This window comes from Semicossyphus pulcher, unplaced genomic scaffold, assembly GCF_022749685.1.
Source record: "Semicossyphus pulcher isolate SPU_LCO1_2020_fin unplaced genomic scaffold, fSemPul1.0.p SCAF_12, whole genome shotgun sequence".
In the NCBI taxonomy this organism is placed as follows: domain Eukaryota; kingdom Metazoa; phylum Chordata; class Actinopteri; order Labriformes; family Labridae; genus Semicossyphus; species Semicossyphus pulcher.
The window spans coordinates 23,008,071-23,151,057 of record NW_027211626.1 but is presented as its reverse complement, the minus strand read 5'-3'; the positions used below and the strand labels follow the sequence as shown (position 1 = coordinate 23,151,057).

Genomic DNA, 142,987 nt, shown 5'->3' with positions numbered 1-142,987 from the left:
GGAGCACATACTGGCATTGTTGGTTGCCGAAAATGAATTGCATCAGTCTCTGGAAGGTGCTGGGTTTGTTGCAGAGTCCGAAGGGCATGCGATTACACTCAAAGCTGTTTTGTGTCAGTCTGCCTCAGAAACTGGTACCTGGTTGTGACCACTGGCTGAATCCATGGTGGAGAACCAGTGGGCATTTGTCAAGGCATCCAGGGATTCCTCGATGCGAGGAAGAGGAAAGGTGTCTTTTCTGGTCTTATTTCTTTTCTGGTTATTTAACTGCCTGTAGTCAACACACATGCGGAGACTGCCATCTTTCCTCCTGACAAGCACAGTGGGGGAGGTGTAGGGGCTGCAGCTCCCCCTGATGACCTGATCCTCAAGCAGTTGATGGATATGCTCTTTCACCACCTTCTAGCCTGTACCGCTGCCTCACAGGAACATCACCCAAGAGAGGGATGTCGTGGGCTCTCAGGTTAGTGCAGCCCAAGTCCCTGTCATGAGCAGAAAAGATGGAGGAGTACTTCAGGATAAGAGGAGAAGAGACCTCACCTTACCCTGCTCTTCAGCAGGCAAAGTAGACAAGTCCGTCGCCTGTATCTGATCTGGGACCGAATCAGAAATGGACTGAGGCCACCATGGCCATGACAGGTGGCACCTCGGTGACTCCTGCCAGCAGATTGACACTCTAACCCCATACAAGTTGCCAACAACAGTATGGGGGTAGAGCAACACATTGGTCGCACCTACATTCACAACCAGCCTGTAGGCCGTGCCCCCTTCCACCCGAACCAATGCAGGAGAGGGGAGCAGTCAAGCAGGAAGGCCAAAGTCCAAGGGCTCGAAAAGCACCATGGCACCTGAGTACTGCTCTGAGCAGGTGGCTGCGAAAACCTTCGTCGTGCCACCAGGGAGTAGACACAGGGGTAGACACAATGGACCCAGTGTACTAAGCAAGGGACCTTAATTTCACCCATGTCATGTCCAAATGTGGTCAAGACCACATGAGCTTAGAAGCTTCCTCCAAATCACCTGACACATCTCCTGAGCCATTGACTGCGCTGTGGCTCTGCAGCTCGGCGGGCAATACTTTTCCAAAGACGGAGCTGGATGAAGCTGCTTGCTAGACTGCAGGGTGAAAGTGGGCAAAGAAGGCTGGGGGTGGGGAACACGTCGGAGTGTAAGTGGCTGCCAGAGCCAGTTGCGAGGTCACGAGTCCGGTTAAAGCTGTGTGCCCTGGGACATGTAAAAACAGGACATCATTGTTACACGCCAGGGCTTTACTGACACGGTGAAATATTCAAATATAGTGTACAATCGATACCACTCCTGATGTCTAGGTGAGACGTCCATGTGAAATTGACCCTATCTGCAGCGGCATATAGCCTAGCTTCCGTGCCGGTGTTGCACCGAAAACTGTGACCATCAAAATCTGTGACAAGGGGCCGCTGTTGCATATTTTCTGCATGTGTGTTGCTGAAAACTAGCACAAAGAAGAGCGAATACGTAAACAGCGGAAATCCACTATAAATACAGTCTATGCGGAAATCATAGAAATGTAAGGAGTGCATGTAAAGGCTGTTTTTCAGAAAGAGGCAAAGTTGGTGGATCATAACAACCATCCCATACATGGTATGTCAGTAGAAAGTTAGTAACATAAACACTTTAAAACATGTTTTTAAATACTGTTCTGTTTCTATCAGTATAGCGTTTAACTAAGCTATATTAACTATAAAAATGTTGAAAAATGTGTTTAGCTGTGCCAGCATGTATGAGTGACATTTGCAATATCTACATTAACTTGTTTTTAACTGCAACCTGGACTAGCATGAACCGTTTCAATGACATTTTACAGATTTAACTGTAAGGAAACATGACAATAAACACTAATTGATGAACCAGCACATTGGATAGGCTATCAGAAAACACCAGGTGGTGCTTTATCATCTTCTCAGTAATTTGTACAAATGTATTAGTTTGTGGGGTCAGAAGAAAAGCAGCAGTACAGAGGTCACCAATTCTGACGACTGTCGTCAGAAAGTGTGACCCTACTGTAATTCAATAATAAATTAGGCAAATGCCAAACAAAGTGGTTTCAGGTGCTGTATCATCTTCTCTCAGTAATTTGTACAAATGTATTAGTTTGTGGGGTCAGAAGAAAAGCAGCAACACAGAGGTCACCATTTCTGACGGCTGTCGTCAGAAACCAACTCAGTGGTAAAGGTAAATCAAGAAGCAGAACTGTTAACCTTTAGAGAGCAGAGCCTAGATGGGTTTTGGAGTTCAAGCAGATTGTCGCCTGCAAAAGTAGACCTATAGGTCAGCACAGATTTGTCAGAAAACACTGCAGACATCTGATTTTCAACCTTTTAGTCACTTAAAGAGGTAGCAAACGCTTGAGGTAAACAACTTTTCACCCTTTGTCATAAACACTATTATCCAAATACAAATGCATAATCCTTCTCAAGTAGTCAGAAGCTAGAGGGCGTCAAACAGCGTACCCAGGGGTATAAACGACTAAGGTATAGCTCCTACAAAGTGTTTTAAAAGGTTGTGTTCATGAGAGCACCAAGAGCATAAAAACATAAGTGACAAAAGACATAAACAACGTTACAGGACAGCACATAAATAAATTCCTTTGAGGAACTTTGGTTTGTGTTGATTTTGGCGCCCCCTGTGTACAAAGCTGTACCTCTTATCTCTTTGCTGTACATGCTTAAGTGGTGTTTTTAACAAAAAATCTCATCCTGCTTTCTTTATCATATGTATCAGTCACTTTAAAATGTAAACAAAGGAAGCTTGCCAACGGGGAACCAGGGGCAGGTGTCGGCCGGACTGCCGATGGAGAACCACGAACTAGGGTCAGCCAGACCACCAACAGGGAACCAGATCCAGGTGCAGGTGTCAGCCGGACTGCCGACGGAGAACCAGGAGCAGGTGTCGGCCGGACCACCGACGGAGAACCAGGATGGGAATCCTCCAGGTGGGCCAGAGGGGGTGTCGGCCGGAACGCCGACGGGGAACCAGGATGGGGGTCCTCCAGCTGGGCCAGAGGGGCCATCTGGACCCGGGGAGCAGGAGTCGGCAGGGGAGCCAACTGGACCCGGGGAGCAGGAGTCGGCAGGGGAGCCAACTGGACCCGGGGAGCAGGAGTCGGCAGGGGAGCCAACTGGACCCGGGGAGCAGGAGTCGGCAGGGGAGCCGTCTGGACCCGGGGAGCAGGAGTCGGCAGGGGAGCCGTCTGGACCCGGGGAGCAGGAGTCGGCCTCGGAGCCGTCTGGACCTGGGGAGCAGGAGTCGGCCTCGGAGCCAACCGGAACACAGGAGCAGGAGTCGGCAGGGCCTCCGACCGGAACACAGGGGCAGGAGTTGGGGATCTAGGCAGTGGAGGCTCTGGGGCTCTGGCCAGGGGAGAGGAGCAAAACAATCAAAATTTTCAAAGTCTGCTGGGCTTAGATATAAGGTTTAATTAAATAAAAGGCAAAATTGGACAAACAAAATCTAAACTCCAACAAAAGACAAAAAAGGAAAATCAAAAGACACAGCAAAAAAAACTTACAAACAAAACCAGGAAACAGGTAATCCAAGGGAACACAAGGAGCCACGAGGAAAATCAGGGGAAGCACGAAGATAATCCAAAGTCGACACGAGGGACAATATCACAGATGGAAGGTCAAAGACGACTCAACTCCACAGGATGGACGACAATGAACTGGCACAGAAGGGTAGGAACACAGAGACTAAATACACACAGGGTAATCAGGGACAGGTGAGATTAATTAACACAGGTGAACACAATGAGGGCAGGGCACACAATCTGAAAAGCGGGAAACAGAACAAAGAAGGGAAGTAAAACAAGACATGACATACAAGGGGCAAGAAGTACAAAATAAAACAGGAAACACTAGGAACCAAACTCAGGACTGAGAGGACTACAAAGTAAAACAGGAAATTCTCTAAATGAAATGCACAACTAAACCAGACTAATACAAAGACAGGAACACAATATACAAACTAAACAACAAGAACTCATGACAACAAGAGACAAAGTGACTAAAGAAAACCGGAAATAATATCAAAACACCGAAATACAAAACATCATAAACTAGATTGACTTATAACACCCCCAGGTCTGACCATAACTCCACCCACTGCACCATTTTGAAAAATGCTCAAAGTGGAAAAGGGGCTGAGAGGGGGGTGGGTTAGTCCGGCAGCGAGAGAAATGGAGAACGACACAGAGGCACAAGGCACACTTCTCCCCTTGAAACAACTTATTTACATCTTTTTTTGTCAAATATCAAGAATGTATTTTTTCCGTACATCATATCTAAAGATACTTTACATAGAAACAATGTCACATTTTGTCTTTTGTTCCCTTTTCTGTTACTATAAGTTTTCTAGCTTCTGTAGTTGACCTTATATTGCTTGTACTTTATGCTAGTTGGTTTAGCTTTATTTATTATTATTAAAATCAATGTTAACACTGTAATTCAGATTTATGCTTTACATTAATGCACACTGGACTTATGTACTGTCTGCTTACATCACACACTGTTTTTATTTTTATACTTTTTGCACTCACCATCATCTTGCACATACCTACACATCTGTATAGCTCTTTCATTCACTTACTGTACTTTGTAGTGTATCGTTTTTTAATATTTTAAGTTCCCCAACAGTAGGAGTACTGCTGCTCCAAGCTACCTACCTTTTTCTTTTTTAATTCTACCTCTGTCTTCATTGTTCTGCACCAAAACACCAAGTTAAATTTCTTGTATGTGTAAACATACTTGGCAATAAACCTTATTCTGAAAACAGTGTCATAATATTAATATGAAAATAAAATCCTCTTTGTAATTAATAAAAGAAATAAGATTCAAAAATAAAGATGAAAAGTAAGTACATGAAATTTATAAAATAATGAAATAAACCCACTGATGATTTAAACGTAGAAATACGTAGACTGCATCATACCAAGTAAACTTTATTTTAAAGAAGCGCAGCAGTGCAGATGTGCAAAGTTTAATAGCATGTTGAGAGTTTTTCTACATTGTTTGGATGCATTGTGCCCAATTGTCAAACATAAAGTCTAATTTTGCAATAAAATAAGAAAAAAATATTAAGTGCATTTGTTTGTATCCCACTATTCATACATGTTTCCCACCTTACATATGCACACGTGCATGTTCCACTCTATGTGCTTCCATTTTTTGGCAAATACCAGGTTACTAACCTGACAAACCTGCACAGACAGACTCCTAAATTCATCAGTTAAGCAAACAACCAAACTTTATTTAAACACCGCTTCTAGAAAATTCAAAGCAATGCGAAAAAGTGCAAAGGCTCTGACTGCAGATGTTTTTTAAGGCTAGCTCTCCGAATCTTAAATCCGATGTTCACTATTATTATTTTATTATTCACTTTTATCATTTATCATTTTGGTGGTTTAAAGGATTTTAAGTGTAAAGACACAAATATACCTACATTTCAGAGGTCCAGGGTTTAAATCCCCCCATATGCCAAATACATCTAATACATTTCTAATACAGGGCTTTAACTTTAACTAAGTAAATGATCTGAATACTTCATCCAGCACAGTTTGTAGTAGTAGTTGTGATTAAAGTTGTTTGAACTCTTCACTTATGTAATGTGCTGATCTTTGTAGACCGGCAGTTGTCTCTCCAGAACAGCAGAGGGCGCTGACGTTTCTTTTCTAAAACAGACCAAGAACAAGAACATACTGTATGTATGGCACGATGACGTATAGAACCTAAAGGCCTCTATTTGAACTGAGACATTGTTCTTCAGAAACACAGAATCTATTTTATTAAACATTTACTATCAGGAACAAAACAGTATGGCATACAGTCATCTTTAAACAGAAGAGGCAAGACTAAATGTTTTTTCCACAGTTGTCACTTTTGCACCTTTTTTGCACCATGTGATGGGAGGACAGACTTATTTTTTACAGATCATAAAGAAAGTCCACTTTTAGTGCACTAGGGATGTTTAAATACCTTTGATGCTATTGTGAGGTAACATAGATGCAAAAAAAAAAGTTATTATTAACAATATGATTATTATTATGTTTTTGTTAGCAGTATGTTAAATCAGTGATATCCAACCCGTGGGTCAATGTAGGAAACAAGAAAAAGTCTGCATCACACAACTGACTTTTCTGAAATCTGTCCTCCTTCCTACAAAATATTGGAAAGATTTGCCTTTTAAAATTATTTATGTAAAACAATTTCAAAAAATAATGAAGGAAAAAACGATTACAACAGGGGCAAACAGTAGGCATTAGTTCTTTATAGGACTTACATTACATTGTCACATCACTGTGCTCATCCGCAATTTAATTCTTGTTTATCACAATGTTTGAACTATGCTGATGCTACAGAATCTAGTATGTAACATTCAGCAGAACAAAGACTGAAGAGGAGAGAAGATACTGCAGGAGAACAATCAATGTCCCTCCTTCTCAGAGCACTGAGTCAGAGGTGAACACAGAGACATGAAAAACATGTTTTTATCATTCAGTGTGATTTTCTCTTCCTCATTGTCTCTGGTATCCATCCAGGATAAACATCCATAAATCCGTTTGGACAATCGTCATGTTTTACAATTTGACATCACAACAGCACATCTTTATGAGTTTTAAATGTCTTTGTTGCCATGTTAGTTCCTGAAAAGGCCTGAATGCTGGTGTTGGCACGTTCCATCTATTCTATCACTGTGTGGTCGTCCAAACAGGACAAAAGTGTCTGCAAGAGAGTGAACGAAAAGATGTGAAAAGTCTGCTCTGCACCATCATTGAAAAGAGGCGGTTTTTACCCTGACCAGATTTGACTCGTGTTACAGTTCTAACAGACCCTCACACTTTGTTACTTTCTTATGTTTATGATTTCATTGTGAAATTGATCTTAGTGAATAGGAGCGCTGAGGGGCTTTAGGACCATGGGGAGTAAATATGTTCTGCTATTCACCATGAAAACATGTTGTAACACACGTATGCACGCGCACGCACGCTCTCTCGCACACGCGCACACACCTCCTCTGTATTCCGCGCACATGCCTCTTCCTCTGTGTATAAAGCCTCACAGTCAGTAAACTTAAGCAGCTGATGCTCTGTCTCGCTTTCTCTCTCTCTCCCTCTCTCTCTCCACCACCTCCTCCTCCTCCCCCTTCATCTCTTCTCTGCAGGACAACCATCCCCCGACCAGACGGACACCTGCCTTACTGCCTTCCTCTCTTCTCTCCCGGAGCACCACACCGGGACTCTCTCGACTCTGTACGCGGCTCAGAGCGCACGGAGGTGCGGCTGGAGGACGGAGGAGGGGTCGGTGTGAAGCCTTGGACGTATTGATTGAACGGACGGATGGATGGATTCTGGGTCTCATGTCTCACCTTGGGAGGTGAGTATGAGCGCGCGTGCGTGTATGCCCGTGGGTATGTTTTTTGTCGTCTCGTGATTACACGACATGTTTAGCATCACTAGGATGACGTCAGAGCCGATGACACTGTCGGTATTCAGGTTTACAGCTTGATGAGATTTTACCACATTTATGCGTAAATAAGCGTGTGAGTATTTGTGCACGTGTGTGCATGTGTGTGTGTGTATGTGTGCATATGGGTTGGGGGGATTTCCTGGGGGCTTTGAAGCTCAGCTTTATTATTGATGTACATGGATTATTCTAACTGAACTAAAGGTCGATTTAGACATTCAACACAAAAGCAGAATATGATTAGAGATCATAACTGTATGCATACGATTTCACCGTTTATTCATGTCCTGATAAATTACAGCTGCCAACTACATTAATGATAACTGATTATTATCAAAACATCATAAATCACACTTTCACTATTACCCATGTAGAGTCATTATATTGTCATGATTACTAACGTGTTATAAAGCATGCGTGATAGTACTCAGAGTTACTCACTGTTTACTACCAGGTCGTACAGAAAGGTGAAGTCACTGTGAAAATACTCTAGTAAAAGTAACAGTATGGTTGCTGTGTAGTTGTCAGGACATCCAATGATGTTGAAAACTTGAAACATGATGATGTCACAGGTTTACTCAGTTTATAACAAGTGAGCATAATGTAAATGTATTCAGGTGGTTCGTACCTGCAGAAGGAAAATGTCCAGTGTTTTTACTTTGATTTAGTTTAGTTTATTATATTTATTTGTATCAGGATCCACCATAAAATACATTTATCTCAAGCAGGGAAAAGATGCTCTGAGCCACATTTAGCTTACTGCTAGTTTCCACCCGTAGTCTCTGCTGAGGTGATCAGAAGAGATACAACACACAGTGATATCATCTATACTATAACAACTGGTTGTTAACTACACAGGTACATGCACACACATACACACACACACACACACACACACACACACACAATTAAAAAAAAATGGTCATCAAAATGTCTAATAATGAAATAATGTTGAAGGCACTGATTACATTCAATGTGTAAATGTGTAAATCTTTATTGGCTGTTAGATTGACGTTAATATTTCCATGCTTTACTGTTTTAAAGCAGAATATACAAAGATGGAGCCTCAGTTAGAGATGTTACATTGAAACTCCACTTTTCCCATTCTGAAACATGCAGTTATGTTTGAGTGTTTTACACATGCTGCTGTTCCTATGAGCTGTGTCTCATAACATCTCCTGGGAGGAAGAAAAGGAGGCATTTACAAGCGCAGTAACTTTCAGGATCCTCATGAAACATTTGTGACAGATGTGCAGGACATGGCATGCGGCTGGAACTTATTGTTTCCACCAAAATGTTTCTGTTGTTTAGTGTCACCTTTGTGAAACCACATTATAAAGGACGTGATGACTCAAACTTGCTGCTATTGTTACGTAAACCTGCTCCTCTTCTTCATCTATTGTTTGGTGTTTGTGGTGGAGTTGAGGTCAGACATAAATGCTCTTTATACAGAGGCAGAAATAGAATTAGTCAGAACTGTTGCAATGTCAAGGTACCAAAAAATGTGGTTTGCATCAGATTTTCCCTTCTTTAATCTTCAGCCTTAACATAAATTAAAGACAGACAAAGCAAACGCATGGTCTAAATGCAATATAACAACAGAAACCCGAATAATGTCAAAGAAAAGCAAGACAGAATACAGGAAACAGAGTACAGCTCTAATACAAATACATGTTTCCTCTCAGACACACACAAAAAATCTATTCAAATATTTCAATAAAAAATGAAATAATACTAATACAAACTGACCATGAAGATTTCTATTTCTTTCTCTGAGGAGCCACCTAATTGAAATATATGGTAATTCTGGGGGCACACTTCGCAGTTTAACCACACGTCCACAATTGGCTCAATTTCTTACGGTTGTAACTCTTGATTTTCCTCGCTGACGGTCGCTTTCTTTATTAGACTGTTTGCCTTCATCTGAGCGTCAATTTTTTTTTCTTTGGATTTTCACTTTTTTGAAGTTGTATCTGTAGTCATCGATCTTTTCTTTGTTTGCACAGCCATAGTAGATTACTGTTTACACTTACCTCGTTCGGCGATAGATTGTGACTTAAAAAATATTTATTTACATGAAAATCGAACTTATTTTACATATTTTCTGGGAGATGTTTTGGAAGGAAAACGTCCTGCAGGGTTAAGGGCTCTCACTACACTTAAAACATGTTTAATGTCACCTTTTTGAACAGAAGACTCAGAGCTTTCTGTTGCTTAATACTCTTATATTATATTTTATTTATATATATATATTTTTTGTTTTAATATGTTTGCCTGAATATAATGACAATGAGCTTTTAAAAACCAGCCTTAAGTCAGCATTCCTTGAGTTTAGGGATTTGGTTTGTTCATTGTTTACTCTCTATTGAAATATTTATCATTATGTCTGGATCTGCTTTAACGATCTGTCTCTCTCTCTCTCTCTCTCTCATTCACACACACACACACACACACACACATACACATACACACACACACACATTCACTGAAGCGTCTAATTGAATCCAGGATGCTGCTCAGCAGGTGAATTATCTCACATACGCTGACACACATGACACAAGTCATATTTGCAAACACACATTTATGTGTCTGTAACATAGACTGTATATAAAGATGGATGACGTATCTCGACCATCTCATTGAATTTATTTCAAACCAAAATGCTGCAATCTTGCGCCGGTGGCGTCTTTTGGAGCATGAGACGGCACAGTAGAGATCAGAGGATGGAGACAAACACTTGGACGTAAATCAGCATGATTACTATAACTATAATGACAGAAACCATGTGAAAAAAATTTATTTGACGTGTATTTTGATTTTATAGTTTGACTCATGTCCCGTCTGTTAACATGGAGAAGGTGGGCTTTGTGAACTATACTGCAGCCAGTCAGCAGGGGGCGCTCAAGATGTTTTGGCTTCACTTTTAGGGAGCTGTCATGTCAGCCATCTTAGTATACAGTCTGTGGTCTGTTAGTGTCTGATGGTGCATTCAGGGAGGCTCTGACATCAAGGACTTGCTGCTGAATGGAAACCGAGGAGAGGAGCACATCTGTGAGGAGCTGTTGCTCGTTCTCTCAGTTTTACTCTTTTTTTGTTTGTGTTTCTCAGGGAGAGTTCAGCCTGCAATGCGTGACCCCTGACCTCTGACCTCTCTGAGAGCCTTGAGGAGGGATGGAAGCAGGAGAAGAGGATAGCCGAGGAAAAGAGGCTGAAACCTCCTCCAAACTGGGGAGGTCCTCGCCCAGAGATGGAGGAAGCAGAGAAGGAGGAGCTGGAGAAGGGGATGGGGGAGACCCATGCACGCAAAATGGCCTCATCAACACACACAGGCTGGGGGCGGATCCTCGGGATGCATTGCTGTTGATGTACTCAGCTCCTCAGTACCAGGGTCATGTAGTGGTGAACACCCCCCCTCAGCAGGAGAGGAGCAGTATAGGAGGAGGTCCTCCTCAGCTCCTCAACCCAAGTGCTCTCCTCCACCAACAGGCGTTTTCTGACCCACACCTCAGGCCAGCCCCCAGCCTCTTCCTTTGCCCAGAGAGCGTCCTGCGGGCATGGGGGGAGGTTGGGGGAGGCGACTGCTGTGAGACAACCTTCATAGAGGGGCTCCACCCTGATGCCTCCTCTGTGGCTGCCGCCTCCTCCACAAAGGAGGCGCTGCTGTTTGCTGACGGGAAGTTTCTGGACTTTTCTGGAGAAGATGCAAAGATTCACACACTTTCGTACGACATTGATGACGATGACGAGTTCCAGGAGCTTGAGGTGAGGAGGCTTTACGTGTCATCATTAGAACATATAACACGGACAAGAACACGTCTTACTTCTTTAAATAAAAGGATATCATTTTTACCAGCTGTTTAAGAGAGCGCCTTCTGCAGGTGCAACGATGAATATGCCCAGCTGTAGTTCCTTTAACGTCCACTAGATGATGTGATCAAACTCTAAAATGAAGAGGAAAAAACATCTCTCTTCAAACACAGAGAAGATTAGAAACTTTGGGACCCCCCAACAACCATCCTCCCCTCTATTATCTATCATCATTTGTCTTTCCTCCTCAAACCTGATGTCGACATGCTTCATCAATGAGGATAGACAAGGAACAGAATGCAAGAGGAGAAAGAAGTAAATAGGATGAGAGAGAGGAATAGGAGGACAGAGGGGGAGTGGTGGAGCTGGAAGACGTTATGAGATCAGGGAGTGCAGGACAATGTTCCCTGGACCCTTGGGTAAAGATTGAGGGGCTAATTCTATGCTAGCATGCCCTGAAAGCTAACTGGATATCAAACCTTGTGAACCTTGTAAAATCTTGATGTTAGCCTAGCTTAGCACAATGGCAGGAAGCACTGGTAGCCTAGCTCAATCCACCCTCCAAATCCCCCAAGCTGTTTGATCTTTAGAATGAAAAGTATTTTTTATGACACATAGGAAGGTTTTAAATATATAGTCTGTTGTCTTCCTGATAGTGTTTTGTCTGTTAGCAATTTGACCCTCTTTCAGAGGAAGCGTATCTTATAATCCATCTAATTGAGCGCTCTGACATCCCTCCATCCATCCGGTCGTGAGTCATTGAGTTTCCAGCAGAATGAGATTAGCGAGCTGCAGCATTTGGCCGCCTAACAGCCAATCGCTTTAGAGACGATTAGCTGGAAATGCTGTGATTTTGTCCAGCTTTAATCTACTCTGTCCCTCTAATACCAGAGAGAGAGGGGGATTACTGCAGGAGTGTGCAAACCTACTTATACTTGCATACTAGTGATAGTTGATCAGTGCGCAGGTGAAATATGCATGGTTTACCATTCAAGAAAATCCATTAAAGTCAGTTTTTGTAAGAAGAGCTTTGGAGCTGATGAACCACAAACTAGCAGAAACACATCGATCTGCACATAATATTTCCGGTTGAGGAGTTACTCAGGTATGAGTGATTTGAAGGCGCCAACAGACTGTCATAACAACAAGTTCACTTTATTTCACACAGTGCAAGTTGGCCTGATGCAGTCCTGTTTGCTTTCTGTGTCATATAAGATTTCAATCGTTTCTAATGGTGCGATAAAAGCCTTGTCAATTGTAGCACCATCAACATGAATCTCATGGTTTAAATATGGCGAAACAAAGACGAAATGACAAGTTAAGGCAGTTAAGTGAGGTTGACCCTCAGTGAAAACTACAGAAACGGGTCAAAAAAGGACAATAACCCAATTTGTAACCTGGCATTAAACCACAGAAGAAGTCTTGGTCAGGGTCTGCAGTGAGGTTGTCTGTTTCTAAAGCAAATACCTTTCATCTGGACTGGACGCATAACAGAATTCATCTAAATACCCAGAAACAAAAAGGCAAACAAAGGATCACATGAAGTCCACTTTATAATAGTTTAAGGAGTGAATATACGACCAGAACCAGAAGCTACATGTTAGACATACAACTCATAAAGACAATAGAGAGGAAATGATTATTAATTACGTTTTACTATCAGAACAACTGTAAATACCCCAAAAGAACGTTTAAAGAGGGAGTATTATGCTGTTTCACATTTTAAGACATTAAATTACACACACACACACACACACACACACACACACATATATATATATATATATAATGTTAAAATGTTGGATGTCCAAACTAAACATGGGTGAAGTTTTAAATCTGTAAAGTATGTCGGAGTAATCTCCAGGCTTCTCAGTTCAGTCTGCAGGCTGCTGTGAAAGCCAGGTTTTACACAGTTTTTTCTACACACTGAGCTTTTTTGACATCACAAAGTGCAGCCTCAGCAGGCTTCAGAGAGCTGGCCAATCAGAAGAAAGTGGGCTTGTAGGGGTGGGGTTTCTTAAAGGGACAGAGCTAACTGAGTCGTTTCAGGCAGAGGCCCTGCACAGAGCACATTTGTGAGAAAAATTATTATTTTTTAAAACTGTAAATTATGCTAAGCTACTCCCCAGGTATGACAGAGTGAAATATGAAGCTTGAAATTAACATAATACCCCCCTTTTAACATTGGATTCATAAACTCACCTGTGTGTATGTTTCAGAGTGATTACTCCAGTGAATCAGAGAGTGAAGACGCCTTCCTGTTGATGCCTCCGAGAGATCACCTGGGCCTCAGTGTCTTCTCCATGCTCTGCTGCTTCTGGCCGCTCGGCATTGCTGCCTTCTACCTTTCGCACGAGGTAGGAACATACCCGCTCACCTGAGCTGACGCTGAGCTGTTGTGGTTTAAGTTGGTGTGTTCAGGAATGCTCAGAAATCAGAGATTTGGAAGTCAACTGCTGAACAGCAACAACTGTGATGGAAGAAATGGCATTAATTTACAGACATCTTACAGCAGTTGTAGAAGCAGAAGCAATAGCAGAATTACTAACAGCAGTGCCGCTTGATTGGTAGAGGTTGTATTTGTACTAACAGGAATAGTAGCAGCTGTACTGCAGCACGAGCAGCAGCAGTTACAGTAGCAGTATTAATTCAAGGGTAATAGATTAATAGTAGTTGTTGTAGCAAGAGTATCAGCACCAGAATTGGTATGGTTGTTAACGAAGGTGCTTTACAAGCATTAGCAGTGACGAAACTAGTGTCAGTGCTACAGTATTATCAGCATACTGGTACTTGTACTGGTCCAGGCTGCAGTAATAGCAGTAATACAAGAAGTAGTTGCTGCTGATGTAGTGTGTGTATCAGCTGATGTAATGTGAGTGTAGCTTATGTAGTGTGTGACAATAGATCTAGTGTGTGTATGAATGTTAATGTGTGTTCTGTTGAGACTGCAGATCATCCGTTCTAGTGCTGCAGTTTCTTCCTCTTCTCTCTCCGTCTGTGGAACACTGACACAAAGCTGCTCCTACACACAGACACAATGCTCCTTATATAACCAATCTGCAGTCAGCCTGAGGAGGACAAACCACTCCATCTATCTGTCTGTCTTTGTGTCCGTCTGTCCATCTGCATACAGTTAGTCTACATTTCACTGTAAGATTTCGGGTGAAGATAACAGTTGTGTCTTCGCTGTCAATTCAACATAAAGAAGAAGAGCCATTAAATGCCAAAGAAGAAGAAAGGAAAAGCTTAGTGAACTATTTTGCCTATCAACCATTCAAATGACCTCAGACGTGTAACACTCTCTAATGGTTGGAGATTTGGGAAAAATTACAGATAAAATATTGCTTGTGTCAATTTAAAGGCTTTGTGTGGTAGGAAGCTAAGACACCTGTGTGTCGTTTACATAGCGTGAACTCAGAAGAATTCTTATAATGCTAAATTTTAAATGATGTAATTGAATGTATGTTAACAGGACTGATCAGCCTGAGAGGTTTTTAGGAAACACTTGTCTTGTTGTTGTGTGGTGGCAGCTGATCTGATGCTCGTGTCATGAATGTGGTTTCTATAGCACCTCGCACCTATATACAGTTCATAAAGATACAAGACTGGTTGCCAATGGCAACACTTCCCACACTGGAATCCATCACTGAACAACAGAAAGCTCTGCAGCAGGAGCAGGAGCAGGAGCAGGAGGAGGAGGAGGAGGGAGGAAGAGGAAGCGCAAGGGGAGGAGGGAGTGTGTAATAAAACAATAGAGGAGTTGAGTCATGTTAAAGGAACAGTTCTGCATCCGTCATCCAATCATCATCTCCCCTTTATGTCTTTAGATATTTCAAATTTTAAATATTATAATACAAGCTGCAAAGACAGAAAGCCTCAGAGTTTTGTTTGTTTTTTACTTTTAGGGCCCTATGTACATGGCGGACAGCGCACAGTCGCATGGCGCTAAGTGATTCAGGGCGTGTACGACCCACTTTTGCTAGTTACATGGCACACAATCTGGCCACAAACCGAGGCACAAGGCACAAAGAGGTTGGTTTAAGTCCTTGGATTATTCATAGGTGTGTTTTCAGAATAACATGAATCAAACCAGTGTTTCAGCTCTCATTCCCTTTAAGAGCCCGGTGCACCTGCAGGCAGGCGTGTTGCTATTTACACGGCGGATTTCAGTCCTTCTTCTTATATAAACCGGACTCGGGCCGGCATATTTAACTTTCCTTCCTAAATGTCCTTCCACTGTGCCCCTGTGCCCTGTGCAGAACACACACAGGTCACTGTACAATATACAGTCTGTCGAAGCGTGGATTGATGTTAAACCCACTGAAGCAATCCCAGTGGCGGTTCTCGCTCATATGGTGCCTGGGCGAAACCCCCCCTTCAGCGCCCCCCGCCTGCCAGAAAGCAAAGGTCGGGAACATCACGATGTCTAACTTGCGTTACGATTATATACCATCCATTCTGAACATCTGTCAAATCAAATAAAGAAAATCCATTTAGGCTAAATAGTTTTACAACAATGCTTATTATTAACTTTCACATGGAACTGGAGGAGAAGAGTCTAGTTAGCAACTTAGGGCCTTGTTGTGATGGGAGAATCAGGCGCCTTTCATTGGCAGAGAATAGTGGGCGGGAGGGAGTGTACACCTGGATGAGGGAGTTCAGGTAGGCAGGAACCGTTTTTGTTGCTGTTTTGTAAGCGAGCAACAGGGTTTAGAATTTGATGCGGATTTGACTTTACTGTCAAGATACACATCTGTAAAGATACTTTACTGACAGGACACTTAACTGTCAAGATACTTTACTTTCAGGAACATTTACAGTCATGGTACTTTACTGAGGAAACTCTAGTCGGCGTCCGTAGTGGTCCTAACATACAAATCCATCACTCGACCAGGATGTTAAGGGAAAAGACGAAGTAAAGAAAAATGTACAGCATCTGTATTTTAAAGAAACGTCACTGATAGAATACTGTCAGGCCAGTTTACTCTCAGAACTTGTCTGTCCTGACAGTAAACTGTTCTGGTGGTAGACAGAAACAATCTGTTTGTTGTTAAGCTGGTGTGGATAATCTGAATGAGTGCAGCCCCAACAAATGCACACACGCACGCACGCACACACACACATACACGCATAAACACACTTACATACACACACTCTGAGCTCTTTACATAACTCTCTGGCTCCACACACTCTGCCCAGACCTACAAGGACGTTTTTCATTATGCAGCAGATACTGTGGGAGTGCCTCATTGTCCTCGGCTGGACCAAGCACAAGAGGCCCCACCCCGCTTGCTCTGGTTGACTGACGTCAGCGATGTGACATCTGATTGGCCTGAAAGTGTAATTCAATCTTACTGGAAGTGAAGCAGTGATTACAGTGAGCTGTTTCCTGCCAAGAAGCTTATTAACTGATGTTTACAAAGTCAATTGAGCGTTATTCCATAGCAGGCTTACACTCACCTGTAAAAGCTCTGTTAGAGACGTCAGTACATTACATTTTTAGTCTCTGTTAACAAACAGAACAAAATCATTTATTATCCGTAAGGACAGTAAAACCTTTAATAACAGCCTCTTTAAAATTTCAGTGACTTTGAACCCACCAGCAGCCAATCACAGCAGAGCAGAAGGCTAACGAGACAAACGCAAATGAGAGTCTTGATGGAACTAATCTCAGCAGTGTCTACAAAAGTCATTGTAGGAACTAGTTTTTCATCATCACTGCACTGGAAAGAAACAGATCAGCAACACCAGGTCCTGGCTCCCCCTGAGGTCTGAAACTAAACAGGATGTTTTGCTTTTGATTGAATCAGCTTTGTTAAAAACTCATTACAGAGCAGAGTGGCTGATGGTCTTCCTCTGCTTCAGAAGCTTGTGTCTTCTCCTGTTCGAACTTCCTGACGCCTCCACCATCAAAGAGACACAAAGTGTCTTTTAGGATTTCTATGTGCAGCAGATTAACTATTGTCACATGTCGATTCTTCCCTCTCAGTTTAACTCCCACTTTTCATTTCATTCAGAAAACTCCTGATTAGGGTTAGTTGTGTATTATAGCAGGAAACATAGCTCTGAACTTGTTTGTCATCCAGGTTATGACCTCATCACTCCCGTAGGAGGCTGGAGGGGGATGCTGGTTTGGTGGCTGGGGTGACAGGCACAATGCTAATGCAGGGCAGCAGTGGCATTAGTCCCTTTTACACAGCCTATTCAAGACAGGACTGTTATGCCTTGACATCTGTGTAAAGATATGGAGGTGGTATGGTGGGGCCAAGTCTACCAGTTACTTCCTCCTCTGCCGGCTCAGAGGCTAGAGGCGTAGCAGATGTGAAACAGCGTCTGTGTAAATGACGTGCTGTTAAAATTACACTCTGGGACGGCAATATTACATCGTTGTGTGGTTCAGTGTCAACGTAAAGGCAGAGCTTGGTTTCTATGCTTTTGCAGCATCTCTGTGTAAAAAGGGTTTTTTAAAGGGAGGGATAAAAAATGTTGGAGTTTAAAAAGCACCAAATTAGGAGGATGCTTTTGGCAGAGGATTGTAGAAAATGAGACCTAGCTCACAGGGGGTGCCACATTTGTCATTGGAGTTCACACTGATGTGAGTAACAGACCCTGTTCTTTAAATCCCGGCTCATATCTTATCATGCAAAAATAATCCAGTATTGGTATCCAGATATTTTTTTACCTGGACTTATCATCACTGTTAAAGTCTAACACTGAACTACTGAGATACGTTGATCCAGGAGCGACTGGATGACGCAATTACCTGTAGCAGATAATGTACTTGAGTTGTAACAGATAGCAGCCAGACCAGATTGCGGAAAAATGTGTTTGTTTATTTATCCATTGGTAAGGGTCCATAGCAGATATAATCTAATAAACAGTGACAAAGCCCTCGTCAAAACCCGTACGCCCTTCCAGGATGACACACCTAACCCACAGTGCTCTTCCTTACCATTTATGCCTGTCGCTGTGGCGACACCCTCGCAAAAAATTACAACAACACTCCAATTTGACTCTTATACTCACCAAGGCTCTGATCTTATTTTCTTATTTTTGGTTTTCACTGATATTCTGAGCTCCTGTGAAGCTAACTTCCTCCTTTCCTTGTTTCCTTTTCCACTTCCTCCCCCTCTCTTTCCACCTACTCCCCCTCACAGACCAATAAGGCGGTGTCTAAAGGAGACTTCCACCTGGCCAGCTCAAGTTCGAGGCGGGCTCTCTTCCTGGCTGTGCTGTCAATCACTATCGGGACAGGTATCTATGTGGGCGTGGCTGTGGCGCTCATCGCCTACCTCTCCAAGAACCACCACTGGTAACCTTGTGGACGGGAAAATGACTCATCAGAAACCGGGAATGTTTTGGGATGTTTATCTTCACCTGGAAACTCAGGTGTGGGTTTCCTCCTCAGGTCGGCCCACGGCAATGAGCAGCAGGAAGCCTTCCTATTTGCAGAAGAGGTTCAACCAAAACACGGCAAGAGGTTCGTGCTGTTACACGATGACGTCACCGGTCTGAATCAACCTCGACGGGTCGACTGTTTGTCAGGTGACGCTGGGGTTTTTGTTGGAGAAACCTTTAAACCAATCAGAACGCAGGATGTTTGCGAGGATCGGTTTTTGAGAAGATGAGATGCTGGAGGAAAGATGATCAGCAGCTTGTTGTTCTGTCTCTGATGTGATCCAGTTTGTTTTAAAGAACATTTCCAGTTTGTTTTTATGTTTTTCACTGAAATCAGGTAATTAAGTAAAAACTTAGTTCAAAAATGTTTTATTAAGTTTATCCTGATTTGAACTTATAACAGCTAAACCTTTGATCCTCTATTGCACACACAAAAGTCTTTACAAAACAAACAATTTACACAGTTACATACATAAAGTGCTCATAAAGTGCTACACTAATAGAACTGAAAAAGCATCTACATGAATTGAAAAAACAGTGAACATGACATAAAACCATCACACAGGAAGTGAACTTTAACACAAAGGGAATCAGATGTACTGGATCACTGATTATAGATCATTAAGACTGGATCTCTGATATCAGATTGCTGCTGCTGGATCACTGATTCTGGATTAATTGGATCACTGATATTAGATCATGACACTTGATCACCGACACTGGATCACTGATACTGGATCACTGGGACTAAATCACTGATACCAGATCACTCATGCTGGACTAATGTGTCCATGTTTGTGTTTCAGGAAACGAAGACTGAACTGCTTGTTTTTTGACTTTTCTGTCTCTGATAAAATTGAAACTGTTCTTCTGGGTCTTTCTCTCTGTGGATTATTTTTTTCTGCTCCAGTTTCTGTGTTCCTGTGCTGGTTTTTTATCATAAAGACACAGCTGATCAAAACAAATCTGCATTACAATCAGACCAGCCTCAGAAAATCATAATTTCACTACAGACATCTGTTAACTCGACTTACCATCATCTTTCTTCCTGACAGACATGAGTTTTGTTGCATTTTCATCAATATACAGAGAGATAATCAATCCCTTTAAGCCACAGAAACTATCTCCATAATTTTTCCAACTTGGTCAGGGCTGTAAATCCAAACTGCATCTGTTTGCAGGTATTACTGAGAGCTGCAGGTCTGCACAATCACCACTATCAGACCCTGATCAAACAGCACTTAATAAACCCCACCACCACTAACCCACCTGCCTGGTACTACAAGGTGATTAAAAAAAACCCTAACAACAGCCCACAAGAGGTCAGGTGATTAGGTGATGTTTGATCGGGGTCTGACATAGCTTCATGTTTACAGGAAGTTCTTAAAAGGCTCTTGTCTCTCTCACCAAGTGCAGTCAGGTTTCCTTAAATCAGCCTGATGCTAAGCTAACAGTCACTTAGCTGTTATGCATCAGATGGCAAACAGGGATGATCCAAGTAGAACTTTGTGTCCATCTGAGCAGCCAATCAGGTTCTCTCTGCCTCCAGACCAACCAATGTCTTTTTTTAAAAGACCTTCAGATGGAAAGCTGAGGGGGAGGCAAAGATAATGAAGGATGTGAGTTTGAATTAAAAATCACACTCCGTCTCCAACATTCACTTTGAGGATGGGATGATTATCTCTTATCTAAATGCAGAATGAGGGCCTGTGTCCACTTTTTGCGCTGGCACACAACCTCAATTTCAGAGCGCTTCTCACCTGCGTATACTGTTGCTAGGTTACGAAAATTGTCTGCCGGCACTTCCTCTTCCCTTTGTAGTGACCGTTAAATATTTTAGAAATGACTCTGTGTGTTTAATATTTGCTTTAATTCAAGGAAATGTTACAATGAAAACATAGGGACAATGGTAAGGAATCGTGTCCTTATTGACTTTGGTTGGTCTGTGAGGAAGAAGTGGCATTGATGAGCGCGGCAGTGTTCCAAAAGTTTTCAACTGAGAGCACTGCAAGCGCAGCAACAAAAAACAACTGACGCCAAGGGTGTTTTTGAACTGAGGACTCTGAGCACTGAAAACACTGAACTGCATTGGTTTTGCACAGAAAATAGGCGCTGCCAACACAAAAAAAACCCATTAGTGGACACAGGCCCTAAAGGGCCATAAATCCACTTAAAAAGGAAGAATCTCTACTCGTCTTTTTAGGTGCAATTTGAAAATCCACTTAAGAAACAGGCACATGGAAACACGTGTTAATGACAAGATGCTAGCTAACAGACTTTAAACCCCGGTCGGAAGAATCAGTTATAAAGAATCTTTAATCATCCACACATTTTGGTCTGTATTAAAAATGTACTGAGTGGCTACTGAATGTAATAAGCTTACGCTTACAGTGTCAATTTACTTCTACACAATATTTTTTCCTAACAGAAACATGACCAAAACTAAATAAAAAGTCCACTTACAAGTGAGTATTATGATGAAATATTTTTTTAACAGATTGAAAACTTCACATGTGAAAAATGGAGATATTACTGATTAGATTATATTTGATGACCTGCAGAGTCACACTAACTCTTGTAAGTCTCTGTCAGTATCCTCCGCACACTAAAATTGTATTTCTTGTTCATAAGTTGTTTTAGCTTCTCGGCCTGGTGCTACACACTGTTAATCAGAAGCACAGATGTTTTACTGCTGGGTGCAGCAGAAAGAAGCTCTGCTACTTTCAAAACATTCACAGTTCACATTATCTGGTTTAAATTCATAAATATTTTTATTACCACAGAAAGATTCAATCATCACTAAAGCTTGTCATAGAAGACAATCGATAAAAACAAACATTCAAGAAAAGGTCAGTATCAGTAGCTGCAGATAACCATTTAGCGGCACAGTGAATTGAATTGTATTTTCCCCAGTCCAAAGTTAGCTAGTTTTAACAATAGTTGGCTAACTTTAAAATAAACAGGAACCAAACCACCTCTGCATGCATGCCTTTTTATCACAAGAGGTGTTTGAATGCAGCTTTTTCGGCACAAGTAATTAAATCATTCTAGATACAAACTACTTGTAGGCAACTTTCGAGAAACAAGGACATTCGATTTTTTTTACTGCGGTCGTGATTTAAAAATGTTGATAAATTAACATTACTATTACTAAATTAACACTACTACTACTTTGATATGAAGCTTCAGTAAGTAAGCCCTTACAAAAGATGGAGACAGCTTTAACTCCCAAAATCCTTCGTAAGAAAATTAGATTCGATTAGATTTAAAGTTTTTTGCGAGCCAAAATAAAATGACTTTCTTAATCTTTTATATAATTTTAGTCAAAAGACTAAGGGCATTCTATATAAATCCTATATAAGCAAATGGAAAATAAAACATTTACTTCTGAGGGGAAGAAAATTGGCATCTTCAATTCCCTGCCCACATTCAGCATGATAATATTATTATATTTGTATTTAGCCTCAGCAGGTCATGGTGAATCGCCTGCGTCTGTGCATGTGTTACTGTGCCTTAAAACGTAATCTCGCACCGTGTTGTTGAATGTGATTGGTTGGTCTGGAGAAGTTGGACCCTCTTTGGTGTGTTGGACGACACAGTTTGACTGACAAAAGGAAAATCAAACCTTTTAATAAATCTGTGCTATGATCGGTTCTGAAGTGAAAGATCACTCTTTATCTCATTCGTGGCAGCTTATAAATGCTGGGCTAAAGGGCTGCAACCATCATGATTCATGTAGTTCTATTGATTCACTCTGCAGACACACCTGCTGGGCTGTGATGTCACACACACCTGCACATTCACTGAATGTTTTGAGGCCCCTGGTAAACGGGAATGTGATCCATGATGTGTATCAGTGGAGAATTCCTTTAATCTAACTCAAACTTTTAGAAACCCTTTTAATTCCTGTCTGGAAGCAGAACCAGAGGTCATATGGCTCAAAAAGATGTGTATACATAAATATTTCTGTCTTATTGGTGTAATCTGTGTGCATTGATTGCAGCATTGGTTGCAGTGACACACAGCTGGAGAGACAGATTGCTGTAATTCACGGCCAAAATTACACTCATTCACATTTGCACATCGAGACCTACAACTTTTATGTTTAGATTCAGTGTGACTTCCACTTTATGAGGATATCATTATCTCTGATGTCCATCCGGAATAAATGTAATTGATAATTCAACCTGGAAATCAGAGAAAAAAAGAGGCTTCAAAAACAGGAGCTACTAACAGCCGATTCAGCACATTGTTAATGGAGACAGTTTGACATGGCAATCCCGAAAGGATCATAAGAAGCGTAGTTACTTACAGCATCATGATCCCCCTGGTAAAAACAACACAAAGAAGAATAAAATAGTGACAAAACTAAGCATGAGTTTGGGTTGATTTTCTCTGAGATTGGGGCCACAGTGTCGGTTTGTTTTGTGGTATGTGCATCTGGTATTCAGAATAAAATCAATAACGTATCAATAGCGTGTCACATCGCAACAACCCCATGTTTTTTTTAACTGTAAAAGCAGCTATATAAAAGCACAGACTGACAGACTGAAGTGTCAGAAAAGAAGAAATACTCCACTTATTTTGTACTTAATATACTTAAAACAATCAAGTCAAACCGCTGCACAATTAAGCTTTGATTGAATGAACACAGGTTTACTGTTAAAAATTAAATAACATTAAAGTAAATTAAATATCATTAATGGTTCAATTTCCAGGATATTCATCAGTGCCTTCATTCTGTGGGTATTACAAAATGGCATGAATTCTAAACCATGCTTTTATTCTGAAGTTCAGATGTCACTTATTTGTAGTCTTGGTGTTCCATTAATGTAACTTGTGCTATGAATTTTTCTACGGTGTGACCTCTGGCGTCTCTTTCTCCTCTCTGTGTGTCTCGTACATAAACTGGTCCAGGATGTGTTGAGCCTCGCTTAGCACAAAGACTGGAAGCAGGGGAAAAGCCTGTAAGCCCAGCTCCATCAAAAGAGAACACAAAAAAACAAACAAACTCTGAAGTCAGACAACAACACCCATACACTTCCTGCCTGGCTACAGAACAAACAGAGCTGCTCTGTCAATGGTTGTTTCTCTAATTCTTTTTTAACAACCTCTGGACTTCAAGTGCTTGCTAATGAAAATTAAATGGCGTATTTCCACTTAAAAGTTTGTGTTTGTGTCTAAATTTCAGTTTGGCTTTGGATCCTGGTGTTTGAATGTTTGTAGCCATGTTTGCATTTTGGCTCACTGGATATTAATATGGATCTGTTGGTCAGCCATTTTGGTTAAGGCTAAAAAATATCTCAATAACAGTTTGGTGCATTGGCCTTAAATGTCAAAGATATTCATTAAAATCGAATGTATGTTAAGTGGCTTTTATTGCTAAATGAGTAAACACAGTAGAGATTATGTCAATGGCCCACTGATGAAAACCCTTGTGTTTGTAGGATTATGAACTGACACTGGTGACAAACGTGGGTAAAGTTTGGGACGACGAATAAGGCGCAGAGGTTGTATGGGCAAGATCTCATCAGTAAACTATCTTTATACAAATCATATTTAAGAGTGGTGACTGGTTTTGGACTTCTCCTTTGGGCTTATCTCTACAAGTTTAGGTTGCAGACTGTTGTGAGTAACAGGGAGGCTTTCCCGTTAGGGTTTGGGAGTCAAAGTGAGGTGGTAAAGAGTAGCAATGAAAATCCCAGAAAATCTCAGAAAATAAATCGATCTGTGAATGGGAGTGAGGATTCTCAAGACATGAGAAAGGTGGTTTTATGTTTGTCATCAAGTTTAAAGACAAGAGTGAGGAGGCTTTAAACCTCCTCGAACTGTCAGAGGAGCTACAAAATAAAGGGGAAATGTCCTAAATGTAAGAATGATGCTGAATGTAAACGTATATAACTATACATGAGTTACATACGTGAGTCCTGAGATAACAGAGAGTGTCATAATGAATAATCTAAAGGGAGCTGAGATTGAAGGAGCACACGGGTTCAAAGAGCCTGGTACTGCTGTGTTATTAACATTTAAACAGGATACTATGCCAACAAGAGTTAGTCTGGGATATATGTCTGCCTTACTGCGGTACTTGAGACGTGTCGTTTTAAAATAAACAATGTTTCGCTGCAGAGTTATTGATCCAAGAAAGCCGAATCTGTGAATATATATCCAACTTTACTCAACTGGACAGACGTGGGGGAACAATGAGGAAATAGAAATATGGGCTGACACCAGCATCTCCTGACAGCCACCTATCTGTCATTTACAGTATTGATAAACTATGTCAGCATCCAGGGGTCGTCCTGCCTTTGAAGTCAGATCTGCACGGCCAAAGTACCTGGGCAAAGGTGTGTTATAATATAACAATGAGTACATTCTAGACCTGCTTATTATGTAATGTGTGCTGACATTACTTTGATGGTGATTTGGTGCTACAAAATGATTGATTGATTGATTGAACTTCTTAGAACAATAAACTTTTGTCTTTGACAGAAGATACTGATCCTTTCTATTTTTAACATGGCAGCAAAAAAGATTATTCACTCTAACATATAAATAATCCTGGAATTCAAAATAGTGCAAAAAAAAAATTATATTGCGCAGCATTATAATGATGATGTCATTATATGGACACTACCATCACACTCTGACAACTTCCAGTCCCTTGTAATCGTCCTCCCTAAGAATTAAAAATGTTAGCTGGTACCTGAATTTTGCAAATGCAATTTGTATACTCTGTAGACAAAATTAAGTAATTAAAAGGTCAAACAGCATTTTGACTAGATTTCACGTGATTATTCACTAGTTAAAACAAATTGTAAATATTTTTTTTGGAAACAGATCCTCCTAAATCTGCCACACTGGCCTTTTCAACTGTACAATAAAAAAAAAAAAACAGCAGTCACCAGGGAAATTTGATGTCATGCATTACTTCAGAACACTTTTAGCATCCCGATGGAACATCCCATTCCTGTAGAGTAAACGCCCACATACACACATAATGTGTTTACAGCAGTCAGGAGGCATGATTCATCATTTCATCTTCAGGATCCACTTGAGCTTCCCGTCTTGAGCTGCAGTCTGTGAAGGTAAGACAGAGTTTAACAAGGTTTAGACTTTAGGATTTACTGTGTGAAGTAGAGCTAAAAATCATTAATTTATTCAATATAATCTAGTAATAATCGATCAAAGCAGAAGAAGTGAGTCAGTGAGACAAAGACAAGGGAACAGACTGAACACCATTATCTCATTGTTACTTCGTTTATTATCCAATTGAGACTAGATGGCTTATAATTATGTGAAAAATGGCAATTAGATCAACAACTACAACAATAAATAGACAATGAAACAGAAATGAAGCATAGATAACAAATGAAATTTAAATTACAAACACCTCTATCTAAATATATTCAGTTTATTATTATAAAACATCTTCAGGGAGATGATGCAGTGTCAGCTGTAATGTCGGCGTTGTGCCCCATATGATCATTATCTCTGGCTGCACCGGAGTGTCCTGGATCAGAGTGTACATGGGCTTCTCTTTCTACATGTTTAAAATCTTTTCAAAGACTAAAGTATATATTTTGTTCAGGCTTGTCAATCAACCCCTTTGAGAGTGATCAATTAATATGATTATGATCAATAATTGTTATTCTGTTACTTTGAAGGGACTCAGATAGAAACTAATGTGGTCCGACGTAGAGCTGAAATTAAAGAGGAACAGATGAGAGTCCAGTGAGAAGAGTAAAATTACATTTGTTAAGACATGTAGACAGAGTTATAAACTGTGGGAACAGAATAATGGTTCATTATATATAATTCTTTATTCCTTAAATTGTGAAGTCTTATTTCTATTGACCAAGGGTCTCCAACCCTACTCCTGGACAGCTACCTTCCTGCATGTTTCAGGTTTCTCCGTACTCTAACACACCTCATTCGAATGTTTTGCTCATTATTAATCCCCTGAGACGCTTGGTTGATAATGAGCAGATCATTCAAATTCAAACAGTTCCTTAACAGCATTGTCCGAATTTCAATTAAGGATGATTATCTTATCTTATCGTATCTTGTCTTATCTGTCTTATAGTCTCTTCATACAGAGAACCAAGTTTAAAATGTAATGGAAGGTTCTCCCTGAGTATCAAGTATCTCCCTACACAGTTATTAATTATATATGGGGAACCTGTACGACACTTCCCAAGGCGACCAAAGTGACTGAGCAGCTCCTAAAATACTTCCATAGACCCTGGAATTCAAACGAGATATTATAATTGAAAATGAAAATAGCGTTACAAGGACTGGCATTATTTAGGGACATAAGTCTATAGTCGTAAGTTTTTTTTCTTTTGGGATTTATTGTCTACCTCTTATTTTTCAGGTCTTTGATTCTGAACCTGTTCCAGTCGAGAGACATGGCAAACAAGAGCTCAACAGGTAATACATTGGTTTTAGCACTAACCTGTCTCCTACATTGCAGTATTATTTCACTTCAACTCACCTTATTTTCGGTGATGCAATTTTATTATTTGTTAAAACAATTATGGACAGGATCTCTAGTTGCTGGGGTAGGAGAATGTCCTGTTTGGTAACCTCAGAATTACATCTTTACTTTTGCAGAAGATGCAATTCTGTTTGCTTTATCAACTGTGACCTCCAGCAGGCACTGAGGTGGTTTGCAGCCAACTGTCGTGATGAGGTGTAGTTAGTGATTGATGATAAAGGGAGAGTAAGGTGAAAAGGTGGATTGGGACGACGTTAAACAGGTTGTTTGTGATTGGTTGGATCTTATTCAGAAGCCAAAACTTTCAATTTACCATCCGTCCTTAACCTGTGGCTATGGGCTTTGGGGAGTGACTGATAAAGTGAGATCGCAGATACGAGAGGATGAAATAAGGTTCCTCTGTTGGATGTCTGGGCTCAGCCTTAGAGATAGGGTAAGGAGCTCAGACGTCCAGAGGATGCACAGAGTAGAGCCCCTGCTCATTGGCATCAAGAGAAGCCAGCGGAGGCTGTTTTTATATGTTAGGAGGAGATCCTTGGGAGGAGGACTTTTCCATCTTCAGTGTGGACATCCAGAACAACTATAAACAAAAACAGCTCTTTTGGAGCATAGCCCAACTCTCACATTTTGGATGGATTATAGGAACAGACAAGGTTAATGTCAGACTGGTGTTCACGAGAAATTCACAAAAATACACTGCATAGTATTAGAAACTGTATGATCTACAGTGCAGCCATTAATCATCCAAATTTCACAGTTTGCTTCTCAGTCCAACCACATCAACATGTCCTCGGCATATCTTTTCGTCTATCCCCCACACCCCCTATTTTTCTACAAGAACTTTAACTTCTCCCTCATACTCTCTTATCACAAAAGGGAGCTTGAGTTATGCTATAAATGAGGATCAGTCCAGACTTTAGCAACATGAGGAACCTAAACACACAACAAACACAAAGCTCTGACCATGGGATCCTCGTTAACATTGACGAGTTAGGGTTAAATGAAAATTTAAATTCTATAGAAGTGCAGGAACAGCAGACTGATGATGGCTTAGGGCTGTGATTGGTTGGATCAATGTTGGTCCAGGATCCCCAAAGAAGGATGTTGAATAAGGAACGCATCTCATATCTGTCTTAACTGATTATAATTATAGTTCTAAACATCAGCCATTGTAAGAATCAAGCAGGCGTTCCTTATTGCTTCTAAATCTTACTCAAAACTCACAATTTTCGGCTTGTAGCTTCCTCGCTCTAGCAGCAAGGGCTGGCTCAGTTGTAGTAGCTGTAGCTTGCCACGCAATTGACGTAGCAACTGTAAGCTGCCTGTGGAAGTAATAGTTAATAATACTAGTAACTACCAGAACTAATAATAGAACTAATTATTGTGCGGAAGCGACCAACAGTTCCGCAGCGAGCTACCGCTACCACAATTGAGCTTTCCCTCTCTCAGCTAATGTGCATAGTCTAGATCATGTGATAACCTGTTACACCTGCCTGCAACTTCCTTTTGTCACACTAAATATGTTTGTTTGTTTGTTTGTCTGCAGGTTCTGATGAGTGCAGGATTGTTATGATTGGGAAGACAGGGGCAGGGAAGAGTTCAGCAGGAAACACCATCTTAGGCAAAGAAGCTTTTGAGTCTGAACTTTCAGCAACTTCTGTGACATCAACATGCAAGAAGCAAAGAGGAGAGGTTGGAGGCCAAAAGGTTGCTGTCATCGACACTCCAGGGCTGTTTGACACCAATCTATCCAATGATCAAGTTCTAAGCAAAGTCACAAAATGCATCCGTTTGTCAGCTCCTGGTCCTCATGCCTTCCTGGTGATTATTCAGCTGGGCAGATTCACAGAAGAGGAGAGAGAAACAGTGAAAATGATTCAAACCACTTTTGGGGAAGATGCGGCTGAGTACACAATGGTATTGTTCACTTATGGAGACAAGCTAAAGAAAAAAAAAATTGCAGATTTTATTTCAGAAAGTGAAGACCTGCAAGACATCACTGAGAAATGTCATGACCGTTACCACGTCTTCAACAACGAGAAGGATGACCCATCGCAAGTCACTGAGCTTCTAGAGAAGATAAACAAGATGATCACAGAAAACGGAGGGTCGCACTACACCACAGAAATGTTCCAGAGAGCAGAAGAGGAAGTAGAGAAGGAGAAACAACGTCTCCTGAAAGAGTCTGAGGCTCAGAGGAACAAGGAGCTGGAGGAGCTGAAAGCCGAATATTCTGGGGAGATGTTGGAGATTCAAAAAGAAATGATGAAATTGAGATTTGAGGCTGAAGCAAGAGCTCAGGCTGAACAAAGGCAGCCTTTACATATGCCCTATCCAATTCCTGCCTGTGTAATTAGTTGAAAAGCAGTAGTAATACTTAACAACAGCTCAACAAAAAGAGCTAAAAAAATATGCATGATTAATAAATGCACACTTGACTCCCTACAGTGTAAGTTTCAGGTAATGAAGTAGATGATGAATTATAGAATGACATCCAATTTGGAATTTATAATATGCATGAAATCATTAGAAATCTGCAATATAAGTTTGAATTATTAACCTGTAAGAAAGGAGGATGGAAAAAATACACAGACACAATAAAAATGGAGTGTTTTATAGATAATATACATAACTGATGAAAAAAAAATGTCCGTAATTATAAAATGAAGTACAATCTAAAAGATCTGCATTGATTGATTAATAAAAGGCTCATATTCATAAACAGTATTCTCAAATAAAAATGGGAAGTTAACGAAAAGTATGCATGGTTAAAAAATATGAATCACTCACAGTATGCTAGCATAACTAAAACATGCGCTTGAAGTATTGTATGGAATATTAAAATGAACATAGAAAATACACACAAATAATCAAAAATATATATGAATTAACTAAACACATGCTTGTATTTATAATCTGCCTGTTAATAAAGCGCATGCGCAAGTTAAACTGAAAAAAACCCTCAAAGATGAGTCAGCACTGATTATCAAAAATATACACAATCTATCAAAATATATCCGAATTTATCTATATGTATCTAAATGTATGTGTATGTATCTGGCTTTCAATATAAAAGCATGTTTAAGTAATTAAATAAAGGGAAACAGTGTGTAATGAGCAAAATTGATCTGTTGTTGTGTCTTGTTGCCATGGTGATGGAGACTTGTGAAGGTCAGCAGTCGTCTGGCTGATGAGAAGCTGAACAAACATCCTGCTGCTCTGCTAAAAGCAGTTTGAATATTCAAACAGCTTTTATCAAAGATCTTTATAAGGACAACCTGTGACCCGACAGATCAGCTCCTGAGGGGTTTCCATTCAGGACTACAGCACCTAGAATCCCCTGCGGGAGGTGCAGAGACAAGCTTTCAGGGAAGGGATTAGGAGAAAGTTGTATAAAATAAGTAATTTGGGGCAAAGAACAGGATACTCTTCAGCAAATATTGTTTGAGTTTGCAGGTGTCTGCAGAAAAAGCATGTATCTATGCTCTCTGTTTTGCTGTGACACTGATGAGATTTGTTCTCATCGTCTGGCTGTCTTGAGATCAAGTTTCCCCTAAGAGCTCATTAAAGTTTCATTTAATGTGAGATATTGACGTCAGCTTTATATGAGCACAGCTGCAGTTTGAAAAGGAGACCACAATAGGAAATACATGGTGGGGCTAAGAGAAAATCAGAGTAACAAAGAAGTCAGTTGGACTCATCTTCTGAGGAACATCGACGTCTGTTAAGCATTTAAAGAAACAATCTCAAACATTTTCCATTCTCTTTGTTCTAATAGTTGTAATTGCTGGTGTGATTATGGACATCAGCCTCAGTGACTGACACACTATAGGAGAGATATGAGAGGGCTGAGTCCAGAATTGCATATTACAATTCTTAATTCTTTTAAGCTCTTCCGCCAGTATCAAGTCACTTCCTGAGAAGAGTGTCTAGTGAACAAACTATGGAATCATTTCAGAAATGTATTAAGCCTAGCAATGTAAAAGCACACTCACACTGAAATTGAATTGTTAAATTGAAGCATTGTTAGGCCAGAAGGCCAAGAAAACTGCCTGCCTCACCCAGTGCCTCTTCACTGCCGTTGTAAGATCGCTGAGCACACTAAACAGGTTACACACATATATTATATACATCAGCTAAACTATGGAAAGCCAGGGGGGCATATATTAAAAGTGTTTGCAAGTGTTTTATTGGCGACATACAGAGAGACAGTAACATGCTCTCATTGCATGGCAGAGCACAGTTTGTGAGGGATTGCGCAATCCAAGGTGAGGCTCAGCTTGCTGCTGCCTCACTGTGCGTCTCTTCCCCGTATTTGAACGGAAATGTGGCCTCTCCTGACCGCACGTCACTGGTAAGCTACGACCTCATTGTCAACAGAACGAGTTGTCCTCCGGGCTGTCCAACTTAGGTTGGCGTTTATGCACAAACGGCTGTTAGACGAGTGCGCAGGGACCGTCTGCAAATTGCAATGCCGAAAAAAGACACTACAAAAATATTTAATAACTTCACCCTGGTTACGTGTAGTGTCAACAAAATGACTTCACACCTAAATCATGTCATTTTGTTTCTACTACAGCAATGATTTGGGGGAAATTTAGCTTTTATGTATTAGGGTTGTTTTTATAATATTACTTTATAACACTCAGTTTGAGAAATTGTGCTTTTATACAATTTTTAGGATTTTTTTAAAGAATAAAATACACAATAACTTCATTATAAACCATTGTAGTGTCTCCAAACTGTCTTCATACATAAATGGTCACCTCATGGCTGCCTCATGGCCTATGCCTTAAAACCAATCCAATGGTCATCTCATGGCTGCCTCATGGCCTACGCCTTAAAACCAATCATATCAATGATGCCTATGCTGATTAAGTCACTAGCCAATCAGCAGCATCTTTCAATTAAATTGCAAAACCACTGTGAGGGAAAGATGTGCCTCCTGTCCAGCTCCATGATTGGACAAGTACGCTTTTTATTTTCTAATTTCTTTTCATTCTAATATTTTTTATAGATGAACTGTGCTTGTATATTTGTTTCTTTAATTACAAATTTGGGGTATTTACTTGTGACCAAAAATCAGACTTTAATTGTTTTTTATTACTTTTTATTTTTGTGGTTGTTGTAATGATGTATTTATTGACTGGTACTGCAAAAAGTCAAATTATTTTCTTCACTGCCGAAATTGTTTACCATATTAATTTATCATAATGAAAGGTTTTAGCTTTACGTTAACTCTTTCTGTAGGTTAGAGGCATTTAACTGAACACAATGGTGAGAGTCAAAAAAGGGAAAAGAGCTACGAGGAAAGACTTATGGGCAATGGCTGGTGGAATAGCAGCCCTGGTCAAAACAATAAAAACTCTAAACATTTTAAACAAGGAGAAAGGTTCTTCCTCAGAAATCTGGTCTGAAGTCTCTTTAGTCGTATTTGGTCAAGACAATCTGAAAAACCGTCATTGGCTGCGGGTCATGTGGTCCAGAAATTGAAAAGGAGTGAGGGATTTGATTATTTCAGAAGAGGAAAAGACTTTAGAGACGAATGAAACGGATGAAATGGATGATAGAAACAAGGCAAAAGACGTGAATAAGAGAATGCCACTGCAGAGTACAAATCAAGAAGAGGAAGAAGTCGCTGATGAAGTGTCACAAAACACTGAAGTAGAAGACAGAGAAGAGGGGGTGCCATTACACAGTAAAGAGGAAGAAGAGGAAGAAGTCCCTGATGAAGAGTCACAAAACACTGAAGTAGAAGACAGAGAAGAGGGGTTGCCATTATTAACTAGAAGCCAACATAAACAGGGGATGAAGTCAATCAAAGAACAGTGGAGAAAGTTGCCAGTGGTATCAAAGAAGTTCACGATTACAGTTAAAAGAAAGAAATGGCAAAAAATTGTCCGCAAAATTCCACAAAACTGAGGACACCATGGACCAACGTGTTGTACAATAGTTTCCGAAAGAAAAATCCCTGTTGTACCCTTGCCTTTAGTCAGCATATAAAACCTCCTCACACCCGGAAAATTAATAGTCCATATTTAAACATCAGTGCAGTTTGTACTTTTCCTTCCTGCAGTGCAAAATACATTTTTAAAATGAAAAGGAAACCAGTGGGAGATGCCCTGGTTAAAATATATGTGCTGCAAAGAGAACAAATTAAGCACAAAACAAGTGAAAGAAAATTCCGACCGGCAGCATTTACAAGAAGAGGGAGAATCGCAAGGGAGTGAGCCAACTCTTCTACAGAAATCTCAAAAAAACACCTGCTGCTGAACTGGTTTCAGGAAACATAACCCGAAGTCTTAATAAAAATGTCCTTAAAGTGATTAGGTTGGAGTTTAAAAAAAGCAAAAGACTTCATGATGATGTTTTCATGGAGATGTACCTCACGCAAAACATCATGAAGGAATGTGACTTTAAATTTCATGATGCCTGGGTACATACAGCATTTTCAAGTTGACCCCTTTGGTGTACATATGTATACAGAAACAGGAATGAGCATACTTGTTCAACACCTGAGGAAGAAGACCCCGCTGACCTTGCACCTAGATGCTACAGGTAATGTTGCATCCAAAGGTCCCCGGTCAGACCAAAAGGATCCTCTACTACTCACTCACTCTTCCTGGAGGTGGTCAGAATGCACCTCCCCTTCCAGTCTGTGAAATGCTGACTAATGAACACTCAATATCACCAATCACGTTCTGGCTCATGCAGTTCCTTCGAAAACTGTCACAATGTACCAAGTTACGCGTTCATCAAATTAAAACAGACTACAGCTGGGCACTAATACAAAGTGTCCTTCTGTCATTTAACAAGGAGAACATCGTCAGCTACTTGGACAGGGCTTTTGCCATCTGTTCAAAACTCATGACATGGAGGGAAATCAAAATGTTTTCAGTGCTACACATATACTCTGTGCTCAAGGCTGTTGCCCAGTCCATTGGAAGAAGAACACATGACAAAGGTTTGAAAGTCTTTGCAACATTTGCATTTGCCAGATTGCAAAACACTACTTCACTAACCACAGCACTCAAAATCTTCCGGTCATTGTGCACTGACAGCGATACTGTCTTGCAAAATCTGAAGGTCATACAGGACTTAATAAAGAAAAGCAAAACACCTGACATGAATGAGGCAGAAAAGCTAGATGACAGCCCCTTAGCACGGGAGGAAGATGACGAAGAAAGAAAGATGCCCACACAATTCCCTTCTCCCATCACTTATACATTTAAGAAGGTCTTGGAGGAGGTACAGAGTGAGCTCAATAAAATGGATGTCAACACCAAACAAGATACTGAAAATGCATATTACTGCCCAGGCATTATTGATGTCCTTTTTGAGAGCTACCTGGGCAGTTTTCCCCTTTGGAAAAGATATGCATCAGACAAGGAAGAAGAAAACTTTGGCCCAAGCAAAACAAGGGACACAAACTGCCGTGTGGAGAGATGGTTTGGAATAGTCAAACATTCGATCCTGAAAAAGCAGAAGCGACTGAGACGAGGGACCTTTGTTAGAAAGATGTATAGCTCTCTACAGGGAAGATATAGAGAACACATCATGTCTCATAACTTTTGGGGGGAGGGATGGGCAAAGAGAGACGGGGGAAAAAAACGCACTGGCACCTCCAAATATTTCTCTCCTCCCACAACTATTCCCATTCCAAAGAGAAATAAGTCTGCTCAGAACACTGGCAAAGTGTCCAAGAGTCCAAGCCTGCAAGGGTCCAAGGGTCTAAGCCTGCAGGGGTTCAAGGGTCTAAGCCTGCAGGGGTTCAAGGGTCCAAGCCTGCAAGGGTCCAAGGGTCCAAGCCTGCAGGGGTTCAAGGGTCTAAGCCTGCAGGGGTTCAAGGGTCCAAGCCTGCAAGGGTCCAAGGGTCCAAGCTTACAGGAGTCAAAGGGTCCAAGCCTGCAGGGGTCCGAGGGTCCAAGCCTGGAAGGGTCCAAGGGTCCAAGCCTGCAGGGGTTTAAGGGTCCAAGCCTGCAAGGGTCCAAGGGTCCAAGCTTGCAGGAGTCAAAGGGTCCAAGCCTGCAGGGGTCCGAGGGTCCAAGCCTAAAACAGAGTTATTTTTTTGCTGATCAATAACAGATTAAAGATGTCATTGTAATCTTACAGCCTGAATTAAAGTTAGCAATTTCGGGGGGTTAAGGAAGCATTAAGTGATTTTAAGCATCAGTGAGGCTCTCTCCTCCCACAACTGTTCCCGTTCCAAAGAGAAATAAGTCTGCTCAGAACACTGGCAAAGTGTCCAAGAGTCCAAGCCTGCAAGCGTCCAAGGGTCTAAGCCTGCAGGAGTCAAAGGGTCCAAGCCTGCAGGGTCCAAGGGTCCAAGCTTGCAGGAGTCAAAGGGTCCAAGCCTGCAGGGGTTCAAGGGTCCAAGCCTGCAGGGGTCCAAGGGTCCAAGCTTGCAGGAGTCAAAGGGTCTAAGCCTGCAGGGGTTCAAGGGTCCAAGCCTGCAAGGGTCCAAGGGTCTAAGCCTGCAGGGGTTCAAGGGTCTAAGCCTGCAGGGGTTCAAGGGTCCAAGCCTGCAAGGGTCCAAGGGTCCAAGCCTGCAGGGGTTCAAGGGTCTAAGCCTGCAGGGGTTCAAGGGTCCAAGCCTGCAAGGGTCCAAGGGTCCAAGCTTACAGGAGTCAAAGGGTCCAAGCCTGCAGGGGTCCGAGGGTCCAAGCCTGGAAGGGTCCAAGGGTCCAAGCCTGCAGGGGTTTAAGGGTCCAAGCCTGCAAGGGTCCAAGGGTCCAAGCTTGCAGGAGTCAAAGGGTCCAAGCCTGCAGGGGTCCGAGGGTCCAAGCCTAAAACAGAGTTATTTTTTTGCTGATCAATAACAGATTAAAGATGTCATTGTAATCTTACAGCCTGAATTAAAGTTAGCAATTTCGGGGGGTTAAGGAAGCATTAAGTGATTTTAAGCATCAGTGAGGCTCTCTCCTCCCACAACTGTTCCCGTTCCAAAGAGAAATAAGTCTGCTCAGAACACTGGCAAAGTGTCCAAGAGTCCAAGCCTGCAAGCGTCCAAGGGTCTAAGCCTGCAGGAGTCAAAGGGTCCAAGCCTGCAGGGTCCAAGGGTCCAAGCTTGCAGGAGTCAAAGGGTCCAAGCCTGCAGGGGTTCAAGGGTCCAAGCCTGCAGGGGTCCAAGGGTCCAAGCTTGCAGGAGTCAAAGGGTCTAAGCCTGCAGGGGTTCAAGGGTCCAAGCCTGCAAGGGTCCAAGGGTCTAAGCCTGCAGGGGTTCAAGGGTCTAAGCCTGCAGGGGTTCAAGGGTCCAAGCCTGCAAGGGTCCAAGGGTCCAAGCCTGCAGGGGTTCAAGGGTCCAAGCCTGCAAGGGTCCAAGGGTCCAAGCCTGCAGGGGTTCAAGGGTCTAAGCCTGCAAGGGTCCAAGGGTCCAAGCTTACAGGAGTCAAAGGGTCCAAGCCTGCAGGGGTCCGAGGGTCCAAGCCTGCAAGGGTCCAAGGGTCCAAGCCTGCAGGGGTTTAAGGGTCCAAGCCTGCAAGGGTCCAAGGGTCCAAGCTTGCAGGAGTCAAAGGGTCCAAGCCTGCAGGGGTCCGAGGGTCCAAGCCTAAAACAGAGTTATTTTTTTGCTGATCAATAACAGATTAAAGATATCATTGTAATCTTACAGCCTGAATTAAAGTTAGCAATTTCGGGGGGTTAAGGAAGCATTAAGTCATTTTAAGCATCAGTGAGGCACTGATATTCACAACCAAAGTTTGTTCAACCCAGGACACCGCTGTGCTTTAGTTCATCTTTAAATGCACACAAAATCCCAAAACACAACAATTTATTGAGTTGAGAAATATTTAAGCATTCTGTACTAGTAGAATAGAATTTTGAAGCCAGAGTATTGACAATTTTGAAACCAAATGATTTTACGTGAAGTAATTTAATTTCTCATATCCTTATAGGTTGATTCCCTTTGGACCAGCAAACCGACTGAAGTTGTTGTGGCTGTTGTAAGAAATGCTGAACAAAAGCTGCATTTCACCATGCGGCACAGAGAATTCCAGAGTTTGAGGCCTGATGAACTCTTGATAGGGGAGGTAAGTAACTGCTGTACTAGATTGATTATTTCAAATTAATGTCATATGTTGATGCAACAAGCTTACTTCTGATAAACTAGTCTTAGCTAAAGTTTTGCAATTATCAACCATTCAATATTTTGACAGCTAATGGATGTAATATAGCTTAACCTTACTTTCTTAATTACCTGACAATTGTATATGAATAATTATCTCTATATCGTCTCCAAAAGGTAATATAGAAGGTTACATAAGAGTCATCCTCAATTCTGAGGATCCTGCTGGCCGACTACACCACCTCAATCACTACAGCATGGGTGCAATTTTATGCGGCACAAGAGAGCAAATGGCCATGCAAGGGTTAAAAGGGGTGAGTACAACTCGGTCTGTAGCGTTTGATATATAAACCTAAATGGTTTGAATTAGGTGTGCAGATATCCTTCTGTGTTTATTGTCCTTGATGTGATACTGAAAATGTTCTTTAATCCATACATATGAAATAGCAACAGCCCCTATTTCAGTGTAGGTTCAATTCTGTATTCTGTGTAAATAAAATGTTTGTTTTTCCTAAGCAAAAAAACTATTATGTTTCCATTTAAACACATTTCTTAGGTTACATTTGATGACTATGATGGCATCATTGGACTTGTCAACATACAAAATGTGCACTGGAAGTTTGTAGTGAGTATACAGCTACTTACATTATTGAAGAATGCCTTCACAACATTTATGTTTGGCTCATGGTATGTTTTTTGTTATCTACCTTAAAATTGCTATAAAGATTAATATGTACATACAATCTAGTAAATACAACTAAACATCAATTACTATATAATTCACGAGTCAATATAAGTTAATATATTATCTAATTATAATAAATCAGCTATAAATCTGATTGAGACTTTTACCTAATGTAGTTTTAGAGTACAAGTTGACCAAATAATAGAGAAAAACTAATTTGGTTCTGATTGATTTTAGGCTCCTTATTTTAAATGTCTTGGGAAAGTTAAGCTGTTCATTTTCTCAATACTTTAGAATATCATACTTTTTAATGGTTTGCTTACTTTGCTTCACTCACATTAAAGTATACAGTTTTTTTGTACAGTAAATGTACTTTAAAAGCTGTACCAATATCTTAACTGTGGTTTTGAAGTCTTATATGAATACTTCACGACATATTTGAAGATGGTTATGGTTTAATGATATGTGACTTTTTTAACAGTATCTCCATGCCCTTTCAAACCACATTTTTGTGGTTGATCCTCTGCAAGGGTCAAATGAAGTTGAGGACTCCAGAAAGGCTGGCTACAGATTTGGGTAAAATTAAAGAGCTGATAAGAAATAAATAGGTTTCGCAAACGTTTACAAAAGGGAAAGAGTAAACATTAAGTTTAATCAAAATTTATTTTGCTCAACTCCTGTAGACAGTATTTCAAGATGTGCCGGAATAGACTCGGAAAGGAGGACTGGGTTAAGATCAAGTGGCAGCCTGGCAACATAACCCACAACTTCCAGAAAGATAGCACCAATTGTGGGGTCTTTGTCATGCAGGTGTGTTTATGCAAAATGTTATTTCTGATTATTAAAACAACCGTTTGTTTTACTGTGAAGGATCAAACACAGTAGATGTATTGTTTTTCCATCCATACAGTTGACCAAGATTACCATAATGGATTTTCCAAACATACCACCGACATTTCTCATTGAATCATAAAAACAATCTCTTCAAAGACTCAGAAGAGTCATGGCTGAAGAAATTCTTAAAGGATCAGGTATTAATAGACTTATATAATTAATTAATAGACTTATTATTATGTTGGACCCTCCATGCCAAATCAACAGTTTCCCCCCACTATCTCAACTAGTTCCACAACTTAACTGAAGCTGTATATATATATATATATATACATATATATATACATATGTAAACACACACACACACGTATACATAGGCCCATACATATATATTTTTTTTATTTATATTTTTTCCAGTTTCAACGGATGACTTCTGTTCCTTCTGTGGAAATGTGGACCTGCCCAAAACTGCTGTTGCTGCTGCTGTTGTTGTAAATCATCAATTGATAATCTGATGAATGGAAAACTTGTAGATGATCTTGAGTAAAATACCATTAAAATTAAAATTACAAATCAAATACTGTATACTGTTATGCATTACAGGTTTCCTTAAGTTAAAATGTACTTAAAATGATTTATGTATTTATCTCCATGTAGATTCAGTGTGAAACCTGTCGAATACGGTTCCACACAGATTGCCTTGGAATGACACCAGCACAAATACCAAACAAAGATACCCCTTGGTTTTGTGTGTTGTGCAACAACCCTAGCTCTGTTATGTTTAAGCTGTTTACTTTCTCACAATTTATTAAAATGTTTATTTCTTAAGACCTTTGCTTTGAGTGACTCCATTTTAAATTAACAGATTTTCATTTGAATTTTCTTCCTTTTGTCTTTAAGTTTGTTGAAAATGTTAAAAGGGAACTTGTTTGGCTGTTCATAATGTACACTGAACAAAAATATAATTGCAACAATTTTGTTTTTGCTCCTATTTTTCATGAGCTGAACTCAAAGATCTAAGACTTTTTTCTATGTACACAAAAGGCCTATTTCTCTCAAATATTGTTCACAAATTTGTCTAAATCTGTGAGCACTTCTCCTTTGCTGAGATAATCCATCCACCTCACAGGTGTAGCATATCAAGATGCTGATTAGACAGCATGATTATTGCACAGGTGTGCCTTAAGCTGGCCACAATAAACATAATTTATGACATGACATGATTTAGGTGTGAAGTCATTTTGTTGACACTACACGTAACCAGGGTGGAGTTATTGAATATTTTTGTAGTGTCCTTTTTCGGCATTGCAATTTGCAGACGGTCCCTGCGCACTCGTCTAACAGCCGTTTGAGCATAAACGCCAACCGAAGTTAGACAGCTCGGAGGACAGCTCGTTCTGTTGACAATGAGGTTGTAGCTTACTGTCTGCCTTACTGCGGTACTTAAGACGTGTCGTTTTAAAATAAACAATGTTTCGCTGCAGAGTTATTGATCCAAGAAAGCCGAATTTGTGAATATATTTCCAACTTTACTCAACTTGTCTGTCCTCTACTCATCTCGCTGCGTGTCTCTGCATATCAGCACCCGTACACATTCAATGCACCGTTTTATGGTTTGTTGACTGTATTTGGTCCTACTTTAAGTCCGTTTACGTTCTCACCAGAGTCAAACCGGACCGTGGTTCGTTTGGAAACGGACCGAGACCCGTCTTTTCTAGCGGACCATGGTTCAGTTATTTGGTCCGCACCAGAGTTTCATTCCCTCGTTCACATCACCTAAACGAACCGCACCGAGGGGACAAACGCTCCAGGACTCGGTTCAATCGGACTAAACAAGGCTGGCGTGAACCTGCCCTGAAGCTCAGTGAACTTAATTACAGTCTCTGAGATACAGGAAGTGATTAAAATGACAGGAACTGAACAGACAGGTCCTGCAGTTGCTGAGTGTGAAGAAACAAATATGACTGTCTGTTCCTGATCTGATCTGTGGTCAGAGTGTCGCCACCTCACAGGAAACAGACAAGTGCTTACAGAGACGCAAACAGAGAGCACGATGGGTCCGAAGATGTTGCTGCTCCTCTCTCTGCTTGGTGTTTTTGGTAAAAAAAAGTCTTCAACCCTTCTTGTTTCCTTCATGACTTTAATATTGTTTCAAATGTTTTAATGTTGTGAATGTTGAAAAGTTCTGATTCTGAAGTAATTTTTAGCTACAATGCAGTTTGTGTTATAGTCAGATTCCTGCAGCTCATTTTCCAGCTCATGTTATTGATTATCTTCCTTCTTTCCATCTTTACTCAATATAAAAATTGTTTGGATTTAAAGCTCTGAATACAAAATGCAGTAGGAAGACACCTCAAGTTCAGATTGTCTTTGAACGCAGCAGCAGTGAGATTACCAAGGAAGAGTCTCTTAGAAACTGAGAAACATGTTTGAGACGCACTTATTTTTTGATCACTGTGTAAGCATATTTTTTTTTAAATCAATCAATGTTCTTAAAACTAGATTCAGACTTGAGATTTTGTGAAAGTTAAGCACATTCAAAACTGAATCCAGGAAATAGTCTGTTACACACTGATATCCTACGTAGAACTGCAAACTGTCATTTAGACTCATCAGTTTTCTACAGTGTGAACAAACCAGATGAAACAAATTAATCTGTGAGGTTTAGAGGAGCTGGTAGGGGGATTTTGTTTCATTTGATCAGAGCCAGGCTAGCTGTTTCCACCTGTTTCCAGTCTTTGTGCTAAGCTAAGCTAATACTCTGCTTGCCGTAGCTTCATATTTTCAGACATGAGAAAAGCTCTGCATGCTGATTGGCTGCTGCCCTCAGGTTGACCTGCTTTGGCTCACCAAACCCCTTTTTTTTCATACACAGGAAGGAGTGAGTTCTGTGGAAGAAAACAGTTTGAGCTTTGCTGCTCTTTCTGTGCATGGATTAATTCCTATATTCACACAACAATAATTGTTTCACATTTTCCTTTGACAATTTTCTGGCAATTCATTTTCAAGACCAGCTCCCGTCATGTTTTAGTAATAATAATAATAATAATAATAATAATACATTTTATTTATATAGCGCTTTAAAAGGTACTCAAAGCACTTTACATAAAAGAAAGAACAGAAGCAACAATAGCAAATACATTAAAAACATTAAGAACATATACTATGCACAAATAACAGGTCATTGGTTAAAAGCAGATTTAAATAGGTGGGTTTTGAGTGCAGTTTTAAAGGAAGGAAGAGAGGGAGAGGTTCTGAGGTGTTGGGGGAGAGAGTTCCAGAGGGCGGGGGCAGTTGTGGAAAAGGCTCTGTCCCCCCAGGTCCGGTATTTGGTTCGGGTGAGAGGGGTGAGGAGGTTGGCATCGGTCGATCTTAGGTTGCGGGTGGGGGTGTATTGGAGAAGGAGGTCGGTGAGGTAGGAGGGGGCAAGATTGTGAAGGGCCTTGTAGGTGATAAGTAGGATTTTGAATTGTATACGAAATTTGATGGGAAGCCAGTGGAGGTGTTGTAGGACAGGGGTGATGTGGACTCTGGTGCGACAGTGGGTGAGCAGACGGCCGGCAGAGTTTTGGATGTACTGGAGTTTATTAAGGATTGTGGAGGATGTGCCATAAAGAATGCTATTGCAATAGTCCAGTCGTGAGGTGATGAAGCATGAATGAGTGTTTCAGCAGCTGAGAAGGTGAGGGAGGGGCGAAGACGGGCAATGTTTTTCAGATGGAAGAAGGCAGTTTTGGTGATGTAGTTGACGTGAGGTTCAAATGTGAGAGATTGGTCGAAGATGACACCAAGGTTGCGGATGTGGGAGGACGCAGGAACAGTGGAGCCATCAATACGAAGGGTGAAGTCGGGGCAGGATGAGATGAGTGATTTGGGACCGATAATGAGGATTTCTGATTTGTTGCTGTTGAGTTTGATAAAGTTTGCTTGCATCCAGGTTTTGATGTCTGTAAGGCAGTCTGTGATGGTGGAGTGAGTTGCAGCATTGATGGATTTGGTGGAGATGTAGAGCTGGGTGTCGTCGGCGTAACAGTGAAAGTGGAGTCCATGGCAGCGTATGATGTGACCAAGGGGGAGCATATACAGGATGAAGAGGAGGGGACCGAGCACTGAGCCTAAGGGGATGCCTTGAGAGAGAGGGACTGTTTTAGAGGTGGATTTGTTGATGCTGATAAACTGGTGGCGGTTGGAGAGGTATGATTTGAACCAGGAGAGGGCAGTTCCATTGATGCTGAGGGAGGATTCAAGGCGGGTGAGAAGAATGGAGTGATTAACGGTGTCGAAGGCTGCAGTAAGGTCGAGAAGGATAACTTTGAGAAGGGCAGTCTCTGTGCTGTGATGTGTTCTTAACGCCGGATTGAAATGGTTCATAGAGATGATTGGAGTCCAGGTGGGTTTTGAGTTGGGAGGCAACGGTGCGGTTCAAGTGTTTTGGACAGAAATGGGAGGTTGGAGATTGGGCGGTAATTGTTGGGAATGTCAGGATCAAGGCCAGGTTTTTTGAGGAGGGGTGTGACAGAGGCGAGTTTAAGGGCGGGGGCGACAGAGCCGGTAGACAGGAGTTGATTACAGAGAGGATGAGGGGGAGGAGAGCAGGAAGGCAGGCTTTGACCAAGGTGGTGGGGATGGGGTCCAGGTCGCAGGTGGAAGTCCTCATGGCTGATAGTGATTTGTGAAGTTCAAAGAGAGAGACCAGGGAGAATTGGGAGAGTGAGCGATCTGTAAGACGGGGAGTGGCAGAGTCAGGATCAGGATTAGGATCAGGATTAAGGGGGGGGGAGCTTGAAGTGGGGAGTTTGTTGTAGATTAAATCAATTTTTGTTTGGTAAAATGACATAAAGGAGTTGCATTTATCAGCTGTAAAGGAGTGGGTGGAGTTGTCCATGGGTTTGAGAAGTTTGTTGATTGTGGAGAATAATGTCTTGGGGTTAGCGGAGCCAGAATGGATGAGGGAAGAGTAGTAGGTGGAGCGGGCAGTGTTGAGGGCGTGTTTGTATTGTTGTATGGAGTCTTTGTATGCTAGGGTGTGTACAGTGAGGCCGGTTTTCTTGTGTTGTCGTTTCCGGGATTTCATCAGACGGAGTTCAGGGGTGTACCAGGGAGCAGTGTAAAATGCTCTGCTTGAAATAATAATTTGTGTCTGATATGTTATTTCGGTAAAATACATTTAATTACCTTGTAAAAATCTTCCTAAGACGTCTCCTCTTTCTCCCTCATTAAAAATAAACAAATCTGCATAGTCCCCGCCCACTATCAACTATGTTTCTCCTTTCATAAAATCTCTGCCATCGTTTAGTGACAACTTGTTGAAACTTATCTAGCTTGAAATTTAGTTATTATTAGTAGTAACATTAACGTTAGAAGTCAGTATTGAGTTTGTAAAAATTTGTGGTTGCCATAGGTTACACATAATGATATGCATAGCGTCATCCTATCCATTAATGTTATCGGCTCCTTAGGTTTGTGACGTCTCAAACCTGCCAATCTGAAAACGTGTTGTTCAGCCTGTCCTTGGTACACTGCAGTTTAAAAGCAGACAGGCCCAGCCATGGAGATGACTGCTTCTGTTGTCCCTGATATGTCTTGTAGCACATGAAGAACACAACATGGAGATGTTTACAAGGTTAAAAACTTGATTTTCACTGGAGGGGGTCTTTAAGTCTAGGTTTGTGGTGCCAGTCATGGGTCTCTTTGACTGTAAAACTGTAAAAGACATAATGGCCAGAAAAATTATCTTTAAAAATGGGCTAAATTTCAAAACTTAATTTGTGTAACAAATTTTAGCTTATAAAGTATCATTGGTAGAGTTGGAGAGTCTCTCAGTTGGAAGGTTGGGGTTCAATCCCTGACTGCTACAGTCACATGTCGAAGTGTCCTTGGGCAAGACACTGAACCCCAAATTGCTCCAGATTGCATAGATCCTGTTTGGCACTTAGGCCTTTGCCATCAGCGTGTGAATGGGTGAATGTGACATGTAGTGTAAAAGCGCTGTAAGCGGTCGGAAGACTAAAAAAGCGCTATATAGGTACAGCCATTTACCATCATAAGCACCTCAAATGTGTACTTAACAACAGTCCTTAAATAAATGCACTGAAGTTTGAAAGATAAACAAACAGCGGTCAAAGTTCATTTGAAGTGATTCTTGTCCTCCCCTTTTGCAGAGGTGATGTTGGCGGTGGGCTTACGTCATGGCCGCTCCATGCCTGGGTCTCCGTACAACATCAGCAGGATCGATCCCAGCCTCCAGCAGGTTGTCCTCAATGCCACCTACTCCTTTAACCACAAATCGAATGATGCCTTCCTCTACAAACCCTCCACCATCCACAAAGCACAGCGGCAGGTACGACACAGGGATAGCATCACTCTATGTGTGGGGTCAAAGGTCAACATATACTCTGTGGTGCTTGTCAACAGAGTCTGGAGTAATCTTTAATTACTTACCTGTAAATAAAATTGTATTTACTAATGTTGTCATTTAGGTCATTTGGTTCATTGCTAGAATGTAATATATGGAACATTTAAAAGGAAGAAAAACCCCGTAAAATGTACCAAACAGCAGGAATTTATAACTCAAAAATGGGGCTTTAGTTTATTTAAATGTTTAAGGGGAGGTCTGATTCTCTCCTGCACAGGTTTATATGAAATTAAGTTCTGAGTTAATGTTGGTTGTTGTTGTTAATGTGAGTGTCTTACGATTATTAATCTGAACCTGAAAAGTATCTCAAGATGTCAGGCATAAATAGTGTATTAGATAAAAATAAATAGTGAAAGTACACAAGTATAGTTACCTCGGTGATCCAGACTAAATGTACTTAGTTCCACTGCTGCCCGTCACATGTGTGTTTGTGTGTTTCAGGTCGTGAAGGGGATTCGTTACATCGTAGATTTTGAGATTTCCAGAACCGTCTGTCGCAAACGAGACAGCGACATCAACAACCTGTCCAACTGTGACTTTCAGCCTGAAGGTCGTCTTCACCAGGTGAGTACAGAGCAGGTGTGCACTGATGTTTATATGATTATAAATACACTGATCCTATTTAGACCTAATCCACCTCAGATGTGCTGATCTGACCAGCTGCTATCGACTCAAAAACATTTGACCCAGAAGACAAACAATAATCAGACACAGATGATGTTGCTTTTTAAAGGGATAGTAGTACATTAAAGGGATAATCCAGACATAACAGGAAGCTACATCCACATCTGGAATGAAATTTAGAATGATCAGACATGACAAAAAATAAACTCATTCCAGGTATCGGAACTAACTTCATAGTTAAAGGACTTTTATGAGAAAATTCACTTCCTGTGGTGTTTTTTTAAATTTTTTTCAGACGTTTCAGTGTCACCTGGAGGTTTGGGTGATCCCCTGGAATAAGAAGAGCACGACTCAGGTGTTTGTTTGCAAACCCTGAAACCACCAGCTCGCTCCAACATCCATCATCTGCATCCTCCACCATCTTCATCCTCCATCCTTCTTAATCTGTGTCCTCCATAGTCCATCATCTTCCACCTCCTTCATCTGCATCCTCCACCATCTTCATCCTTCTTCATCTGCATCCTCCACCATCTTCATCCTTTTCATCTGCATCCTCCACCATGTTCATCCTTCTTCATTTGCATCATCCACCTTTCTTCATCCTTCTTCATCTGCATCATCCACCTTTATTTATCTGCATCCTCCATCATCTTTTACCTCCAACCTTCTTCATTTGCATTCTCCATCGTCTGTATCCTCCACCATCTTTAACCTCCATCATCTGCATCCTCCACCATCTTTGTCCTGCAACATCCATCATCTTTAAACTCCATCATCCTCATCCTCCATCATGTTCTCCTGATGGGGTTTACTTGTTAAAGTTACATTCACCTGTGTGATCTGCTGCTCTACTCCTCTTCTTATCTGTAAAACTAAACTTTTCACATAAAATAAAATTGACCATCAACCACTGAATGTTGAAGTTTTTCTGCAATAATAAATTCCATACTCCAATGAAACATTCAGTGACCTGCAGTGGAGGATAAATCTTTAATGTCTGGTTATGTGGAGTGCAGACAAGGCCCCCTGCTGGTCAGGAGGAAGTAAAGCAGCTGGACTGTTACAACAAAAAGACAAAACTACATAAGCTTGAACTTGAATCAAAACTTGAATTCGTTACTATCCACAGAAATTGAATTTATAGTCTGTGATAAAAATACATAAAACAACTACACACCAGAGCATTTTAAGACTTGACTCCTTTTACTATGAAAAAGATACATTTCTGCTGAAATTTTGTGTTTTTTAAAGAAAGATTTAGTGTATTAACTGATTTCAATACATTACAATATTTGTGGGTAATTATGTTTGCATCTAAGGCGTAAAAGCCCCTTTAAAAACTCCATCTCATTGCTTAATTCTAAGATTATGTCTTTAAAACCCTCTAATGAACTTTAAGACCATAGTGTCTTTTTATCTATGAATTAACTAAACTTTAAATTCCAAAAAGGTGCTTGTGTTTGCAACTGTGGGCTCAGATTGTGGTTCTTACTGTCTGGCAACATAAAAGAAAAGATTTCAATGGAGATTTCTCTCAGAGTAAGATGCTTTTTAACCAGAAACAGCTGTTACGTGGCTCTCTTCTAAGCCACCAGACACCATGAACAAAAACAGTATTTTTGCCTCGTAGAACAAGGGAGCTGCTAATGTACGACCGCCTGGATTGGTTTGTTTGTGTGACTTTGTGTTGGAACTGAACTGATCATTTTAAACACCAGAGTAATGGAAGAAACTTTAAGTATAAATAAGTGATATTTTAACTGGTATCACAAAGACAAAATCCTTCACTGGAAGGACTCACTCAGATACACACAACACTGTATATTTAATTCTGTTTATATTTAAAGGAGGCTGAAAAGCTGCAAAACAGGTTCATTCAAATGAAGGAAAAGAGTTCACATAAAGAGTGCAATCTGTCACCACATACAGGGAAGAAAAAGCCAAACGTACAAATTAAAAACAATAAGGAAATAGTAACAACACTGCAGTTTCTATCACAGTAGCATTGTGCTTCAACTGATGTTGAAATGTCTGAAAACAGAAGCTCAGAGTACATTTTTTTAGTGCAAAAAACAGACAGAAACTTAATGTGGCACCTTGTTTAAAAAAAAAAAAATCAACATGCCCACACACAAAACTCAATCCAAAATCTATGTCTCTAAAAGTGCTGAAACGGCTGTAGACTAAAACTTTCAGGCCCCTTATCTCAACATTTATCTTATTATCACGAGATAATCCAAACTAAGTTAACTCATGACACCAGATGTGGATGGAAACAGAAACTGGTTCTCCTGGTTTGGACCACACAGGAAGTACAGAAGGTATTATCCTGGAATGGACATTAATACAGTCCTGATCACAAGAACTGATCAATAAATCCTGATTGCAAGAGAAACCAAAGGTGTCATTATTAGTAATTACATTAAACTCAAATTTCTTTTTTGCATTTCCCAAACTTGTTTTCTTTTTAATCACAGACCACGCTCTGATAGACTTCAGTGAGCTCTCATCAAAGTGTGAAATGGCAGCTGGTAGTGGTTAACAAGCGCTAATCCCGACAATACAAAGTTAGCACCTGAGGTAGTGAGATGTGCTGTGAGTCAACAACAACGGGCAAAAATAAAGAAGTAAAGTTAGCACAGAATCACTTCTGCTTGCACAAGTTATACAAAGGAATATACTGACTGAGCTACCTTGCTAGCTAGTGGGATTGACGGGGAATGCTACAATGAGCAAGCTAGCAGGCTAGTGATTGAACCAGCCTGCTGGTGGGCAAGTTAGTTAGCTTGAGCTAGGTTGCAAGCAGTTTTCAGATGCTTAAGCTAGTGTAGGGTATTGTTTGAAACCCTTCGATATTTTTTCTGATTAGTACCTCAGGTTCAGTACCGATAAAAAAAACAATACTTTGTTGACACCTCGCGCTGAAAACTGTTGTTTTGTTTTTTTAACACAAAACGTTTTTTTCATCACACAAAAGTTGTTAAATCTTTTCTGAACACAGTCAAATGAGAACTCAAATTGAGAGTAAAACTTCATATCAGGACTTAAATACAGAACTACCTGATCAAAGACACCAACAAGATTATTAATCTGCCTCGTCAACTGACAGAAAAAATTAAACAAATGAGGCGACGCCTGCGAGCTAGTTCAGGCAGACAACTCGAGCTGCACTGATGTAATAATTGGTATGCGTCACTTCCACAGTCGCCTGACAACACTTCCTCCCAATTGGCGGTCTATTTAAGCTGCAAGATTTCCGGTCTCTCCCTCTGCATTCGCCACCGCTGCCCTGCACCAGTACTGCGCTCCTACTTTCAGCCCCACCACCACCCCAGCATCCACCTGCAGGCTCCGAAAAGGGGGTTTAAGATATTATCTCATCACTCCTCAATTTCTGAATGTATAATTAATCTGCAAGAAGTGATGAGGTCGGAGCCTAGACGCCAAACACAAGCTTTGTTCTGCTGCTGCAATAAACATTTCAAACTACAACAACGTGAGTTGTCTGACTGAACTATTGTGATAATGAAGTTTCATGTTAGTCCTTTGTCAAGCAAAATACTAAACATTTGCTGGTTTCAGCCTCTGACTTGTGAGTATCTGCTTCTTTTCTTTGTCACATATATCTTGGTCAACTGAATATGAAGTCAATTTTCTTAGTGCTCTGATATTTCATAGATACAAGTTAATGAATACAGCCCTGGCCAACCTTATCATTTGATTTCAAGTCTCAGTACAGAGGTACAGAGGCCTTTAAAACAATATAACCATCTGAAACACATATAAACAAACATGAACACAATATCAGGCAATTCACAGCAACAGGCTCTCCTTGGATTTATCCTCTGGAGATGATTATCGTGTTAATCCATCAATTAGCTTAGCTTCACCCCCATCCAAATCTGACAGCCCTCCTGTGACAGTTTAGTATTTCACATCCTAGTTTCTCGTGACCTCACTGATGAAGACGAAGGCTGTGTCACTTTTTTTCAGACTTCACACAAAGTCACAAATGTCTGTCTGTATGATGGTCTGTCCATTAGTGTTTTTTTTTTAGACGTTGCTCAGGTCAAGTTTGGCGATGTACGGCGACCGGAAGGAGCCCAGGTACAGACTCCCATCATGCTCATGCACCTCGCTGATGTAGGCTGCCACCAGGCCGTTGGGGTCGTGGAAGCTCCGCGTGCAGATGCCACCATCATGGAGCTCCGCCACCAGGCTGTACCGAGGGACGAACTTCATTAACACATCCTGACTGAAGAGCTGGAGAGGGAAGAGAAGTAGACAGGAGGATAGGTAGGGTGTAGGAGGAAGGGAAGGAAATAGTTGGTACAGGAAGATAAAGGATGGAAAGAGTGAAAAATGGAAGTTATAAAAAAGGAATGCTAAGAAGAAATAAAATTGTCTATTACATTTCACAATCTTGGCTCTTATTGACACTTTCTTTTCTTTAAGTTTCCCTGAAAGTCCAGGACCACCTGCAAGCCAAGACCTTTTTTCTCGCTTTTTTTTAGTTGTACCTCAATCTCCAAACCCATTGGCTATGGGGATGCCTTTATATCCTCTGGGAAGACAACACATTCGTTTGGGATTAACAGTGTAGCCAGCGGTTAGCAATAAAGGACATCCTGCTTTGTTTACAGTCCTACTAGCAACAGGATAAGCGTGAATGTAGCTGGAGTTGAGATACGACGTCTAATAAAAGGATTGTTAGTAGGGATGCACGATATTATCGGCACGTTATCGGTATCGGCCGACACGCCGATATCCCCCGATATAATTAACCGATAAAATAATGGGCTGCTGTATACTTGATTAAATGCCCGACCTCGGCGCAATGTCCCCGGCTCGAAGAAGACCTGCGCGGTGCAGCGTGATGACGTCACGTGTGTCTACCTGCAGCACGAGAGAGTTAGAAGCCAAAATGTCCGTGGTGTGGAAGTTTTTCAAAGTGTCCGAAATAGATATCAAAACTGCTATTTGCAATGACTGCTCAGCTTCGGTGATGCGAGGAGGAGCCAAGGCAAAGTCTTTCAACACGACAAACTTGATTAACCATCTCAAGACCCGTCACCCCGACCGTTGTAACAAATGTGATAAGAGTATCACCATTATACTGTACGCTAATTCCACTTGCATTCAGATATCTGTTAATAGAGATTAATAAAAGGCTAAATCGTTGTCAGATGATCGTCAATGGGATATGAAAAGCTGATACTTAATTGGTTATTACAAATGCACTACTATCGAAAACAAGAGCATTTCTGATACTGAAAACTGGTCCCATACCAACAGATTGCATTTTTAAATATAGATTATTTTTTACCTTAAATATGAATTTCTTGATCCAGGGTCTCTGGGACAGGAAGTCCAGCATGGAGAAGCCCGGGTTTGGCCGCACTGCAGACATGGCCACCCAGTAACCTCCGGTTGAGCTTGCGCGGATGTTGTCAGGAAAACCAGGCAGGTTGTCAATGAATGTATCCATCCCGCCTTTGTTCAGACCGGCAACATGGACTCTGAAAGAGAAAGACACAGTTTATAACTTCTGATTACTGATCTGGTTTTGTTTCCTAAAACTGGCACAGCTTTTGCATTTGCATCCAGTAGACAAATGTAGTGATTTTAAAGACTAAATGAAGCTTTGCAGAGCAACATCTTCTTCTGAAAACAAATAAGTGGCAAAGGAAGAAGATTAAGCAGTCTTATTAGTAATACTTTAGTGTAAAAGTTCTCAGCTACAAATAAAAGTCATTCTGAAAGTGCTTATAATGTAGAATAGCCTTTTGCAGAATACTATGTTATATAAATGGATTATAATTATTGCTGCATTTGTGTGTTCATCACTTTAATGTTGCTCGTAAAGGCGGAGCTCATTTACATTATTCATGAATATGCCAGCCTCAAGTGGCCACTCAAGGTACTGCAGTTGTTGGCACTTCTGCTTCACATCTAAGGCCAAGAGGTTGCCGCTTGCACGTTTATGTTGGTCACAAAAATAAATGATCATTTGCTGAAGGTTAGAGGGTTTCTTCAAGCAGACTTAAAGTAGCAGAAGTTCGGTTTAACTCATATAAATGGAATACGAGCTTATACAATGGCTACACTAGCATGATGACTTGTTTGATATTAATAACGGTGACTTGAAGGTAACGTTATGACGTCCCCTCCCCTCATCCTTTTTTTCCTCGGTCTAATCAGGTTGGTTGGTCGATGATAATCCATCACAGAGACTGAGAACTTTAAACCCCTGTGGTGTTTATATATTATTTTTTACATTTCAGAGTTCTTTCAGTTCATCATTCAGATTTCAGAGTGAATTCAGCAGAGAAACAGCAGGAAGGATGAAAATAACCCGAGTCGCAACACTTCCCACTATAACCACCGACCTGACACACACACTCATACTCAACACACATTCACACACACACACCACATTATGTGGGTAAAAGAAGGCCGGCATGTTTGTTTCCATGGCAACAACAAGAGCCAACATCCCTGACATCCTCCTCCTCCTCCATCACAGAGTTATGTAACATCGGTCATATATCATCCCTAGAGAGAATCTGGGTCGACTCGTTCAAACAGGAGGTGAGCTGTGGAGTTATCGATATTACTTACTTACTGAAAGGAACTTCTCTAAATGCATTTTATTTATTTTTTGCTGTGTAGCACACATTTAATGGCGTCAAGAACTTTTTGGTGCACGAGTTATTTATTTCTACTGTGTAAGACTTCTTTTATTTAAGATGTTTTAGTATTTTTTTATTTCACTTAAATTTAATTTTATTCAGTTTTTTCTATATGACGGAACATTTCATTGTATTTCGATGCAGATGTACGTGTTGACAGTTGACATGTTCAGGTTCTGAACCAGGATAACATGTTTACTCCAAATCCCAGGAATATTTAATGCACTAATGTAAACACACATACAGATCTTATTATTCCTTTATGATATTTCTCTGGTTTAAAAGTGTCAGTTACACATTAACAAGATACACATGCTGCACATTGAGATAAAAACGTGTTTAACTCCAGGTCAGCATAATAGCAATATTCATTACTTTAATGTGGTGTTCACAGGATTCACAGAGAACATGCTTAAGCTTTGAAAAATTAGAATTAAAGATAAAAAACACTCTTTATTTTATGTCTTTCTTTCTGTTAACAGAAGACAAGAATGTCTAAACTTGGCCTGTTGAAATACAGTATGAGCTGCCAGAAGTAGAGGTTCAGGTCAGTCAGGTGTGTTACCTGCGTATCCGGGCCATTGTGGTCTCCGCCACCAGCACGGACTCCTCATCCGGCAGCAGCTGGATGCCGTTTGGAAATCGAAGGTTTTCCATTACCACCGTCAGCTCCCTGGTCTCTGTGTCGAACTCCAACACTCTGAAAACAGGAAACCCAACAACAGCTCTGTTATTACAACAGGAAAGGCGAGGAACTGGAGGGCTTTTATTGTGAAACTTCAACAGGAACGTTGGGTTTATTACCAGCAGAGTGACAGACAAACCAACAACATAAACATCAACAAACACGAAAATAAGAATCTGTGACTGAAGATTAGATTTAATGAGAGTGTTCATTTATTTCATAGAAGATCTCAAATGTATGTTTAAATAAAAGTCGAGCAAAAAAAAAAGACAGAGCTCAAATAAACTTTGGATTCTGAAGATTTTCAGCAAAAATAAATCAAAACATGTAAAAAGTTATTGGAACTTGATTGATTTTGTTTTATATTAAAAAATGTATCCTGGATTTCTTTTCATTACTGTTAAATTGAACAGGCATTATAAATCTTCCACATAAGATGAATCAAAGTTTAACACCAGATTTAAAAACAACTACAAACATAAAAACTCTGTACAACCCTTTTTGCTTTACACTGGCAAGGAGTTAATAGTAAAGAATAATTTTAGCGCACCGTCCATCAGCCGTGGCCTCCATGATAAGGTTCATGTAGTCTCTTCGCTGCCACCTGCTGCTGGAGTCTGTGAAGTACACTTTCTTCCCATCCTGCGTCACCGCCAGGTCATTGATGAACGACAGCTTCCTGCCAGCGACCTCCTCGCCCCCCCTCACCAACCTGGTCGCTTCACCTGCACAGAAAACCAACAAAAGAACACTGCAGTTTGGGCTGTGATGCAGCGAGTAGAGGATCTGACAGCAGATAATCACATGATGACTGTTGTAATAACTGTAAATAATGTGATTTAGAATTAGATGATATTGGGGTGCTGGTTTAGCTCAGTAGGTAGAGCAGACCCCATACAGAGGCAACAGTCCTCAACGCAGCGGCTGCAGGTTAGACCCCGCCCTCAGCCCTTTGCTGCATGTCATCCCCCACTCTCTCCCAATATGTCCTGTCTCTCTTCAGCTGTCCTATACATAAAGGCACAAAAATGCCCAAAAAGGAACTAATGGAAAGGACCTGAGTGAAGCAATTCGCTATAATTCCATGTAGTGAAAGCAAAGTACAAAGAACGCTCCCTAGCTAACTTGCTAGCTATGGTTTTTGCTAGCAAAATACTACCTGATTCGTTGGTTGTCTAGCTTAATAAATGACCTAATAACGTTTCTAACTTATTTACTATGAAAAATGATTTTGATGAAATGATGTCACTAACAGTAAAAAGGAAAGGTGTTTAATTTTAGTGGTGCGTCTCAAACACTTTCAGCCTTGTGTTTGTCACATCACTGTTTTGGCCGAGGACAGCGATGCTAACTTCTGCCTACATAGTGCTACTGAGCGTCCTTTGTACTGGTGGTAATTGCAGTTCACCTGACGTCCATAATTTTCTGAAAACTACACAAAAAACCTTTGATTCACTCTTTACCCTTTTTCTTTTTTCATTAATAATGTGAGATTTAAAATATTTGTTTGTATTGTTATTGTAACACATGTCACATGCTGAATAAACACAACATCCAAAGTCTGTCAGAACAAACTTGATAAGGTCTGTGGGAGCAGAGGAAGGAGTGACAAAGGGAGAACAGTAACACTGATACAGAGGATGTGGTTATGTGGTACTCTCTCTCACCTGTGGTGGGGTTGACCTCGAACAGACCCAGGTAAGCGTCGGCTACAAACAGAGTCCCGTTGGGTCCGATTCTGATCCCCAACGGCCTCCCACAGCTGGGCTCTTCCTCTCTGGACCCTGCACACACACACATCCGGAAAAATTGAATTATTTTCATGAGGTTTGGTTCAGACATTCGCGTGTCAAGATGAGTCCTAAAAAACGTCATTGCATCTCGTTCCACAGACAAACTTTATTCATTTAAAAGTACCTTGATTTTATAGAGATTAAAGTGAATCAAAACGTGACATCATTTTTATGGAAGTTATTTTAATTTGAGAAGTTATTATTTTCTTTCATTTTTCATCATGAAGTATTTTGTGTCTGATTTACTTATCGGGTTGCATGTTTTTATCAGAATAACCAGGACTATTTGCAACTGAAGATCTATTTGACTGATTTAATTAAAGATTTATAATGGTTTGTAATCTGTGAGGATTTAAGTAAAGCTTCATATATAAATAACACAGACAAACATTTTTAAATTGCACTAATATGGGAATCACGCAAGCATGATAGTTTATTTTGCTATAAGTGCCAGGCCACTGATCTGTTAATTAAAAGCAAGATTTATGAATTATTTTGTTTACAGGCCTCACTGCAACTGTGGGTGCGACCCCAACATAGTTCTGGGACTGACGGGTTTAAGATAATAATAAGCTCCTCTATCAGACATGAGGAGTGTTTTGTGTGTTTGGCTTCACTGGACCTGTTTGTCTTGTTCAGAGTGACATAAACATTCAAGTAAAAGTACACCAAATATTCAACACAGTACATGAGCAAATGTGCTATGTTACATTCAACTACAGCTGTTTAATACTAAGCTAACTGATAGCTAACATTAGCATGCTTATAAATGAGCCCTTTAGCCTCAGGGGTAAAAGAGGTTTCTGACCTGACTGTTGGTCTAAAAACTGTCTAATTAATATTTTAATGAAGATATTTACAAAAAGAAGACTTCAACTTGCATTTCAAAAAGCACCTAATATTACAAATCTTATAATTAAGCTCCACTGTACAACAGATTACTGTTGATACGCTTAGCTTTATCTAAACTCTCCCTCCCTCTGCGAACACAGACTTCAACAAGACTTCAGATACAAATAAAACCCAGTCAGACCAACATTTACAAAGGATCCACTGAACAAATGATTTGGCCTTCTAAACTTTGAAGGTTATACAGTACAGCATGTGATGATACATTGACTTCCTGTTTGCATAAGTGCTTGTTCCTGATTGGACAGCACTACAGGTGTTTCTTAGCAAAATATTAACACATTACTCAAACCTTTACTAGCTGGGACATTTGTTAAGTTGTAATGGTGCAACCATTACTGACTTCCTGTTTCACAATTAAACCTAGTCCTGCCGTTTAAACCTTCGCTGTTTCCTCTTTTAAAGTTCCATTTTTATTTTGTGTAAAACAAGGGAGAGAGTGTCCTAATCTGTTACTGTTTGTGGTTAACAAACTGTGCTTCAATGATGTCACATGTTTAATTTCTCAGCTCAGGTACATGTTTAATGTTGAAACAAGCAGAACCAGAGAGTCAGAGCAGGTTTCAACATGCCGTGCTTTAAACCGTCCCGTTGTTGTGTCACTCTGAAACTGACTGGATATTAAAACCCCAGAATGAAGCAATCACAGAAAAACTAACGAGAGGAAACATCCGAGTCTAAATGTGAGTATGTAAAAGGTCAGAGCCCGGCAGCATTACAGTCAATCTCCCAGTGTTCTTCACGTTTTTCATTAAAAAAAAAAAAATGTTTTTAGAAATAAAGCACCTTTATTCTTGAAAGATTACAACTGTATTTTCAATAAAACTAAACCTTATTGTTTTCTTACCACAGGGCTGCTTTCCCAGTCTCGCCACCGTGTGAATTCTTCGACCAATCACCTTCACAATCTTCCCATCAGCTGTTCCAGTAAACAAAACATCTGCAGAGTAAAGAGACAAACGTCTGTCAGCTCTCAGTTTTCCTCATTGCTGAGCTTGAAAAATATAAAACCTGCTTATCGGGTCGGTTGTGTGTGAAGCCAGAAAGATGAGAAAATTAAGATCAAGTGTTTTTCTCATTTCATGGAGACATTGTGTAAGTTTATAAGTCAGACTCTGAAAATTGGACTTTAAACGCAACATGAAACCATTTCACTAAACTGAAGAAATCAGATTTAACCTTCTGGCATGTTTGCCTGAACCACTGGCCAGACAAAAGCACTAAAGTCACCTACTTAAAACTCAACTTAACTAATCTAAAGTTAAAACTTAACTGAAGATAAAACTAAAGGTAAAACTAAACTAAAGATTAAATTCAACAAAATTTTGAACTAAACTTAAAACTTAAAGCTACCGTGAGGAACTTTCATTTTCTGTCGATCTTGGCAACCCATGTGTCGGTCAAAGCTGTACATCTTGTGTCTTTGAATTTTGCTTTGCTTTTCTGATCCTCCTCCTGTCTAACTGATCACTCACTGTGGGTATTTTCCACCACACTGTAAACAAAGGCTGTTTTGGCAGAGTGCAATAAATCACTTTATCTGACACAGATTCACTGCCAGCGCTGACAGGCAATTAAAAATATCGTAGAAACAGTCAATTTTCAGTGATGGTTTAATTTGCACCAAACTAAACTAAACTTTATACCAACCTCCGATATTTGTGATGGACTCTGGTCCGGTGATCTGGTCTTCAAACAGTCTCTTAGCCTCTCTGAGCTTCAGGTTCGGCTCCCAGCAGCCCCTCATCACCGGAGGCTCCTTCAGGCTGCAGGATACATTTGAAAAAGTCCATTATGTGACCAAGTATGAGCGCTAGAGATCCAAAGTAAAGTCAAAATATTGAGCATTAAAAGTACAAAACGTACATATGTATTTGCTTAATATGTGTGCTAATTATAACAACTTTCTTCTGGAAAAAGGAAATTGTATGTTTAGACTATGGATGCTTTTTTAGTGAAATTCTCTTTCAAATTAAAGTCTTTATTCTAAAACATTTCAATTTTTTTCTCAAAATTTTTTTTTTTCTCTATTTTTCTTAAAATAATTAGATTTAACTTAAAGAAATTAGTTAATTTTTGTTTCTAGAAATAATGCAACTTTATTCTTACAATGTTCCAACTTAATTAACAGAACTAAAACTTAAACAGAACTACTCAATCAAGTGTTTAAATGTTTTAACATACATGGAAATTCTTAAAGCTTATTTTTCTCAACCTGTCTGTTTTTTTAATTTAACATAGAACTAGTAGCACATTTCTACATTATTCCTGAAACATGTTTATTTGTGTTTGAAAACCTGAAAATCATCCTGTGATGATTTACCTTGTTTCAAGACCAAAATATCCACAAATTTGATTGTAAAATATATTTGTGTTCAAACGTTTTCGTGTCAGAGTTTTTGTGTCCCGCTGGGAAGTCTGCATCTGATGTTTCTTTCCATGAATTATTAACTAGGTGAAGTTGCAGAGTCAGCATATATTCAGATATCTGCTGCACAGTTCAAATATTCAGCAACACAAACTAAACCATGAACTCTGGCTTCCTCCCACAGACATGCTCGTTAGGGTTAATTGGTGACCCTAAATTGCCCATAGGTGTGAGTGTGAGCGTGAAAGGTTGTCTCTATGTGTCAGCCCTATGATTGACTGGCAATCAGTCCAGAGTGTACCCCACCTCTCGCCCAATGACAGTTGGGACAGGTACAGGTACAAGTGTTAGTTAGAATCAAAATCTTTCATTTCAAACTGGATTTAATTGAAACAGAAAGTGCTGGTGAAGTAAACTGAAGCAGACTGACTTGGCTGCTACAATTTAAACTTAAAATGTCTTTCTTTTATAACTCTTTAAACATCAAGGTGTTTTTAGATCAGATGGAAACTATAGAGAATTTACTTTGACTAAAATTTAAACACGGGAAATTTCCACTGTCTGCCATCCAGTCCTGCAGCGAGCAGACTGACTGGATTGACTCACCTGAATACTTCAGGATGGATGGGAGACTCCAGGATGAGGATAATGACCAGGAGAGGAAAAAGCACAAAGCCCCCCAGAGAGAGCAGAGTCACCTGGAAAACCTTTCCACTGTAGGTCCTGAGAGAGGAAACAATGACAGAGACATTTAAATTACACTTCAACTTGAGTTCTAATCATCGTGTTCTTTGGGCTTCCTCAGGGGTCTATCTTTGGTCCTCCTGTCTTTTCACTGTACGCTACGTTTGAACAAATCAGACAGGAATCCAATTACTTTACATATTATAACATGGAGCCCAAGAGATGTAAATGAAAAAAGTCTGAACATTAATAACTAATATCAATGTGAGAAATAGAAACTACTGAATTATCTGTGTAAGTTTATTGTTGCATCCCTAAATATATGATTAACACTGTTAAATGTCTCAGATGAACATTGACCCACAGAGGTGTTATAGGCCTATTTGTAACAGCTACCTTGAACCAGGAAAAAGGATTTAAAAATCTGTGAACACTACTGCACATATTCACTCGGTCCCATACCTCTGACATACATCAAGAAGCTTGAAACGTTTTTTTGCGTATGTGCTAGACGAGCAATTCATATGGACTGAATAGGCACCATCTTTGTCCAATATTACTATTAATAGAACATCCATGTTTTCAGGCCCACAAAGTATACCGCCCTCTGCAGACAGAGAGCTGAATCACAGAAGCCATCAATTTGAGTAAAAATATATCCATGTTTTGGGCTGGATTTTACATGGTAAAACGGATAGGAAGGTTATATGTGGATACAACATTTATGTCTTTAAAACTGCAGAACCAACATGTATTTCTAGCTTTCTAACCATTTTAAATACTTCAGTTTGATCGTTATTTACAGTCCATTGCTAAAAGGTATCATGTGTCTCAGATTTCTGTCTGACTGGCAACTATGGAATTTATATCGTAATCAATACAAGACATTAATGTACAATTTAGTACATTTAAGTCTGATCTGTAGCTTTGCAACCAAACTACAAATTCAATATTCAAAAAATGAGATGACAACTAATAAGATCTGGTTTTATATTTATGCTAAGCTAACTACCTTTAAGAGGAGTTTAGCTGTATTACTTAACATGCTAAGTGCATTTACGTTAAATCGTTTTGCCTACATTATTTAAGCACAAACATAACTCACACAGTATTTACATTGAAGGGGTGTGAATTACTTGTCTTGCAACTGTAAGTAAGTCACAAAGCTTCATCGGATTCATATTTTCAGTTCTATTGTGGTGATGATTTCTCAGTCATTCAGCTTCTGATCGATTAATCATTTTAGTAAGAGGTTTGGAGCAGCAAAATTAGCTCCTTCCTGCATTTATTTACAGTTGAGTATGTATGTCAAGCAAATCGCTTCCGGTTATTCAATCAATCCTCAATCAGCCGGAAACATCCAGCTGCTGCCTTTGAGCCCGGTGCTCACGGTGCCGTTGTGTTGTTTACGGAACCTTTACATCATGGAAATTGTTTGTGTTTCTTTGCAGGTGTCCATGCCGGGATAAGGTTCAGAACGCGGTCTTGGTTCTGTTTCTTACCCGGATGTTTTGTAACGATGCTCCGGCAGCTCGTCAGTGATGACCTGCGGTCTCTGCACCCGCCGGAACCGGAGCCCCTCCATTTCATCCGTGCAGGACTCCGACGGTTTACCTGGCTCGATTCACCTCTGATTAGTCTGTCACCTGCAACTGCAATGGCTAACTGTGTGTAGGTTGGGTGGGTACAGAGCATAGATTGAGGGACTGATCCCAGAGAGAGCCACTGACCGTCCTACCGGGTGTTGACAACGATCGACAGCTTCCGGTTTTTGGCTTCAAAATAAAAGATCCAGCGCCAAATGCGTAGTTATTTCCAGAAATACCAACAGAAACAACTAAATAAAATATAGACACCTAAAGGATAGTATAATAATTTGAAATTAGTTAGAAGAAAAAGATTAGGATTGTCTATCATTATTATTATTATTAATTTAACATTTTTTTCTCCGTAAATGAATAAATTTGCAAATTTGCTCCAAGTTATATGGGGACAGGATCAGAGTGTTAATGAACTCAGTGATTTGAACATTGGCATTTTATTTTTCTGTTTCAGTAACTAACATAAACCAATGAGGCCCTCTGACTGTACAAGAGGTCAGGATTTGCATCTAAACATGAATGGAGAGAGAGAGCATTTTAACATGAGAAATTCCATCCGAAGATTTTGACAGTTCCTAAAAAACATCCACACTCCTGCAAATGAAATGCTCAGATAATTATGAGTTCATTTTAAAATCAATCTCTTCCAGGATCATATGGACTGAGGGAACTACATATTCTGAATGATAAAAAAAACAATTAAGTGCTGAGTGGGGGTGAACCATTGAAGGACCATTTTATAATTATAAAAGACACTCCATGATTCCATGTGTCTTGTCAAGGATCCCACTGCAGCACCTAAAACAACATACAGAATTTCTAATTTTTAGTATTCTCTCTTCCACTTTTGAACCTTCAGATTCAGGAGAGTTTCAAAATAATAGTTTTAATTGATAGAGTTGTTCCAATGCACTCGAATGCAGCCTTAAATATAGTATCAGGTATCAGATTAGAAATCCTAATATAATAATCCCCCTTAAAAAACAAAACTGATTTTAAGTAAATCCTCAGGTGACAATAGCAAATATCAGTGTTAGACAAAGTGGGCCATGTCAGCAATCAGTGATCATGAGTGTCTCCCGATCAGCTAATACTGAAGTGTAGATATCTTAATCTTTATCGGGATGGGAAAAATTGTTCTGGCACATCTGTATTAAGTGTGTTTTTATTGGTTGCAGGTTTTAAGTTAGAACTCATAAACAGCACCCTCAGAGTGATGTTAATCCAAAAAACAAGTTAATTTGTGAACTATTGGGGTCTTCTCATCTTATTTTTGGTTATAAATTAAAGAAATAAAACAAACAAATGTATAGATTTTGTTACATTCCCCCAAATCCCAAAATACCCGCTGAGCTTTCAGGGTCATCAACACAATCTGGTCTTGTTAGGTTCTCAGACCCTCGACTGTCCCGCTTCAGGACATTTTGCGTTCCACATTTCTTGTTTCAGTGTCGTTTCTGACTGAAGTCTGTAAAGTGCAGCATTTATTCACCTGTGACACACTTGTGCTCTCTGAGGCTCCTCATAGAAGAGAAGCTCCTGCTGCAAGCGGAGCAGCTGAATGGTTTCTGTCCAGTATGAATCAGCTGGTGAGTCTTCAGGTTGTTGTTCTGACTGAATCTCTTCCCGCAGATGCTGCACTCAAATGGTTTCTCTCCGTTGTGGACACGTTTGTGTCGGATAAGGTTTTGTGACACACTGAAGCTCATCCCACAGACCTCGCAGATGAACGGCTTCTCTCCACTGTGTGTGCGCTCATGCAGCTTCATGCTGGCCTGCGTGGAGAAGGTTTTCTGACACTGAGCACAGCTGAACGGCTTCCCCTCAGAATGGCTGCGTCGGTGCATCTTCAGGTAGCTCAGCGAGCTGTAGCCACGGCCGCACACGTCGCAGGAGAATGCTTTGTTATTGCTGTGCAGCTGTAGGTGAGTCTTCAGGATCTGGGCACTGGTGAAGCTTTTCCCGCACTCATCGCAGGTGTGAGCTCTCTGACCGCTGTGGGCCAGCTGGTGCCGTTTAAGCGACGTAGATGAGGAGAAGTTTTTTCCGCACTCACTGCAGTTGTACGGTTTGATGCCAGTGTGGCTCTGCTCATGCACCAATAGAGCGCTGCGCTGTCTGAAGCCCTTCCCACAGGCATTGCAGATGAATGCCCACTCGCCACTGTGCATGCTGCGGTGTACCTTCAGGTGTGCAGCCTGTGTGAAGTTACTACCGCACACATCACAGCTGAAAGCCCGGCTGCCCGTATGGACGAGCTGGTGGCGTCGCAGGTTAGCTGACACGCTAAAGCTCTTCCCGCAGGTGTCACAATTAAAGGCCTTCTCTCCTGTGTGGACACGGAGGTGGACAGACAGGGCGCTCCTGCTGGAGAAACTGTTCCCACACTGCTCGCAGGTGTGCGGCCGCTCACCTGTATGCGTCCTTAGGTGAGCTCTGAGGCCACTCTGCTGGCTAAAGGTCTTCTTGCAGACGCTGCAGGTGAACGGTCTCAATCCCTTGTGGACTGTCAGCTGGTGGACGTGGACACTGCGACGCGAAGTGAATCCTTTCTCACATGTTGGACATTTGAATGGTTTGTCCTTCTGGTGGACTCTCTGGTGTGCAGACAGGTAGCTGTGTTTAGAGAACTGCTTCCCGCACTCGGCACACCTGCACTTCTCATCTGTTCTCTGACAGGTTAGTCTGTGCTCAGGGAGGCAGCACCTTGCAGCCAGCACCTCACCACAGGCTGAACACTTGAACGGCCTGCCGCGGCGCCGCCAGCTGGACACCTGGTGTGTCTTGAGGTGGCTGCGGGTCCCAAACACCTTCCCACAGTGAGAACACTTGTGGGGCCGCCGCTTGTTGTGAACAGTGAGCTGGTGGACTCTAACGCTGCTTCGGGCAGAGAATGCTTTCCCACAGGTGGGACAGGTGAAGGGCCGCTCTCGGCTGTGGACCCTCAGGTGAGCGCTCAGGTTGGTGCGTCTGGAGAAGCTGCTGCTGCAGACACTGCATGTGAAGGTCTGCCGGCTGTCCACCGCAGGAGTCTGCTCTGATGGACTGGTTTTACAATTTGGAGCGTGTGATTGGTGGCTCACCTCCACCCCAGTGTGTCCTTCAGATGCAGGGAGGGCAGAGTCCTGCTGAGGCTCTTCTGCAGAGAGACAAAGATCAGCACTGTGAGTGACTGGGTTAAACATGGACACCATGACACTCCTCCTGCTAACATGTTAGTTTATTAAAGGTCCTTACTGTCCTCCTCCTCCTCTCGCTTGTCTTTCGGTTCCTGGTTCTCATCTAGAAGCCTCCTCAGTTCCTGCAGCAGAGCCTGACAATGTCTCCTTATCACAGCCACCAGCTGCTCCTGCAGCACACATATATATAAATATGCTCAATGCATACTCGCATACTGAGGGGGAAAGAACAGAAGCTTAAGTCACATAAAACAAAGTACCGATATCTCCTCCCCTACAGCTGCAGTCTATGTGTTGTCTACTCTGCATCTGTGTTCATTCAACTAAAGCCGGATGTACTTTGTGCTGCTGTTGAACTGTACTCTTACATCACCAGGTGTTCCTGTAGTTTAGTCCACCCTTATTTATATAAATGGGGTGGCTAGATTAGACTTATTAATTATTAAATTAGGCTTATGTTAAGCTACATGTCCCTTTTTCAGCAATTAATTTATAAGGTCAGGATTCGGTACTGACCTGTATTATGTAATGTTGATTTCTCTGGGACACAGTTAGTGACAAAACCTGGAAAAACTTCTGTAAACCGATTTTCATTTATCGAAATCTTCCTAACTACATAAAATCAATTGACTGGGCTTATTAATTTGTTTTAGCTGTTGAAGAACTGCTGTTAACATATCTGTGATAAACAGAAATAATGAATAAAACGAATCACAATCAGATATGCAGCTGTGTTTGCGTGAATGACCTCAGTCTTTGAGTTTCCAGCAGGTTCCACTTTGAGTCTTTCACAGATTTCAGTCATCGCCGTCAACATGAACTCCTCCAAGATGGCCGTCACGTGCTTCTCCACAGAGGACGACATTTTATTTTATCTAAATAAAGTTTATCACGAAAAACTAAACTAAAATCTCAACTCATAAGACAGGATATGCGTGTATTGTTGTGACCCGGCGTCCATTGCTGGGTGGTTTGCGACACACATTGCTCATTAACGGCAGTTCTCACGACAAGCGTGTAAGGTAACGTCCGCCTTTCGCACCCAAAGACTATACTGGTCGCACCCTGCTGGCCGGAGGTCATAAGTGCAACAATAAATAAACTTATGGGTTAAATACTTATTTATACAGTCTATGGTTGAATCAAAAAAAAAAACATCATCCATTTCATGTAATTAAATTATTTTCTTATTTGAAATAAATTTAATATATCAAACATAATGTATTTGTAACTTTGAAATATATATAAGTATAATACTGTTGCGAAAAATACATTAAATCAGTGTTTTAGTATTTTTATCAGTATCCTTCAATTAAAGTTAATGGCATATTTGTTTTAAATCCAATTATTCAAAAAGTTGTATTTTCCTTATTTTATCAGGACAAAAACAGAGATAACAGTGTTCATGTTTATCAGTGAAAGTTTATTGCTTGTGTTTTATCAGATCAAACGTCAATCAGATGCAAACTATTAGTATTGTCATAGTATCATCAGTAAAATCTGTTCCATTTTATAAACATTTAAGTTTTAAATAACCCTTCTGAGACAAAGGCAGATATCAAACTTGATTAAGATCATTTGGGGCTTAGGTTTTTCCTTGATTCTAAAATACTGTCTTGAAATCAGATCTAAAATGATTAAATAATTAAATCTTATAGTTAAAGTCTTTCTTACTATAAATAAAAACTACTGACTGTACAGATGTTAAAGTTGACTCAGTGCAAACATGTGGGACTCTTCATTCATGTCCTCATGATATCTACCTGTGATTTCAGCTCACAAGTTAAATTGTTTCAATGCATTTTTACATCTTGGGAGGAAAAAAAACAGGGATTGTGGGTAACCTGAACATTTCTAGCTCTACGTGAGGAGTGATGATATCATCTGTACATGCATGGCCCCGCCCACTTCCTCCCAAGATTAAAACTGCTTTGAAAGGGCTCACATAGGAAGTTCCTCTTCCACGCCACTGCTCCTTCTTTTACTGTCCTCCTTTCTGCTTCCTGTACAGCTTGTAGGCCTCAATGATCTCACTGACAACAGATGGATCGTCCAGAGTCGACACATCGCCGAGGTCGCCAGTGGTCTCCATGGCAACCTTTCTGAGGATCCGCCTCATGATCTTCCCGGAGCGAGTCTTTGGCAGCCGCTTCACCACCTGACAGACAAACAGGTAAGAAACAACCTGGACAGGAGATGACCTCCTGAATGTGCTTAGTTACTTTCAACCTGCTGTTCATGCTGATGTGAAGTCACTGTTTCAGGCATGGGATTTTGTTTCCATGGAAACCAGAATGGGCAGGGGCTTACCAGGAAATGCTCTGGGATGGCGTATTTGGCGATCTTTGTGGCCACGAGTTCTCTGAGCTGCTGAAGGACGATGGGGGGGTCATCAGCAATCTGTTCCTTCAGAACCACAAAGGCAAACGGTACTACACACGCACACACACACACACACACACACACACACACACAAGTGTTAAGTAAATCTGTTTTAGTGGCTATAATCAAAATGGTTACTTCATTCGAGACAGAGAGAGAAAGAAAGAGAGGAAGAGAGAAAGAAAGAAACACAGAAGATATGAAAAAGAAACAAACAAAAAGAAAGAAAGAGGAAAGAAGGGGAAAAAGGAAGAAAGAAAGCAGGAAAGAAAGAAATAGCATAAGAAAGCAAAAAATGTATTTGTTAAGTTCTTCACATGAGGAAATCAGTTTGAACTGTTGCATTTGTTCTTCTTCATGTTGCTGAGAATCTGGAAGATTCATGTACAACTGTCATATAAGAATAAATAAGTATCTGAGCCTTTAGTTTGACTTGAAAAAGACCTCTAACTGACCAGCAGGGGGCAGCAGAGGGACACAAATCAAACTTGCATCCTTTTTAGCACCCAATCAAACAAACACACAGATATAACATTTGCTGCTGAGGCTGAACTACAGATACGTTTTTAACAGTAATTAATTAAAAACTACTAGCCAAAGTATAGTGATGATAAATATTTTTATATTTGTTTATTAATAACTTAAACGTCTTTGTTTTCCATATTGACATATATGACTGCTTTCTAGAGAACAACAACCAGCCACCTCTGGACCATTATTTTGAAAGTTCTGAAAGTTTCATTTTGTATTCCTTCTCCTGCTGACCTGCTGACTAAACACCTGACCACCATGATACATATAAACAGCCAAAGAGGATGATGGGAGTTCAGATGTGTCACCTGTGTTTTAATCCTTACCTTCCCCCTTGATGTCATGTGGGAATCCAATCACTGCTGTTTCTGGAACAGCTGGATGTTCATCCTGCAACACAAACATCTACATCAGTTCATGTTCAGCAGAAAAGATAAAGAAAAATCTTTTTTAAAATTTAAGATAAACGGTCGCACAGTTTTCTTTTGATCTCATCTCACACCTCATTTCATATGCCAGCTATCACTTCAGGTGTAGAGTGTCATCTATCTATTACCTGTAAGTTTCATAATTTGTCTGTCAAAATCATTTTATATACACTGTATTAACTGTGAGCCACATGTCGGTTCAATTATTCTGGCTTACTCCAGCAGTATTTACCCAAAACAAACTGATTTTTGCTGTGATGTTATTGCAATAAATGGAGAGAATTGATAACGAAATAATACCACCATGGTAAATGGACTGTACTTATATAGCGCTTTGCTAGTCTTTGCGACCACTCAAAGCTGCTTTTACACTACATATCACATTCACCCATTCACACACACATTCACACACTCATGGCCAGAGATCAGAGTCACTGTTTTGATTACTTACGACTTGACTTCACAAAAAATGCATTACTTGAGACTCGACTTGGACTTGCAAGTTAATGACTCTGGACTTGACTTGCCTTAACTAAGGACCTGACGTGACTTGACTTGACATAACCTGTGACTTGACTTGACTTGACTTGACTTGCCCAAGAAAAAATGACCTGAGACTTGCTTGAGACTTGAGACTTACTTGGGACTTGAGCAAAGATGACTTGGTCACAACACTGCTGAGGGCAGAGGCTGCTACATAAAGTGCCCAACTGTCAATCAGTTATCACATTCAATTCAAAATGCAAGTTGGGGTTTAGTGCCCGAGGACACTTCAACATGTAGACTGAGGGATCTGGCGATTGAACCGCCAACCTTCTGATTGAAAAACGACCAACTCTACTGCTGAGCCACAGTCTACATACATGCTTTACAAGGTGTATGTGCAGGACAACAACACATTTTAAAATGCCTGTTTTTTAATGGAGGATGAATCATTTCTGATGTTGGTCAGGATGGCAGGAAAATCTTTATCTTTAATTTCTTACTTGCTTTCAAAGTTTCAACTTGCGGGAATACAAACGCCATTGTGTCTAGGTTTGTAACATCCCCCTGAGGTGCGCGGTAACTCTCTCATACTAGTGTGTTAGAAAATATATACAGAATATTGGTGTAATAAACATTGATTGCTGACATCTTGTTAGCTTTGACTCACATGACACTCTGCTAGAAAAACACTATTGTTGTTTGTGATTATCATGCAATAATTAACCTGAAACCGGTTGATTTTGTGGGGGGTTAGTGGTTGTGGTATCGTATCTTTGCATTGACTGGCATACTTGCCGATACCTGTTACCCCATTTTAGGCTGTGGAGGCCGATATTGATGCTGGTATTAGCAAACCTCAAGTCTGGAATAATTTAACTATTGCGTCCAGCTACTTGAGGCTGACCCAGTTTGATGAAATGTTAGTTTGTGTCAGTACCAGGATTTCTCTAATGGACACCAAGGTCCTGCTTTCTGTTTCAGCCACAGAGCACCTGTTAATCTGTCTCAACTGGGTGGCAGTTTCACTGTATCTAGTCATCTGATATCTGGGATCCTACCACAGTAAACCATAAAATCAACACATTTTGCTGTGATTTAATCGCGACACAGCATCATGTGAAATTCTCGTTTGAGTTTCAAAAAATTCAGTGCTACAAATCTGGAATGACGGCAAATGTAGATTTGCATGATTCTTGTCGTTGTGTTTGCACCGTTGCACTGACTTTGAACGTGACTGCGCCAAGCCAAAAAAATTAGCTTTACTTTTGTCTGAACACACCTTATTAATTTAATTGTGTGAATAATAAAAATAAACAATGAAGGTAAAACTATAACATAGATGTAATACTTTAATCCGAGTGATACTAAAGAAGTCCCACCAGAGCGTCCTCTATCTCTGCCGTCCCGAGACGATGGCCGCTGACATTGATGACATCGTCCATCCGGCCAGTGATCTGGTAATAACCGTCCTCTGACCGGTATGCTCCATCACCAGTAAAATAACAACCTGACAGAAAAAAGAAAACTCAGCTCACAGACTAATATCATGAAGCTGCAGTTGGTTTAATTTTCACTCACCAGGATACGGTTTGAAATATGCATCAACAAATCTCTGGTGGTCTCCATAGATGCCTCGAGCCATCCCCGGCCACGGCTGGCTGATACAAAGACCTCCACTGACAGAGTTACCAGACAGAGGCTCACCCTGATAATCACAAAACATAACAACAGTAAAAATATACTCAGCTAATACAGAATACATACAGACAAAACACCAGAGGTGGACACTAGCCGAGTACTGTAACACTGCAATACCTTACCTAAAAAACCTTGGCCACCAAACGTTTCTTAGTATTTAACAAAGTCGCAAAATTTCATATTTCACGCATTCATTAGATTTTTGATTATAAATATTAAGCCTCAGTTTGATAGTGTGATTTTACTAACTTCAATATTTTAGCTTTAACCTCAGTCTCTTAGCATAAAATATCATGACCTGGGACCTTTTAGATTTAGCTTGTTGGCATAAAAAATCATGACCTGTTGGCTTTAGCCTCGGTTTGATGGCAGGATACCATGACCTAGGACATGTTAGCTTAAGCCTCAGTAGCTTGGCTCAATATCATAAATGGGGACCTATTAGCTTTATCGTTTCTCTGTTAGCATGCTACAACTTGGGACCTGTTGGCCAGAGCCTCAGTCCAAATAGCATGTTATCATGATTGGGACCTGTTAGCTTTAGCCTCAGTTTGTTAGCATGATATTTTGAATTTGGACCGAGCTTAAGTCCCAGTCTGTAACCATTAATTTATGCCTTTTAACTCTTTAGCTTTAGCCTCAGTCAGCTTGCATCATATCATGATCTGGGACATGTTAGCTTTGCCTCAGTCCATTAGTGTGATTAGTGTGATTGACCTGTTAGTTTTAGCCTCAGGAAGCATGAGTAACAATAACACAAAGCACATATAATATAATATAATAATAATAATGTTACAGTGGTAATTCTGCGACAAACATACTTTTACTTTTGCTGATCATACTTTAATATGATAACACTTTTTCTTCTAATTGAAAGTTTTTTTATTGTTGAACAGTAAAAGTACTCTCATAACAGCAAACAGTTCAGTGATCTACCATCTCTAATGTCTGTTATCACATTTCCTCAGGAGCAAACTCAGTGTTATTGAGCCTAAATACTGTAGTTTTCCACACTGAGAGTGAGGCAAGTGTTAAGTGGTAGAAATTAAACCCTGCACAAACTGTCTATTAATCACATAAGGGCCGTATTCATCAGTGGTTACAGTGCAGTTAGTGTTAACTCTGAGAGGATTGTAATGAAAGTGATGTGACCCCGACCTCCTGTGAGGATGAAATACGAAACCGGAGGAGGCCTAATGTAATCTAATCTAGACTCAGTAACCAGTGAAGATGAAAAACCCTTGAACACCCGCAGATTACTGTTCTTTAACAGAGGGAGGGAAATGGGGAAACTAGCGGATAATTAATTTGGGGGAGCAGCGATCATCCCAACTGAGCCTGAAAGTCTGTTAATCAAAGCAAACATATGCTGCTGGACTGTTTTAATTGAAAGATTAAACTGAGAAAGAGTGAGAGGGTGTCATTCCAAGGCTCGTTTGACCCCTTACATCTAAAGGACAAGTAGGGTTAATGAGAAGCAGGGATTGATGGTAGATCATGTCTGAAGCGCATTGAGGAAACCACTTGGTCTCAAAGATCCTCGAAGTCATTTCAACAGTGTTCCTTCATTTAAGCATGTCATGTGTACTTCTATTATTTTCCTTTGTCAACAAATAACATATGCAGAGCCAAACCAACAACAACTAACAAGTGTTGTCTGTGCATCCAAAGTCTTCGGCTCAATTACTCTGGCGAAGAGGCTAAAGAGGTCAGGGCACCTCTGAGCAACTACCACAAAAAGGTGCAAAACAACCACAAAGAGATGCAAAATTGAGGAGAATTGAGATGTAAGGGACCACATTGTGACTCAAAATTAGCAACAAAAGGTTGCAAAACTACCTCAGAGACTTAAAATGACAACAAAGTGATGCATTATTGCCACAAAGAGCCACCACTAATGAGATGAAGAATGTCTTAAAAGACAACAAACAAAACATTGAAGGGACATGGAAAGATCTCAAAGAGACACAAAACAACTCCAAAAATATGCAAAATGGCTACGAAGAGAAGCAAAATGATGTCAAAGATATGCCAAATTACCAAATGTTGCAAAACAACACGCAGAAGGCACATGTAATTATTACAAAGAAACACAAAACTTCCACAAAAAACCTCTTATTACAGTGAAGCAACCACAGACAAAATCATCATCACAAAGACATGTAAAATAACTTCAAAGAGACAACGACAACAAAGAGTCTGTGAGCCATAGAGCTATATTATGGATACACTGGTGATTGTGCTTCCCTGACCTGTGGAGTCCCTCAGGGCTCAATTGTTGGACCTCTCATATTCTCCCTTTTGGTCAAGTGTAAGTCACCCTGGTCAAGTGTTTGTAAATAAACATTTTGCAGTTCAAACACACATAAACTTAGAGGGAAAGTTCAACCTTTTATAGAAAGAGACTCATGTCTAAACAGTTCATATGAAGCTACAGCCAGTAACTGGTTAGCTTTACATAAAGACTGGAAACGTGGGAAAAAAGCTAGCCATGTTTATCTGAACAAAAACTGAAGAGTATCAACCACAATTTGTAGTTTTAGAAGGAGTTATGTGACACTATTTCCTTCCTTTTTTGTAGACAGCATTTACAGTGTTAATTTGTGGTTGTGCGGCTTTGTGTTCAGGTCACCTTCTCTCCCATGAGAACTGGCTGGATTCCAAAAAATGGCCTCATGGCCATTGCTGGAACGATCGGCGCTCCATCTTCTGAAGGACGAGGGGCAATACAGACTCCACCGGTCTCTACAGGGAGATGAGGAAGAACATCCGCTATTATTTCATGTGAACGAAGAGGAAATAATAAATTCACAGACAGATTGGATTTTACTGTTAATTGTTGCAGTCGAGTGCAGCTTGGTTTATACATAAAATATTTGACGAGGTATTAACACAGACTGACCTTTCAGCCATTTGGAACTGTCTGAGAACTTTGCCTGTTTGTGATATGCATGGATATTTATTTTAAGTTCATGGTAATATTATATGTAAAGTGTGTTGAACAAGCAGTGGTGGGATCACACTTGATGAGAAAAAACAGCATGATAAAGACAGCTGACTTCTTAACCAAAGAAGCAGAGAAGACTTTAAGAAAATATGAGAAATAATACAGGGTTAGACTGGAGAGTATAGAAAGTGCTTTAAAGTAAATAATTAACTGTATGTAACTGTATGTAACTCAAATATATTAATTTACTTCACTTCTAAACCTTTCAATAAATAAATCCGCTACATCTGGCTGCCAGTAGAGGGCTTCAGATGTTGCTTCTCCATGCTGCTTTAATTTCCTTTAATTTCTTAATTTATTGGGGATTTTTCTCCTTTTAAGAGAAAGAAGCAGCTGGCAGAGAGTTTAAAGACTGATTTAAAAACAACACACACACACACACACACACTCAATACTCTGTGTCGTGATTGTCGAGGAATTAGGTCACACACACACACACACTGCTGTCAATGATCCTCGACTGTCTTGTCAGGGGGGGGTTTGAGGGGGTGGTGTTTGGAGTGTAAGTGTGTTGAGGATTTGATCTTAATTCATTTTCCACAGAGCTACAGATGTTCTGGTGCTAATCGTTCAAATTAGGGTTAAAGCTTCAGTAAAGAGAGAATCAGACGGACTTACAATCAGATCATCAGTCAGAACCACAAACAAGCTAACAAACAAGAAAAGAGACCACAATGAAACCACATGTGAGGCCTTATTCAGGATCTTTTTATGGGCCAAAGTACAAGTGATGGCAATTCTCAGTCATTCCCTGGACTATATGTTTACTACCATTAGCTAATATTATTGTAGCAGCTAGGAACGTGGTAAACATAAGATTTATGTGATGCTCTCTCTTCAGATTGGCTTTTAGTTACAAACACAAGGGAACTGAGTTGGATTCCGGAGCAGTTTGTTTAATTGTTTTGCCCAAATTTCACTGACTCGCCCCAAAATCTCCCATTATTCCAGTCTAGTCCAGTCGGATGATTGCATTCAAGGCAAGGCAATTTATTACAAAACACATTACCTAGAGAGGGTACATTCTGAAGTATTCAATTTACTGACCAAACACAGAGATATGGCGTCACCTTGGGCAATGTTTACAATGTTTACAGTCTGATTGACATTAGGTCTGGCAATATTAGTAATTAACCCTTGTCAGTGCATGCAAAATAAATTACATTTATAATCATACCCTATCAGTATCCAAGTATTTGTTTCTCAGATAAACCTAATTGCGTCCATGCCCTCCCTTCAAAAAGACAATCACTGGTTATAAATGAGATTGCAAATAATCTGATTCTATTCAACAGCTTGTTGGTACCAACCATAGACTGTATAAAAAGATGGACGACATGTAAGCTCCCTAAAAGTGAAGCCAAAACATTTCGAGCGCCCCCTGCTGACTGGCTGCAGTATAGGTCATAAAACCCGCCTCCTCCATGTTAAGGTGGGACATGAATCAAATTATAAAATCAAAATACATGCCAGAAAATTGTTTCTCAAACATGGTTTCTGTCATTATAGTTAGTTCTTATCATGCTGATTTACGTCCAAGTGTTAATTTTTCTAAAAAGTTCATTTTTAATTAGTTATTTGATGCTGTAAAAATTATGATTGACAGCTCTGTTGACAAATTCGGCTCCTGCAGCCGATCAGTTCTGGATTAGCAGAGTAGAGGATGATCCGTGAGAGAAAACGTAACTAGAACAATCACTACAGTCATTGAAGTTTCTGTACCTGTGAACGTTAACCTCAGACCAACACAGAGAAGCTGTTTTGCTGTTAAACACGCCGGCGTGCAGGATCTTTGCTGTTTTTTCGGTAAGTTAAGCGTGTGTTTTAGTTAGCGGTGGCTACGGCCGCTTCACCCGCCGATCTCTACTGCGCAATCTCTGGCTCTATATGACGTCACCTTCACAAGATGGCAGTGCCTATCGCAGGGGCTATTTAAGCATCACTTTTGTACAATGGAAGCAGATGGAGACACGTTGTCCATCCATATATACAGTCATTGGTACCAACCAGGGAAGCATGTTAGAAGCTGTTCCTTCTATAGTTGTACCCAATTTTCACTGTTTGCCCTTCATCCTCTCCCCTTGTTCCATTCCAATCCAGGTGGTTGCAGTAAAGCACTTCTAAGCTAGTTCTCTAACTGGACCGTGCTCTCTAAAAGGCTTCCCTCAAAGAGCAATAACTCGTCGCTAAAACATGGTAAACATTAGCATCATTGTGAGTATAAGGATGTTGACGTTAGCATTTAAGGCTGTTTCTGAAATTCCTCCCTATGAGCTCCAAGCTGCACTACACCGGGTTAGGATGTATGTAATCATTCAATTGGGTGCATAAATGTATCCAGATCATAGTACTATCACACGTTCCACATGATGTGCAGAATACTTCCTGATTGTAATCACACGATACAACATGTGATATTTTATAGTGTGGAAACAACTTAATGTTGTTTAAATCATAGTTTCCTGCTCACTATAAACTAGTGCACTATAAATATTTTATAGTGTACTGTACAAGTAAATGAGACATTTCAGCCAGAGACCTGTTAATAATCTACTTTGTAAGCCACTTTCTTGACTTTGATCTTTTATTGCGTCACTTTCGGGTGATCCCTATATCTTATTATAAGATTCTCCAAATGACACCAGATTTGGTGCAACCATTTGTAATGCGCACCTTATTCAACATGCCAAATTTGGTACATATACATCAATAGGTGGCCCTGTAACATGCTTTTGTTATAAGCTGTGGAGTACATGGATGTTTGGCCTACTGCCACAGTTCCTCTTGTGTAATATGGTTTCTGTTGTGTAAAAGCTGCTAATTGGATCCTGGCACACCACCTCCAGTCATCTGACCTGCAGTACTCTGGAATACCTTGGCTCTCTGGGTTTTGTAGTTTGATAATAAAACCTTATACGACTCTTGAAGCAAAAATTGTGTTTTATATCCTGTGAGGCTTTTTTGTGAGTCATCAGGAAGGAACAGATCACATGACAACAATCTGAAAATTTGGTACACCAAGGAACCGTCTGCAGGTCACTCATCATGTCATAGAGATAGCATCAATGTAGAAGTATGTGTGTGTGTGTGTGTGTGTGTGTGTGTGTGTGTGTGTGTGTGTGTGTGTGTGTATGTGTTTTTCACCTGTCTGCCACCATGTGTCCACTAAAGGACACCGTCCATCTCCAACCACACTGTGGAACCAGTGCCAGGCCTCGTGGTTAATGGGCTCTCCCACTGCAGACATACATACACACACACACACACACACACACACAAACAGTTAATGAGGTCAGTTAACATGTCTCTAATGTGGGTTATCAATAGACTGATTATTGCTCTCTGGCCTGTGTACAGATAATATTAGACATTGGCTAAAATCCCAGTCTGTGTCTGATAGCTGATGTGAGAATAAAGGCATAATAAAGTGTTGAATCGCATCTTATTTAAATGTCTGTTGTTATGAAATATGAAACAAGAGTCATTAATGATAACAAGTGCTACCTGAGCCGAGCGTCCTTAGAGATGAGCGGTCGTACTTCTTCACCCAGCTCTCATCGTACTTCAGCAGCAGACGCAGAGCTGTTGGAGCTCCATAAAACTGAGTGATCTTCAGACGCTGAACTGTCTCCCAGTACCTGCCTGAAGGGGCATGGACAGAGACATGTAAAAACATATGAAACAAACAATCTTTCTTTGTTGTGGTCATAAACTTATTGTATCTAACTACAGAAAGTGTATTTCAGTCCAAACATTGTGTTGGCACACCAGGGTCCCAGTACATTGTATCCTGCAAAAAAGCTGATCCTGAATCATGTCATACAGCAACAGAATTTGATGTCTTGCTGTGTGAGAGTCAGGTATGAAGTGTCACAGGTGGATTTTCAAACCAGAATGAGAGTCTAGCAGTCTGCATGAAAACCACTCTGGTAGGCTGTATGTAAACACGGGGGTAGTCTTTGTCTTCCCTTGTCCCTGTGCTAGTTCGTTGTCGTCTGTCCATGTCCATGCATCCTGTTATTCTCAGTAATCTCAGTGTTCCCTGGATTTTTCACCTTCTGTTTTATTTGGATTAGTTATTGCCTGTTTTGTTGGACCTTTGTACCCTTGAATTTTGTTTGCCTGCCCCCCTTGGATTCCTCACATGAGTAAGCCTTTTGTTTCACCTTCTGCCTTTTTGTTTAAATAAATTCTTATTTCAGTCTGCATCTGGGTCCTCAACCATTTGTTTAAACCCTAAGGCAATAACGTTACCGAACATGCTAAGGTTAGCCAACTAGCTCTAACATAACTACACTGCATGGATCTGGCATTATGCTTCATAACCAAAAGGCAAAATTACTCAATTACCAGCCAGATCAGCCACAGGAGTCTGCGTGAGTTAGCTGATGTTATCTACTCGACGGTGTTTTGCTACGTTGCCTAACTGGCAAATCGTCTGCGACAGCAGACAAGCTAATGGTAGCTTGTTGCCAGCTTATAGCTGGCTGGCTAACCTTGGCCCAGGCAGGTAATGGAATGATATTGGCTAATAGAAAACAATCGGTAGTTATACACATTGCTTTGTTCTGCTACATAATTTACAAAATCAACACCATTTGTTATGTTAGCTGGCGAAGTAATGTGTCAAGCTAGATAACTGACATACACACTCAGATAGTATTTTGGTAGTCATAACGTTAGCGAGCATGCTAGGGTTAGCCAACTAGCTCTAACACAAATACACTGTATGATGCCAGTATTGTGGTTCATAACCAAACGGTAGTGGCATAGAATGAGGTCTCGGCAGAGGTGTGAACGCGCAGATACGTCACATCCTCTTGTTTCCTGGAAAAACCATCCCGAGTGCTTTACATAAAAATCAGCCCACAGGTTGTTCGGGCCAGTGGAGGAAGTTAAGGAAGGTCTCGATTTATCAGTTCCTCTACTATCCCTCATTGGCAATAAAAAATGATATTTGATTGATGAATGTAAAACCTTACATATAGCCCCTTTAAGTAAGTCATTTGCCTTATTTAAGATTTAAGAGAAGAATTTTATGTTATGATTGAAGTGATTAAAGTAGTTTCTAAGAAGCACAATTAATATTTGACAAGTAAACAGACTGAGACTCTCAGTTATTTGTCTTCTCCTTTCCATTTCCCCAGCCTCCTAGACATGTCGACCCTTAGCCCCTGTTCTGTCACAACCAACCAACGACATAAAAGAGTTCAAGTTCAAGTCTCCATCACAGTGACAAAGGTCATGTCACCTGGTGGAGACTTCCTATCAAAAGAAACCTGAGGTGAGATAAATCGGCTCTGCTCTACAACTGAAGGTAATAAACCAACAATGACAACATTAATGAGTAACCAAACACTGGTAAGAGGCCACTAAAACTGAGACTACACTCCCTCTGTTCATTCATTACGCTACTAAAACTCCATACTGCAGGACATGAATGTTTAATGACACCTGAGAAGAGAGGATGAGTCACTTTAACACTGAAGGCCACCTGTAGGCTCAGCCATGCCTTAAGCAACAATGGAGAAAAGTTGAATCAAAGTTATCTTGTGAGCTAAAGCACATGAATAGACTCATCGTAAAACTGCTAACAAAATTACACACTTATCAGTCATCTCAACAACAAAAGCTTTTCTTCAAAGACTGACAAGAGACACCTCCAAAAAGCTTGTTTCCACTACAGGAACTTTCCCAGAGGAGGTTCAGAGTAACTGGTGACTTTCACACCTGACATCTTTGGTTCGTTACTTAAAGTAGGACGTAATATAGAAAGCAAACCAAAAAGCACAGCCAGGCAGCAAGGTTCTGCACTCTCCAAGCAGAAGAGGAACCTTAAGTGAGTGAGTGGTTGAACACATGAGCTAATGCAGCATTGACAACCACCATCTTTAAAACCTTTCACATATGCACTGCAGTCCTGAAACAATGTTACCCGGATAGGCTGCATGTGAGAAGGAATATCTCTTACCCCTTTCCCACCAAAATTTGCATGTTGACGCAGATTTTTCAGACCCGGGAAGACCTGCTTATAAATACCGATTGTCTCTTTTCCCATTGCCAGTGAAGTATACTCCTTTTGGTCTCTAAATTCACATATCTTCTTTATAACTTTTTTTTGATCATGAAATTCCCAACACACAACAAACTCCAGCCACACAATTCTCCGTCTTGCTTGTGTTGTTGTACGCTGAGTTGCTATATCAGCCGTTTGCTATTAAGAGTGTGAATGTAAACAGAATAAAGGCCCTCAAGTTTATATTTTTCTCAGGGGAATCCTGAGAACTGTTTGGTCTGAAAACTCCTATTAAAAGTGTTTGTTGTTCTGGACCTTACCTGGGTTTGGGTAAACAGGTGTGCTCTCAAACAGGACAGTGGTGGCGCCGTTACAGAGCGGGCCGTACACAACATAGCTGTGTCCCGTTATCCAGCCGACATCCGCCACGCAGCCGAACACATCACCGTCCCGGTAGTCAAACACGTACTGAGGACAAAACGTGAAGGTTAATGCTATTTTTAAATCATTCTAGTGCAGGTTGACCTCAGCTTTCTGATTCTGTCGTGGTACTGCAGAACTACATTTCCCAGAAGTCTATGTCGCTGTAAATATACATGTAGTAGAACTTAGTAGAACCTGTAGTAGAGCGATATAAATCCTTGGCTATCGGTAGGTGCCGCTCAAAAGTGGAAGGCCACTATCAGACTGACACACCAGTACCGCCCATGTTCCAACTCCATGATGCATATGAAAATGTACGTGGTCTTGCTTTACATTTGCTGCCATAGATACATAATTATTTTGTCTTTATTGACAACAAAAGCGCAACATAGTGATATAAATACAGGATATACGTCCATCTTTAATGTGTATTGAAAGTGTGGTTGTTTGGTACGTCCGTGATGGCAGAACAGTAATTTCATAGCCATATCCTTGCCAATGTAACCAGTGAGCTCGTAGCAAAGCTTATCTCAGCTAATTATTGTTAGCCAAGCCACCATAGCCAGTCAGAGTACCTCCTTTACTTTATAACCCAGGTTTGAACAGTGCTATATAAGTAAAGGTTTTCTTTGTTTCTTGCATGTTATATTTTTACTATTAATTCTCCTTAGGGAATATTTTACAAGTTTGAAATTTGCCACTGAGACCACTGAGATGTCTTATAGTCAATAATGACTTTGAAAAGGAGAGAGTTCTTGTTTTATTCAGGTTCATCCAACGCTCCCTTAACGAGGATGCTTAAACGATGGAAAACAAAAACAACTCCTCAAATATTCTATTGTCATTTTACAAAAGGGTTGCACTTGTGTACATTTACTTTACTTGCACATTTCTGTCTTAAGATATTTTATACTTCAATTCAGCTACATTTCAGAGGTAAACATTGTACTTTTTACTCAAGCTAGTCAACGGTCACCAAGTAAGCTCCTGCAGAGAAAAGAACTGTGTGATGAGTCGTCTCTGTAGACTTCCTGTTAACTGTTTAGTGGAAAATGAGTGAGTAAATGGGTTTGCCTGTTTAGTGTTAGGAATGTGGAGTTGTTTTGATCAGAAACAAATAGCTGAAGAGTCAATGTAAGGCTCCTAGCAACACCACCTCTCACCCTCTCTCTCTGTGTGTGGCAGTGTTTCTCGCCCTGGCTCGGACCCAGCTGTCCTTGTCTTTTTCAGATAAAGCAGCTTTTGTTTTGTTGTTTCATCCAAACAAGCAACGAGCCAAACCCCCCCGAACCCTGAGCCAATAAGCTGCTTTAGAAATTAGCACTGATAAATATTTGGCAGTGATGGAGTGGTGGGGGGGTTATTATGGTTTATGTTTTTATTCAATTATCATCATAAACATCATGTCAATCCCTGCAAACACACATGCAGAGAAAGCAGATGTTTCTGCTTGTCAGTCAGAAAAAAGCTAATTTGAAGCTTTCAGAGGCAGATTTGGCCGCAGGGCTGCGTCCTCCTCGTGCTCCTCGGAGCTCTGAGGACACAGCAGCGTTTCTGTTCGGCCTGTTGTGTAACTGCTTTCCTTTGTCTTCATTTCCTCATTAAAACACCAAAACACGCCCTGAATCACAGAGACAAACAGCTCTGAGGTTAAATGAGGAAGCTCATGAAGTGGTGATTGAGTTTACTTCCAACCAACTATTTATTTAAAATGAAAAATCTCAACATTTTCAAAACTTAAATCTAATATTTCAATTCTAAAGTCATCCTACACACTACCTGTCTCTCTAAAGTTAATCTGACGAATGTTTGGATAAAAACAGCTCAGTACCTGGTGCGTGAGTGAGGTGTACAGCAGGTATCCAGCCTGCGTGTGGACGATGCCTTTTGGTTTCCCGGTGCTGCCGGAAGTGTAGAGAAGAAACAGCAGATCTTCACTGTCCAGAGGCTCTGCGGGACAGACTGCAGACTGACGGGACATCACCTGCAAGATACAACATCCAACTGTACTACTACTAATGATTATAATACTACTACGACAGCAACAATTACTACTACTACTACCACCACTACTGCTTTTACTAGTAGTAGTAGTACTACAGGACAGACTGCTGTCTGGTGGGACATCACCTGCAAGATAACACATCCAACTGTATTGCTTCTCCTGATAATACTGCTACTACTACTATTACACGACAGACTGCAGACTGAGGGGAAAGCACATATCTAAAAATACTAAACTGTACTGATACTACTACTAATGCTATTACTGCTACTATTCCACCTGTCATACAGCACGCTGATCAATTATAGCAAGCTTCAATAAGTCAGGTATCATGACTTGCTCAGGTGAGTGCATCAGGTGTGAACACTAGCTTAGTGGACCTGTTTTGTAAATCAGTTGTTTGGATCAGGTGTGTTGTTCAGACCTCCTCCAGGGGGACGTCCAGCTCTCCCATGGCAGCAGGTGTTTCCGTCCTCTGAGAGACGAACACATGTTGGACAGTGGGGCAGCTCTTCACTGCTGCGTCCACAGTCGGCTTTAGAGGAATGCATCGGCCGCCTCGCACACCTTCGTTACAGGTGACCACAGCTTTACACTGAGCTGTTGACACAAGACACACCTTTTTAATTAATGTACACTTTGACCTTTTAACCTCGTCTTCACATTTATTATTTTATTTTATCTCCAACAAAGTCATATTGCCTAACAGCTGACTGTCCTGGTTCCCCTGCATTAACTCTGCTGCACTCCCTTTTATGCTCTGCTTCTCCTGCTGCTCAGCTGGCCATGGAAATACCATGTTTGGGTTTGTAGTCAAAGACTGTTTCCAAAACACAGAAGACCTTGAGCAGCGAGTCTGACCTCGAGATCTGCTTAAGCTAACAAACACTGAGAGCTGCAGCTCAGTTTACATCTGCAGTGAGTTGAAGAGCTGAGCAGGTAGCGCAAGTATAAATGCAATTGCAGAGAATAAACTACGTCACAAAACAATTTTAGCAATGGAGACATACAGGACATAAATAGCGGTTGAGTCCTATTACACACAATCCTACAGTCCTCTCCCAAGTTGTATGTAAGTTGTCTTAAAATTATTGCAATTCATGCAACAGAAGAGTTGTTTCTGTGGTGTTACATTATGCAGCAGGTAGTTCTGAAATTACGCAACCAAAATCAGAGTCTGCAGCCATGCTAACAGCTCTGTGTACTGCGACAGTGCTAACCTCAGCTAAATGCTAACATCAGATGCCCAAAATTGCAACGCAAACAGACCATATTCAGCATCTTAGTTAAGCCTGTAAGCATGCTAACATTTGCTTATAAATACTGATCACAAAGTTGTCAAAGTACAACTGAGGCTGATGGAAATGTCATTAGTTCCACAAGTTTGATCCAAAAACCAAAACTAGGAGGTAAAGGAGGCCAAAAGTTTTGAACAGCTGCAGCTGCAGTTCCCTTCAAGTCCACTAGAGGTAGAACCAAAAAACCCTGACTGTGTTGAAGTGAATATGAAAACCCCTGTTATAATTTCAGTTAGAATGAAGGCTTTGGTGGAGGATGACTCACCGTCCTGGATCCTGCCTGCCAGAGCCTCTGAGCTGAAGCCCGCAAACACCACAGTGTGTACCGCCCCGATACGGGCACACGCCAACATGGCTGCGACCGCCAGCGGTGACACCGGCATGTAAATGGCAACCCTGTCCCCCTTTTGGATGCCATGGCTTTTGAGGGTGTTGGCAAGGCGGCAGGTTGTCTCAAGCAGCTCTCTGTTGGACAGACAACAGAACACCAAGGTTGATGAGGATTAGGATGATGATGATGATGTTGTTCTTCATTTAAAATCAGTCTCTAAGGTCCTCTGACCTCTGATCAGGATTTGCTGGTTGTTCCAAAACCAAAACTTTCCTACATTGAAGGACTCTTTATGACATTCAAAAGCAAACAAGACTATCAGTGAAAAGTATTATTTCTATATAGCAATTTTTCAGTCATCACTACCACCGGGTCAGTGTCAGAGGAGGCAATTAACAACAGAGCTGCCCAAAGTTCCATTGTTCATATTTTAAGAGGCAAAGATTCACAGTGAGTGATATGTTTCACTGTTAAAATAAGGAAGGTTGAGCTTTTTCTTCAGAAACATACTGTACGCACTAACAGGACAGGATCAGCAAAGAGATAATAGGTACCACTTTGTCCACAGTGGTCGTCAAAATCAACAAAAAGAGAAAAGTTCTTCAAGGAAGATCTGTTGATAAAGCAGCACAGACCTGCTTTAGTGATATTTCTATTTGCCTCTATTTATTGCTCTGCTATGGTGTTTTTATTACTTCTTAATTCTGTATTTACATCGCCCTCCTGGTACGATTTTTATTTGAAAATATCTCCAGTGTCCAGTGTTATTAAAGGAAGCTTAACAGGCATAGAAAAGACACAATGCAAGCTGAATTTCTTTTTTTTTTTACTGAAAGAGATAACTTCATAACAACACACTATAGTGATAAGATAATAAGTATCACCTGCATATAGGGAAGCTACAGCTAACTATAGGACAGCATGTTACGTTGATAAGATAAAGGTCAGTATCATCTGCGTAGAGGGAGTATACAGTTGACAATAGGACATCACAATCTGTTGATAAGGAAGAGTTCAGTATAATGTGCATTAAGGGAGGATACAAGGAACTTATTACAGAGCAGATCTCTATCTGTGATGCAGATTAGATGTTTGCAGATGCTCATACCTGTATGTGACCTTCACCTCAGTGCCAGGCTCGTCTCTTTCCCAGATTAGAGCCACTCGGTCTGGATTTTTCTCAACATGGACGTCCAGACAGTTTACTGACAGAGCGACACACACACACACACACACACACACACAAAAAATTCAGATTCAGAAGTGTTTGGTGTTCAGGACAAAGTCAATGTGGGTTTAAGTCAAGCATTTTCCAACCTTAATAAACATGCTCCATGTGAAGAAGACCTTCCAAACTTTTAACTTACATAAAAGCAAAAAAACAACTCACTTACATTTTGTCAGGATGATAATGTACTTGCGTGACTTCAAACATTTCCTTTCAAACAGTATTTAAGTATTAATATTTATCTGTAATGCTCATTTCTACATTCTGTTTATTTGTTTGTTTTAATACTCTAAAACTGAGCATATGTTTAAGGGTTTGTAGCCAACATGCCAAGCAGACTGATATTTCACAGACCAAACCTAATAATAATAGAAAGTAATTCTCAATATAATGTTTAGTTGCATTACTTCACTGAAAGTGAAACCATGGATCCCCAAATGAAGATTCAGCAGAGCTCTTTTCCTCCCAGTTTCAGGTATGCAGAAACTATCAAGTGCTTAATAAAAATGTTTGGAATAAAGCTGTTTCTGTTTATTTACCCTCAGTGACCCAGTAGAAAGCAAACTGAGCCTGTTGGTCAGCAAAAGATTTGTCTTTAAATGACCCTGGTCTTTCCAATTTTGTGCAGAAATTATCCCCTCTCTCTGGTGATTATTAATGCAGTATTGTTGAGTGGAAAAGTACCGTAAACACACGTCATCATATCAGTGGTGTTGAAACTGACACTGATCCTGATGGAAACTGTCTTCATTTAGACTGTGATTGAAAATTAATCCAGAAATGGATTTAGGGCTGAAGATCCTGTTTTTTGTCTCACGCAGCAGGTTTACAAAATAATTTATGTAACAAGAGAAAATCAGATCAGATCAGATACAATACAAGTAATCCAGCTGTCGTTATTGGAATATTATTGGATTATCATCAGAGACAGAAAAACAACAGTAGAGGATAAAAACACTCACCCTTCATACACAGTCTCTATATACTAACAGTCTCTATATATACGGACAGTCTCTATGGACAGTCTCTTTACTGACAGTATCAATATACTGACAGTCTCTCCATATAAGGACAGTATCTATATAATGACAGTCTCTATACATACAGATAGTCTCTATGGACAGTCTCTATGTACTGACAGTCTATATAATGACAGTCTCTATATACTGACAGTCTTTATATATACGAAGAGTATCTATATACTGACAGTCTTTATATATATGGACAGTATCTATATATACAGACAGTCTCAATGGATAGTCTCTATATACTGACAGTCTTTATATATACGAAGAGTATCTATATTATGATAGTCTCTATATATACGGACAGTCTCTATATATACAGACAGTATCTACATACTGACAGTATCTATATACTGACAGTCTTTATATATACTGACAGTCTCTATACAGACAGTCTCTATGGACAGTCTTTTGTCAACAATAGGACATCACAATATGTTGATAAGGAAGCGTTTAGTATAATAAAGTTAGCCCTTATAAAGTCTCTTTATATTGACAGTCTCTATATATACTGGCAGTCAATCAATTTATATACTGAAACTCTTTATAAACCGACAGTGTGTCTATATACTAGTGTCCATATAGTGTCTACATACGCCAAGCAGCCATAACATTATGACCACTGACAGGTCGAGTGTTTTCAGGTCGATGTAATGGCTGATCGGTGTATACTATCGGTGTCTATACATACCTCTACAACCTCATACAGATCTCTATACACTGGCCTGACCTTATATTACAATGTTACAATTTCATTTGTCCAAAGAGACTTACATTTGAGATTTGATACAACACAAGCAACGATCAAGACAGGAGGGAACAAAGTCATTAAGTGCAAACAAACAGCTTCAAGTGCGATTGGACACAGGTGTACACACGAGCAGCAACTGGGAGCCAGTGGAGGGATACGAACAGTGGAGTGACATTCTGTTTTGGGTTGGTTGAAGACCAGTCGCGCATGCTGCGTTCTGGATCATCTGCAGAGGTTTGAATGTGCATGCAGGGAGGCCTGCCAGTAGGGAGTTGCAGTTGTCAATGCGTGCAAACCTTATATATAAAAGTCTCTATGTAACTAACAGTCTTTACTGACATACTTCGTGTTGGGGCTGTACTGAGCTGCATTATAGTCAGAGGTGTTTCTAATACTCTGGCCCCCTCCTGTATGTAAATAGGGAGGACAAAAAAATAGAGACACATCTCAATATAATGTAGTTCAGTACAACACCACCTTTAACTGTGGCCTCAGTAATAAACAAAATTGAATTTACACACTTCTGACTCTCAACGAAACAAAAGTCAACAAAAACTAAACTTCATAAGCAGAATCCATGGCAGTGCTGTTGTATTGAACTGCATTAGATTGTTCTGGTGTACCTAATGAAGAGGCCAATGAGTGTATATATAGTTCTACTGATGGGAAATAAGTTTTTCCTTGAAAGAACTGCTCCATTAAACCAAGATAAATGCCCAATTATTCAATCATTATTGGAAACTTAAAACAGTCTCTAAGAACTCGGTTTCGCTCTTGTTGGGAGGACCTTACTTTTCAGTTACTTTACATTTAGACTTTGAATGTATCTTTTTCTTTGGATTTGCACTTATTTTTCAAGTTTCATTGAGTGTTGTCATCCATTTTTCCTGTATTTGTTGTCATAGTGATTGTTTATCTACAACCCAGCAGAGACCTGAGCTCTGGAGGAAGCAGCTCCTCACTCATAGATGGATGAATGTGGATTGTAATACCAAAGAATACAGCAAACGCCGCAGGCTTCATCAAAGGGCCAATTCAATAACTCATTCAGCAAAAAAGGGGCTTAACAGACATTTAATTAATTAAATATCTAGGGGCCATGTCCTTAATACACATTGCATACATCATTTCCATATTTAGGTCTTTGGCTTACTTGAATAAAGTTGTTTAGTAGAGGTGTATTCCTGAGTTTTATTAGTGAAACAGAAATTTAGCAACGGTCATTACTTTGAGGTAATTGCTTTTAATTATGTCATTACATACCTGACCCTGCATAGTACTACTGGTCCATACCTGAGTTTATGGTTGTTATTTTTAATATTCATCTATTCCACGTAAATTAAACACAATATACTCAGTGTCTATATTTATAACAATTAACTAATTATATTTACTAAAGTAGGACTGCTGGTATTTCTGCCTTATGTACTTGTGCTCCAAATATTGTACTTTTACTCCACTATATTTATTATACAACTAAAGTTACAGTCCAATTAAAAAATTACATACAATCAAAGGATCAGCTTTTTAACATATAATGCTGATTAAACATAGAAGCATTGAGGTAATAATATCCACCTCTTCCAACATTAAAGTGCTGCTTATATGTAAATGCAACGCTAATTATGATTTAGTGCTATAATTACATACTCTGCACTATTAAGTACTTAAATTTTATACTTTCAGAACATTTAGCTGATTATACCTACATGCTTCAACTTTTTTGAATGCAGGACTTTAACTTGTAATTTTGTCTCTTTTAAGTGTGGTACTTTTACTAAAATAAACGGGAGTTCTTCAAACAATCTATCTTTTCTTTTTATTGAAGCTTTTTATCCCTTTGACTTTAAATAGACTTTAAAACTATAGCCTATAAAGAGGCTGAAGTACCCTAATACAAATGATGACTGCAGTAAGGTTACGTAAACACACTTCCTTCCAAGTTCCTTAAATTAAATTAAATGATTGTTACAAACATATTAGCGTGATTTTATCGATAAATGACGTCATGAAGCAGGAAAACGTCTCTCGTCAGTAGGATTAGGAGTAGCCTAACTGACAACCTGTGGATTCATTGGGAAGCCTACCGGCAAGTTTATTGATAACCCGACAACTTATTGATTTAGACAGTTTATTGATAACCGGACAGTTTGTTGATTGGGACCGTTTATTGATAACCGGATAGTTTTATCTGATCATCTCTCACCGGACACATTGAGCTTCCCTCCCAGGAACCAGCTGATCTTCCCGCTGCTGAGCTCGCAGTCCCGGACCCGGTAGAACGGTTCCACCCAGCGGAGTCGGTCAGCGGCGGCGGATCCCCAGAAATGATCCGGATCAGTAACCGAGAGTCGGTACAGCTCCCCGTGGGACAGCCGGGACAGCTGGGAGCTCCAGGTGCCCGGTTGAAGTGTTGGAGGAAGGGAGGACAGAAACCTGTGTTGTCCCTGTGTTGTCCTGGTCTGACCCGGTCCCGGGGTCCTGCAGTGGCTCAGGAGGGTCTTGAGGAGTCTGGTCCCCCTGCTGCTGGGAGCAGCCATGTTGATCCTCTGCGTCAAGAACTGTGACTGCCACACCTCAACACACACACCACCTCTCTCCACTACTCTCTCTCCCAGGTGCGCTCAGGTGTGCAGGTATGGAGGAACTTTGGGGCCAAAATCCGTCACTTGACTTCAAGGCAATGATAAAAGTTGCACAGAATTAAAGAGTTGTGATCAATTTGTTTTTTCTTTTTCATAAAAAATACTTACAAAGTTCACACATTTAATGTAATTTAATTGTAAGATACAGAACATTTCTGACATACTTAATTTTAACAATTTTTTCATTTGAATTTTTTTAAAGCCTTTTTTTTTTATCTTAATTGACACAATTTTTATTTTCTTATTTACCTCATTTTGTTTTTGTTGTCTCAAAATATTGATTTAATAGTTAATTTTACATTTTTTTAACATAAAAAGAAATGTTATTGACCTTTTATTGTCTTTATGTTATTAATAACATGTTCATTGTCAGCCTTTTCCACATTCTTGTCTTCTGGATTGTCTTGCAGGTGTTGAGAATATTTTTAAAACCATACTGTTATCAGTGACTTCTTTTTGATGTTTGGAACATTATATTTAGTTTATTTAAATCCATGTGAGTTACAGGAAAATTAATTTTTAAAACATTTAATTCTAGGCAAACCTAAATTATACTTTATTATAAGCCCTCATAAATATTGTATTTATTCACATGAAAGAAATCTAAATTAAAATAAAAAAAAATGGAAAAACTTCCACACCTGAATGGGGGGGAAAAAAAGATTGGAAAAAAAATTGAAACATGATCAGCTCTGCCAGCTGCTGCCACCTGTAGGTCAGATCAGAAACTGCACACTGAAGATCAAATCTGGATCAATACGTTTGATCAGTTAGATATCTGTACATATTTCCTTCTAAATTTAAAATTTAATATGTTTTAATGAAGCTGAACTCCACTCAGTGTACTCCATAACTAACTTCAGCTGATGAAGACATTGTGGCATGGTTGAAGCTCTGGAACAAGCCATTAAGTAACTATTGTTTGTGAGGTCATAAATGAAAAATATAGTATAACATATTACAGAAATGTATTTCAAAACATACATAATCATTGAACACAATGGTAATAAAGACATAAAAACTATACAGAACGTGAAAAAAGCTTCAGGACTACGAAAGGATTTTAACCATAAAACATTTCAAGCTTTTGTTTAACGTTTAAAATATTGAACGCTCCTCTTTTCTTTTGTTTCTCCGATCACTTTGTCGTAGTATGTCCTTATGTAATTAACGTGCCAACGTCTTTTTCTTAGTGTGTTTTATATTGCATGTTATTTGTCTTTTCTTTGTGTTGTATTTGTGGTTTGTATAAGAATGTTTTACATATTTTATACTTTTGACTAAATTATTTTAGTTTTAAGTGGTTAAGTCACTCCCAAAATAAACATGTCACGTTCCAGAAGCCAAACGATAAAACAAACACCAAACAGATGAAAACAAACTGTGGATCTTTAATATATTTCTGTTTTAGGAAAGCTGTTTGTTTTCAAATTGAACCTTTAAGTAGATTAAATTAGCGCTGGCTGAACCTGCAGCTGGAAGCGGGATTAGTTTGTATCTATTGTTGTTTGTCACTAATGATGATTTATAGCGTGCAGATCAACAGCTGGAAACTGATCTGAGTACAGCTTCACGTAAATACCTCAGTAATGAAGTATTTATACACAGTGGTATTCATAGGTGTACTTCAGGCTCTGGTGTGAGTTTGTTGTATTTCTGGTTCCCACTCAGGACCAGTGACCTCTGACCTCAGATCTGCTGCTTCCTCACTCTCACAGGAATATCAGTGTTTGCAGCAGATACTTTAATCTTGTTGATCGTTCATAATTCAGATGATAAGTGAGGCTCCTCTCTGTAATCCAGCAGGCCTCAGACTGTTTTTCTGCAGACCAGAGGTCAGATTAAAGGATGTATACAACCGGTAATCCCACCTTTGTGTTTCTACAATGGATTTAATCACCTTTATGACTCTTAATGATCCGCTGTTAATCTGCTGCTAGAATCAAAATCAAACACAACAACAGCATCAGATCCAAACAACCCAAACACACAATCTCATCCCCTTTATTTCTGTATTAAAGTGACAATCTGCCAAATACAATTGACACAATTGAGACACTTCAGCCCTGTTGTTTTTTTTATTGTGTTTGTGTGCAGATGTTCTAGTAGAATCTTTCAACCAGCAGCAGCAAACATAATCACTCAGGCTAAACGACAAGATCAAAGTACATCTGACAAAAGTGCTTGATTTTGCCACTAACACGATTAGATTGTTATTCTAATTATGTGACATCATTACAGAAAGGATTCGTACAGAGATAGACCTTTTAGAAAAAAGAATACAATGCTTTTATTCACCAGAACAGCTCAATAAAACAAACAAAAAATAAGTATGGCGAATAATAAGTGTTCTTTTTCTATATTGAACATCAGGCAGCTTAACAAACAGATTGAGCGAGCCATAGCCCAGCAAGTCTTGTTCTATGTGGTGAAATTGCTGTTTTTGTCAATGCAGTCTGGTGGCTTTAAGAGAGCAGTGTAACAACTGTTACTCCTTTACCCAAAGGTCTATCTCTGTAGAGATCCAATAGCAATCTGGGCCTGTTAGTGGAAAAACAAGAACTTTGGACATAATTGATCAGGTGCATTTGCCCCCAAAGGATTAAGTGTCAGCCCTTACAGCCTGTATCATGGCTGCTGTCTGAAGTAATCTACTGGAGCAGTTCCAAAATGTATGTATTACACATTTAGCCGGAGCTATCATGCGACCGACAGATATTCTTGCTGAGAAAAACGAATTCACATATCATTTATTGTTAAAAGTATTTTTATTTTCACATTTCACACAGAAATGTGTATTGAATGTTGATCAAATTGATCTAGGATCAGATCTTACTTGCGACACACTGTAACTGAACAGTTTTAGATTTCCTGGTTTTGTTTTCACTCTGCAGAGGACAAAGATATGTTAGACAACAGAGCTGTAGCCTAGTTAACGCTAAGCACCCTCAGAATCAAACAGATTTCCCAGTTTAATGTGAAAGGGCTGACCTCAGCACATCCGACGCCATGTGTATGACCTGAAACCCCTGAGAGCCAGACCTTATCACCACATCAGTTCTGGACCTCACTGATGTTATGGAACAGGAGTAAATCCCTGCAGCAGCTTCAACTTGTGGTAAAAAAGCTGAAGCCAGCATAGCGGAGGCAGATATTAGTGGTGATACATGTTACAGTCTCTCATACGGAGAGAATGTTCACACACTTGGCCATTAAGTGACACTGTGACCCTGAGGTCAGAGGTCAGGGGTGCCACTGTGCTTCTGCTGCGTCTGCTTGAGGTGAGCTTTGGTTTGCAGGTGAGCCTTCAGGAAGGTGAGCAGGCGAAAGTGTTTCCCGCAGTCTAAGCAGCTGTACGGCGTCTCTCCGGTGTGGATGCTGCGGTGCCTCATGAAGCTGGTGGCCAGGTTGAAGGTTTTGGAGCATAGTGTACACCTGTACGGTTTCTCCCCGGTGTGCGTGTACTTGTGGTCCCTCAGCAGTTCCTTCAGGCGGTAACTCTTCCCGCAGATATCGCAGTGGAACGGTTTCTCCCCCGTGTGGCATCTTTGGTGAACTTTGAACTGTGAAGGGTTGGGGAATTTCTTGCCGCACACATCGCAGGTGATGATGGTGTCTTTGGCTGGCAGCTCGTCGGCAGGGAGCTCGTGGGAGTGCTTGCTGATGACATGGTTCTTCAGGCAGCGGTAGCTCTTGCCACAGATGGAGCAGAGCTGCCGCTCTCCGGTGTGGATTGCCTGGTGGCTGCGCAAGTTGACGGCTTGGGTGAAGCCCTTCCCACATGTGGAGCACTTATACGGCCGGACCTCCTGGTGGACCAGTTTGTGGCGCGTCAGGTGGCAGGCGTGGTAGAAGCTCCTTCCGCAGACATCGCAGGTGAACGTCTTCTCAAAGTGGGTCATCCTGTGTGTTTTCAGCACGCTGATGCTGGAGTAGCCCTTTCCACAGATGTCGCAGTGGCAGGTTTTCTCTCCAGTGTGCCGCGCCTTAACATGCAGGTTAAGGTGAGGTTTATGGTTAAACCTCTTGGGGCAGTAGTCACAGGTGTACGGCAGCAGTCCGTGTTCTTTGATCTCGTGTTCGCGAAGCCTCAGGATGCCAGTGAAACGTGCCCCGCATACCGAGCACACTGGGTGGGACTTCCTCTGGTGGTCTGAAAGTTGCTCTGAGTTTGGAAAAAGCATCCCACACTGCAGACACTGCGAGAGAGTTTCTGTTGGCTCTGCAGTCTGAGGCGGGTTGGCTTCTTTTTTTCGCCTGCTACACTGTCGCTTCCTACTGCCTGCTTTTGAGATGCTACTGTCCACTGATGAAGCGGCTTTGGGTGGGGGCAAGGACGGCCTAGCGTACTCGTGGTCAGAAACATCAGCCTGTGGAGGAGGGGAGGGGGTGGAATGCTCGCTGTGCAGCATCGTGGCTTCAACTGTAGCATCGGTTTTATTTTCCTCTGCAACATGAGAACAAGGAGGTGTAACAAGTAAATGACATATGACAGGATGGAGAGCAGTCAGCTTAGCTGTGTATGTATGTTTATGTTTCCTCTGCTTATATAAAGCTCACTCAGAGTTTTTTGGTAAGCTACCAGCTACCAAGCAGCAGTTAACATTGAAATCTTCTTAAAGTTGAGGCTGAATAAATAAAGTTTTTTCGCTTACCATTAGCATTCGCATTAGCCTCATTCTGCAGTGGCAGTAGAACACACTTGGAGTCGACAGTGGGGCTCTACAAAAGAGAAAACTGTGAGTAAAGTTCAGGTTGCTTATCCTGCTTTTTTGCCCGTTAAGCCTCTTTCACACATGAACTGCCCTCCTGAAACTTTCCCGACATTGTCCTGGGGGACTGCATGTGTAAGTCATGACATGAGTCAACCAGACTCAAGCTTCCCTTTCCCTGCCTCCCCCCTAGTAGTCTGATTAAAGCCCAGGTGGTACGATGTGTGAACTCAGCAGGTAATATTCTGGAACATTCATAGCAAGCAAGTGGGCAGGCTGAGGAACATGCCTGTATATTGATTCTTACTGTTTTTTTGTAATTGTATTGCAGAAATGTCCTTATTCATGTTGTGGTGATATTAACCTAGAAACAGTCACCATTATGGTAGACTCCTCCTCCTGCTCCCCCGCATGCATGCTCTACACAGGCACCCTTACCAAACAAAGTATTTCAAATAGAATGAATGTCTGGAAATTGTCCAGAAAAGGGCAGGACCTGAGTGTCAGGATATTGTCTGGAAATTGTCAGGAGTTCATTAGTGAAAGGGGCTTTGGTTTGGAATCAGTAACTAACCCTGTACACCAGGATGTAGGTCTGTTCTGTGGGGGGGCGCTCACCACCACCAACCTCTCCTGAAACACACAGAAATCAATCTGTTGATTCTGATTCTGTTAGATCATTCCACACAGTATTTTCTGTTAATCGACCTCTAAAGTGAAGTCAGTAATGTTACAGCATCTCAGTGTGGAAGAGGCTTACCTTGTGTGGTTTCCAACAAACCCTTTGCAGCCTCAGGTGGATCCTTCTCGTCCCTTGGACTCTTCTCATGCTTCACAGAAGCAAGCTCCACAGCCTTCAAGATTTTATCCACAGCTTTAACAAACAAACTGTCCACCAGAGCGCTGAGCTTTTCCTGAAAGAACAACATAAGTCAATGAAAATAGGTTTATTTTTTAAAGCTTCATTTAACGGCATTCAAATATCTGTAAGTTTAATATGTTAAATTATGTTTTGCTACAAACATTATTTCAAACTTATTTTTATGTATGAAAATATATACTTAAAGTTTACAATGGAAAACAATATGTCTTAAATTTGACTTAATTAATCAATTACCAAAATCAGTTATATTGATTCAGCACAACACATTTGTTTATAGTCAAATATCATCAGCTTTAAGACTTAAAGCTAATCAACGTTTTATCCTTTTAACAAAATCTCTAACTCCATTCATTTTAATAGATTTCAGACAGTACAGGTTACCAAATGTTATTGTTGAAGCTGTTCTAAACTTACTGGTAAAACTTCAAACCCTGATGTATGACCATATAGTAACAGTACTGAGAAAAAGCATGCAGAACTGTAAAAGGACAATTATTATTTTAAATACGGTGTATAATTTCCATTATGTATGACATTGATACAAGTTACCTATCAAACTGAAAATGCTGGATTCAGAGGGTTTCTCAGTGATGTTGCGTAACTGTATGATGACTTGGACGGTCTTGTCTAATAATTTCAGTTAACCCCAGAGTCTCGGAGCCTACCACCGTTTAACCGGAAGCCCTCGGTGTCGAATGAGTTAAAGTGGAGTAGTTAACTAGCTGGAGTAAGCTAGCTGGTAACATACCTTGGTTTCGGGATTTCGTTCATTCGAAAAGACTTTCTCCGCCGCGATACAAATTTCCGTCACCACCTCCTTGGCCACGTTATTCATGATGAGCGTGAGCTCATTTTTAAAAGTGATCAAATCGACCATATTTAACAATTACAGCAGTAAACTGCCGGCTAGCTTAACGAGATAACGGCTAAACCGACCAGTGCGGATAAAGGAAGTGACGTACTTGTCTCGTCCACCGGCTGCTCATGTAAAAGTTTCAACTGCAGCTTGAACTTAATAAAGTCTGTAAATGTATTAAATAACAGTAAATGGGTTTTGTAATAGGCCAGTTAGTTTTACATGTTTAATTGAACATATAATTGTTACGTTTAAACCGTTTTTTCTGTGTGTATAATATTTTCCATCATTATTTTTTAAGTTTAGTTATTTGACTTAATTTGCTAAAGTTATGGCTAGGCTATAAACCGGGCAAAAAGGTAAAAATAAAAGTTATAGAAAGCATTAATTAGGTCAAAATTACAACTTGAAAATGTGTAAAACTCACTGTTTTATGTTAACAATAAATCCAAAGCTCTACAAACAAACACAACAAATCAAGTTGGGTATTATATCACAGGACTGTAATGTCTCTGTCCAGTCATTTCATTTAGACCAAGTGTTTGGGGGGAGTAGGCCTACTATGACATAATTGTTGGTAAGTTGATTTACATTATGGCAAAATGAACTTTTTTCTATATTTATATGGAGATCTGTCTCAGCCAAAACTAAATGGAAATTATTTCATATATAAATAAATTGAATTTAATTTCCTTTGTATGCACTCAATCAAACTTTAGTGCTCACTGCATTCATTCTATTAATCATGTTTTATAAACGTTAACGGAAATGTTCTGCAGTGTTTGTGTGTTTTGTGTTAAATAATGAATATAAAAATTTCCAGTGATTCCAAAAAATACTTTATTCACCATCCAGCTGAACCTGCTGCTGTACATACATATGATAATAATAATATTTTTTTTAAATATTACATATAATTTACATTCATTCGCAGAGCTTCAGTCAGGCTGATCAGTCCTTGAAAGAGAATCAAATATAAAACACATAGAAACCAACAGGAATAAAACATTAAATAAGCTCTTATTTTCAGAAAAAAAACAAGGATATACAACATACTCTCAGTACAATACAATAATAAACACACAGACAGAGACATCATCATTTACATCCTCCTGAAGTAGTTTGGAAGTCCATTAGAAATGACTGTTCAGTCCGATTCCTCAAAGTCAACCAACTGATGTGGCTGCAGCATTACATTAGCATGTTTCTATACTGGGAGCACAGAGAGCTAGCAAAGCTGGAGAAGTAGCCTACTATTGTCCACTGATGATAAATAATATAAGTAGCTTTGCCTCATTGTTGAATATCCAGTTTAGTGACTAACATTTACAGGCATGCTAACATACTAAATGTCCATCTTCATTTTAAATAAACAGCAAATGCTTGCCACCATTGTTAAATAGTAGTCAAGGACTTCTTAGCTACAGTTCTTGTACATTAAAAACAAAATAGAAATTTGAGGCTACATGATTTGTAATGTCTTTTAGATTGCTGATATCACAGTTCATAAGCATAAGGTTTAATAGCATGCTAAAAAACAAGTTCTCATATATTACATATAAAAATTTGAATGTAATTATGTAAATTACTAGCTTGTTTTGTTTGCTTGATAGAATATTGTAATAAATTATTTGAAAGCTTCAAGCTTTAAGACTTGTGTTTGTTAGCATGCTAACTCTTTATATTATATTAGTAAATAATAATCAATTGTAAACATTAATATGGCCCACTAGCTTAAGATTTAAGCATAGCTACTTTTGCTATCCCCTGCTGATATTTAAGCATGCTACCTTTTATTAGCATGCCAAAAAAGTACTAATTAAAAGTAATACAATCTTTTAACTATTAAAAATGGTCCAGTTACCAAAAGCTAATATTTTAGCATGCTAACACTATAGCCTTTTAAAAATTCCTCTTACAGCTCAATGTGATAACTTGCATAGTAACAATGTAATGGCTGATCATTGGCTGTTCTTGTGATTCCTGAGAGAAGAGTCAATCAAATCCATGTGCTCCCACAACCATCTTCACTGCCGCCTCATTTTCAGTCCCATTATGTATCATTCTTGTCTCGCTCAACCTTCAGCTGTGTTTGTCCGACTCGCCGCTCTGCCGCCGTGGTGAGGAGGCGGAACTTGAAGAGCCTCCCGCCTCCTCCTGCTGTTGCTGCTGCTGCTGCTGTTTGGAGGAGCTGGACAGGTCGATAGCCACCTCCTCTTCCATCTCCTCATCCTCCATCTCCAGCAGCTCTTCTTCTTCGTGTTCTGCCTGCCGAGACTCGCTGGCCCCGCTGCCTCGTCGCTCAGGAGCACCGCAGAACGAGTCACAGCGGGTGGGGTCTGACTGTGGAGGGCTCGAACACTTTTTTGACATTTCTAGAGATTTCTTGTGCATTCCTGTGAGGACAGAGACAGAGATTCAGTTCAGACTGCAGGATTTAGATGTATAATACACTGCCATAAATGAAAAATACTTGGTACTTGGTCACTTTTTAGACTAGACTTGTTCTGAACATTTCTAGACTGAATATGTTCAATATTAATTAAATAACATTTATTTCTTAACAGGAAAAAGCTCAGAAATAACTGGTAGAAATAAATATATGGAGTCAAAATTTACAGAAATAAAAACTGATTGAAACCTTTTTTGAATAATAAGTAAAATTTGTGTATGATAATATGATAGTATATTGTCAGTTTGTTAGCTAGCTAACCGCTACTTTCACAGTTGTTAACATATCTGAATAGCATTCTTGGGGATGTACTATTTCAATGATGTTGCAGTGTGTGTTTGCTTTGTATTATCTTTATTTAAAACTTGTTGTACTGTGTTTGCTGCGTATGAACCCTGTGTATTGATGCATGGTGTGGTGCGTGTGCGTGGCACTGACGTGTATGCGGCTCACCGAGCAGCCAGGGGGCGCAGGATCCCATCATGCCGTTCTTGGCTGAGTTGAGGATGGACTCTGGCAGCGGAATCGAGTGTCGCACCATCGCACCGTACAGACCGTACTCCGCCATGACGCTGCTGCGACCCCAACACTTCTCACGCTTACGCCACTTTGCACGACGGTTTTGGAACCAAACCTGGGGGGAGGGGGAGACAAAACACAAATAATGTAATCACGACCTGGAGATAAACACAACAAAATATAAAGAACTGTTCTTTTAAAGCGGATATTCTTGGTCTGTATTTAAATACTGTTTGTCAATACAATTAAATGTTTGTGAAATAATGTTCAGAAGTGATTCAAATTTGTTCTAGTTCTAGTTTTGTAAATGTGCTAGAGATTTGTAAATTTATGTTTAATAGACATTTTTAAATTAACTTAAACTTTATTCTTTACTTTGTTTTCTGTCATTTTTAATTTGTAGAAAAATAAATTTAATTAAAAAAACATGATTATATTTACAGATTTTTTTCAGAATTGACTTAATTCTTTATACAATATCTCAAAGTTTATATCAAACATTTTTTGCATCTTTTGACCTCCATACTAATCACCGCGCAGCCATTGAAATCTCTCTAATGACCCACTAAGGTGTTCCTGAGCCTCACTCTGGGAAATATTAAGAAACCTATTGTATTAAATCATCCGATCTTTATTTTTGTAAAATAGAAAATATAAAATCTTTGTTATAACAGGCTACTTTTCCTTGAATTTTCCTTGATCGTGATGTCTCACTTGTATTCTGTCCTCAGGCAGCTCCGTCTTCATGGCGAGCATCTCTCGGGCGTACACGTCCGGGTAGTGCGCTTCGTGGAAGGCTTTCTCCAGCTCCTCCAGCTGGTGGGACGTGAACACCGTCCTGTAGAGCAGAAAAGAGAAATGAGCTGCGGACAGTGAACGCAGCACCTGCACTGACTCCTGCTGCTCACCTGGAACAGTTACGTGGCAGCACGAGGAGAAACCTCAGGCTCGTTTCTGTTTCTAAAATATGATCTGCCATATAAATATAATCCAAATATCAAATGTAGCTGCACACTGTGATTAATGGCGGGGTTTTTCCCTCTGTATCGTTTATATTCATATTTATTCTCGTTGAATTACATTAGGCTGAATGTTGCTGCATTTTCTTTTCCAAATGTTATTTTACAAAGATAAAAATTTCTTCTACAACGAGATACTAAAATATTCATTCATATATTGTAGGCTAGTGTAACTAATTATAATTATGTATTAACAATGAAAAATAAACACTTTAATTTTCAGCCTATTTTTAAAAATAAAAAGCCGCATTTAAATAGCCTAAATAATAATAATAATAATAATAATAATAATAATAATATTCATTTGTCCTGTAGGCCTAAGTGTTTATCATATTTCAGTTTTAATGAACGCAGCTGTTGTTCTCACCTGTGTCTCCTCTTCTTCCTCTTCTGTGAGTTTGCGGAGCTTTTGGAGTCGTTGCGGTCAGACAGACACTCTTCATCTGCAGCGAAAACAAAAACAGCCCATCAATAACCATCCGACCAATACCCAATCGATCAGAAACCACCTGTCACTGTTTCCACACATTTATTCTGTGTCAAAAAAAAGGGGCGACCAACGAGGATTCAAGGCGGGAAAACCAGAGATGAAATGACATTAATTTCATCAATGAAAAACCTGTTGAGCCATTTCTCTTCAACATTTTCCCTCCTGATCATTAAAGAATTCAAGAGTACAATTAATTAAAATAGGCTACATTTTAAGAGTGTAGACCAGTGGACAGGAACAAATTCATTTAGGCCTGTGTCTGAATTTTAAATAAAACCGGAGCTCCAAAAAAACACGAGGCTGACAGTGAATCCCGAGCCGAGCGGAACGGAGTCGAACTGAGAAAACCCAGATTTTACAGAACATCAGTTCTAGAGGAAAACTTTCTCAATAAAATAAAACGTCTATGTTTGGAATGGTAAAAGATGAAGTAGATAATAGAGAAAAAAAATATATCCACAAAGTTTTACTCTGATTTCGGCTAGTTGGGGGGAAAAAAGCTTAAATAACCGGTTAAAACGGACTTAACCGATTTAACCGAGCTGACAAGTAGGCATACTGTCCCAGGGATAAATTGAGTCACTACTTTTAATCGAACACTTTAAACACAAGAACAAAATTAGCATAAACTCGTGCCGAGCCGAGCCGTACCGGAGTAAGCGTCCCTCTGGGCCTCCAGGTTCTGCAGGTAGTGGCTGTCGGCCCGGGCCTGCAGCAGCGGCAGGTGTCCCGGCAGGAAGCAGGGAGCTCCGGCGGGCTGCTGCGCCGCCAGGCTGCACAGGAAGCCGAGGCCGAGCGGCAGAGACCCTCCCGGGAAGGAGAACCCGCCGAGGCCGCCGCCGGCCCCTTGCGGCTCCACCCCGGGCCCGGAGCCCGTCACCGACAGGCCCGAACCCGGAGGAACGCCGGGCTGCTGCCGTGCCTGCAGGTCCGACTCCAGGCCCAGCAGATCGGTGATGGCAAAGCCCTTGGACCGGAACCCGGATCCGTGCAGCCGGGACTTATCGATACCAAATCCAGGAGATAACATCTTCACTTTGGGCTTCTCTTCGCCGACTTCCTCCCGGCCGGTCATAGTGCTCATCAGGAAACTGATCTCTGGTCCTTAACAAGTCTGGATGAGGGTGAGGATGATGGACAGACCGGGACAGTCCGGGTGGCGGGCTCCATTTATCCGGCACCAGTCTCCAGGGATCACAGCAACAGCCAATCAGAAGTGAGAGCTGCAGCGGGGGAAGGCTCCCGCTTTCCTCCGCTCAATCCCGGAGGATTAATTGCCACCAATTTTCCTTCAATCCGATCAGGATTTTCTCTCAGCGGACAGAAGAGGAGACTTTTTAATTTATGTTGTTTATCTTTGATCGGAGGAGGAGTGTCCGAGCTGCCAGCATCACCTCACAACGGACCCTCAGGAGCCGAACCCCAAGGTCTGGGGTGACCCTGCAGCAGAGGACGCAGAAGCATCAGCTAGAGTCTACAAATGTGTGTTTTAAACAGGCTAATAAACAATAAATAAAGGCTAATTTACTATAACTATAATCAATAAAATTATTGTTGACTGACATTAGCAGAATAGAAAAATATTGTTTGACTATTAGGCTGCCAGAAATGTTTGGGAAAGATGAAAAGATTAATAATATAAACGCAGGCTTGCCCATATAAAAGCAAAGCACTGAATGCTTATTTTAAATATGTTGTAATTATGTCATTTTAATCTTGAGATGTTGGAGGATCTCTGTGAGTCCTTTGTACATTAAATGTGTTATTTTTAGTTTAACATGCAGCATTCAATAAGAGGAGTTTTACAGCAACTAATAAATGAATCAAGTCTTCAAAGCTTTCTGTTTCTGAGGCTAATTGTGATACATTTTGATCGATAATCAAAACTCTATCAATCCCAAAAGCAATGAGGCAAATGTGTAAATTACGAGATTTATTACAGTGGAGTGGTGGTGTATGTGAATCAGTGGTGGACGAAGATATTTTACTTCATTAAAAGTAATAATACAAAAGTGTATAAATACTAACTTAGAAGGAAAAAGACAAATTATCATATGTCAAAAATATGACTTTATTATATTTTGTTTTAATAATAAATCTGCAAAATAACAAAATATGTGATGTAGTGAAATAAAACAGGAAAGAAGAAGGAAAACTTTACAGTTATACAGTAGAGACTATAAATAGCTTTTTACTTATTTCTATGTGTTTATTGTTCTGTACATAAAGACCAAGTCAGATTCTGTGTATGCAATAAACTTGATTCTGATATAAAACTTAACTAGGACTCCACCTCTACACGACGTTTATATTTAAATGTAACATAATGAAAGTGTAAATAAATTACTATATTGTGATAAAATTAAGGAAATCATTACGGTCACTTGTTACATCTTGAAGCTGTAGTTAGATTCTAACTATAGCTTATATTATATTATTAAATGTGAATATTTTCTGTCTGAATCCACTGAAATAAAAAATGTTCATGAAGCAGCTTAAAGCTCGTTTGACTGAACATTAAATCATAAATAAAAAGTCATAATAATAATAACATTAATGGTGTGTCATTTTGGGTCCATTTAAATAATTTATAATCCTTAATCTCCATTTCATTTGAGTTGGACTCTGAGTGAAAAAGCGACGTCACATTTTGACTCACAATAAAAAAATAAATAAAAACAGATTAAAGAGGAGTTTAAAAACAGCCTTAAATTTGCTTTAATTATCTCTGATAAGCAGATTCCTCTAATTGCTTTTTAAAACCAGTTGACCATTTTTACCTTCTTACACACACACACACACACACACACACACACACACACACACACACAAACTGTGTGCCTGCCAGCCTGCAGTCAATCCTGAGGGATTAAACGCTAACTTGGCCCTAATTTTACAAACTGACTTTCATCATGAGGAGCTTCATTTTCTGTAACAGCTGATTTTCGCTCAGCTGCAGCTCATGATAACTGACTGCTGCAGTCCTGTCAGCGTGTGCTCTATTATAATATAAACACAGTATAACATACAATATGTATACGTAACATTTAACAGTGACAGTTCAATGCAATTCTGTATCAAGTTGCTCAGATACATAGAGATGGAAACCATTCAAAGCCTTTACGTTTAAGTGCTAACACCACACTGTAAAATACGTAGCTACACATAAAAGTCCCGCAAAAGTAAAAACACTGAAGCAAACGATCAAAAGTAAAAGTAGTTAATATGCAACAAAAGGAGGATGTTTTTTTACTTGTAATTTCTTGATACCTGTGTGACTTATTGCTGATGTTATATATTGTAAGGTGACATTGAGTGCAATGAAATGTGTCATGATTAAAATGTATCATTATTATTATCATTAGTAGTAGTTAGTATTTGCTACATTAGAATTATAAAAACATGACACTGGAGAAAATACCTGAAACCCGATGATTGGCTTAAACAGCTTGTAATTTTCTTCCGGCTGTGGCAAACACTTTTTTAACCCAGTAAATGTGATTGCTTGAAATGTTAGAAATTGCAAAAGTCACATATATTTCAGCTGGAAAGATTAAATGTCCAACAGGAGAACAGTTAGTGTTTCCTTATAGGCTAACTGTTCATGTTTGCCGTGGAGTTTGTTTCTTTATACGTCAAACAGTGATCAGTGTAAACCTCAACATGCTGCTGCTGCTGCTCTTCATTCATTAAACTATCTCATTCAGTCAACTGGGAATTTACTCATAACATCAACAATTATAGAACAACAGTAATATGAAATTATTTGTATTGTTGCAGTGATATCTAAAAAAGCCATGAAGGCAACATAAATGGGAACTTTTTTAACTGAAAGAAGTCCAAAGAAAAAAGGTTTGAACACAAGAACAGCTGTACAGATGTTTCCAGCAGAAATCCAATTCTGGAAATGAGAAGTGAAGTATGAAAAATATTTCAGCAGATCTACAGGAAGATAAAACGTACAGAGAGACGAGTCTGATGAAGGGAGGAATTACTCCTTATCTGCTGTGTGAGAACATCTGCTGCTGATTACTGACAAGGCACCGAGGAAAACCTTCATGGAGAGCTGAAACATCTGGACTCGATGCTCCGTCTGTCCAGGAAAATACTGTAAACCAGCACCGGGCTGACTCTGTCGCCATGAGGGGGAACAACTGTTTTTACAAAATTGTTGTAGTGTGGGTGGTATACTGTATAAGAACGAATAACAACACAGAGAATAATGTGTATAATTGAAGAATTAAACAAAAAAAACATTCTGTACAGTGTAATCATTTATTGGTCTCTCTTTCCTGTAGCGCCACCATCAGAAAAGTGATTCACATTTTGTACCTGGAGCTCCTGAAGTCCCAAAAGGAATAAAAATAGGATGCACAGCATTCATGTCGTGTGTATTGGCATTGATTATTATCCTGTTCGAACAAGGTAGCTATAGCTTAAGAAACAAGAACTTTATCTTGTGCAAACATGATATGAATCTGAATCTTGGATAAATGTCTTAGTTATGGATCATGTCCTTGTGTGCACACCTTATTATCTTGTTCAAACAAGATCCATATCTTGCTCACTCAAAATATGCATCTTGTTCTTTTGAATTGAAATGACTATCCTACACAGACATGAGTCTTCTGAACGACACAGGAGAGAAATGATCACATAAAATCTTTCTTAAACAAGATATGGATCTTGCTCTCACATGATTCACACGTCTTGTCGACAAAGTGAGCGACAAGATCAAAATCTGGTTCACACGGGATATGGATCTTGCGCAGAAGAGTTTATATCATGTTCAGAAAGATGAATATTTTCTTCTGTATGCATTAGTTAATATCCTGTGTAGACAAGATATCTAGTTAACGTGTGCATATCTGGATCTTGAGTGAACAAGAAATTTCTCAGGCTTTCTTGAAAAATCTGTGACATTTTTGTCTTTTTATACCTTTTTTTTACCTTAAAAATGTTCTGAATTTCTTCTCATGTGTTTAAACTTTATTGAGCTTTTTATTTCCCTCCTTTTTTTTTTCTTCTGATATCCACAAAAATGCCAACAGAAGAGACGAGTGTTGAGCCACTGGAGCACACTCATTCTTCTTCTGCAGCTTTAACCGCAGTCGTAATAAAACGAGGATGCAGCCTGAGTCGATTCAGAGTTTTTGCAGATTATAAAGGTTTTCACAAAATCAGAACATCAGTTTGACTCGTGTAAGCTGAAAAGAAGGTGCTGAGGTTGGATTAAGCCCTGTGTGTGTGATTTGTGTGTGTGTGTGTGTGTGTGTGTGTGTTTGTGTGTGTGCTCCATAAAAACTTATGTTCATTTTTAAAACAATGTGGATAACCATTATATGAAGAAGGAGATTGATTGATTATGTGGGTTTGAATAATCTTCGGATTAAGGTCTTTTATTCTTGTGGTTCCACTGAGCCTTTTATCCTTGTCCAGAGTTTTATCTCCATCCTTCATGTCTTTATCGTTTTATTTCTGCCTTTTGTAATTAATTTGTCTGCGGTCCGCATGCAGACTGCAGGACGTAGCGTTGCATGTGGAAGGTCCGTAATCATCACTAATCAGAATGCAGGTTTAAATCTCAACGACTGACGCTCTGACATTGTTTGAGTTCACTTATTGTACAGCAGTACTCTGGCAGGTGATGAAGCCCCCGCCTGGCCCTCTTTGGCAGCCATGTTGGAGGTCCACAGCTCTGTGAACGGCTAACTGTCGGGGTGCAATTTGAATTCCCATACTTTCAATGTAAGTATGTCCCATCACATGTTTGTGAGTATGCCAAAAATAACAGAATGTCATCCTGTTGCTTTTTGCAATCCTCTGCACATATACCACATCAACTGGAAACTTGTTGACTGGCAATTTGTACCTCCAGGGGAGCTATTTTATTCGACTAAAGTCTAAATTTGTGTTAAAGACTGTTATGGATGTATGTACTGACACATCTCCATGCTTGTTTTTTTGGTATACTGTTGGCTAGCCAAGCACCACGTCAGGATCTTGATGATTCTTCTCTAACTGCCTCGTGCATCATTTGAGCAACAGATGATGTGTTTAACATTTAACTTCATTTATAAAATAATAAAGCAACATATTTGAGGGACATGGTAGTAGTCTAAGTACCTAAGTACTTTAAAAAAGGTTCTGAGCGAGCATTAGCATAACTGAACGTCACTGATCATCATGTTTATCAATGTGATGTCTGTTAGCGTTAATATGCTTCATTCCTTTTCTATTTAAAGACATTTATAGCTTTAATACTTTTTTTCTACTACTCGACTGCTTTATAATAATAATCCTTTTAATTCAAAAACAAAAATGTTTTCACACGCTGAGTATAATTTCTTAGTGCAGTTGCAAAAGAAGTATTGAGGTTAGTGCCATTTAATTTGAAGTTATTTTTAGTTAATTTGCAGATTCAGATTATTAAAACAATAAATTGCCTAATAAAACTTTATTGGTCTGGGGACAATTCACAAACTACCCAGCAGTGTGAGTCATTAAAATGAACAGCCGCACTACTAAAGTGATGAACACATTAACGCATTGATGATTATAATGCAATAATATATTTATTTGGTTTCTCAAAGGAGCCGTTTGTTATGCATTTTTAACCATGAAAAAAAATCCTCATTCAGTGATTCTAATCGATGTTTTTAGATGTTAATTAAAGCAGCCTTTCTGCTTTAATTAAACTTTCATGACTTCCTCCTCTTTCCCGCCCTCTGCTGATTGAAACCAGTCTTGTGCTTAAGAGGTCTCCATCGGTTCATTGATTACTTTGGCTTGGGAGGGTCGGCCTGCACAGGTTCAGTGAAAAGAGGAGGCGGGTTTCCCCTGAGAGCTGCAGTGTCTCTGTGAGCACTCATCGGGGAATCAGAGGCGTTTCACATAAAGAGCAACAGCTTCTCCTGCAGCAGCAGCAGCCGGTCTGTTCACTGACACATTCATTACAGTCTGTGTGACTGTTGGTGTTAAACAATTAGTGTCACATTGAAGCTTTCACTCAGTAATGCAAATTGAGTTTACCAAATGTGGATGTGTTCAAGTTTCATTAGGGTGACTTTCATAACAAATTAACACCATGAAAACACACAAATCTGGTGTGTTACCAGTAACACTGAGAGCAGTTTGTGAAATATAGACCTCTCATTACTTATTCCTTCCTATGTAAACTACAAAATTTATTTTCATGTTCAAATATTGTTGAGGAGTAGATCATAAAATGTCCATCTTGCTGCTGACATTGCATACATAAAGACATAAAGATTAGAGGTGGAAGTTTGTTTTTGATCCTGGGAATATTTGCTGTAGTGGCTGTTTGTCAAAAATAATAAAGAGGATGTTCTTCTAAAATATTTACGTTCGGCAAAAGGTCACTGATGCACCGTCGTACTCGGGGGGAAAAAGAAGTACGATGTCCAGTCAAGATGTACGATTCAGTTGATTTATTCTATTTCAAATCAAACAAACATTTCCACGCTGCCTCTCACTGACCTGGTAAAGACCTGTGTCCCCTTCCCGGTGCATCACCCGACAGTGACACACCAATTACCTTTATGTGAATCCTGCCAGTGACTCAGGTGCTCAGCGGCCTCCTGCACCCACAAAGAAAACAAAATACAAAAAAATATCAAATTATAATCAACTAGTGAAATTAGATCCTGCAGTTGTTTTTGAGTTAACTCAGTCACATAAATAAAACATTGTAAAACTGATCCAGAAGCAGCAGATTGTCTTTAAATGTGTGTTTAAAACACCCCAAAGACAAAAAAGATTGAAAAATATGAGAAAACTTTTGAAATAATCATCAACACAACTGAAACATGCATTACAGGTCCAGAGCTTTCAACGTCACAGACTTCACCAGTGAACTCCATTTACTGACTGTGATTTAAAGTCCTGCATAAAAGTGGTAAACCTAACAGGTCTGACTTTACACTTACTTTAGTAAATTATTTCATGCATGTCTACTTCACTCTCACCTTCACTGAGGGGATCATTTCATATTCATATTCAAGTTACTTTAACATTTTCTGCATTATTTCTTTATTCCTTCCTTTAAAATGTGTTAATAAATCTAAGACTATACTATACATAAGTATTGCATGATTCAACAACATTTGGCCCACTACCAGTGTTATGTTAATTTCTATAAAAGCACCTAATTTTATTTTTTTTATTTTTTATTGTGAAGAAGAATGGATTTACTGTAACACGTTCCCTAAACGGCGCTTTTAACAGTTTCCAGCTGCTGACTGGGTCAAACTGAGTGTGCTCAGTGTTAATGAGACCAATTAAAGCAGCAGCAGCTGTAATTAAATTAACGACATGTTGCTGGTGCGTGCAGCAGGTCGGCCCGCCTGTAAGCGATAGCAGTAATTCAGCCAGCAGACGGCTGCAGCTCCCCGGGGTTTTTGTTGTTCATTGTTGTCGCTGCTCTATTGTTTACCGCCGTCAACGGCAACAATAGTCTGGCCACGCGTCCACACCACCCGCCCCCCCACCAGACCCCACCTACAGCCCTCTGTGGCCCACTAATTATTCATAAATGCACATTTATGCAAATAGCTGGGATAGATTAACCTAATTCAGTGCTGTAAACAACTCCTGGGTCGGGATTACAGTTTTTAAATTAGACTGCGTCTGGAAGTCTGGACCATATACTCTTATATGAGGTCTGAACCCCCCCTCAGACCCCCCGTCCTCATTTACATTTTGTAATCTCAGCCCTTAAAGTGCATGAGGCCAAGCCAGACAAACAACAGCATCAAGAGAAAGCTACAGTCTGTCTGGTGCCATTAGCACTAATGGCTAATGATTAAAAAATTTAATACTGTACGGAGACTCAGTGTGTCTGGGACGTTTCTTCAGGCGTCACACCGCCGGCGACACATGATGCCAACGCGTGCCGCTGCGCTCAATAAGCTAGATGCATTATGCTAATTTAAAACCTCGACCCAAATAGACAATTACATGTCAAAGAGGGAGTGTTGTTGTTTTCTTTAACAATTCAATTAGCCACTTCCTGTTTCCTTTAAACCTGGGACGAGTCAGGCAGCTGTCAGGATACGAGGAGGAAAACTACAAATAATTCTCACAGAACGGAAGGAGTCTGTTTAACGTGTTTACATGAACTCTGCCTTCTACTTTCTCATCAGTCCACAGTGACACGTCTCGTGGCAGATGAAGACACTTTCAATCTGACACCTTCAACCTTTGACCCCGACCCTGAAACCCTCTTGACCCTTCATTGCCCCCCTCCTCTCTTTCTGACCCTAATCCTTCAGCTGCCGCTCACTGGGAGTTGCGCCATTTTTTTGAAAATAACAAAAACTTTATGTGTTGAAACTTCTATGACCAACGCATTTTGCAACTCAGGAGTAAAAACTATCACTCGGAAAACTCACAGAAAGACATGTGTAATTGTGTAAGTGTAATTTTTCAACATTATTAAATTATAAACCACTAAGAAATAGCCTTTACACACAAAAAGCAACAACAGCCAAAACAGGTTGACCTAGTTTGAACTACTATATTTTGTTAGCTAGTGTTGAGGCTGCAGTTTATAGCAACTAGATGAAAGCAGTTAGATGGAAGACTATGGTGGTTTAACCATTTTTTGTGTGAGTGGTATTTTTCAGAATGGTGAGGGGACAGGCAGTTGGCCGAGGGAGGCAAGTGACTACGTTTGACAGCGCTGGCAAAGGAGTAGGAAGGCTGGCCTGCAGGCTGCGGTGGTGTGGACTCAATGAGTGACTCCATGGAGAAACGGTCTCTAGCGATCCTTGGCACAGGAGTCAATGGTGACTGAAGTTGCACATGGAAACATGGGGAAATAACTCAAGTATTTAAAATACTGAATGGCTGAGAGACAGACCACTGAAACTGGTGGAAGAATCAAGCTATGATTGGATGAAAAGCAAGGGCTCTTAGACTGTAAACTACTGATATGATTTGAGCCTGTGCAGCATCTTGAACTACAGTGGGAATCCTTGGATTATTTTCTTCAGCAGAAGCTGATAGCTATCTTCAAATATGCCGTCTGAAGGTGTTGGTCAAGTGTTGAAGTGTTGGCAGCGTGTTGGCTATATTTCAGTAGTCACCATGGGTGCTGTTTCTCTCTCCATCCACTCTTCCATCTTCCAGCGTCAACTGAGTGGAGTGGCGATTTCTTTCAGGTCCACTTCAGGGACATGCAAATTTTGTCCATCTTTGGCTTTCAAAGGACCCCATAACATCTCAAACAATCCATTCAGTCCATTCCTAATGGTCCCAGGGTTTTTGCTTCCTGGCATTTGGGTATATTCCTTATACCCAATGGCCCTTGGTTGAATTCCCAGCTGCCACTGTACTCCGAAACCTGCTTGGGGCATCATGTCTTGCCACTGGTACTCTTCCTTCCCCGATGTCAGGTGCTGCTCACAAGTATGGATATTCTATCAGAGATTTTTGGCGCCTGAGTGGTTCCTTGCATTCTTAAAGAAGACGTTGGGTGAGTTAGCAAAAGAGTTTCAACACTGTGTGCTTGTGGTGTCATCTGTAACCCAGTGAGCTGGACGCCTGTTTGGTTGGGATGACTGGCAGTGGACTTGTCCTTCGAACAGCTGTGTATAATTGGTTATCATTGGAGACCAGGAGGGTCACTTGACTTGCGATGCTCTTCCACATCACATGCTGGCCCATTCAGTGGACAAATGGGTCTTGCACATTTAACATGCTTTCCGTGCAGTGCAATCAGTCAGACCTCCTTGGTCTACCACTTGCAAATCATACAGCATTCTTACCGTCTTCAACAGTGTCCAAAGGCCTCTAGTTTTGTTGGGACTACTGAACTGCGTCCAAAACTCCTTGTTCCACCAAACATTTGGAGGTGCTTCAAAGTAGGCCAAATCAAAGGTAAATGACTCCATGTCTGACTCATGGGTTTGGTTTAGTGCTACCCCGATTGCTGTTGTCACATCAGCCTTATAGGTTTGGACATTCCCTTGATCCCCTGTATGTGGAAGAGGATGACATCCAGCCCAGCCTCTCTCTAGCAGAGTCTCCGCACTTCACACTGTGTGATTGGTGATCTGACCTGCCTCATGTTGGCAATCTCTTATCTCTCATCTCCGCCAATATGCCAGTGTTATATTGGTCCTCCTTTATGCTTGTCTTTTGATGGCATTCACCTAAAGCTTTATTTTCTTCCTTCTCCTCTTACTATTGTTTTTAGTCCTTAATGTTTATCTGTGCTGGTTCCTGATAATTGTGTTGACCATGGTTGTACCCCCTGTTGTAGAACTCCTTTGTAGGGCTCCCACTATCCTTCCCAGGGTCCCCACCATCCTCGCTGGGCTGGGGCCTAACCTTTTCAATAATGAGGTTTTAGTCCTTGAGGGTTATAGGACAGCTCAATTGCTGAGAGCTTCACAGCCGCTCATAAGGCTTTTCAACTGATCTGTATGACGTTGAGACTGCTTAACTGTGGTTTTAAAGGACAAATGAGGCCATGTGAGTTTCATGAGGCCTAGAGCAGTGGTCCCCAAACAGCGGACTGCGGTCCGGATCCAGACCCAGACCCAACTGCCGTCGTCTCCAGACCCGGCCCTATTCATAGTTTTGACAAGCGCATCTATTTTAACCTGCTCAGCTTTTTGTCTTTGCAGTAGTGATTTGGGGGTCCAAGAAACTCGCAGACCAATGAATTCATTGTAAATCATCACACGTGACACTACTCAGCCAATCAAATCTGTCACTCAGATCGCGACTGACCCAGTGGGTGTGTGAGAATATAGATACAAACTGAAGAGCCAGCCGACAAGAGAGTTACAGAGACACAGTGGGAGAAAGTAAGTGAGTTAGGGAAAAGTAGACATGGCGTGCTCTAAAATTAGAGCAGTAGAGAAAACCGAGCTTTTAAGACTGGACAGACTCGTACCGTGACTGAGGCGATTATTAAACGCGGATATTGTCTGACACTGTCCACTCCGCGTGTCTCTGTTAACAGAGACTCCAGGCTGCAGTTTAGTTCAAACACTTCACCCATAAACCTGAGAGTTACACAGAGCTACATCAGGTTTCATTATCATGACTAATGTTCCTCTTTCCACAGTTCTGCTCTTATATGTACCGGTATGTGGCCTCTCTCTCTCCCCCTCTCTCTCTCCCCCTCGCTCTCGCTCTCTCCAGCAGTCCGTCAGTGTACAGTGTGTTTAAATATTATTTATTTCATAGTCATTGCCCGTTTTCAAACTCACTATGACTCACCATGAGAAAAAGTCTAATGCAACTGCATTTCGGTAAAACATATAATAAAATTTGGCAAACATGAAATAAAATATGAAGTGAATCCTCCTGTTATGGTCAATTCTTGATAATTCTGTCAGGAGGCAGAGAGAGAGCAGCTTCAGTGAAGAGGTGAAGCTGTCTCTTTCTTTCATTTGATTTCTGCATGGACAACATTATACTACCAGTAGTACCAGACATTATATTATTTGTTTTCATTTACAAATAAAGACACTTCCATCACAAACTGGGGCATAAAATAAACCAAAAATACAGGAAATAAAGGTTTTGACACTCAAAATTTCCTGGGGGAGACCCCCCAAGACCCCCCAACATACAAACACACACTATATTTCCTTACCAATATTGAAGTATTCATCATTATTACTGTTAAGTTATGAGAGCTCTGTGTAAAAGTTATTAGCATTGTTGTAAAAATTATTTCAGCTTAATTGTATTTTCTTTATTTGATTTGACAGACGTTCAAAATGTATAAATGTGTGGTACTGAATCATAGCGCAGGTCAGACGTTTGGACCTTTGCTTTAGAAAAAAAATCTCTAACTGGACCTCTTTCAAGTTTAATTGAGGACCCCTGGCCTAGAGGGTCTCCTGAGTATCGCATCAATGTTTGTTTCACTGTTCTTTGTAACAGAGTAAAAGGACAGAAGTATTTTGGGGTTTTTTTTCTGTCTGTCTGCCTGCCTGCCTGCCTGCCTGTCTGTCTGCCTGCATGTCTGTCTGTCTGCCTGCCTGCCTGTCTGGTCAGTTAGCTGATCTCTCTGCTCCATCATGCTTCTGTCACTTCCACTTCACTAACCCCACCCTCCCTCAATCTTTAACCCCCTCTCTTGATTCAGTCCTTTCCATCTCTCCATCCCTCTCTCCTCCATCTGTCTCTCCTTTTCCTCTCAGCCCCCCTCCTCCCCTCCTCCTCCTCCTCCGCCCCTCCTTCAACTCCAGTCATACTGTTATAATTAGTCAGAGATCATCAAGTCAGCTACAGGAGGTAATTCCAGGACTGGACAGAATAAGCTCTCAGACCTTCATCAGTCTGCCGTCTTCACATCATGTCTGATCTGATATGTTAACCCACAGACTCACAGACTTCAAGACAACTCTGCTCGGTGCATAAGGGCTTCTGTCCCACTGTCAAGTTCATCAGGGCAAAGTTTTGCGCACTTTATTATCATTTACAGAGGAGCGATCACAAGCAACACCAAGGAAACAATTCATCCACTTGTTGCAATGTGACATCGCTCTTAATATATCTGGACAATTATTGACACCCCATCTGTTGTAGTTGGCTCACATTGCTTCCAGTTAGGAATCAGCATTTGGGTGGAGATTTGGATTGGGCAACTGAGAAGTGGCTATTGCTTTTAAACATGGCCCCGCATATCCTAATCTTGGCTAACTTCCTGATGACTCCCAGCACACATGTTTAGATCGAGGTCATCTGCGTAAAAGCTCATTAGGACCAATATTTTTACATTTGTAGCACAGTGATCTTCTGTGACCTGGGTAGTAATTAGGGGAGAAAGGACAGGTGGAGAGTGGAGGTGATTGGACAAACAAACACAGCACTATCATCCAGGAGTGTCTAGTCCCACAAACTTCCGTTAAGTTCAGGGCTACGTCATTCTATACAACATTTAACTAATGTTACTAGCGTAGTTACGTAAACCCAAACCTCTTATTAACTGTTTTTCAAAGTTTTTTTTTAACTTCACAAAGCAGTTTTGGTTTCTCCGACTATTATAAAACATTAATCTTGTGTTGTCAAGTCAAATAACGTGCAAACAGAACAAGCCAAAAATAGAAAACCTTTATGTGTAACATTAGTGAGCGTCGGTGGCGCAAATGACGCAACGTGGATGACACGATTGATTAAGACACAAATTCGCACTAGTTGAAAGAATTAAACTTCCTCGGCAAATTTGCGCCACGCGGTGTAGCGAAAGCCTATCAACATCGAGAGACGCTTTTGGTAACCATGGAGATAAGCCCCGCTTTCTCTCCTCCATTCCGGAAGCGAAGGGCGAATATAAGCCTGTTATTTAAATGTGAATTTTAATGCGGCGATCAAACTCCCGCGAGTAACGCGAGTCAAATATTCACTTCGCGTTCGGTGTGAATGTACGGTTAGAGGAGCAACATCTAAGATAGGGTTCATGTATGGAGTCACATAAAGGTTAAAATTATTTGAGCTTAATTTTCACAATGGGAAATTAGAAATGTTTCCCCTTTTAATAATTCTTCTATAGACAGAAATATACATTACATTATACACTTATACACTTTGTGTGACTTTCACATGTGAGGTTTACATTGAAACGCGTTTCAACATTTATTATGTTTACTGTGTGTTCTACAGACTGTAAAACCCTGTTAGAGACATTTTTAAGTTTGGGTTGTACAAATAAAGCTTCAACTGCAGTGTCAAAACTATGCAGAGGTGAAAGAATGACACACGTGCCTTACTTTATTTTTTCTGACCTCTGTCTTAGGCAGCTAAAAAACAACAGCTGCCAAAGACGTACAGTCAGACTGTGAGCTGCACACGTGCTGATGGAGACTAATGAGAGCTCATCAGTGATATATCACACACGTCTACCAGCAGGAGGTGTGTGTGTGTGTGTGTGTGTGTGTGTGTGTGTGTGTGTGTGTGTGTGTTTAATAAGAGGAAAGTGTGTCTGGATTAGCACAAACGAGGCTAAGAACAGATTGGAGGAGAATCGAGGAGAGAACAAGACAATCGGTTTAAAAAATCCCAAATATTAAATTACAGTTAAAGACAAAGACGGGAGGATCTGAACATGATGGACTTTATATGAACAGACGGGTCGGAGAGTTTAGTCCACTGTGTGTTGATTTTAACAAGTTTAACCAGAGGACACAGAAGTGATTATTTTACTGACGTTATCTGTTGTTAAAGATGAGACAAGCTTTTCATTTTCTGCTGAGGTCATCACACCTGGGAAATCACCCGGAATATGAAGCTGTTTTGTCTGCATGAAAAGAAAAACACTGTATAATAAGTTGTTCAAACTAGTTCCCCCTAGACCAGCTACAACTGCAAAATGCTGCTTTTGCCCACATGCAGCAATAGTATTAATCCAATAACATACAGTTATATCTATAATTACAGACAGGCATGTGCTTTAACATGTAGTGTATATTATTATTATATTATTTTTACTGAGTTAAAGGCCCTATAAATCTGACCAGGAGATACCATAAAAGTCGTGAATGGTTTTCATCTAAAACTACGGAAGCCCTTCGCGGACGTGCAACCACACATTTTATTTTCGAGATCTCGACTTATTCATCTCATTATCCTCGAGATAAGCTTGTTTTGTCGTGATAACAGGATCATTTTCTGGCTATCTAGAAAACAAAACAACAGTCTGATCACTGTGATATTACAAATCAGGACATGTCATGCGGCCATTGCCAACATTAATGAGGTAAGCTAAGCCTGTTTCTATTTGTTTTGTGCTTTTGCAACTCTGGTGATACGAGTTATGATCATCTGACGTTGTGACGGTGCAACGTTGTTATGTCGAGATAACGAGATAAATTTGTCGAGATCTTGAGAAAACAACTGGAAATGACTCGTTATCACAGCAAAAGTAAATAATAAATAATATTTACATAAATGTAATAAATAATAATAATATTTGGATGGATGGATGTCCACTGAGTGCTTCCGTATAAACCACTTTAAAACAACTTTTTGATGAAGCAACTTCAGCCCCAGTCAGCACCCGTCCCGGTTGCCTGATCCGTTCTGCACATGTGTGCTTATTCCTGCCCGATTTGTACCTCGCATATATAAACATTTGATGGCAGCTTAGAGTTATTTTTTTAAAACTTTATTAACAACACAATATTAGACAAATACACTACAATACAAATAACAGTACGTGGCCGTTATTATCCAACCTCAAAGCACAGAAAGGTTGCATGGCTGCTCATCGATTGTTAAAAGATGTTTTACTAAAATTCCGTGGTGATCAATACAGACATTTGTGATGGACTTTACTGCTCTGGGGCCCTGCTATCACTCTATTATGGAGCCCTGTCACCCATAGATCATATATAAGTAAGCTGTCATCAACATAAACACACAGCTGTGGAGTTGTGTGTGTATTTAGATCTGAAAACACACCATGAAATGATGACTTTCTAGGCAACCAAGAATCTTTCTTGACAACCAAGCAACATTTCATTCAGTGTATGGTGTGTGGTGCTCATTTAATGAAAGCAATCAAGACTCATGTCATCAGATTTACTATTTGTTAACACAGTCAATACGTACTCTCTTCCGTCGAGCAACGCATGCATGGAACAAATCGGGCAGTTTCGGAAAACAGGTTCAAGGTTCTGCACATGGGTTCTGCGGATAGGGCAGCCAGGACGGATGGGGTACTGACAGTCCCTTTCACACATGAACTGCACTGGGTTGCAAACTGCCGGATTTTTGACCCCTTTATCCACAACTTTTTTCCAGCCAGCCTCCTCGTAAGATGTCAGGAAGAATGATCTGCAAATCACCACCCGTTCAAGTCCTGCTACATGAAGTTAACTTGCCTCCATTAAAAATCCTCATGTTTGCATTCTGGGCCGACAAATGGCCGATCACATCTGCCCGAAGTAACGCTTTCTCACCTCTTCTTTGGCTACTTGTAGCTGTTTGGTAATAGAGGTTTTTCTAATGGAGAGTATGTCTGATAAAAGCGTGCTTGCAGCCCTTGGTGATCTGCTTGGCGGTCTGGTCAGTGGACTGAGTCACTTTAGCTGAACAGCCATCAGAGGGACCTCTCGCTGAGGGGCTCTGCTGCTGATTTAACACGCAAAATGGGCCGGCTGTGCCAGGTTGTGCCAACAGTGTGGTACATGCCATAAAATAACATATACATTGGCCGATGGCTGACTGTCAGCTTCGTGGGTCTGGACTTTGATAATACAGGAAGATCTGAGTCTAGCCAGAAGAGAGCAGGTCAGCCATTTAATGTGGCTCCAGGTTAACGGATAAACACCTTAAATAGAGGAAACATACCATATACCGTCATATTTATGATCACTGAATCTCATAACATAAAGAAAAGTCGTTAAGTATGAAGGTAAATAAAGCAATCTTCTGAATGTATTTTGTTCAATAACTGAATAAAAAGTTCCCGACGAGAAGGAGGAGGCACGAGCCATCTGCTGTTTCTGTGGAAAAGGTGACGATGGCACGAGCCTGACGTCATGACAACCTGCTCCTCTTCATCGGCATCACACCCTTTCTCTCTGTCTCCTCCAGGCCCGTGCTGTTAATTATTCCAGAGCTCCTAATCTGCTGTAAACTCTGCAGGTGCTGCCTTTTCCTGCAATCTGACAAATCCTCCGGCAACCAGCGAGAGCGTGGACGCTATATTCTGTTAAACAAGACAGAGAGGAGGGAGAGGGAGGAGGGGAGGGGGAGGGGGGTTTAATTTTGTTGATTACTAGTAAGAAAAACCATATGGCTCAGTGTTCGCATGCTGCAGGACAAACCACAGTTGGCAGAATATTTAATAATCCACCAACGAAGAAGATTTATCTGCACAATTGCACTTTTCTATTCTTCCTCCGCCAGCATGCACATCTGTGACCTCTGACAGATTTACTCTCAGCCGTGAATAACAATAAGAATAATAATAATCCTCCGTTTTAATGTCTTACTTATTGCTTCAGTCAAAGGTCTGGATTTGGGTTTTATGATCACGTTCTTCATCCTAATCACTTTCACTCTCTGACTCTGCGGCTCGGCAGCCGTCATTTTACGGTTTATTGTGCAGCTAAAGCTGAGACGACCCTTTGTGCTGAACACAGAGGGTTCATCCAGGCTAACAGGCAGGTTCAAGTCCAGGGGCAGAGTCGGGTTCAGGCTCCTTTGGCCCCAAAGCCAAAGTAAAAATCTCAACACAACTGCAACAAACTGAAACTCAGGGGAGAAGTGTCGGGCTCATGGGGAAAGAAAATAAAACATGTGATAGTGTTCAATATTTCTTGGGGGGCCTCTTTATGAGGTATTGGAACTGCTGACAACTCGTGACCACAAGCCAAAAAGTTGCACATTTCAATTAGCAAATAATGTAAACGGGTGAACCAGCAACAGGGTCATGGCCGGCCAAGGCTCATTGATGCGTGCGGAGAGTGAGGGCTGGCTCGTGTGGTCCCATCCAACAGAAGAGCTACTGTAGCTCAAAGTCCTGAAAAAGTTAAAGCTGGTTCTGATAGAAAGGTGTCAGAAAACACAGAGCATCGCAGTTTGTTCCGTCTGGGGCTGCGTAGCTGCAGTCAGTCAGGGTGCTCATGTTGATGTGACATCAGAACTCGACCACAGAGCAAAGAAAGAACGGAGCCTGGTCTGATGAATCTCGTTTTCTTTTACATCATGTGGATGGCCGGGTGCGTGTGCATCACTTACCTGGGGAAGACATGGCACCAGGATGCACTAAGGGATGAAGGTGAGCCGGCGGAGGCAGTGTGATGCTTTAGGCAATGTTCTGCTGGAAAAACCTTGAGTCCTGCCATTCATGTGGATGTTACTTTGACACGTACCACCTACCTAAACATTGTTGCAGACCAAGTACACTCCTTCATGGAAATGATATTCCCTAATGGCAGTGGCATCTTTCAGCAGTACAATGCGCCCTGCCACACTGCAGACATGGTTCAGGAATGCTTTGAGGAACACGTCAACAAGTTCAAGGTGTTGACTTGGCCTCCAAATTCCCCAGATCTCAATCCAGTCGAGCATCTGTGGGATGTGCTGGACAACAAGTCTGATCCATGGAGGCCCCACCTCGCAACATACAGGACTTAAAGGATCTGCTGCTCACGTCTTGGTGTCAGATACCACAAAAACCTTCAGAGGTGTAGTGGAGTCCATGCCTCGACGGGACAGAGCTGTTTGGGCTGCAAAAGGGGGACCTACACAATTTTGGGCAGGTGGTCATAATGTTATGGCTGATTGTTGCATGTTTAGTCTGCATTTAATTGTTTATGCTGTAAATGTCTATTTTCACTTCTTGCAAAGTTGATGCCATAGATCGCTCAACCTAACCTTATGCAGAGTGTTCTGTCTCCTGCAAGTAACAATTCTCTCGGACTAATCAGTGGTCTGCAGTGTTTACTATCGGCTCATCTTGTTTTAATGGTTGATTTGATACAAAAAAAAAATGCTTCCAGACAGGTTGGGGCAACTTAGGATGCTGGGCAGTATTGATCTGGGGTTTGTATCATTGTTAAAGGATTCGTCTTAATGTGAATAAGCTCAAAGTTCCCTTTTGCTGACTTTTCACATGTTTAATTCAATTATATTCAGATCCTGCAGGTTAAAAGTGTTGAATCATTTGGTTGGAACTGCAGAACTGTCTGTCTGTCTGTCTGTCTGTCCTACTGTCTGTCTGTAGGATCAGTGCTGCCTTCAGGGTCCGTGACACGCTGCCTGTCAATAACACCCAAATTAAGCAAATTGCAGCAGAAAGAGAAAAAACAATCATTGTTGGAGCGCTGGGATCAGATCAGACAGGTTCTCCTTCATCTCTTCATATTCGCTGCTTATCTCATTGTAGCCTCCAATCCAAGTTAGCAGGGATTATCTCCCATGGAAAGGGCATTAAGAGGCGGATAACCTCAGCTTGGAAGCAGTTAATCTAGCAGCATGTTAATGAGTCTTGTAGTGGATTGCTTAAATTAAAAGCAAATATCAACAGTCATTTGGCTAAAGGAGGCCCGCCGAGCGCCTGGCCTCAATCATAATGCATTAAGTGATTTGAGTCGCCAGGTCGATGCAGTAATCATGTAATGTGAGTGAAAAACAATAAAATTAACAGGTTATCAGGAAATTAAGGCGCCGAGGGGAAGAAGAGGGGGAGAGGAGTTTTTGTGAGGATACAAACTGGATTTCTGCCTCTGAATGATTCGATTTTATAAACTGATAGTCTGAAGGTGAAAACGTGTTTTCATCCTCGTCAGTCTGCAAACAGCAGACACTGTGATACCAAGTTCTGATGTCTATTCACAAAGCATTACAATGTCAAATTCATGATATGTCATTTATAGTTATTTGAGGTTATAAAATGTAACCAGAAGGGTTGTCAGGCTGTGTAAAATCCCTTTCCTCAAGCAGGACAGTTTTATTTATTAACTCTCTACCAACACTGCTAAAATTTTAGAAATGATAAATGGCTTATAAGTCATAATCAGAGGATTTGTTAGCCATAAATAAAGCGTATAAACATTTAACAAAGCAGAGTTTTCAAAGGTGATTTTGAGTTAATAAAGGCTATAAATGGACTGTAGTTTTCAACTCTTGCAACCACTCAAAGCTGCTTTTACACTACATGTCACATTCACCCATTCACACACTGATGGCGGAGGCTGATACCAAAAGTGTCCAACTGTCAATCGGTCTTTACGTTCACACACCGTTGGCTATGCCACCAGGAGCAATTTGGGGTTCAGTGTTTTGCCCAAGGACACTTCGACATGTTGACTGATCGAACCTCCGACCTTCCGACTGAAATACTTATTTACTACCTGGCCCTGCTTCAACAGGCAAATAGTTGGTGACAATAAGAAGCCATCCTAAATAGGAAGCGGCTGTAACCCAATCATGCTCCCAAAATGTAATAGTGGGGCCTAATAAATAATCATATATTAATAATTAACAATAACAATAGTTCCTGCTGCACAAACGTGAGGCTGAACAAAAAATCTGCCTTCCCAGATATAACAAGTAACAGTTGTCAGTGAACCTGTCGGCATATATTTATCAACTAATCTTTGTATAAAGTAATTCGATTACTTAAACTTTAACTTCCTATTTCTATTAACTAAGAAGTACTCATGTGGGTCACTGCGATAAAAGTTCTCATATCACACTTTGAAAATACTCAAAATAAACATTTTATTAGCAACACGTAGTAAAAGGGGGCTGCATGGTGGTGCAGTGGTTAGTGTTGTCACCTCACAACTAGAAGGTCCCAGGTTCGGACATAAGGGGGCCTTTCTACGGTGGCAGACAAGGGCAAACGCACAGCAACAGCATGCTAGTTAGGTTCTTTGGTGACTCTAAAATTTCCCATAGGTGCGAATGTGAGCGTGAAAGATTGTTTGTCTCTATGTGTCAGCGTGTGTGATTGACTGGCGATCAGTCCAGGGTGTACCCGGCCTCTCGCCCAAAGACAGCTGGCCACCCCCCCTCCGAACAAGATAAGCAGTATAGATGAATGGATAGATGGATGAAGTTAAAGAACTAAAAGCAGTGATAGTTCAGAAAAGTGATCCTTTTGTGCATTTTAATGTATGCTGCATTCTTATGTTATGGATGTTTACAGTTTTGCTCATTTAAACCACTTTATATACTGTTGGCTTGTTTAATCTACAGAAATGCGTATTGCCGTTTTTAAAGTGAATTTTAAAGGAACACTAAATCTTTCAGTAAATCACTACAGTTAAAATCCTGGAGATACATGGGGTTCACTGGTACAAGTAGAAATACTCAGTACTTGAGTCAATGGACTGCTGTGAACTTGCTGTAACTGACGTCAAAAATGGTGTCCAATCCTTTTTTCCCAGAATCCTTTGTTTTGCTCAACCTCCTGCCTTTAAACTGACATGAAAGCATGTGAAAGTTCAGCTTTGATTTGATTAAGTTTGTGTTGAATCAGCTTTGCGGTCACTCCAATCGTTGTGCAGCAGATTGACTGCAGGCTTTAACTGTGCTGATATTAAAAATCAGCAGGCTGTAAAACAATATGTAATCTAACAATATAATCTAACTATATAATCTTACTTCACAATCATGTCCAAAATATGTTCCCTGACAGCTAAATGATTAAACTCAGAGGATTTGATTGAAGATTTGTTTCCACACAGCTGCTCTTCTCAAAGTTTCATGCAAATGTACGACTTTTCATTTCCTCTTCACTTAGGATTCATCCTCTGATTCATCCGTCCTTTACAGTCAAATTTCTTGTTATTTATTTGAAACAATAAACTTTGAGCATGAAAGTGCTTTAGTGTTTTAAAGGGTAATTCTGGTGTTTTTAACATGGGCCTGTTTTTACATATATCAGAGTCTAAGTGACTAATAGGTACAAAAGCTTTAGAATTGCGCCAGTAGATCACTTTATCCAGTGTCTATGAAACAGGCTATAATTTGTACTTTGTATTTTTTTTTTTGCGTCTAACAAGCTGAGAATGTAGATTTAATTTTTCTGAGATAACAGAAAGGATCTCCACAGAGATCGACATTTTGTTTCAGAGTAAGAAGGTTTTTTTTAGCTAGAAACAGCCATTACATCTCTCCCTTTTTAATTCCACCAAACTCCATTGACAAAAACATTGATTTTACCTCACAGAACATGGGAGTTGCTAGTCTACTGCTGCCTCAATCGCTTAATTAGTAAGTGTTATTGTGTGTCACACAAGTATTGTGTTGTTTCCAAACCAACCATATAAAACACAATAGTCAGTCACACAATAACACAAACAAACCGATCGAGATAGTGTAAACCAGCAGCTCCGGTGTTCTGCAAGCTTAAATTACTGTTTTTGTCAAAGGAGTCTGGTGGCTTTGAAAAGACCAATGACTGTTTCTTTGTCTTTTGAAAACAAGCTTATCCGAACAAAAGGGTTTCTCTGAAGAAATCCTGTCTGTAAAGTTCAAAAACTTTCAAAAACCTTCCTTTAAGTCATTTAGACCGTAAAACATACAAATAATAGGGCCCAGGTTTAAGAATACTGAAATCACCTTTTAAAAACATCCCTGAATGAAACACAAACAAGAAAACAAGGTTTTAAATCATAACTAAAGTGAGGATTCATCCTCTGAGGATCATGACTTGTATTTGTAAAATGTCTCGTTATTGTTTTTCCACATAAACAGACATTAAAATGATCGACTCCCTGAACATGAATACAAACGCAGACCGTACAAAAGCAATGACCTGTTGCCCCAGTCAGCCAATCAGAACACAGTCGGTGACACACAGATGTCTCCTCTCTTTGAAGGCTGATGTATTTAGATGTCTCTCATGATGAGATCTGCCTCTATAGGATCCATTAATGTGTTTGCAGTGAGGGCTTAGTGCTGCGCTATGAATTGTTTTCTGTCTCTTATATGAGCTTATTGGGGAGAAACTGCAGCTGTCAACATCTGGACTGATGCTAAACTCACGCAACATGTGCATTAACACTGTGTCACTGTGTTTTTATAACTCTCTGCTGTTTGTTGTGGATGAACTCAGCATGATCAGGTCACAGAAAGAAGAGAAACAATACACGGATTATTACTGGATGGCAAGCTAACAGGCTAACTACTGCTTCATTAGCCTTGTTAGCTTCCCTCCTGTGATGTCATCGCACAGATCAATAACTGTCCCTTCTGCTGTTATATGTACTGTAGAAGTGTCTCTCCCTGTGGTTTGATGTTGGAGGATTTCTGCAACAGATGTTTCTGCACAAACAGATTGTCAGAGATGTAAAAGCTTGCTGTCGTTTTTATCTTTCATCACTCATTAACATGTTAAGTGTTTTTCATGGTGATGATGTCAGTCATTCATATACAATTAGATCAGGTCACGCAATTCAGGCTGAAGAAAATCCTACAACAACAGAGAGACAGACGACTTTATCGCTATGGCTTCATATGTTTATGGACGCTGATCATCTCTGCAAGACTGTACAAGTCATAAAATAAAGAATAATCCTCAGCCTGCAACCGGCTGCTCTGAACTCTTTAAATCTCAGTTCACAGTCGCTGTTAAGGCCTCAGTGGGTGAGACCCTTCCCTCTGCATCTATTCTGTTGTTTTGCTTTGCACAGGACGTTTTCAGGAGGTGTGCTGTTGTGGTTCTCTGAGCCAATCACAGTGTGTAAGTGAGTGTGAGTGGTTCAAATTAGCAACTGGGCCCCATTCGGACCGGCGTACATGGTGAAAGAGCGATGCAGAGTTGGCCTTCTTTCTGTTGGACAGGTAGGTGCCTCAAACCGGGTAGGACAAGCTAACCGGAGTTTAGCATGCTAGCGCAAAGGTTACAGGCTGTTAGCATGCTAGCGCAATGGTAACCAGAAGTTAGAATACTAGCGCAAAGGTAACCTTGATGCTGTTGATGTTAGCTCGACGGGCTGGGTGTGTTCTCGCACGAGAGAGTGAGAGTGAGCTTCTGGTGACGAAGAGCCCAGGAGGAGGAGGGGCCCTGTTTGAATGTGTTGTTGACAAAATGCAAGGAAAATCCAGCTCAACTTGACTCAAGTCATTGAGACACGTCTCGACCTGACTTTACTATATTGGCACCAGGAATAGTTGCATTTTTTACATAAGGATTTGATAGCATGAAGTCTTAATTGGCGGTGAGAGCTAGCATGGAGGGGGGTGGTTCTGGGACACCAGAGCTAACTGTTGAGCCTCCCCAAGTTGTCGGCCTAAATTGATACTAACAACACCTAACAAGGTGCCAACTGATAACCCTGTTGATGTGCCGGCTCTCGCTGTCCATCTAACTACAAGTTGGAGTTGCTCTCTCTTATCTTCTTTCTTCCCTCATGAAAATGTAATGAGTAGGGAGTAGTGCTAGCCCCGAACAGTGCACCTCACTCTGGCTCTGCCCTCCCCATCTTCTTTCTAACACACCTCTCTCTACAAACTCTTGTGTCTAGACTAAACTCAACTCGACGCAACTCTCCTGAAGTTGATTCAACTCAACAGGCCCTGAAAAGATTCACAGACTTGACATGACTTGACACAAAATGACTCAAATAAACCAAAATGGAGACGAATCGACCTCACTTGATTTGACTCTGCTCCAACTGACTCAACTTGACCTGACTCGACTGCTGCTCTCTCAACCCGACTCGATTGCACCTGACGTGACTGTACTGGTTTTGTTGCCTTCAACAAAACCAATAAATGCTGAACTCTGGGGCGGAGGGGCTCAACAGGTCAGTTTATGTACCAGAGTCATATAGTAGACTTAATGCTTGTTAGCCTCTTAGCCTTGTAAGCCTGTGGATAATGTTCCTGACAGATGCTCTGCTGAAGATTGGTTGACTATCAAATAACTTGAACTTTCATTGTCTCCAGGTGGTTTCTAATTTCTGCTGTCATGATGAAACAAACAAACATGTCATTTAATGTAAAAAGCACAATGTTTATTTCCACTCAATACTCACACATCATGTTAGTGTGAACCATCTTTTTTCCATGATGAAAAGGAGACGTTGACGAGCTAAAAATAGATAATTAATGATAAAAACTCTGAAGACACGTATGTTTTGTTTTCGTTAAGGAGACGAGACGGGACTAAAATGTTAGTGGTGGGATGTAGGACATTCAAAATCCATGATATTTCCCCCCACTGTGCATCTAATGTGTCTGTCAAAATACAAGCAATGCATTCCTGTAACTGGTTGAAGTGGTTAAGGGGCATGTGCAGATGCCCCTGAATCTGACCCAGCCCACTATTTATTTAACTGTAGTAGTTGGAGGCTACAAAGTATGTGGGAAAAATCAGTGGGAGAGTTTAAGATTGGTAGATTATCCAAGCAAAGGAATCCAATATTACACAAATAAAAGTGTTAAGAGAGTAAACAGGTGCATTACAGACCTGTATTAGGCTAATTGAATTAGTTTAAGGAGAGAACATGTTTTGACTAAAAGTAATAACTAAAGTTTGATGACTTTTTATTGGCTGAAACTGGACTGAAATGTTTTGAGTTGTCATTTCTGTCTAAAGACTAAGACTTAATTTAAAATAGTTGCCAAAATGAACACAACACTGACTACTGGAAAACTATAAATACAGGAAACACTTTACACTGAGAGGTCCAGACCCAGGTACACAGAGGAAACAGAATACTGGATTTGAATTTGAGGCCAGATTTATTCTCTCTGACTTCTGGACAGCAGTGTAAACAGAGTTTATTCTTAAGGAAGCTTCCTGCACATGTCCTCTGTGTCTCCAGTGACTATACTGGGAGATGATTCAGTCCATGCAGGATAAAAACATGATTTTCCTTGGTCCTTGTCCTCCCTCCCATTTTTCATTTGGATGTGGCTGCATTATTACAGGCCAATCCAATTTTCATTTACTAGCATGGCTCCTTCCTAGATGAGAGCTGAGGGGGATAAGTGAGTAAAACCACTTTGTTTCATTATATAATGTTGGAGCGGAGCCCGCTGCAGCAGCAAATATAATAATATTAATGGGATAATTTAATGCAATTTTCTTTATTTGATGCACTCTGACTCGGACGGCTAATCTGAAGGCATTGTTTAAAATAGATTGAAAAATGAAAGAAGTCCAAACAGCTAATCCTCCTCTGAGGTCAGACCGGCTGGTACTAACAGGTACATTTACTCCACTAGTGGAATACATGAGTACAAATACATGAATTTTACTATTTTATATATTTCTTCCACTATATAAACTTTTACTTTTTAAAGAACTTAACGTCTGCTCCACAGGTTAACTCAAAAAGGTCACCATTTGGCTGAGAGTGTTAAAAAAGGCAATAAGGGCAAGAGCAATATCCAGAAATTGCAGAAGCTGTTGTGTTGATAAAACAGCAGTATAATGGAGTGCTGCAGAGATTGTCGGGCCCATGGATCTTTTTGTCCAGAAGAAAAAAAAAAGTTTTCTTGCTGCAGACCCTGACAAATGTCAAATCCTTATAATCTTAATAGTTTTAACTGTGAAAAATAAATCGTAATGCAAAAATGATCATTGCAGCTAAATCATGACACAGTTGAGTATAGATAATAATATGTTTTTTAACACAGATGACAGAATAATGGCATAAATGGCCTTTTACTTGGTCTGTTCTGCTTCTTATAACTTTGCTGCTATTAGTGATTTAGTGATAACTAACAGCTGCGAAAAATATGTCAGGTCCTAATGCATTTCTTTTGAGCTGAACCGTATTCTTTTGTTGTGTGTTGCTCTTTCCGCCATTAATAAACTCTGAAACGGTGTTTGTTTAGTTTTTAGACATCTGCGACAGATAGCACGAACCATCAAATCACGCATTTCAATGGTATTTTGCTTTTACATATTAAGGACAAAGAGTAAAAACAATCAAGCTGTAGGTCTACAGATCGATGTTAAAAATGCATTGAAGTCCTCAATCTGTCATTTTTGAGGTTCCCCAGGGAATCGTCCTAGGGCCATTTATCTTCAATAATCTATGCTATTTATTAATGATTTAAATCTGGTTGACATTGTCAGACCAGCTTTGATTTAAACAGACTTCAGGGTAAAAAAGTGAAAACCTCACTGAAGCTGGAGAAGGGGAAAAAACTGTGACTGTTATTTTATTCTGTGTTTCTTAGACAATTTGTTTTAGAGAATAATCCTCCTTCAGCCCAGCATGTTTCTTTTCTCAGATGTGATCATTTCTGTGTCTAATGGCTTGTTTTCAGCAGAGTTAAGCCCTCAGAACAAGAACACGCTGAACAATAATGAAAATAATAAATAAAAAACCCTTTAATCTGCCTCTTAATGTACCCACAGTTGTCTAATCCAAATCTTATTTGTCCTCCAGCCTGCGGTCTATTTTCCTGCGGGATGAGATGGTGTTTAATCGACTTTGGGAGAATTAGTCATTCCTTATTACCGTCGTGGTTTTTACAGGACTTTCCTGGAAAATCCCATTCAACACACATTTTAATTTCATTTCTGCGGCTCAATCATGTTGAGGGCAATGTAAATAATCCAATAACATTAATCATCATTTCTTTTCCTTTTTTTCCTCCGAAAATAGACCAGCGGCAGGCGGATTGGGCGGGCGGAGATGCTGTCGTTCACTCAGCTTTATTGGTTTTTAGAAGCGCTGATGATTTAAAAAATGCCATCATGATCCCAATTACTCAGCAGTAGGGGGATGTTTCATCAAAGCTCTGGTTTTATCCAGTTTCTGCATCGCAAAGGTTAAAAATTAGGTTTCAAAAGAGGTTAAATGTTTTTAGAATTCAGAATCAGGAACAAGATTGAAGATTGTTTTATTTTCGCTCTTTCTTCATCTGCTTCTTACCGAATTGAGATTACGAATAAATCATCATTCCTACATCAAAATACAGACTTGACTTTGAAATGTGTTACCTGACGGTCAACAGTAAGAGTTGGTAATTGAAAATGTTGAAAATGACATATGACACATTTTTAGACTTTATTGTGTGTATTTGTCTTTGTATGGCTTCATATTATTTCAGAATCAGAATCAGAAGTATGTGCCAAGTATGTGGGCACATACAAGGACTCTGACTCTGGGTTTTCTTTGCTCTCAAAGTAAAGACACACATACTAAGCAGACTTAAAAACAGGACACGGACAGGCTAGACAAAGGTAACTCAGACACTTAGACACTGAAAACTAAATCTTAAACTACTATATACAAACCTATGGATAGAAAAATATTTATATACATTATTTAAAGAAAACACTGATAGACAATAGTGCAATGGTGCAATAGAGAGTGCAAAGGTGCACAGATGAATATGGTGTGTGTATAATATTGTGAATCAGGTTATGTACAAGAGGTAGATGGTTGTAGTATTTACAGAGAAAGTGGATTGACCTTCGATGTAGTGATGATATATACATGATAAGAAGGTGAATTAAGCAATGACAATAAACATTAAATAACATATTTCTCAATTTATCTTCAATTTATTTCACATTTTAATTGTCTTAGTTTATGTCTGATTTTCTACACCACACGTTTGAGGGCATTTTACATAACTCTTTTTAATTTCACTTAATTTTAATATTTTTCAACTAATTGTGATATTGCTTTTATTCTGTTTCCTGTTTCTGTTCTTTATTGTTCTCCTTTTCTTTTCTTTTATAATTGACTCCATGTCCTTGTTAATCAGGGTCACCCTTCAATGATCTCTCAACTATTGTTTAGAATTTTTATTTTTGGCCTTTGTCTTTATAGATAATATAATCTGTATTTTGATTTTAAACAATTTGTCACCTTTTTTACTTTTCCTGGCATAAATGAGCTTCCATACATTTTAGCTTTGTACATTTAAAATACATTCTTATTAATGACGGTGTTTTTTCTTTGGGACATTAAATGTGTTTTCATCCAAGCTGAGTCGTGACACACATGAACATTTCCCTCAGAAAACATCCGTGACAGTCTGCACAGCGAGTCCTGTGTGCAGCTGCTGCAGATTGCAGATGATAATCAGAGCTGGTAAGATGCTGAGATGATAAGACATAAATAAGATGCAGCCTAATAAGGCTCAGAAAATAAGGCAGCTCAGTCCAGATGTCCCCGCTGTGTCTTGTAATCTTCACTGAAGCTGCGTCTTACAAGATGAAAGTGGAATCTTCTATCAATTATTATCCTAACATGCTGAATTATATCCACAGAAATCCTTCAAATTATTCCCTAATAATCCTCCTGATGGGATCACATGACCCAGATAGAACAGATACATCATCAGTCACATGACTTTCATGCTCGGCTCTTCTTACGCCCACCAGTCATGCTTTATGGAGCGATATTTCCAGCCTATAAATCACATTTATCTTCTTTGAAACTCACAGGAAGAAACCTTTAACTTTGTCAGAGGCTAATTAACAAGAAATGTGCCCTAATTTCTCAGTCCTTCAGAGTAAAACAAGAACTTTTCTTGAAGTGTCCGTGTGGATTTTGTTTCTGCATTCGTTTTTGTCTATATTTAGCCGCTTTTAAACTGTCCTAATTCATGCTTGATGTCAATTTCTTACAACAAATCCTCAGTGATGAAAGTAGTGAAAGTTTGACAGAAAAACTTACAAGATATAAAACTATAAACATCTACAAAAATGTAAATTAATTTTTTATTTTACATTCAGAATATGTGTTTGTCTTTATTAACATCCTACAAACATGCAGATCGGCAGTTTCTCTTGTTAATACCTGACGCACCAGTCAAGTTTGGTTGCACTCCATTATCACTGACTAAACTTCACTTCACTATGTTCTCCTCTCGAATAATTATATATATATATATCATATAGAGCAAGAAAATAGAGTCACAATGTGTGTAAAATAAAAAAGGCTCACTGTATGCATCTTCTGTTGCAAAAAACAGTGACTGATTTAAAACGACCGCACACTGTACGTTATAAGCGTTCTTAGTCTCCAGGTCTGAAAAGCAAAGCCAATGCAGAAGTGCCTTTAACCTGCATTCCTTCTAATGGCCACAAGGGGGCGACTCCAATGGTTTCAAAAAGTAGTTTGATTGTATGTAAGTATATAAGAAAAGAGGCCCGCTTCATAAATGTTTCATAACTTATAATTTCTCTCTACATTGATGAACTTGAATCTGAGATGTTTTTGTTTTATTTCAGAACAGCTCACACAAAACCTGTTTCGTCGCACACTGAAGCCTAACGCTTCCCAGACAACAACACCACACTTCCTTGGCCTGGCTGAGCCGGATCCACTGGTCGTACGATCGATCTACAAGGACGACCCGGTTTGGCCCAGGCTCGGTGCTAAACCAAAGCTTCTGATATGTTCCACTCCCGCTCCCTCGGAACCCTGGACTGTCATCGGGGGGAAACAAAGCAAGGTAGGAACACCTCCCATACTCCTCCATCTGGGTCTATTCCTCCATCTGGGACCATTTGGCTAGGAAACAAGTTTGAGGTGCTGGGAAAGTTGGAGCAACACCTGTCCACCAACAACCAGGAGCCTTCTGTCGGTCCAGCTCAACAACTGTCAAGGCCGCTTTCGGGTTCATGTGGAGCCTCAGCCTGTTGGTCTGTAGCTGCAGGTCGCCCTGAACTGCTATGCTACCCATCATCAAGGACAACAATGTCATTACTGAACTGGTTTGGTAATAACCTGTTGCTTCCTGGGTGCTACTGTCTGTGACATTAACAGCAAAGACATTGAAGTCCAAACAGATAAACCTGAAATCACCAAAGTCATTGTCCAAGTAGGTACAAACGACATCCATAAGCAGCAGGCCAAGTTATTGCAGGCTGACTCCGTTGACCACACTGAAGTGATCTGAGACTTGTGTCCTACTTCTTCTCAAAATGAAAAAGCTTAAACTGAATGATCTTTGTAAATAAAGTATTTCATTAGCACTATTTTCTCCCATGACACAGCTGAATTTGTAGAAGCTCTTCTCAAGGAATTAAAATTTTGGGACAAATGTCTATTTTTATATGTTTGATCTTTCCATATGAACCTTCGTCTGATTCACCGTCTTTGTGTCTTTGTGTGTCGATTAACAACTTAGTTGGATTAGTGTCTCAAACTGACATAATTGTCTCTAAATGTCATTTGTATGTAAATCTGCGGCACGATTAGGATCCACTCAGCTCCGCTTTTGTTTTGCTGACCATCAGTGTGATGAAAATAAAAAGGCAGCAGAAAGATTACGGAACCATTAACGTCCCCGCGACCCATTAACTGATAAAAAGCTATTAGAGGCTTATAGATTAAATCACATATATGGAGCAGAGTGATGATGAAGGCTCAGCAAGGAGAGGAAGAGGAGGAGTGTGGAGGTGCAAACCACAGAGATGGAGATGTGAGGGAAAAAGAAGGATGAAATGTTAAACTCACAGGTTTGATCCCCTCAGACAGGACTGAGAAAGATTAGCGCCAATAAATAAGGAGATATTTCACTTTAGACCAGAGCAAGGGAGGCCGTGGAGGAAATACTCAGAGTGATTTCTGATTGGACAGAGAAGAGATGTAATGCAGAAGTGACTGTTGCAGCCTGTTTAACCCAAACTTCCAAAGGTCATATGGTCCTTCCTTCTCATACGACCACAGACATTGCGTAATAAGCGTTCTTAGCCTCCAGGTCTAAAAAGCAAAGCCAATGCAGAAGTGCCTTCAACCTGCATTCTTTCTAATGGCCAGCAGGGGGAGACTTCAATGGTTTCAAAAAGTTGCTTGATTGTATTTAAGTATAAGAAAATGGGCTTGCTTCTTACTTGATTTATTTCCTAAGGAAATATTTTCATATTAAGTTTGCGGTCTCAATTGCTAGTTTTAAGTAAAGTAAATGATGGATCCATTTACAGCAAAATAGATGATAAAGCAGGGTATGCTTTAGGGTGTGGTTACCTTGTGATTGACAGATCACTAAAAATGTCTTGTTAAGTATTCGTCTGTACTTAAAGCTCCTGTGAGGAGTTTTTAGCTGGTTATGAAACGGACTGAAATTAATACTGATGCCTACACATGGGCTACAAAAGCAAACAAGACCATTGGCAACAAGACTGATTCTTTATAGTTATTTTAAATGTCTGTAACTGCTGGGGGGTAGGTGTCAGACGAGGCTATTAACTTTGCACTGCCAAATCAGCCTTTTTTGGCTGACCACCGGAGTCAGCCCTACACATGGGTCTGTATGTGACTGATTGACTGACTGAGTGAGTGAGTTTCACAGCCGTAGAGAGAGTGTTGCGACATCGCAATGGCTGATCATGGAGCATATTGGACCTCCACCGACCAACTCTCTCTGTCTATATGGCTCCCGATACTTTGTTCGGAGAGTAGGCAGGGCTGCTCCTCTGCTGCTCGTACGATGTCCTCACCTACATCCACAGCGTGTACCTGCTTACCAAATATGGTCTTCAGGCTCCCAAACCAATATGCCAAACTCAAAGCTTTAAAGCTTTAAAACTGTAGTCCACAAACCAACGGGCGGCGTAAAGGTCGCTATGTCTACTTTTTACAGTGTAGCAATACAACACCCCAAGTTGTTGTTTTCTTTTGTGAAAAGGTCACAGTTTTTTATCATCTCATCAGTTCATTAAAAGGACACTAAAGCTGTGTCTCAATTAGGGGGCTGCATCCTTGCGATGCGGTCTACAGAGGATTTGGTCATTCGTAGCCTGCGCGGCTCCTGTCCCCTAGCAACAGGTAGCTAGTGGGCTAATTAGCTTTCATAACTAACATCGCGTATCATAACCTTTTTAAAGATAATTTGTGTCAAGGCCCCTTTCTTTATTTTTCACATTTGTAACGCTAGCTGTTTTATTGAGTTGAAAAAAGTTTACATTTAAAGGTGTATTCCTTGGCCGCTTGAGAGTCCACCATCTTGTTTGAATTGGCGCACAATGAATCTCGGGATACGTTGGGCGAAAGATGCACCCAATGGATCCTTTGTGGCCCGAGAAAAGGAGGCACTTGTTGGCTGCATCTGATGGAGCCTTCAAAATGGGACAGCCTTCAACGTGCCGCTGTGATGCAATCGGCCTTTAAATACGTCCTCTGAAGGATGCAGTTCCTGAATTGGGACACAGCTTGCGTCTTCCACCAACCTGAGTAATTTTTCTATGTGCAACAGTTTGTTCTTCTTTCCCCCCGAAAGGCCTCAACACACACACACACACACACACACTCTCACATACACACACATTCTCTCTCTCTCTCCCCCTTTCTCACACACACACACACACACTCACCCACTCTCACCATATGGTGTGTTCACTGCCCACTCTCTGCAATCAATGGAGCAGCTTCCTCCCACCAGATTCCCCACAGACCCTCATCACACACACCGCTGTGTCTGATTGGCTGCTGCAGGTTAAAAGGGTGATGAGTGGCCTCGCACAGCTGCTGCTGACAGACGCAGAGAGAAAGACGAGGGAAATTTATTTTTCATACTTTTATTTGAGAAGCAGGCAGTTTGCAGTCCTGCTAGCATGCCCTACAGGATGCAGGATACATTACAGTCAGATGTTTAAATACAGTCTGATCAGCAGTGCAGCTAAACATAAAGTTTGTCCTGAGGGGGGTGCTACAGGAAAAGATCAAGGGGTCATTTAAATGTAAAGGGTTCATCCTCTGGCGAGGAAGGAGGTAACAAACAGCACTTTTTTTTTTTCAAAATCAGTAAATATACAGTTTTATTTTGTTTGCATAAGCAAATATCTTTTCAGCACAGATATAATAAATATTATAATGCTAATGTGATTTATAAAGCAATTATTTTTATTTAAGAGGGAACAAAAATAGGGTGGGCTGTCCTTGTTTTTATTTTTGCATTTAAATGTAATCCATAAACAATTGTATAGGCATCAATTTTGTTTATTTGTTTATTTATATATTTAATAAAACAAAAGTTTTCTTGCGCTCTCGTGTTTTCGGCCACGTTACCGCCGCCCTTCAGTGTGACGTCATCAGACCGCGCCGTGCTGTTGACATTAGAGTCCAGTAGTAAAGAGAAGAATGGAGACAAAAGTGAAGAAACTGTTTTTATAACGGAGCAGCGGCTGACGGTTTGGACTCGGTACGTAAACATATATTATCGCGGTTTGTTCTGTGCCAGAAACCGCTGTTTGACCGGCGAGAGGCTAGTCTTTTGTAAGTTTATCGCCTTCAAGCTAACCGGCTAATTGCGTTAGCATCTTGAAATCTAAACAACCTTCCAGTCTATTGTTGTTCCTTCTCTCAAGATATCTTAATAACGTCTGAAACAACTTTAGTGTGTTGTAGTCCTGTTCTAGCTACTCACTTCACATCGCAACTGATATTATTCTATGCCCAACTCCACTCAATTATCTGCTGATTTAATATCAGGTTACATCAAGGCAAAATTTAATGATGACTAATTTTCTGTAATTTCTCGAAGAAACTAAGTATTACTAACTTTTAAAAAGTCTCAATTTAAATATTCAGCAATTTAATGTTGGATCATTTAGCTTTTATCTTTAATACAAAACTTTGAACCAAACAAACACATGTCTCAATGTATTATTTAGGTAGGTGCCAAGTGGAAAGTGGCATAAAATTGAAACCAAATCAGCAAACAGTTATTCTGATAGGTCTGCAATAGATTTTTCACTAATGATATGGTTATTTCACATTCTCATATGTATTGAAAATAAAAGTCACAGATGCCCTTGGTTTACTTGATAAAATGTAGGACAAGTAAAAAAGAAATCTATTAGATAATGTTTAACAACAATTAGACAGACAAATTTAAACTGCATCAGTTACAGTTTGTAGGAGTAGTGGATACGTGTCTTGTTTGTTATGAATAATGAAGCACCTTATTTGATCTTGCCAGCAGGCTCTCAGGACGCATCTCTTGTAGCTCCACACAGAATGAGTCGCGATGAAGAGACCAAAGCTGGCTGGAGTTTTTCTCTGTGTGGGCTGCCTGCTCGCTTACCTGATGTTTGTGAAGCGGCACTACACCGCCACAAAGCCTGAGGCCTACAGACTACCTCCACACCACCGCCACGACTCAGCCCAGTTTGGAGGTGATAAGCCCGTCTCCACTGGACGGATTTTCCAATATGGCATCATGTTTGATGCCGGGAGCACCGGGACCAGAATTCACATCTTCAAGTTCCAGATAGAGAACAAAGGTAACGTAGAGGACAGATGGAAGAATTTAATGTCCTTTTGCAGGAATCAGAGCAGTTATGAGGTTTCAGACCAAACTCCATTCAGATACAAGCCAATTTAATCACCGCTGTATGCCATGGGGTACCAGCATGCAGAAAGTTCTGATGAAGAACAACAACGTTGTGTCTATAGAGGCATATCATGAGAGCACATTGTAGGAGTTTGCAGATGTAAAATTATTTTCTAACATGTATCAGCTATCCGCTGGAAGGCCACCCAGAGGGCGCTTTATCATTTCTTATCTACGACAGCTGCATCCATGAGGGCACTTTCACAGCATTCTTTCAGACTGTGTCTGATATATTCTAAAGACACAACAGGCTTTTAAATATGCTTATGTCACAAATATAGTAACAGCCTCTCTGCTCCTCTAGAGCAGCAGGCAAACAGCAGAAACTGCACACTAACCTTGTTTTTGTTTTTTTTATGCTGACGTTACTTGCTTATTCTTTCTGCTAGTGTTACTTTTTAAGTGCTTTATACTAGGGATAGACCGATTATCGGCGCCGATATACGACATTTTGACGCATATCGGCATCAGCGATAAGAGATCAATTTAAAACTGGGTTATTTTGGCTCTGATGCAGCCGCGCCTCTCTGTCTGCAGTCACTACTCTGTCTCCAGCACTGTCCCACCCACAGCACTGATTGGTTACACGCAGAGCCATGGCGCGGGTAACAGCCAATCAGCAGTGAAAGCTGTGCATGCAGAGTGCTCACACACACGGCGGAGAGGAGAAAAAGTTCATTTCTTTGCAAATTTTATTTAACTTTGTTTTATTTACTTTATAAAACTTCAGGAAGTTATTTATTTATTTAAATTTTCAGTTAACTTTATAAGAGATGCTGCTGACCCTGGGAACTCCCTGCGCTTTTTGTTTGTTTGTTTAATAAACATATGCTTAAAGGCATTTAAACAAAGTTTACTGCAAATAAATATCGGCTCCAAATATCGGTTATCGGCCTCCTTGACTACTAATAATCCGTATCGGTATCGGCCCTGAAAAAACCATATCGTCTATCTCTACTTTATACCAAAATTATTGTTTTTTAAAACTAACATTACTATAATTTCAGGTTTTCATTTGTTGTTTTAATGCCATAATTACTTCATATGAACCCAGACACGTTTCTTATTGTTAATGCTCATATTACTTTTTTATATGCAACAGAATTGTTTATTTTATTTTGTATCCCAACATTCCTCTTGTGCTTATTCTGTGTTTTTAACCTGAGCTGCTGGTTCATACTTCATACTACTTCATACTTTGTGTAGCCTGTGTTAGCATAATAATATGATGTAAGATACATATATATTTCCTGATAGTTTCTTTATCTCTAAATAATGACAATGTTTGTGTGTCACTTCATTTTTTGCCCCCTTGTTGCCTGTGCAGCCTGTGCAGCCTTGTAGGCTCCCTGTCTGTGAAACAAATCAACAAAAGTGATACTAAACTGAACCACTCAGATCCTGAAGGCTGGATCAGATGTTTGGAACCGAGACTGATATTTATTCCAGATATTAATCAGGATATCAGAAGTTAAACCTCTATAATCGATGCTAAATGGATTTATATGGATTCTTTCAGATTAAACTGAGATGTTTGTAAAGCAGACCTCACTGAGTTGCTTTTAGTGTATTTAAAATCCACACATGTTGGCCCCAAACATTAATTACCAGATGTAAATCCCAGCAGACAAGAGGAGCTTTCAGCCTGTAAGTCGTGCTCTGCTGTGGAGCTGCTGCCAGAGTCAAAATGGACACAAACTCATTACTGCGTTTTAGAGGTTTTAGGTTTATTAGGCTTAGAGAAAGTTTCCTGCAGAGCTCAGTCCAAATGCCTTCGTTATCGCATTTAACGGCTAAGCTAAATCACACAGGCTGAGTGCTGTTTTGGCTCCTTTGTTAGCATCAGAGCTAACCGGACTAATGGCAGCACCTGTTAGTTATGCAGACTGGGATTGTCATTAAGAGCTTAATGACAGCTCAAATGTCGGCACAGATCCCAATTATTAAGTCTTTGATTATTTCAGACAAGTGGAGAAAATATGAGCTCTTTATTATCTTTTAACCCGCAGTTTCTGTTAAAAGTTGTAAAAAAATGTTTTATACGTTTGTCTTATTTCCTGCAGAAGCTCCGAAGCTGTCCCACGAGACATTCAGAGCCATCAAACCTGGTCTGTCTGCATACGCTGATGATCCAGAGCAGGTACAGCTGACATCTCTACGCTTAAGCAACCTAATTGTACTAGAAGGGATAAGATTGCAGTTCAAGTGAATTTCAAATTAATATATGAATGTAAGTGGCCAAAATTTTGCTAATCAATTTCTTGTTTGACTTCCACTTGTCTAGCATATCATTGTCTCAGGTTTCAATCCAGAATACATTTCCATAAATCCAAAGAAAAACAGACTTATTATGTTCTTAAGTTCTCCTCAGTGTCAAATGAATCCAGTGATATACTGTATATTACTCCCCCGTGTGTGTCCAGTGTACAGCGGGAATCGAGGAGCTTCTGGAGGTGGCGAAGTCCAGCGTCCCACCCTCCGTGTGGACCGTCACCCCTGTGGTCTTAAAGGCCACAGCTGGCCTCCGCCTGCTGCCCGGAGAGAAGGCCAAACACCTGTTGGACAGGGTGAGACACTGACAGCATCTAGTTTACCTGCTGAACCTGAATCTGACTCACTTGGGTTGTTTTGCAAAATAAAACGCACCTGACCATGGAGGGACAGTAGCGGGCAGTAGCAGAAGTGACAGCAGCACAATGTTTTGTTGTTATGGTATTTAAAATAATCAGGTGGAGTATGCAATGATCAATAACCTCCTCGAGTTCTTCTTTCCTGTGATCTGGATCAAATTCAGCTGCTCTGCATTATGCAAGTGAGTTACTTTAGCTAATATCCTCATAGGCAGCTAATGCCTCCCTCCTCTGCCGCACCACATCTTCATCATCATCATCATAATCATCATCATGGCCAAAAACATAGCTTTTAAGTAATCAGTAATAACAGGACTACAGCAGTCAGCCAAAATGTGATTTAATCTGAAGCTTTGCTCTTATTATCAAACTCCTCCTGATGCAGCCAAACACAGAGCTGATTATGTACAGAGGGAGGGGGGGGCATTAGCTTTTACTCAATTATTGTGTGAGTTAAAATATTATGATATTAAAATATAATGTAATACGTGCACAATACTTCATGCTCAAACTATACTAGATTTTATATTCTGTGCTGTAGTGATTTACGATGCTAAATAGTATATACATATATATATATATATGTTTGAGGACTGTACAAACTTAAGGTGTGTACTTTACTTGAATCTTTCTACTTCCGCTACATGTGGGATGAAAACATTGTACTTTTCACTGCACTACATTTCAGTCAGAAACACTCTCGTCACAGATTCAACCATTTATTGCCAAAAGGAAATACAGTTATGCTAATGCTTGGCACTGATAGCTCCGCTCAGCATGCTACGGCTTTCCAGGGAACGCAATGCAAGAACCCCCCCCCTCCCCTTGGTATACAGAGTGGGCAAAAGGCTTCAGTGTAGCAGTGAGGAGTGAGAAGGAATTTAAATGGACCGCCTTGTTGTGAGAAGCGGCTGAGTACATGAGTAAATTCATATGTTTTGATGAGATGAGGCATTACTTGTTTTCTTTACTTTAAATATAATAATATATATATATAATAATTTTAATAGATAAAGAGGGGGTATTATGCTGTTTCACATTTTAAGACATGCTGTGTATATGATGTTACAATGTTGGATGTCCATGCTAAACGTGGATGAAGTTTCAAATCTGTAGGTAAAAGCAGGCTTCGGAGAGCTGGCCAATCAGAAGAAAGCGGCCTGGTAGGGGCGGGGTTTCTTAAAGGGTGTTACGTTCCCCTGAATGGGCTAGGGGATGAGGGGAGTAACAATAAATTAAAACCCAGGAAAAAGAAGGGATGAACAAAGTATAGGCAAAGTTGAAGGAGTTTATTAACAAACTAAAGCAAAAAGGAAACACAAAGCGAGCTTCTTCTAAACAAAAGAGAAGCTGTTCTATAAGACAAAACACTATAAACCAAAAACTGCAAATAACAATAAACACTAAGGCCTCGAAGAAACGCCCTCCTTCCACTGAAGGAGTAAACCTGAACACGAAGACGTCTGTCACACACACAGCCGAATGGCCCACTGGCTCTCGCTGTGTCCTCTCTGCTGCTCTTTATACTCCTGCCTGATTGCTGAATGTGAAACGGGTGAGCTTAATCACCTGCAGTGAAGGGAGAGCAGCACCTGAGGAGCAAACAGGAGAGAGAAACACAACACAAAACTACGGCACGTAACAAAGGGACAGAGCTGACTGAGTCGTTTCAGGCAAAGGCTGTATGAGGGCCTGCACAGAGTTTTTTATCTGTAAATGATGCTAAGCTACTCCACAGGTATCACAGAGTGAAATATGAAGCTTGAGTTAGCCCCCCTTTAAAGTTGAGCTTCATTTCAACTGTCTTTATAGTAACATCCTTTTTAATTAATGCATGAGTAATAATAGGGTAATGATAGATTTTTTTTATAGTGGAACATTTTTCAGCTTTGAATACTTTAATAACATTTTGATTACTTTTCATATATTTAGTGTAGTCACATCTTCAATGCAGGGCTATGACTTGTAACCGAGCTTTTTTACAGTGTAGTGTTTTTGCTTTGTGTCCAGGTCAGAGCGGTGTTTCTGGAGTCTCCGTTTCTGTCCAGAGACGACAGCGTATCCATCATGGACGGCACTGATGAAGGTACACTGTCTTTAAAGTAGCTCTAATGTTCAGCGTGAATGCAGAAACATGAATGGTCCATTTTCCTGGACAGTAAAGAGTTTATGGATGCTCGGTGAACTCTCGTAAGGTCTTGTTCTGAACATGATCCTCATCTCTTTATAAGTTTATTAGATTACAGAGAATTTGCGCTCCACAGCTCCTCATCATTTCATTTGTTTAATCTGTGAAGCAGCTCAGATGTGTCACTACACAGAAAACCCTCAGAGGTCCCGCTCTGATTTCCCCAACGAACACCGCCAACATGGAGGATTAAACAATATGGAGGATTACAAATTAGATGACGACTCATGTTGTCACGATAACAGTATTTCAAACTTTGATACGATACTAGTAAAAAAAACAATACTCGATACCTGTTTCATTACCACGGCAACCAAAAAAAAAGTGCTAGGAACAAATTATTTTTAAATTTCTTTGTTTTTAATTTCTCACCTTCAAACGAAACAGAAAAGGGCACTAAACACACAGCAGCACAAACCGTTATTAGTAATGAAAGGCTTAATGAGCAGGATTTTCCATATTAAAATATTCCCTCTTAATCATCACTCATAATACAGGAGAAGTGCAGTGTGGTGTCCGTATCTGTACGACCCAGCTCGTGAGGGATAAGGGAAGCAACAAAAAAAACAACTGTTCTTGGTACAGCAAAAGTTATTTATTTGCAAAGAAATCAAATTAATTGACAATAACAAATGTGACTGAAAGGGCCTGTGGGTGCTGCTCAAATCAATAAATAAGTAGAACAAAAAGAGGACTCTGAAGTAAGGTAAAAAATCTCTCTCACTATCCCCGAACTAAACAACAAGTGAACAGCACCCCTAAACCTAGTGTGTCTAACAAACAAATGATCATAAGTGAGCGTGTGAATCCTAAAATAGCCCGAGCCCAGTCCGGACAGAACGCGTGCCTCTTAGAAGACTGATTCACTAACAATTAGAAAAGCTAACAACACGAGAGGCAAAGACGGTGAGCTGGTGTGCCTCCATGACAAGCTGCACAGGTGCTTAAAGGGGGGAGTTGGCGGGTGCTCTCTCCTTATTGGTGGATCGTTCCTGCTGCGCACCAATCAATGTGTTCCAACCAGTAGCACATGTGGATGAGACCTCCGGCCTAGATGACACACCATGCACTAACACAAACACGTAGACACAATGTACATGTTAAATTTTTAATCAAATTAACTGCTCACAATTAAAATTAAATTTAGAGTTCTCCTGCTTGTGGAGCCGGGCCAGCGGTGTCTACATGTACCAGGATGCTTTGCACTTTGCGACAGCCTTGACTTGCTCTGCTGCATTTCTTCAAATGTTCTTTGGCTGGAATAAAAGTGGCTGAATATCCAGTCAGCCACATCACTGTAAGACATATCCTCGCCCATAACCTCATTCTTTCTACCGGATACTAATTCTCGTCAAATGCCTGCACTAATGCTGAAAAACAGCAGTAAAGGAATTTTTCACACTATATGCTGACAGAGAAAGAAGGTTGGAAATCAGATTCTTTAAAGTCGCTTTCCCACTGGACAAAAAACCCGCTAACACCTGCCTTTTTTAGCTTAATGGGAAAGGTTACAAACGGCATTCAGACCCGGGTCAAATGACTCTGCAGTAGACCCGGGTAATCACCTCTAGTCCGATCTGCATTGATGGGATCACAAAACCCGTGTTGACACGCTGATCTCCATCCTCTTTCCGGCGCGATGCTATGATCTGTCGGTAACTTCTGCGACTCCTCCTTCATCTCAGCAACAAACTCTGCTCGTCTCCGTCCGAGCAGCGCTCGAACATCGTTCCAAATTTGTCGGGGCCAAGTTTGCTAAACAGACTCAATGAGTAATAGATACAATAAAGACCTAACCACCGTAACATCTTCACTGTTTACTAACCCTGTCTCCAGCGCGTTTGTGACGTCAGACGGTGACGCAGCAGAAAAGAGACCGACGGGAGTGTCGTTCACTGGCAATGGGAAAAGAGACAATCGGCATTTAAAAGCGGGTCTTTCCGAGTTCCCTGTCAACACGCTAAATTTAGGTGGGAAATGGGTATAAACTTCCTTCAGGGTTTTTCCCGTCTTGATAGAATTGCAGAATGAACATTCAATGATTGACGGCTTCCTCAACTCGAGTATTGATATCATCCCTGCTGGATCCAGATGTGGACCCCTCAGCTCCAGCATGTCCAGATGTTTAGGGCCCATTATCCAGCCGTCCCTCCTCCTTATTGGCGGGTCAGAGTTTCGGCCTTGCTGTGACCTCTCTTCTTCTCTGCCATCACCATGAGCTCGGCCGCACTAATACCATTGTTGGTGGATATATATAGGAATCACATGTAGGTTCTGTGTTTTAAATGCTCGCTCTGTATGGACCCCAAGCTCTCCCACATATAATCCAATCCTTTTAAAGTAGTTCATACAAGCAATTATGGCCATGTGGGATAATGTCCCACTTAATCTTAAAGGGGGAGGGAGGGAGGACGATTATCTCCCCCCCTCTCAGTTTATTTCTGAAGCTGAAATGTTTTCTCCTTCCCTCTGAGTGGGATCAGATCGTTACTCCGCTCATCTTTTGATGATTAGTGAATTAACTTCTTATCCCGCTCCACTTTTCGTCCAGTCAGCGAGCCACTAATGGACAGATTCCTCCGCCATCGCTGCCACGCCGGTCCTTTCAGGAGTCTAACCGGCTTCCATCAGCCTTATTATCGCACAGATATTTTGCCGTTCTTTGCCCGGATGCTTATCCCTCGCTGAGATTACCCTCCGATCGTCCTGAATGGAGGCGACTTATTGTTAATGCAGATCTCTGAGTGGTTAGTGGGGGGGCCGCAGGGTGCTAAGTGCCGGTGTTTAGCCTCCCGACCTAAAGCCGAGTCTCTCTGCGTACTTGTTTGTTTTGTTTGGCAATTGCTTCTTAGTGTCTCTGCCTAAGAGTTTTACAGTAAAGCTTCTATGATACAGTTTCTATCAAGCCCTTTAATCACCCACTTCTGCATGCAGACCAGGTCAGAGGTCGCTGGTAAAAGGCACTAATGCATGCAGCTGAGTGCAAATATTCTGCCACAGACGCTAATGTCGTCTTTGATTTGACCTGAATGAGCCGACCCTCAGAGAGCTCACAGCATATTCCTCTTTATATCTTTAGCTTGGACTTTAGTTTCATTCGGAAATCATTTGTTTTACGCTGCTTCTACAAACCCCCATACATAGGAACACAGGAGGAGGGCACTATCGTTCATATTGATCAGTCAATTAGCAGAAAAGTAGTTAAAACAGTGTTGGGTGACGTTTTACATACAGGCCTCTGATGTCCTAAGAATTTCCATGGACGTTCCTTAACAAGAAGCACGGGGTTGGTGCAAATTAGAAAAAGAAAATCAGTTTAAGTCGAAGGAAACACTGAACCAAAAGGTCCGTGTCAAGCTTTCATTCAAGACATATTGCACCAGGTTGGACCCCTTTTGCCCTTCCTTAATTCTTCGTGGCAGACAATGAATAAGGCGCTGAAGACATTCCTCAGAGATAGTTGTCCATATTGAAATAATCTC

At 40.5% G+C, this 142,987-nt stretch overlaps 10 protein-coding genes across 11 annotated transcripts in view; 5 read left to right on the top strand and 5 right to left on the bottom strand.

The window, feature by feature from the left end:
• The first annotated feature begins 7,169 nt into the window (after positions 1-7,169).
• LOC138588738 (synapse differentiation-inducing gene protein 1) lies at positions 7,170-19,568 on the top strand. Of its 2 annotated transcripts, XR_011307827.1 has the most exons (5): positions 7,170-7,406; positions 10,605-11,258; positions 13,523-13,660; positions 18,461-19,038; positions 19,508-19,568. XR_011307827.1 is itself a non-coding variant. In XM_069658984.1 (4 exons), exons 2-4 carry the CDS (start codon positions 10,668-10,670, stop codon positions 18,617-18,619), a joined length of 888 nt encoding a protein of 295 aa, XP_069515085.1. In that variant the 5' UTR covers positions 7,170-7,406; positions 10,605-10,667; the 3' UTR covers positions 18,620-19,171. The 2 variants fall into 2 exon arrangements, 1 of the variants encoding a protein (XP_069515085.1); XM_069658984.1 differs by lacking the exon at positions 19,508-19,568 and having other exon boundaries at positions 18,461-19,171.
• Positions 19,569-25,754: 6,186 nt separating this feature from the next.
• On the top strand, positions 25,755-30,314 carry LOC138588520 (GTPase IMAP family member 7-like). Its single transcript, XM_069658675.1, has 3 exons — positions 25,755-25,789; positions 27,079-27,134; positions 28,748-30,314. The coding sequence occupies exons 2-3, from the start codon at positions 27,113-27,115 to the stop codon at positions 29,560-29,562; spliced, it is 837 nt and encodes a 278-aa protein (XP_069514776.1). The 5' UTR covers positions 25,755-25,789; positions 27,079-27,112; the 3' UTR covers positions 29,563-30,314.
• A 4,444-nt stretch (positions 30,315-34,758) lies between these two features.
• Positions 34,759-36,781, top strand: LOC138588851 (S-antigen protein-like). Its single transcript, XM_069659096.1, has 3 exons — positions 34,759-35,242; positions 35,491-35,979; positions 36,228-36,781. Exons 1-3 carry the CDS (start codon positions 34,759-34,761, stop codon positions 36,779-36,781), a joined length of 1,527 nt encoding a protein of 508 aa, XP_069515197.1.
• Positions 36,782-40,168: 3,387 nt separating this feature from the next.
• Positions 40,169-46,985, top strand: LOC138588504 (cystatin-F). Its single transcript, XM_069658654.1, has 4 exons — positions 40,169-40,882; positions 44,945-45,123; positions 45,640-45,762; positions 46,118-46,985. The coding sequence occupies exons 1-4, from the start codon at positions 40,837-40,839 to the stop codon at positions 46,196-46,198; spliced, it is 429 nt and encodes a 142-aa protein (XP_069514755.1). The 5' UTR covers positions 40,169-40,836; the 3' UTR covers positions 46,199-46,985.
• Positions 46,986-47,646: 661 nt separating this feature from the next.
• Positions 47,647-60,690, bottom strand: apmap (adipocyte plasma membrane associated protein). Its single transcript, XM_069658653.1, has 9 exons — positions 60,456-60,690; positions 58,876-58,992; positions 57,552-57,667; positions 56,749-56,841; positions 54,867-54,983; positions 53,750-53,924; positions 53,080-53,214; positions 51,149-51,341; positions 47,647-50,085 (listed from the first exon to the last, which is right to left on the bottom strand). Exons 1-9 carry the CDS (start codon positions 60,536-60,538, stop codon positions 49,876-49,878), a joined length of 1,239 nt encoding a protein of 412 aa, XP_069514754.1. The 5' UTR covers positions 60,539-60,690; the 3' UTR covers positions 47,647-49,875.
• A 989-nt stretch (positions 60,691-61,679) lies between these two features.
• Positions 61,680-64,680, bottom strand: LOC138588629 (zinc finger protein 665-like). The gene is made up of 3 exons (XM_069658855.1): positions 64,482-64,680; positions 63,792-63,903; positions 61,680-63,693 (listed from the first exon to the last, which is right to left on the bottom strand). The coding sequence occupies exons 1-3, from the start codon at positions 64,596-64,598 to the stop codon at positions 62,039-62,041; spliced, it is 1,884 nt and encodes a 627-aa protein (XP_069514956.1). The 5' UTR covers positions 64,599-64,680; the 3' UTR covers positions 61,680-62,038.
• A 474-nt stretch (positions 64,681-65,154) lies between these two features.
• LOC138588850 (acetyl-coenzyme A synthetase 2-like, mitochondrial) lies at positions 65,155-88,863 on the bottom strand. The gene is made up of 15 exons (XM_069659095.1): positions 88,846-88,863; positions 87,549-87,891; positions 83,447-83,543; positions 82,273-82,472; positions 81,134-81,309; positions 80,536-80,688; positions 78,602-78,749; positions 75,770-75,907; positions 75,410-75,502; positions 71,891-72,003; positions 69,139-69,265; positions 68,940-69,067; positions 66,973-67,036; positions 66,044-66,165; positions 65,155-65,891 (listed from the first exon to the last, which is right to left on the bottom strand). Exons 1-15 carry the CDS (start codon positions 88,861-88,863, stop codon positions 65,715-65,717), a joined length of 2,097 nt encoding a protein of 698 aa, XP_069515196.1. The 3' UTR covers positions 65,155-65,714.
• Positions 88,864-91,143: 2,280 nt separating this feature from the next.
• Positions 91,144-94,417, bottom strand: LOC138588848 (oocyte zinc finger protein XlCOF6-like). Its single transcript, XM_069659093.1, has 5 exons — positions 94,331-94,417; positions 93,460-93,613; positions 93,274-93,332; positions 92,643-92,709; positions 91,144-92,434 (listed from the first exon to the last, which is right to left on the bottom strand). Exons 1-5 carry the CDS (start codon positions 94,415-94,417, stop codon positions 91,224-91,226), a joined length of 1,578 nt encoding a protein of 525 aa, XP_069515194.1. The 3' UTR covers positions 91,144-91,223.
• Positions 94,418-96,520: 2,103 nt separating this feature from the next.
• vsx1 (visual system homeobox 1 homolog, chx10-like) lies at positions 96,521-100,002 on the bottom strand. Its single transcript, XM_069659217.1, has 5 exons — positions 99,570-100,002; positions 98,796-98,871; positions 98,124-98,247; positions 97,329-97,524; positions 96,521-96,834 (listed from the first exon to the last, which is right to left on the bottom strand). The coding sequence occupies exons 1-5, from the start codon at positions 100,000-100,002 to the stop codon at positions 96,521-96,523; spliced, it is 1,143 nt and encodes a 380-aa protein (XP_069515318.1).
• Positions 100,003-133,406: 33,404 nt separating this feature from the next.
• entpd6 (ectonucleoside triphosphate diphosphohydrolase 6) overlaps positions 133,407-142,987 on the top strand; it is a 19,068-nt gene continuing 9,487 nt past the window's right edge. The window contains exons 1-5 of the mRNA XM_069658543.1: positions 133,407-133,493; positions 134,277-134,577; positions 136,751-136,827; positions 137,111-137,254; positions 139,328-139,403. Coding sequence (XP_069514644.1) covers positions 134,322-134,577; positions 136,751-136,827; positions 137,111-137,254; positions 139,328-139,403 — 553 coding nt within the window. The 5' untranslated portion in view covers positions 133,407-133,493; positions 134,277-134,321. The remainder of the gene's footprint in view (positions 133,494-134,276; positions 134,578-136,750; positions 136,828-137,110; positions 137,255-139,327; positions 139,404-142,987) is intronic.

Bases quoted from the DNA above. Each gene is read 5' to 3' on its own strand.
- vsx1 (XM_069659217.1), bottom strand. From the start codon at position 100,002: ATGAGCACTATGACCGGCCGGGAGGAAGTCGGCGAAGAGAAGCCCAAA. The intron at 98,248-98,795 runs GTGAGAACAACA...TCTGCTCTACAG, and splicing joins AGGAAGAAGAGGAGACACAG to GACGGTGTTCACGTCCCACC. The intron at 97,525-98,123 runs GTGAGACATCAC...CCCTCCCCCCAG, and splicing joins TGCCTGAGGACAGAATACAA to GTTTGGTTCCAAAACCGTCG.
- LOC138588504 (XM_069658654.1), top strand. From the start codon at position 40,837: ATGGGTCCGAAGATGTTGCTGCTCCTCTCTCTGCTTGGTGTTTTTG. The intron at 40,883-44,944 runs GTAAAAAAAAGT...CCCCTTTTGCAG, and splicing joins CTCTCTGCTTGGTGTTTTTG to AGGTGATGTTGGCGGTGGGC. The intron at 45,763-46,117 runs GTGAGTACAGAG...AATTTTTTTCAG, and splicing joins CTGAAGGTCGTCTTCACCAG to ACGTTTCAGTGTCACCTGGA.
- LOC138588520 (XM_069658675.1), top strand. From the start codon at position 27,113: ATGGCAAACAAGAGCTCAACAG. The intron at 27,135-28,747 runs GTAATACATTGG...GTTTGTCTGCAG, and splicing joins GGCAAACAAGAGCTCAACAG to GTTCTGATGAGTGCAGGATT.
- apmap (XM_069658653.1), bottom strand. From the start codon at position 60,538: ATGGAGGGGCTCCGGTTCCGGCGGGTGCAGAGACCGCAGGTCATCACT. The intron at 56,842-57,551 runs GTTGGTATAAAG...TTTACTCTGCAG, and splicing joins GTCCATCACAAATATCGGAG to ATGTTTTGTTTACTGGAACA. The intron at 54,984-56,748 runs GTAAGAAAACAA...GTGTGTGTGCAG, and splicing joins ACTGGGAAAGCAGCCCTGTG to GGTCCAGAGAGGAAGAGCCC.
- LOC138588848 (XM_069659093.1), bottom strand. From the start codon at position 94,417: ATGAATAACGTGGCCAAGGAGGTGGTGACGGAAATTTGTATCGCGGCG. The intron at 93,333-93,459 runs GTAAGCCTCTTC...TGTGTGTTTCAG, and splicing joins TTTGTTGGAAACCACACAAG to GAGAGGTTGGTGGTGGTGAG. The intron at 92,710-93,273 runs GTTAGTTACTGA...TCTCTTTTGTAG, and splicing joins CCTACATCCTGGTGTACAGG to AGCCCCACTGTCGACTCCAA.
- LOC138588629 (XM_069658855.1), bottom strand. From the start codon at position 64,598: ATGTCGTCCTCTGTGGAGAAGCACGTGACGGCCATCTTGGAGGAGTTC. The intron at 63,904-64,481 runs GTCATTCACGCA...TGTGTGCTGCAG, and splicing joins CTGGAAACTCAAAGACTGAG to GAGCAGCTGGTGGCTGTGAT. The intron at 63,694-63,791 runs GTAAGGACCTTT...GTCTCTCTGCAG, and splicing joins GCGAGAGGAGGAGGAGGACA to AAGAGCCTCAGCAGGACTCT.
- LOC138588850 (XM_069659095.1), bottom strand. The intron at 78,750-80,535 runs GTACTGAGCTGT...TTTTGTCCTCAG, and splicing joins ACACCTCACTCACGCACCAG to TACGTGTTTGACTACCGGGA. The intron at 65,892-66,043 runs GTAAGCCCCTGC...TTTGTCTGTCAG, and splicing joins CCATCCCAGAGCATTTCCTG to GTGGTGAAGCGGCTGCCAAA.
- LOC138588738 (XM_069658984.1), top strand. From the start codon at position 10,668: ATGGAAGCAGGAGAAGAGGATAGCCGAGGAAAAGAGGCTGAAACCTCC. The intron at 11,259-13,522 runs GTGAGGAGGCTT...TGTATGTTTCAG, and splicing joins ACGAGTTCCAGGAGCTTGAG to AGTGATTACTCCAGTGAATC. The intron at 13,661-18,460 runs GTAGGAACATAC...TCCCCCTCACAG, and splicing joins CCTTCTACCTTTCGCACGAG to ACCAATAAGGCGGTGTCTAA.
- LOC138588851 (XM_069659096.1), top strand. From the start codon at position 34,759: ATGTCTCATAACTTTTGGGGGGAGGGATGGGCAAAGAGAGACGGGGGA. The intron at 35,243-35,490 runs GTCCAAGCCTAA...CTAAGCCTGCAG, and splicing joins AAGCCTGCAGGGGTCCGAGG to GAGTCAAAGGGTCCAAGCCT. The intron at 35,980-36,227 runs GTCCAAGCCTAA...CTAAGCCTGCAG, and splicing joins AAGCCTGCAGGGGTCCGAGG to GAGTCAAAGGGTCCAAGCCT.